This window comes from Onychomys torridus, chromosome 13 (genome assembly GCF_903995425.1).
Source record: "Onychomys torridus chromosome 13, mOncTor1.1, whole genome shotgun sequence".
In the NCBI taxonomy this organism is placed as follows: Eukaryota; Metazoa; Chordata; class Mammalia; order Rodentia; family Cricetidae; genus Onychomys; species Onychomys torridus.
Window position 1 is genome coordinate 31,005,388 of NC_050455.1, and position 116,042 is coordinate 31,121,429.

General features: G+C 42.6%; 1 protein-coding gene across 2 annotated transcripts; it reads right to left on the reverse strand.

Annotated features, from left to right (window-relative positions):
* Positions 1-38,796: 38,796 nt before the first annotated feature.
* On the reverse strand, positions 38,797-111,463 carry Prelid2 (PRELI domain containing 2). Of its 2 annotated transcripts, none has more exons than XM_036205061.1 (7): positions 111,351-111,463; positions 97,935-97,992; positions 95,295-95,368; positions 92,869-93,029; positions 73,817-73,922; positions 45,783-45,852; positions 38,797-39,896 (listed from the first exon to the last, which is right to left on the reverse strand). In XM_036205061.1, exons 1-6 carry the CDS (start codon positions 111,423-111,425, stop codon positions 45,793-45,795), a joined length of 534 nt encoding a protein of 177 aa, XP_036060954.1. In that variant the 5' UTR covers positions 111,426-111,463; the 3' UTR covers positions 38,797-39,896; positions 45,783-45,792. The 2 variants fall into 2 exon arrangements, with proteins under 2 accessions (XP_036060954.1, XP_036060955.1); XM_036205062.1 differs by lacking the exon at positions 38,797-39,896 and adding an exon at positions 39,939-39,950.
* Between the last annotated feature and the right edge of the window lie 4,579 nt (positions 111,464-116,042).

Here is a 116,042-nt window from a genome sequence, read left to right on the forward strand (position 1 = left end):
GTGGCCACTTTGAAATTTAAGACACCATAAGCCAAGTCCAGCAAGAGCCAGAGAGAAATGGAGATAAAAGATAGCTGAGCCAAGGAGAAAAGGAGCCACTGCAGGTTAAGGCCAGTTGGGAAGCTGCCTGAATGACACTCCCAAATGATGGGAATACTTTCTCAGAGGCCTAAACATATCATTCTGTGTTTTACAGATAAAGAAACTGAGAGACAGTGTAGTTGGTTTTGTTGTTGTTGTTGTTGTTGTTGTTGTTGTTGTTGTTGTTACTCTTTTCTCTTTGGGGCTTCCATCCAGCTTCCAAACAATCACACAGAAACTTATTCTTACTTATAAATGCCCAGCCCTAGCTTGGCTTGTTTCTAGCCAGCTTTTCTCAACTTAAATGATCCCATCTGCCTCTGGGCTTTTATCTTTCTATAGTCTATATACTTTACTTCTTACTCCATGACTTTCTGTGTAGCTGGGTGGCTGGCAGCATCTGGAATCCTCTCTCTTTCTCCTTCTTCTTCTCCTTTATCTGTTCTTTCTTCTCTCTCTTCTCTTTTTCTCCTCCTATTTATTCTCTCTGCCTGGCAGCCCTGCTCATCCCTCTCCTACCTAGCTATTGGCCACTCAGCTCTTTATTAGACCAATCAGGTATTTTAGGCAGGCAAAGTAACACAGCTTCACAGAGTTAAACAAATGCAACATAAAAGAATGCAACACATCTTTGCATCATTAAACAAATATTCCACAGCATAAATTAATGTAACACATCTTCAACTAATATTCCACAACAGGACAAGGATGTATTTACAATGTAAGTGGCATACCCAAAAGTACAGGCTTTTGTTACTGCTCTTGGATATATACCAGAATTTAATAGTAAAACCCTATATCTGAAGATATCATACATGTTGGTTACAGGACATAATGGAATCAAATTAGTGCTAACCAGTAAGCTTCCTCTCTGCTGGCTAGATGTCATAATACTAGAAGGTACTATATAGGCCTCTGCAGGAGAACAGTCTTATCTGGCTGTGAACTCTGTGAACACAGTCATAACTGTGACTGGTGTAGTAAGATATGTCCATGGGTGGGATACTGACATGAATGTAATGGGAGAAGTCAACCACTTTCTGATTGAATTTAAGGTTCACTCCACAGGAGGAAACACATTCTTGGTACTATAAATGTGAACAGGAGCCAATGGCTGGGAGCTCATAGGCCCCCAAAGTGGACCTACTATTATTCTGCTAAATGGACTTAGTATGAAATAGGATTCTAAATTTGTATCTCTCTACTCATAGATTGGTGAAGCTCTTGGTCCTTATTCAAAAAGTTTCTGTGTGCAATGGAAAATAGGTAGTTAACACAGAAACCCACAACTGGCCAAAGTGAAGAACTCAGCCACAATTGGGACATCTATGTCACGTCCTTTTTCAAGGCCAGGGATAATCAAGAAAGAGTGGTAGTAACATGGATAGAGCCTGATGTTGGAGAAGACCAAGGTGAAACTTTCTCCCACACATCACAGGATCTCTACACTCATGAAATCATGGCAGCTGTCGTTGCCCACGCAAGACTGAGCCAGTTAGCATTAGTCTGGAGGGGAGAGTTCACAAGCCCTCAGTCCTAATGAGGAGCTATGGACAGGTGATGGCTTTTGGAGTAGGGAGAATGTTTTCTTTAAGGGTGTGGCTCTTGGTAGTTATACCACTCTCCAGTGGATGGCTTCACATCCAGGAATATATGGCCAGCACAAATTAGATTCAATTGATTATTTTTTAAATAATAATAATAATAATAATAATAGGAGACAAAGTTTGGGAAGTTGGAGAGTGGAGGTTGATCCTGAATGAGTTAGAGAAATGAGGTTGAATATGATCAAAGTAAATTGTGTTAAATTACCAAAGAATTAATAAAAAATACTTTTTAAAGAAAAACATGTGAGCGACCGAGTGTGGCTACAAACCCAGGCACCCTCGCAACAGAGGTACATGCTTAACCTTCACACTGCACAACCTCTCATTTGGCCTCAAGTATACTTTCAGCTTAATTAAAAATGACATTCCAGTAAGTGATTTTCATGGCTTACTTGATAAGAGGGAATTTAGCCATATAAAGTTTTAGGCAGCATTTACAAAAGCTAGAAAAGAATTTTAATGCGATTGCTGAGTTCAGCAGAGGCTCCGAGAGGTCTCAGAGCCATGAATAATATTACTGGCTTTAAAAGCAACTCTGTTCCTTAAGATGGCAAAGCTCCTGATGCCTATGCACTGAACAGAACAGAGAAACTGAAGTACAAGCTGAAAGGCTCTATACCCAGTCACAAGGTGTCACTTAACAACCAACAGCTCTGTCATCAACACATCAGAGCCACAATTCCTAAGAGTTAACAACTGATCTGTAAATCATGAGCATTTTAATGAACTATGTGTCTCACAATTTAGACCATTTGGTAGGTATTATAAGTTTAGACAGAGAACACAAGAGAATATATTATTTACTTCTTTTCACTTATTTATTTATTGGCTTTTCAAGACAGGGTTTCTCTGTGAGGCCCTGGCTGTCCTGAACCTTACTCTGTAGACCAGGCTGACCTTGAACTCAGAGATCTGCCTGCCTCTGCCTCCTGAGTGCTGGGATTAAAGGCATCCACCACCACACCTGGATGGTTTCTTTTTATTTCTTGCTTGAGTTATACATGAATTTATATTCTTAAAATGCTTATTAAGTATTTTAATACCATCCCCGCATATACTCATAAAAAGATGTTTTCTTAAGTGTGTATGAGAGTGGGCCCATGAACTTATTATGATAATCTATGAATAATATTCAAGTACCACTACTTTACAAAATAGAGCTCTCCAAATTCAGCAATCACTCATCTCATCCATGTCTGAGGATAGGGCCATGCACAGAAACCAGAATGGCCAGATAAATCTAAAAGAGCCACTGCAGATATATTTAGATGTCTTTTTCCTTTTCTCTTTTTAGGTTCCTTAGGGAAATCAACAGCTCCCTAATTCACATGGTCCTGACAGACTGCATCAGGATGCTTTCTGCAACACAAATTAAGACATTTAAAAAAAAAAAAAAAAAAAAAAAAAAACTCTTGACAACCAGCAGAGAAAGCTCACACAAAAAGAAGCCTAGAGGTACAGCAATGCAAAATTCTCTGTTCTTTAGAGAGCTGAGAAGCCTTTCCCTGAAAGCATCCCCCACCTCAGCAGACCCCCTCCCAAGTTACAATCAGAGGCCAGAATTGACATGTGTGCAGCTCAGAGCAAGTATACACATAGGGAAAGAAATTGTGCTAAATGAAGCAAACTTGTCAAAATGCCCATTACTGTCCACAACATCCTTAATGAGACTTCATCAGTTGAAAGTCAGAGAGAAAACTATTTGGGCTACAGCTCTACATTCCCTTAAAATTTTATGAAGGTAGACCAAAAGAAGGAGAAAGAGTCATTTACCATACTGATTATATAATTATTTCCCCTTCTATCAAAAGACTGCAAATGCTGTCAAATAAAGCAATTATCGTATCTCAACCCTGACAAAAATGTCCATTCATCATCAAACAGAAAGGTGGGTCTATATCAGGATCTATGCTTGCCATTTCTTTATATTTCTGACCCATTGACCATCAAGAGACTAGTGTGCCAAGCATTTGGAAGAAGCCATTCAAATTGTCAAGCAAGCATTATTCAGAATAGTATTTAGAATGTTAAATATGAGATTGGAATCTTTAGCAAATAGTTGAAAACCATTCAAATGGATTAAGTAATTGAGTTACAGTTTGGGAGAGTCTTACAATGAAGCTTGCTGGCTCAACTATTTAAGCAATATTTCCAGGGACTCTGGGTGTCTTGGTTTCTGTTGTTGTTGTTGTTGTTGTTGTTGTTGTTGTTGTTGTTGTTGTTGTTTCAGACTCTGCCTTTTACAAGTCAGCTTCATCATCAAAACCCATTTGATGTATATTCCTTCAAACATACATAGTAACTTAAGCTACACCATGACAACAAAATAGAAAATTAGCTGCCTCTGTTTTGTCTCACCTTTTTATCCTGTATGATCCATGGAAAGGAACATGACAGCTCCACTGGCACATACCCAGGTCTTGGGATCTCTTTCCTCACCTTGAATAGGTCATTTGACTCAACAAAAATTAATACAGGAGACCAGAGGACGAATATGCAAATCGACTTGGGTCAATCATCACCTATTTCTGGAACAGTGTGTGGGATCTGTGCCACTCAAAACCACATGACAAAATAGAGGGTGTGTTGAGTTTATAGTTAGAGGAAAACATGGAAGGGATAAGTGTGGGAGTACTCAGGCGACTCCTAGCACACCTGCTGTCCACGCTTCAGTGCTTCCCTACATAAAGAGATTTTCCAACAAGCATCCAATTCCCAGGACTATTTCAGACAGAGTGACATTTTACAAAACCACATGGCAAGTTTTACTCATTCAACTTGTGAAAAATAAAATCGTGGCATATTTTAATAACAGCATCCCAAGAATGGGATCCACGGTACCAGAGGCCTCCCCCGTGGGCTCTGGCACAGGGTTGTGGCTGGATCTCTCCCCGATGAAGCATCATGTCAAACAGTTTCTGATTCATGCTTACTGGGCTGTAACCATTGCTAATTGAGCTTAGAGATTTAGTTACTGGCATGGAACACAAGATATGAGGCTGGCTAAATAATAAGATGCCATCCCAGATTGGCATGCAGATTATTTTCACTCAATATCCTTCCATTGATGGATCAAAGCACTCTAGACAGCAGTTGACCAGGAGATTCCAATACCTGTGTCTGTTCATTGTCTCCAAGCTGTAGCCTGGTAATGCAATCAAGAAAAGAAAAGAAAAGAAAAGAAAAGAAAAGAAAAGAAAAGAAAAGAAAAGAAAAGAAAAGAAAAGAAAAGAAAAACACTCTCACACACACAGAAAGAATTCTTACCTTCCAGTGATCTACCAAGCAATGAGATGAGAAATGAGCGACACAGAATCTACAAACCAAATATGATGTTACCATCATAACTTCCCTGTAGTCTTATCTATCCAAAGTAAATATGGCCTCTGGAGGGAGTCTATATGTTTATACTTGAAAAATGACTTCTTGAACAACTCACTTGATGGCCATACAATTTAATTGCCTACTCTGAAAACCAGCAGCAACATAGTGGCATATCCACCCAACCCATAGTTACACCCTGTCTTAGTCACTCCTCTGTTGCTGCAAAGAGACACCAAGACCAAGGCAACTTATAAAGGAAGGCAGTTAACTAGGGGCTTGCTTATAGTTTCAGATAGTTAATCCATGGTCATCACGGCAGGGAAGCAGACAGGCATGGTGACAGAGCAGTAGCTGAGAGCTTTACATCCTGATCCATGGGTAGCAGGCAGAGTGAGAAAGAAACTGAGACTGTCTGGGCTTTGGAAACCTCAAACCCCACCCACAGTGACACACCTACTCCAACAAGGACACACATCCTAATCCTACCCAAACAGTGCGTCTGTCAACTGGGGTCTAAGCACGCAAATATGTGAGCCTATAGGGGCCGTCCTCATCCAAGTCACCCCACCCCCTTTTCAGTCCCCTCTAACATACAGAGGAGCTGATGCGCAGGTAGTGGCCATTGTAAGTAAATCCTGACCAAAGCTAACCCACTCATTTTTTCTCCCTGTAAGTATATTTTAAAAGGCTAGGAAGTGAAACAAATTAATCTCTATTAGGAGAGTGAGTGGGCAAAATGTCTTCTGTCCATGAGTACAGAGTCTCAAGATGCTCACAAGCCAGAGTCTCTGATGGACAGAGGAAGACTATGCAAAACACAAATGCCTAGAATGCAGAGACACAAAGGAGATGAGAGAAGACTAATGGGGTCTTAACCACTCTCCCATCCTTCAAAAACCCAAAGGAGTCCTGTCCAGTCTCCACAGCAAACCTATGTTCTCAAAACAAAACTTCTTCCCATTAGCTGTACTTGTGTAAGACACTCGAGTTGTTTGTTATTTGCAAATAATTTTTTTTTCATACCAAAGTGCCAGTATTTATTCACAAATACATTGATTCTCTGTAACTCATATCAAAGTGTCAGTATTTATTCACAAATACATTTATTTCATACATTCTTTTTTCTCCTTTTTTATTTATTATATTTGTGTTTTAATTTTACACATCAGCCATGGGTTCCTCTGTCCTCCCCCCTCTTGCCCCCACCCCCACCTGCTCCCCAGGCTCTCCCCTCCATTCCCATCTCCTCCAGGGCCAAGACTCCCCTGGGGATTCAATTCAACCTAGTGGATTCAGTACAGGCAGGTCCAGTCCCCTCCTTCTAGGCTGAGCAAAGTGTCCTGTGTAAGCCCAAGGTTCCAAACAGCCAGCTCATGCAATAAGGACAGGTCCCGGTCCCACTGCCTGGGCAAAGAATTTTAATGAACAAATGACATCTAACTCACTGGATGACTGAGAATTAACAGTAATCTGTAGATGAAAGGCAATATTGAAAACTAATAAGGACTGGAGAGATGGCTCAGTGCACTGGCTGTTCTTGCAGGGGACCTAGCTATGATTCCCAGAAGCCTTGGGACGCTAACAACTGTCTGAAATTCCAGTTCAGGGGATCAGGTGCCCTCATCTGGCCTCTGTGGATACTGCACTCAATGTGATGCTTAGATATACATGCAGGCAAAACACCTATATATATACACACACACAAAATACATTCTAGGGAAAAAAATGAAAACTAATAAACACACTAGATCTGTATAAATGTGCAATTTTTCATTTACAAATGAAATTATTTTGGAGAAAACTACATCCCTGTATGGAAAAGTGTCTCCCATAAATTAGATAGTTAATCAAAAGATGTTGGTTTTATCACCTGTCTTCAAACTGTTGCAGCAGAGAACCAGACAGTAAACAGTGAAGCCTGTGAGCATCTCAGCTCAAGAAAATAGTTCTACACCCGGTTGTAGCCATAGATAAATTGCAGATGCTAATTTCTTCCAATAAGATTGTGCTCATGGACACTGAGATGTGAATTTCATATAAATTTTAAATGTCACAGAATTATTATTTTTAATTTTTTCAACCATTTACAAATATATAAGGTATAAACTACATTCTTATCTATGGGAAACACACATAAACAACTTTTAAAAAATCTTACTTCAAAATGTTAAAAAGAATTTACCCTCAAGTGTAAGGGTCCAATGCCTGTAATCCCAGCACTTGGGAGGGTAAGGGAGAAAGATGAGTTCAAGGCCAGCCAGTCTAGGGGACATAGTGAGATCTTGTCCGGAAGAAGGAAAGGGTGGAGAGGGAAGGTAAGAAGTTTGTAGTTGTATGTTTCAGAAATACTTATTTTTTTTCATCATCCATGTTTCTTACTTTTCTGTCTAGGCAAGTTTGCCATTACTTATGGAATTATCTTTAGGTAAATTTTATAAAGAGGAAAATGGGTTTTGAAATGTTGTTCAACTATCAGGTCACTTGTGAGTGCACATATGATAGACTTCCAAGTCAATATATCTCAGAGATATGTGCATGCCCACAGCTACAGCTATGCTATTCACGAAAGCCAAAAAGTAGAAGTCTGGATGCTCATCAACAGAAGAATGGATGAAGAAAGAATTTTGTTTGACTGTAAAAAATAAATAAATAAAAAATGAACTGGGGCTGGAGAGATGGCTCAGAGGTTAAGTACATTGGCTGTTCTTCCAGAGGTCCTGAGTTCAATTCCCAGCAACCACATGGTGGCTCGCAACCATCTGTAATGAGATCTGGCTCCCTCTTCTGGCTTACAGGGATACATGCAAACAGAACACTGTATACATGATAAATAAATAAATCTTTTAAAAAAATGAACTGATGAGATTTACAGGAAAATGGATGATATTGAAGGTAATTGTGTTAAGAGAAATAAGCTGCACTCAGAAAGAAAATCTCTATGTGCTTTCTTTCACATACAAATTCTAAATTTAAATGGAAGGTGTGTGTGTGTGTGTGTGTGTGTGTGTGTGTGTGCATGAGTATAAAATGAAAGTACAAAAGACGATCATGAAAAGGGAGTATGAGGCCATAATGGGCAGGGGGAGGGATAAGATAGGGTAATGGGATGTGTGGGACATGATAGCAGAAAGCAGGGCTATTTGGACTATTTAGAGGGAAGAGGAGGACCTGCAAGGACAGAATGGTCACAAGGGAGGGCAGCAGATGAGGAAAATTAAAGAAGTGTAACTACATATGTACATGAACATGGTAAAACAAAACCCACCACTTCCTCACTAATTTAAAAAGTTAGAAAAGGCCAGTGCGGCGGCACATGCCTTTAATCCCAACACTGTCGAGTCAGAAGCAGGCAGACCTCTGAGTTTGAGGCCAACCTGGTCTGCAGAGTGAGTTCCACGACAGCCAGGACTGTTACACAGAGAAACCCTGTCTCAAAAGAACCAAAGCAGAAAAAAAAGAAAATAAAAGGAAAGGGAAAAAAAAGTTAGAAAAAAAGAAAAAATAATTTGCAACAAATGAGGGAGAAAAATGTAGCTCAAAGAAGCAGACACACAGGGAAATGGGAGCTGAGTGCCCAGGCCCTGGGAGGCTCCCTGGACCTTCAACAGTCTTCTGAGAGCCGAGCTAGACCCACGTCCCACTTTGACAAAGCGGAGAAGCCTACTCAACATAGAACACTTGACCAAGTACCCTAGCCTCAGGCATCTGGGGTCCCAGTTCCAAAAGATGAGAGTCGTTACCCCACAGCCTAGAATGTGCTCCATCAGGAAAGAAAGAAAACTCAGTGAGCACAATGACTTTCTCGACCTGCTTGACCAATGTGTTGTGGGGTTTCCCACAGGAGGCTGGGTAGCCTATAACCAAACACTCACAAAGACCCACCATTCCTACACAGCAGGAGGTCCCCAGCAGCATGAACTTTATAGACACCATTGATTCACCTCTGAGCCTCGCACTACTACGGCTAGGCACCATCCAAAAGATGAGTGTCCTCTGCCACATGCTGCAGTCCCTTCTCTGGCATCCTTATTGTCAACTTGTTGTGTGATTTGTCAAAACCTTAATTAAAAATAGCAACAGCAGTGGGGAGGCGATAGCACGCCCCCTTTAATACCAGCACTGGGGAAGCAGAGCCAGGTGGATCTCTGTGAGTTCAAGGCCAGCCTGGCCTACAGAGCAAGATCCAGGACAGGCAACACAACTACACAGAGGAGAAATCCTGTCTCGAAAAATCAATGTGTGTGTGTGTGTGTGTGTGTGTGTGTGTGTGTGTGTGTGCGCGCGCATAATATATAGCAACAACAGCAGCAGCCGCAATAATAATAATAAATAACACTGTGATTGTAACACTGTTCTCTTAAGCCCCACTTTCCCTGAGAAGAACAAAAATGACTCTATTTGAGAAGCAGGCTCAGAGGCTGTAGTGATGGCTCCATGGATACAGGCACTTGCTACCAAACTTGATGACCCGAGTTCAGTCCCCACAGCCCACAGGGTGGAAGGAGAAAGGGGAGTCCCAAAAGTTGTCCTCCAATCTCCATGTTTGCGCTGTGTGTGTGTGTGTGTGTGTGTGTGTGTGTGTGTGTTTCAATGTAAATAATAATAATAATAATAATAATAATAATAATAATTTTTTTTTAAATGAAGGAACAGACTCAAACAGACAAAGTGTTTTGCCCCAGACAAACTGGAAAAGCAAGATTCAATCACATATCAAACTCTAAAGTCAGGAACATTTACGTCTGAAGTCTTTGAATGTAGCTAATACTGGAGAGCCTGTTCAAAACGCAGAGCCTCAGGCTTTCCTCCCAGACCTGCTCACTGTGTGCCTTCATGTCCCCATTAAGCACCTTCGAATCAGACACTTTGCCACTTCCATATCAGTACTTTCCTGTCCTCAATGAGAGTTCTGCTTCCATGCTTGTACAGTAATCTGTATTGGAGGGGCCTAAAACTCGGGGAAGTGAGATAATTTGCCAGGAATTTGCAAGTGGTAAGTGGCAAAGCCAAGATTTGTCCCCCTTGCTCACAGTAACATCTGTCCTTCCTGCTTCCATGCCCAAAGGTATGTGTGCAGAACCATGTAGCCAGCTTCAGAAAGGGCCAGCTGACTCAAGATGTGAGGTTAGCATTAATGCTGGAAAGAAGATAATGTCTATACTATGGTCACCCTGCTTATCCACAGTTTCGCTTGCCAGGGTTTCAGTTACCCACAGTTGACTGTCAAAGAAAGAGAGGGAAGAAAAGGGAAGGATGGGCAGAAGGGGAGGGCAAGGCAGAGAAGAAATACTACATGGAAAGTTCTACAAATAAGCATTCATACATTCTACACAACGTACATTGTGTCATATTGTTTTATATATATAGATCCTAATATGTAATTAGCTATTGTTATTCATTTCTTTTTTTTTTTTTTTTCTGAGACAGGGTTTCTCTGTGTAGCTTTGCGCCTTTCCTGGAACTTGCTTTGTAGACCAGGCTGGTCTCGAACTCACAGAGATCCGCCTGTCTCTGCCTCCGGAGTGCTGGGATTAAAGGCGTGCGCCACCACTGCCCGGCTGTGTTATTAATTTCTTACCCTACTTCATTTCCAAGCTATCTTTGATCCCAGATATGTCTAGGAAAGCCATAGTACTGATGGAGCTTGACATCAGCCGCAATTTTAGGGACCCACTGCAGGTCTGGGAACACACCCTTTGTGGATAAGAAGAACCACTGTGCAAACTTCAGCTTAGAATATACTACATTAGGGACAGCAGAAGCGGACACTGTAATCGTGTCCCACAGGAATGAGACTTCCTTCATAGTCTACGAATGGAGCATGTTCATTTTGCTTACGAGATTTATCTAGCGGGTACTGATGTGATGGTGTCAGTCATAACAAACTCATCTTCTCTAATGAGAGTGGCCCAAAGCAGCTACCTGCTCCACTGCCAGCTACAGAAAAATGCTCTGGTGAGCACTGAAGATATGGATGACTTCTAAAGAAAAAACAAGAAGTACTTGAGTCAGAAAAACACAAATACCAATTTGGAGGTTCTTGGGTTGATTTGTGCTCAGAGTTGTCTATGACTCAAATTACACAGGCTATCCAGACCTGCAAGAGAAAATGTCAGCTGGGACCTGAGCTACAGACCCTTGAGACCCCAGAGAAGCCCCCAGAACCAGACTGCATGCTGGGACCTGAGCTGCAGACCCTTGAGACCCTGTGGGACACCCCCCTGCCCCAGCACCAGACTGCATGCCTTGACTCTCCTGTCAGCTTTGATCAAGGCTGTATTTATCTTACCTGGAAAAATGCCTGGTGCGTAATACAGTTAGTAAGTAGTCACTGAATAACTAGGAATTCCATCACTCAAAAGGAAAACAAATTTTTTGAAAACAAGAAAGGAAATGATTACTCAAAAAAGAAAAAAAAAATGGAGCTGGAAAGATTGCTTAAAGAGTAAGCATTTGCCTTGCAGATGTTAGGACAGGAGTTCAGACTCCCAGAACCCAAAGCAGACAAGTGTGGTGATGCACCTGTAATCCCAGCACACAGGGAAAGAGAGGGGGGATCCCTGGAGTGAGCTAGCTGTCCAAGCTAGCTGAAACAATGAGCTCTGGATTCAGCGAGAGACACTATCTCACTACATAGGTGGAGAGCAAGGAAGACACCTGACATAAACCCCAGGCCTCTACATCCATGCACACAAGTGTGTACATACACATGAGTTCAAGTACATACATGTGCACCTACCTACATGTGCCCACAACGTTGGAACATCTATTCTATTCCTTTCTGTTGCTGTGATAAAGCACTCTGAGTTAGAGCAACTGCCTTAGTTAGGCTTGCTAAAACTGTGATAAACACCGTAACTGAAAGCATCTTGGGGAGGAAGAGGTTTATTTATGCTTCCACATCTCTGTTCAATCATTGAAGGGAGTTAAGACAGGAACTCAATCAAGGCAGGAACCTAGGGCAGGAGCTGATGTAGAGGACGTGGAGGAGGGGTGCTTACTGGCTTTCTCCTTATGACTTCCTGCACCTATTTCCTTATAGAGCCCAGGACCACTAGCCCAGGGATGGTACCACCCACAATGGACTGGGCACTCCCACGTCAATTACTAGTTGAGAAAATGCACTGTGGGCTTGCCTACAGGCCATTCCTATGGAGGCATTTTTCTCAACTGAGGTTCCCTTTTCCCAAATGACCCTATCTTGTCTCAGATTGACATAAAACTATTCAGCACAACAATGTAGGTGGAGAAAAGATTTTTTGGTTTACACTTCCAAGTCTTTGTCCATAATTGAGGAAAGCCAGGGCAGGAACTCAAGGATAAAAACCATGGAGGAACACTTCTTGGTGACTTGTTCTCAGGCTCATATCCAGCTAGTTTCCTTATGCATCCTAGGACCACCTGCCAAGGGAATGGTACTGCCCACAGTGAGCTGGGTGCCCCCCATAACAATTAATAAGCAAGACAACTCTTCACAAACATGCCTATGGACCAACTTAATAAAGACAATTACTCAGATGAGACTCTTTTATTTCCCCCAGGTGATTCCAGGCTGTGTCAAGTTGACAGTTAATGCCAAGTAGGACACATACACAACACTCATACCATGTGCACATACAGATGGATGGGAAATAAGCCAGATCCAATGATGTAAGCCTAACACTCAGAAGGCTGGGGCAGGAGGATAGAGAGTTGGAAGTAATTTTGGACTATGAAGGGAAACTGGCCTCAGATAAATAAATAAATAGATAGATGATTGATAGATTGATAGATAGATAGATAGATAGATAGATGAATAAATAAATGAATGAATGAATGAATGGATGGATAAATAAATAAATAAATAAATAAATAAATGTGAGGGAGGACAGGGAAAAAAAAAGACAGGAAAAAAAAAATGAAAGACTTTAGTCTTATTTTTCAGCTGTGTGGCCTTGAACAAGTTGCTCTGCTTCTCTGGAGCCCACTTATATCAGTGATAAAATAATTTGATGAGTTGGATTAATTACAAGGTCCTTCACAGATTCAAAGTAATACTACTTTAATTAGCAGTTTTATTTATTTCTTTTTTATGTGTTTGTGTTTTCTGATTTGCTCTAAGTTCTTTTCAATGAGCGTATATTTTCTATGTAGGGAGGAAAGATTTACTTTCAAAGACTTACAAATTAAATTAAATTAAACAAGGACAAGTCCCTCCCAAGTGTGCCCAGCATAGGCATCGCTTTTAACAAAAGCTGGATGAGATGTTTTTCACAGTCTCACCTAGGGGGAAAAGAACTTACAATCATGCTGTAGGGAGAGCTGAAGCCTTCAAAAGCAAGCAAGACTTAAGCTGTTCTAGTTCTGAAGCACAAAATAAAATCAAACAAAAAGGGGAAATAAGCTGCCACTTGGCCAGTGCCAAGTCTCCTCATGCATAAACAGAGATCCATGCAGAAAAGCAGCATGCTCAGTCGGGTGAGACAAATCCCAGTGCTTTGTGGGAAATTCCCCCGGCGAGCTGGCATCAAGGACACTGCAGTGTTGCAGCCAGGAAACCAGAAAAGATGGAAGGATGGAGCGCCTGGGTGACAATGCTGCCCTGCTAAGTCCCCTGCAGGCTTGTGGCTGATACAGAGCTGAATGTGCGAGCCCCGCCCACCACCACCTCAAGCCCAGCAAGCCCTGGACATGAGGTCTGGGGTTAACCCTACATCTTCAGTGAAACCCTCTGTGAGTTGTTACTATTGTTTTTAAATGTGGTCTCTTGTAACCAGGGTTGGCCTTGAACTTGCTATATAGCAGAAGCTATTCTTGAACTCGTGATCCTCCTGCCCCCCACCTCCCAAGTGCTGGGATGACAGGTATACCTCACTGTACCTATCTCACTTTGAGTCTTAACATGGCATGCAGGTAGGCCTTTATTCAGTGGAACTATGATCCATTGACTCTCTCTTCTCTCTTATCTATGCCTCCCTTTGAAGGGACTCAACCCTTTCTAGCTGGTGAGGTTATAGGCAGAGTAGAGCTTTGCAGGGCCATCCGAAACCACACACCAGAGCTGCCTTAATGCATGAGGGCGAAACTGCCCTTAGCCAGTTGCAGGGCTCCAGTCAGTAAAATGGAAGAAAGCCTGAAGGGAACAAGGGAGTGGTTCTAAAAACAAGTGCAGGGGCAGGGTGTGACAAGTGCTTATAATCCTAGTACTTGGGAGACAGGAGCGTGATTGAGAGTTCCAAGCCAGTCTCACTACACAAGGAGTTCTAGACCAGCCTGAGCTACACTGTAAGACCATGTCCAAAAAAAAAAAAAAAATGAGAGAGGGAGGGAGGGAGGGGGAGGGGAAGGGGGAAGGGAGGGAGAGGAAAGGAGAAGAGAAGAAAAAAGCCAAAAAGTCAAATGCAGGAGACACACACCAGAACTCTAGGTGCTCAGGGAGCAGGAGGATTGTGTGTAAGCCCAGTTGGTGCAACAAAGCAAGACCCCATGTAGTCCTAGGTCTGGATTTTTGAAGACAATGAATGAAGAATGTCAATAATTATTGCCCAAAAACAAACTTAAAACTTCTTGAAGATGGGAATTTTATATGAAGAAAAAGGAATCAAAAATAAGTCAAAGAATTTCACACCCTTTGTTCCCGTTGACGTGCAATGTTTAGCAGGGAGGTACAGAGCACCCACTGTGCACAGAGCCCTCCTCCAGATACTTGGGTCCCTAGGCTGTGGCCACCACTCCCAGGCTGTGTAGCTGAGGGGCACAGTGAAGGCTCTACTGGAGCAACTCCAGAATCTTTCTGGTAGAGGAACTTTCTGATCCATGGAATTTCTGTCCCTAGAGAAAGCATGACCCAGTGTTAGGGGTTCCTTTGCCTTAATTTTGAAAGGAATTTGATAAGTTTCTCACTGATCTATTCAGGAATTAGTACTTACTTAGTTTTTTAGGTTTTGTTTTTGAGAATTTTTTTTTTTCCTGGAGCTGAGGACCGAACCACTGAGCTAAATCCCCAATTTGTTTTTGGGGAATTTTATACATGAATGTTACATTTATATAATTTCTACCTCTTCCTCTTTCTCCTCCAGCTCCTCCTGAGTCCCTCTCCCACTCGCTCTCAAACTCATGACTTCTATAATACACACCTAGAAATTAACCTAAGCAATAAAGAGCAATACCTCTCTGCAAAACAGTTTTAAAGTCTAGTAAAGACTAGCAAAGGGATGAGACATGCAGTTCAATGGCAGAAGATTTTCCCAGCATGAGCAAGGCCCTTAGCGATACCTCCATCACCACAAAGTTCAAACTAACATTAAAATGACGGTAAGAATGACAAGAACAAGGGAAAGATCATTCATGATTTGTATAAAATTAATTATTTTGGGGTTTCAAGTCTTCCTATCATTAACCTATAAGTTCTCAAGCTTCAATCTGAATGTATTTGAGAAACTTAAATATATCCTAAGACCACTAAGGGAAAACAAAGGTCCAGGCATAACCAAGTCAACCTTAAAACACTGAACTAAAACTAGGCACTCAAATATTATGAAATATTCTTATTATTTAATCATAGATGAATGGATCAATGGTGTATAATAAGCAGCTTAGAAATACAGTTATGTCTTTGAGTACTTCATCTATTATAAAATATAAATGTTGAAGAAAATATCTGAATGTCCAACAACATGTCCTGTTTTTTGTACATAGGGAAATAAAACTAGATCCTAGTGGTACATTCCTGTAATTTCAACACTCAAGAGCTGAGGCAGGAAGGTCACAGTTTGAGACCAGCCTGGTATACACAGAGATCTTAAGTGACTCATCTTGGAGTCACCAGCCTAGCTCCAGATATTTAAAACCCATCTTAACTGTCATGATGATAGACCACCGTTCCAAGCCAGCACTACCCAGCCTGGTTACCTCTAAGGTCCTGAGATGTGTGTTAGCCTGCGCTGTTCTCAGGAGTAAAGTGCATGTACAAAGCCCTGGTCACTCACACAGCTGGCAAGGTTGTTGCTGGCCTGTGGAAGGAAGGTCATAGACTCCCATCATGTAGTCCTCTTGAGAGTTACTTTAGTGTTTTCATAGCATGTAGCTGGATTTTACGGAACGTAATCCAAGAAAACAAAACAGGAGTGGTAACTACCTATTTTATGTATTATCTGATTGCCACAGTGTTCCCAGGACAACTGTCACTTACCAGTTTAAAAAAAAAAAAAAAAAAAACTTTAAGTTTAAATTAAAAAAAAAAAAGATTGACAACTTTAAAAACACTGACTATAAAAGGCAAATCAATTAGAAAGCCAGGTTTGTGGTGTGCCTGTCAGGAGAGGGGAAGCCAGAAAGAAAAGTCCCAGTATGACAAAATAAATGATGCTTTTAATGCCATGTGCTGCAATTCAAAGTGTTCAGCGTCCATCCATCAAGTGGGACAGCAGCCATTTTTATAGAGCAGAAACTACAGAAGAGGCACACTAGCACCAGACTTCAAGGACACCTTCAACCTTCCACAGTTCAAAGTAACACAGGAAGGGCTATGTGAGACCTAATCCATGTGTTCCAGAAACACGTCACACATTTGCAAAATTGGTCAAATACTAGGTAACAAAGGAAGCACTGGTATTTGATGGGGAGAAGAAATGCAATAAGTAACCATCTCTTGATCATTGCCATGAAAGGTTAATAGCAACATTTTAAAATATCAAAACGCTTACCTGGAAATTAAATTTTTCTCTTACATCTTAACTGAAGGGGGAAATGCCACCCACCCACAATTTTATAATTTTGACAATGTCATAATGAAAACTGTACTTGTAAGAATCTGTGGGAAACGTTTAAACTAGTCAGAAAAAAAACCAGTTGATATATTTAAATCAATAAAAATAAAATTATGAAAAAAATAAGTTACAATTTAAATGTTTTTTTCAAACAACAAAGTTAAACAAAGGTCAGCACAAATAAAAAAAATAGACAAAAGTAAAAGTCTTAGAATAGAGAAGTTATAAAAAACCTGGTTGATAAACCAAAAAGCCTGCTTCCTTAAACTTAGGCAAACTACTAGTTTACTTAATGAAGAGAAGAGACACAAATTGTATACAATAAGAAATGATAAAAGGGAAAACCATTGAAACAGAAGAAAGCTTTGTGGTTGGTATGTGGAATGAATAAAAAAAAAATCTTAATTTAAAAAAAAAAGAAAAAGGAAAAAGATACTGAAATTGTACACCACTATGCAAATAACTGTGGAAATCAGTATCAAGAGAGCAATGTTTGAAGGAATACAGGTTGTCCTAGTTAGGGTTTCTATTGCGGGGATGAAACACTATGACCAAAAAGCAAGTTAGGGAGGAGAGGTCTTATTTGACTTACACTTCCAGATCACAGTCAATCAATCACTAGAGGAAGTCAGGACAGGAACTCAAACCGGGCAGGAACCTGAAGGCAGGAGCTGATGCAGAGGCTATGAAGGAGTGCTGCTTACTGGCTTGCCTCCCTGGATTGCTCAGCCTGTTTTCTTATACAGAACCATCAGCCCAGGGGTAGCACCACCCACCATGGGCTGGGGCCTTCCCCATTGATCTAATTGAGAAAATGCCTTACAGCTGGATCTCATGGCAGCATTTCCTCAATTAGGCCTCCTTGCTCTCTGAAGACTCTAGCTTGTGTCAAGTTCACACACAAAGCCAGCCATTACTCAGGTTATCAGACTTATTCAACTTAAAAAGCTAAAATGAGCCAATTTTTAGAAATTAGAAAAAAAATGTTAGTTATCCTTCTCACATGGACAACACACACACACACACACACACACACACACACACACACACACAAAGATTTTACAAAAAAAAAAATTTTACCAAACCAAATAGTAAGGTAGTTTCAGCGCACAAAAATTGTTCCAAAGGAGAGAAAATAAGAAAAACTTTCAAAATCTTTTTTATGAAGCAAATATAACATACATCCAAAAATCTGATTATCTTGATTTTAGATAAATGCCTAAATCCAAACAAATTTAATAAAACTGTAGAGTAATACAGCTTTACATATTAATGCAAAAATATTAAATATTTACTATGAAAAGCACAAATCATAACCACACTGTGAAAATAACACATAATGACCAAGCAAGGAAATAAGATATACTTGCCTTAGAAAAATCTATGGAGCAAGACCTGGTGGTAACACACCTTTAATCCCAGCGCTCAAGAAACAGAGGCCCTTGGGTCTCTGTGAGTTCAAGATCAACCAATGCTACATAGTGAAACCGAGGCTCAGAAAAAAAGGAAGAGAGAAAGGAAGGAGGAAGAAAGGAAGAAGAGGAATGGAGAGATGGGGCAGGGAGAGAGAGAGGCAGAGGAAGAATTGGAAGAAAAACCTATGAACAAGTGCTAGTTAAAAGTGATTCAGTGGTTAAGAGAACTTGCTGCGACTTGGTCCCCAGCACCCATAGTGGGTGGTTCACAACCACCTATAACTCCAGCTCCAAGAGAGCCAATGCCTCTGGCCTCTGTGGGCACCTGCACTCATGTGCACATACCCACACACAGGCCTACTCACATACGTATAATTAAAAATGATTGCATAAAGAAAAAGAAAAACTGATGCATACATATACAAAAACACGTACAAGCATATGCACACATGTGCACAGCAGTGACTCTGTGTGCCATAATCATACTTAATATAAAAATATGTGCTAGATTAGTACCTCCAAGCTGACCCCAAAAATCCCCACTTTCACATGCTCACTCTTTGTTGATCCCTCCACGTTGACTAATCCTTGAGCAGTCTTGACCTGCACACACACAACTATTGCAGAAATGCTGTAATGTGGCATCTGATGTTACATGGTGCTTCCATTCTGTTCTTTCTTGGCTCACTTTGCCCAGTGGAATTCAGTTACCAGGCTGCAAAGACACTGAAGCAGTCCTGGAGAGGACACAGGGTGGGAAACTGTGGCCTCTGGACACAGCCCAGTTTCAACCTACCAGTTATGTTACCATCTTGGAAACATCAACCTATCCTTGGATGTTTGAAGCCCCAGTCTCCATCCTGGCTGCTACCACTTCCAAAGCCAGAACTGCCTAGGTCAGTCTCTCCTGAACCATTTACTTACAGAAACTTTGGGAGATGATAAATGTATATTGGCCGGAGGTATCACTCAATAGGAGAGTGTTGAGGGCTTGCCTGGAATATGTACAGCCCTGGGTTCAATCCCCAAGTCACAGGGAAAAAACAGAGAATGAATGATTATTGCTCTTTTAAGCCACTGGGTTCAGGCATCATTTGCTAAACAGGCGTAGAAAATCTGTGTTAGAACGCCAGACAATGGGATCTTCTGACACAGAAATAGTAAAATGAGACCAAACCACATCTTATGAATAAGACAAGCAAATCTTTAATAGAAGCTGGGTTGGCTTAACCTGCAGGTCTGAAGTGGGCTGTCACTGAACAAGCATTCCTGGGATTTTTGTTTGCTTTAGGGAGATGTGCTAATGTTGATAACTGTCTGTTCATTGTACACATGGTCAAAAAATCATTTCCTCCTTATGTGCAAATATTCTGGCCCTGTACTTGGCTAAAGGGCAATGAATGGACTCAGAAAACGCTAAGCCTCTCAGTCCTGAAGTTTGATCTGGCCCTTATGATATATCCAAAGGATACAAGGTGCTTGAGTTGATGAGAAAGCCAAAGGCAGAGTATAGGAAACATGCGTTCATTCCAATGGATATGTCTGCCTTGGAAAAGTATTTCTCAGTCAACATGTCTACTAGCAGAGTTAAGTAGAGTCTGGTGCAAAGACTGAAGTAGAAATGGACAGACAAACATGAGTATGGAGATCAAATCTATGCCATTAGTGTCCTGCACCAAGTATCTCTAGACACTGGTAAAGAATCACCCATTGGTAAAGAGACTCCAGCAAAGATGTATCTGTAATAAAGTTAGAAGCTAATGATGTCTTATTTCTCTATGTGCCCTCTAAAATGGGTGACCTTTGGGTTGACCAGGGGACAGTGAAGCTAGAGGGTATTTGTTTCTTTGTTAACAGTTCCCTCTTGCCATCGTGTGTCATTGTGCATCTTAAACCCCACTAGTCTGAGCTTGGCTAAGTCATCAGGAGCTTTTAAGCAGTAACTATTACAGCCTTGTGACCCCATCTGTTGTTTATGGCAAATCTAATGTTTAAAGGCCCACTGTTTACTTGCCGTCTGTCCCCTTGTGGAGGTCCTGTTCAAACAATGCCTTAAACACTAATGAAAGACACAAAAACAACTTAGGACCAGTGGAGACAGGATAAAGTTAAGAGATTCTTCTCCCCACACTAATTTACACGTTTAAGAGAGCAATAAAAATGTCAATAAACTTTTCTGTGAAGCTAAATGTGCTGCAATTATAGTTTGAATCAGGAACAAACATGGATCAGTAGCTAGGGAAATACTCAAAAAACATGCTATGTGAAGGGGATTGCCCCACCAGATACTAAAAACACTTCTGTGATCAAAGCAGTGTGGAACCCATTTATGAATAAGCAGACAAACCAAGATGCCTGGACCCAGACACGAAAGAAAGTTAACATCCAATAAAGGATAAAGGAGGCCTTAATAACACGGACAAAGACCTTTTTTCTCCCTTTGTTGATTATTTCTAAATTTATTTTAATTTTTTACCATTTGACAGTTTCATGCCTCTACATCATGGATTTTAGTCATTTTCATTCCCTTTCATCATTTCTCTCCCCTGAGATACTCTCAACAAGCACCCCTCTCACTTAGTGTGGGAAAACACACAACTCAACTAAGTCCACTAATCCCACTCTACACAGAAGTAAGTTCAATCTACATGTAAAAACTAAAAGTATGAAATATAGAATTTATCTATAGCTTGGTATCCTAAAAATGGAAATCTGGTTGCAAAGGGGGAAAAAAGATAAATTTAACCATATGAAAATGCATACAGTTTATGCAAACAAAGTAAAATGGCGAGTAGTCAATGGGGTGAAATATGTGTAAGATATATCATAAATCCAAAGCTATTGTCCTTAATATGTCTGAAATTTTTAAAATAAAAGAGAGGGTGAGTATTTATGGCACACACCTAACATGCCAACACTCAGGTGGCTGATGCAGGAGGATCGTTTGTTTGAGGCTAGCTAGCTTAGCCTACAAAGAAGAACCTTGTCTCTAAAAGTAAATAAAGTAAAATAAATAAAAGTAGGCAAATTCTTAGTAGAGCAATGAGCTAATGACACACGTGATACCTAAAAGAAACAGGCAGTAATCATAAATCATGGGAAACCATTTCACTTTACCTGTAATAAGAGGAATTCACATAAAATTAGTCTGACATACCATTTCTTTTTCATCAAACTGAAAAAAAAATTTTTAAAGCTTGGCAACATATTCTGTTGGCAAGGCTGGGAGGCAGCCTTCCATGTTGCTGGTGGGACTATAAACATTACAACCCTTATGTTGAGGGAATTTGGCAATCTCTAACAAAATTACATATGGATTTTCTTTTTAACTCAGAAATGTCCATTCTAGAAATGTACCCTGCAGGTACATCTCCAACAACAAGAAAATACATTTGTGTTTGGTAACTCATTACCACACTATTTATACATCCAAAGGATTGGAAACAACCTAAATGTCTATATCCAGGCAGTTGGTAGAATAAATTGTGATATATGTAAAAATGAGCACTGGGCATTTGGAATAAAGAAAAAAAGGAAGATTTCTGTGAGTGCAGCCAATATTGATGAGAGACAAAGCAATATCACACAAATATCTTTGTATTTCTAAAATATGCAAATGTAGTTCATTATAAAAGAAGAATTGGTTCTTAGCAAGCTCACCTTACTAATGAGGTTACAATTAACATCTTCAGAAACTGAGTTTGTTTGAATGAGAATGGCCCCTGTAGGCTCATATGTTTGAATGCATTAGCACCAGTTAGTGGAAATGTTTAGGAAGGATTAGGAGGTGTGGCCTTGTTGGAGAAAGTATGTCATTTCCAATGGACTTTTGAGCCTTCAAAAGCCCATGCCAGGCCCAGGCTCTCTCTGCCTGCAATTTGTGGATCAGTTGTGAGTTCTCTGCTATAGCTTCAGTACCATGCCTGCCTGTCACCATCTTCCATGCCAGGATATTCATGGACTAACCCTCTGAAACTGTAAGTAAGCCCCCAATTAAATGTTTTCTTTTATAGGTTGCCTTGTCATGGTGTCTATTCATAGCAATAGAACAGTAACTGAGACAGCAATGGTACAAAGTGATTTGATAAGCTTGTGGCCCTGATTTGATGTCTGAGAATACATGTCCTTTGTGGATATACATATATATGTATATATAGTCCCTCAGCTCACTAGCCCATTGATTTATGCATATATATATACATAACCCATTGATATATACAAATTCATATACATTAAAAAATCATTAAAAATATCAGCTACCCCAAACTTACCAATGATCTGCAAAACATACAAAATAGTACAAAAGATAACCCCAAGGGACACAGAGAAAGAAGGAAACAAAAGAGACATAAATGATAGATAGATTGCCTGTGTACAGCTGTGCCTAGTAGAACACCAACCACACTTTGGACTAGAACCTGGAAGTTGAGGTCCAGTAAGGAGTCTATATGTGGAAGAATTCATGGAATTATGGCTGATAACAACTGTGTAGACTAAGCATCAATTGCCTTCACTAGTCCTGAGAACTTGACCCAGCTTTGAGAACAGCTATAATTTCCCCACAGAAACAGCTTTCTGTTTCAAGCCTGTAGCATGCACCTAAAGAAGGTTCAGGGGTTTTCCCTAAGTTTAGAAGCATACAGCACATAATGAATATGCTGTGTGCTGGCTCTAAAGACTTCTCTCTAGAAGAGTCTCATTTATCTTCTAGTAACATTTCATCAGCCAAAATAATTCCCATAGTCATGTCTAATTTCAAAGAGTGGGAAAGAAGTATAATTCTACCATATATCTAAAAGGTAGGGAGTAGGTAAATTTTAATAATTAGTGTTTATGACGAGTGCAGCCCCAACATGAAAATCTCAGCTACTACGTTTGCAGGAAGATCTGTGACATGAAAGCATTTCTAATGTTGCTGAAGCACAGATTTGAATCAACCATACTGCAAGCAGCCTGTTGGGCAGGAACAGGAATATGCTAAAAAGATACAAGTGTGCCTCTCTTTGACGTCAGACTATTGAAACAAATGAGCCTAAGAAATTAGAATTTCTCCAGGAATTTCATACTGGGGGGAGAAAAAAAAAAAAAACACCTAAACCTGGGTCTGTGAAAGACCTTTTTCTCCAGGAAAGAGATCTGCAACTTCTCAGACCCTCTTACAGAGGAGCAGAGGAAAGAAACCAAGAAAATGGCACGTCAATGATGTCAAAGGAAAGCAGAATTGCCTAATCCTACATAGCTCTTTCCTTCTGTTCACAACCAAATTTCACACCGGAGCCTTGATGGACTTTGTGGAGGGGGTGGGATTGTCACTGGAACTTTGTGTCCCTCACCCCAATGCGACTACATTAAATAGACCTTCTTTTTCTGCTTTCTGCTGTTACTTTGGTTCTTTAAATTGACTAATTGCAGATGGGTACCCAAGCTGGGCTTGTTAGGGATGCAGGGGCACAATCTCTGACCCTCAGCGTCTCTGATAACAATACTAATGAAAGTAAAGCTTTTGTAAGGAGTAGAGACGCAAGTTCCTTAGCTGTGAAGGAACCAAGATCTCAACTTGGCTGTTGTCAGCTGTAGCATGTATGAGACCTAAGCATACTTGTGCATAGTTTGAGGCAGTTTTGTCCAACAGTGCATTCTACATGGATGGGCATATTGTCTCTCTTCATTGTCTAATACAGCAGCAGTCACTAAATATGTATATACGGCCATTAAGCACTTGAAATGAAGCTAATGTTGCTGAGAACATTTCAATGTAATATAATCTTAAGTAATTTAATTTGAATTTAAGTAGCACCCTGAAGCTAATGTTCACTGAGTTGAACAGTACAAATTTAGAGCAAAGTTTCTGAACTTTCAGTGTCTTGGATCATCTTCAGAAGATGCATAAAATCATCTAGAATTACAGATGAGATGTTGAGTATGCAGCAATAACTGTTTGTCTTTAATAATACACAGCTACTCAAGAACCAGTGTTAAATACATTAAGGTGGGTATCTATGAGGAGAGGGTATAGGGTGAAGATAAGAAAAGAAAAGAGAAAAGAAAAAAGAAAAGAGAAAAGAAAAAAGGAAAGCAAAGCAAAGCGTTGTTCAAACTAAAAGTGATAGCAAGCCAAGATTGAAGGAAATAACTTGATTCTTTGCACCCAAGGTACTAAAAAGAAACAAAGATTTCATTAATTTTCAAGATTGTTCTTAGCTTTCAAAGGAGTCTAAGACTCCCATCAAAACTGGAAGAATCACTGACCAAAATATATTCTCTAACATCAGAACAGACAGAGAGGAGTGAGAATCAGGTTAATACCAGGAGACTTGACGTAATAAGGATTGGCAGTTGACTGGTTAACCCACAAAGTGAAAGTCTGATATACTTGTATGTATGTATGTATGTATGTATGTATGTATGTATGTATGTATGTATATGAATATGTGTATGTGGTATGGGGTGTGTGTGTGTGTGTGTGTGTGTGTGTGTGTGTGTGTATGTGTGTAAGGTCTTAATCCATGACCTAGGGCTGGTCCCAAACTCACAATCCCCCTGCCTCAGTCTCCCAAGCAATGAGCACCACCCTATCCACCAATACTATTTTTATACAGTATTTTAGTATTCTATTAATTCTTCGAAAATTTCATACACTACATCTTGATCATATTCACCACATTTCTCCAAGATCCACTCTCCACCTCTCCAACTTCATGTCCTTTTTTTTTCTTTAAAATAACTAATCAAGTCCAATTTTGTGCTGCCCATATGCTCATATGAGAGAGACAGGTGGGTAGGGCAGGGAAGGGCTTGAGGAGAGAGAGAATAAACACTAAAGGATGCTTGAGAAGGCCACATGGAAACCCACAGTTCTATAAATTTATCAAACAGACATATTTTTTCCATAGAAAAAGAGTTTAAGGGATAATGGCACTCTGGAAAGCCATAGGCTGCAAATGAAAAATCCAAGGCCAGGTGTGTAGGAAACCTCCTCTCAGGCTGTTGGTCAGGCTGTGACCTCCTCAGAGCAATGCATTTCAATGTCACTGCTCTTGGTCACCACCAGAACGTCATGGCAAGGCCCTGTCACTGAAGACCCCACACATTTTGTTCACAGGATATGGAGGCATCAAGTTGGTACTGACTAGGAAGCTCCCTTCCAGGTGGCCAGCTTCCGGTGAGGGAGAGGTGACTCCTCAGCAGTCTCACCTACCCTGCTGTGGCCCCTGTAGACTGTAGCAATGACTTGTGTGGCAAAAGAGCTCATGGGTGCAACTGTGGCCTGTCAATTTTCTGTCTTATGCTGGGAAACATTGTTTTGAACGGTCTTTATTTTCCTCTACGTCATCTTTCTTCCATAAATCCAAAGCGTGTTGTATCTCAGTATTTACAGGTTGTTTTTCTAAGTGCACCAAGAGCATACACTTCTGAAGTAATCCGAGTGCAGCTACACCAGGGAGTTTCACAGCTGCCCCAGATGTTTGCCTTCACATAGCCCATGCTTAATTCAAATGCAATTTTTCTTAATTTAATGTAACAAGTCTTTTCAAAGGGGAAAAAAAAAAACCCTATAATTCGTAAAAAAAAAATAGTCATTCATTCTCTGTGGTATGTCCTTCCCTCCCTGCTTCTTCCCTTCTCTTCCTCCCTCCCCTCCTCCTCCTCTCTTCCCCTCCTCAAGTGTAGTTGTGAACCAAATAATGTCGATAAAAGATGTCCTCCGGATCTTTAACAAGTTACTTGTTATGATAAAGGAGTCTGACTTGAGGAGATTATCTTGGATTATCGAGTGGACCCAAGCTTAGACCCAGTGTCCTAACTGAAAGGACAAATGGAAAGTCTGGGGACAATTTTAAAGTGCTACACTGGTGTCTCTGAAGCTGGAGGAAGAGCTGAGCCACAAGCAAAGGTATGTGTGTCGGGGGTGTGGTGGTGGTAAGGAAGACATTTCGGTCCAGTGAAGCCCATTTCTGCTTGAGTGCTCGAGGAAGGTAATACATTGTGTGGTTTTAGGTCACGTAGTTTGTGATGGTCTGTCAGAGCAGCAACAGAAAGCAACACACCAGTTTACTTCCCAGGCATTAAACTAAATAAATACAGGAACAACTGGCATAATCCTTCTGAGAAGGAACTCTCGGGACACACAAAACCCTGCATTTTCGACCCCAAACCCACAGGTTGAAGGAGTGGATAATTAAGAATGCTGTATTAATCGTCATATTTTGTAGGAAACTGGAAAGTGTTCTTGAAGAAGTCATGATTAGTTTTCTTTTGTGAATAAGCAAATGAATTCAGAGGGATTAATTAAGCTGTCTGGTCACATCCGTAGTCCATGGCAGGCACCAGCCAGCACTTGAACTGTGATCCCTTTAATTGGAAAGGGTTTTTTTTTTTTTATTTCTCAGATGTTAAACCTATTTCATTTTTGCAATAAAATCTTACTTAATCTAACCTGCCATAGCTTTGTTATTGTAATAGTTAAAAAAAAAAAAAAAAAAAAAAAAAAAAAAAAAAAAGGCACAGTAAGAAATAACCACAAGGGTAGTTAATGGGAATTTAATGAGGGGATTTTTTTCCCATAGCTATATTTCTATACTCATTCAATAATGCACCATGGAAGTCCAGATGACATATCTTTCTCCTCTGGGAAAGAGGGAAAATGAGACTGCACTATAATGACATGACATCATTAAGGAACACAGTATGTCATGATCTGAAAAGTTCCACGTCGGTGAGCATGCTAACATGGGAGAGGGAAATCCCATGAGGCCCCACACATAGAAAAAGAATTCTGGGCAAATAAGGAATGCTGAGTGGGAAAACGTCTTCCCCAGGGAGGAGTCCCCTAATTTGTTATCTAATACCAGGTTGTCAGCTATGAAATGGTATACATACAAGTAACATTATACAAACAGAGTGGGCTGTGTTTCTATATTTAGGTGTGGGGGGTGCACATTTGTGTGTGTGTGTGTGTGTGTGTGTATGTGTAACAACTAAAGAAAAAGGGTCCATGATCTTGAGAGGGATCAAGGGTGATGGAGTACATGGAAGGGTTTGGAGGGAATAAAAGGGAGGGGAACACAATGTAATTATATTTTAATTTAAAAATTAATAAAGGAAAGGCAGTTATAATGTTTAAAAAAATAAGTTTGTGGCAGGAGGCACAAGTCAAAGGCCATGCAGACATTCATCTTTTCTGTTGCAGGAACTTAGTATACATTTACTTTTGATGTTTGCTAGAAGTATGGCCGTGCAACCTCATTGTTGGATAAGCCACATCGCCACTGTGAGTCTTACACTCCTCATCTTTAAAACCCCTGCTACTATCTTCAAAAAGTTCCTTGCAGGGACTAGAAAAAATTACATAACACACACACACACACACACACACACACACACACACACACACACACACACTTAATCAACTCAAAGGTCCTGCTCAGATAAGAGGAATTACCATCAGGAGTGAAGCAAGCAAAACTGTGATTGGCATGCCCGGTGGCACTGTGAGAAGAACCCATGGCTTGCCCCCCTCCAAAATGAAGCTTGAGCTCATCAGAGACTGCTAGCCTTTTGTTGAAAGCCTTGCTGGCTTCACAGGATTGTCACCCAGGACCTCTCTTCACTGCCTCTGATGTCTGGGAAATGCGAGCCAAGCATCATTTTAAAAGAAAACAAAATGACAAATTCAAGTCCAGGCAGGTTCCTTTGCAACTGCAGCCTAACACTCACTGCATCTGGCTCCCACTGAAATGGTTTCATTCAACCACGAAGGCATTCCTACAGGGGACAGTGTTTGACTCCTGCTGGACAGTGACACTATACATTTATTATCAGGGTAAAAACATAAAAAAAAAAAAAAAAATCACAGGCACTTTTTTTTTTCTGTTGTTTGTTCATTCATTTTTGAGATTGTAATTACAACACTCCTTCCTCTTCTTTTCTCCCTCCATACTCTCCCATTTAGCTTCCCCACGGTCTTTCAAATTTCATGGCCTCTTTTTTCATCAATTATTATTGGATGCATACATATGTGCATATACATATATATTCCCAAATACAACCTGTTGAGTCCATATAATGAAACGAGGAGATAAAAATCTCATACCAACGTTTCTGATCCTTAGACCTTTTCAATCTCTCCATGCCCCCTTCTACAATGCTCCCTGGGGCTCAGGTGGGGGAGTGTTTTGTAGATGTATCCATTGGGACAAGGCTCCACAAATCTGTATAGTCATTGGTTGTGGTTTTCTGTAATAGTTTTTGTCAGTTGCAGAGAAAAGTTTCCTTGATGAGGGATGAAGACTGCACTTATACTTTTGTTTCAAAAATAAAAATAAAAATGTGTCTTTGCTCTTTAAAGTTGTCTGTTGTGGGCTATTACACTGTGTGAAATGTATTGCTGTGACTGGTGTATTAAAAATCTGAATAGCTAATAAGTAGGCAGGAGAGATAGGCGGGACTTCCAGACAGAGAGAGAGCTCTGGGAAGAAAGAAGGAGCCGCCAGCAGGACACAGAGGAAACAGGACATGCAGGAAGAGAGGTAAAAGCCACAAGCCACATGACAGCTCATAGATTAATAGAAATGGGTTGATTTAAGTTATTAGAATTAGTTACGAACAAGCCTAAGCAAGGCCGAGCTTTCATAATTAATAAGTCTCTCTGTGTCATTATTTGGGAGCTGGCTGGCAGGACAGAGAAAGACTCAATACAGTTGTCTACTCACTTTATTTCATGATGATAAATCCAATACTCATAGAGGATAAGTGACTTATCCAACAATACACAGCTCAATTAAATGCAGTGACCATTGGCCTCACATATTTACGTGTGTGTGTGTGTGTGTGTGTGTGTGTGTGTGTGTGTGTGTGTGTTACTTAATATTTATAAAATGAGTGAAGGTGATCCAAACACATCTTATTAGGAAGATATTTCCATTTGAATAGATAAGGTGGTGAGGGAAAATACATACTAGGTTAATTGTGGAAAGGATTGTTTCAATTTTACATCTTCTTAGAAACAACTTGGGTGGGTAGGGAAAAAGAAAAGAAAATGGAAAAAAGGAGAAGAGAAGCAAGGAAGAGGGAGATGAGGAAACAAAAGAGAGCGTGGAAGGAGAGACTAAGTTCACCAACTCTGGTTCTTTCACTTATAGACTGGGGTTGCCACTTGCTCAAGATGGAATCAGGTTCACATTCAAGGGACTTGCTGTCAAGTTCAGAGACTGACAAAGGTGTGACAGGGACCCAGTCCCTTCCACATGCTCGGAGAGTGTCCCAGAAGAAGCAGGTCCATGCTGAGACCTGAAAGGTGGAACTTCCCCAGAGGAAGAGGCTGGAAGACGTTGGATTAGAAAAAGTCACGGACAGAACTGCAGAAATGGCTCAGTGGGGAAAGTGCTTGCTGTATGTGAGAGGGAACCCGAGTTTGGATCCCTAGCATCCACACACAAATCAGACATGGTAGCATGTGTCTGCAAATACGCCACAGCTGAGAGAGGGAAGGGAGTAGAGTAGACTCTCTGAAGTGCTCTAGCTGGCCAGTCTGGTTGAAATGGAGAACTCTGGGTTCAGTGAGAAACTCTTTCAAAAAAAATTAGGAAAAGAATGATGGAGGAAGAATTAGACTTTGACCTCTGGACTCTACATGTCCATGGGTGAATTCTCTCTCTCTCTCTCTCTCTCTCTCTCTCTCTCTCTCTCTCTCTCTCTCTCTCTCTCTCTCTCTCTCTCTCACGCACACAAAGTCAGCGGTAGAAAAACTGTAACCCATGAACAGTAAATATAAAACAAACATATGACATCTAAAAAAAATAGCAGTAGAAAAAAAATGAAGCAGAGCTGGTGCTTTGAGAAATCAATGGAATATGAAATTGACCAACATCTACTAAGACACGCATCAGGAATAAAGGAGACTATGGCTAATGACCAGCAAAGCACCAGACAAGCACCCCAAGAAACATGAGGAAAATGCAGATGACGTGGACCCATCCATCTTGAAAACGGCCACAACCCCCTCAACGTGCAATAAAACCCTGGATTTGCCCTCCAACCATGAAGGAAAAGAAATTGATCATTTAAAATCTTCTCAGACAGAAATACCAAGCTTCCAAGAACTCAAACAACACAGGGAGCATTTCCAGGATTTGAGCTCAGCTTCTGGTCCTGGGTCTTCAGTCTCATCCACCATGACCTGCAGAGTTAACTAAAGAATTTGGTCCATAGCCACTTCTCAAGGGACATTTGGATCCAACCAGATGCAAACATTCCTAATCTATTACAAAATTTCCTTTTCGAATTTGACTTTTAAAAAATGGAAAATTCAAATCTCAACAGGAGATATTGTTTCAACAGAGAAGCTCAGGCACTACTTGACTTTTTATAATTCTCATAAATGTATGCATTGTCCAAATAAACAGGGAGACTGGGTATTCCTGCCAGGAGCTTCCATGTAGTTCACTCAGAAGACAGGTAAAATGTACTTGGGAGAACACACCGGAAGGGAGGTCTGGTTAGCTGGAGAGTTTCATGGAGGTAGAGCCAGCTCCACCACTGTAATTACAAGAGCCAGGAATCAAAATACTGTTTCATTAAATTTCCCTTTTCTTCGGGTTTTTACACCTTCGGGACTAGTTATACCGTGGGGTGGTTTGAATGAGAAGGGCCCCATAGGCTCAGATGTTTGAATGCATGGTCCCCAGCTGCCGGAACTGGTTGGGAAGGACTGGGAGGGGTGGCCTTGTTGGGGGATCTTGCCAGTGGCTGTGGGCTTTAAAATCTGTAAGTCATTGCAACTTTATGTTCTACAAGGTTAGGGGTTTGTTTTAATTTCAAAATTTTGGGAAGACCAGATGCCTCAAAGGGCTTCTTCATACACATCTCAGAGATGGTCCTAGGTCTCCAAGGGAACAGGTGCCCTATTCTGAGAATCACAGGCCGTGGGCCGCAGGAAGATGTATCAGAGAGGGGAAAGTAACGGTCTGCCTGCTTCTGCTCTCCCCTAATTTGTCTCCACAAACCCTGTCCCTTTGCTAAAGCCTAAAAACATTGTGAATACTCCTTTCTCCCAGGAAGTCATTCTTACACCATTTGACAGAACAATTAGCACCAAAGGAAACAGGTTACTGTGCCAGTTTCTGACTTCATACATAAAGACTATTCTCTGTGCTACGCTGGCTCCAGTTGCAATCTTACCTGTAATGTTTAATCTAATTTACAACAGTAATTAAACATTGCAGTAAGCCAGCACCTATCACGTGACCGCAAATTTTCCAAAGGCGGATAGCCAGTCTGCAAGAAACCAGGAAAGAAACTGCCTTGAACTCTTTTCTGCTGGATCTAAGGATATGTTGCCTGGAGTGAGAGGGGGGGACCAAAATGGAAGACATGATTGAACCTTCCTGCCAGAGCCCCAGTGTCTGAAATGCTATTTGCAAAAGAAAACAACAGACAATAGGGTTCCCTCATAGCCAGCCAAATCTAATCAGCCACAGGTATGGCCTCTGTGGGACATCCCTCACAATCTCCCAACATTCCATTTCCATTATAATAAACTGTACTCTGGGGTCATTCATTCATCAAATTCTTTTCTTTTTAGCATTATAGGGGCTTTTAATCTTGAAAAAATACCCATTTACAACCATGTATTGAGAACAACATTTCAGTTTCTCTTATAGCTTCTGTATGACCCACACCTGAGCATGTTTTTTATATCTTGAATTTCTAGCTATCCACTCCCCTCCAAAAGCTCCTACCCTAAAGACCAGAAAGATTTTTTTTCTTTGACTGACAGGGACAACTTTAGTTTCAAAAGATCAGACTGTTAAGCACATACTTAAACACAAATGACAGTGGGCTTCCATCCAGCAAGTAATCTCCCCCAAACCTCTTGAAAAAAGAAAACAAAAACAAAAACAACAACAACAAAAAAAAAACAGCAATGTGTCCATTTCAATGTCTGAACAGTTGATGAACATCTGAATTCAAGGATACACCTGAACTCCAAACAGGAAAACAAAAACATGCAAGCAAATAGTATTTTCTCCTCTGTCATCGGATCTAAAAGTTCATCTTGGCACCAACACAAAGAAGTAATGATTCCATCAGCGGCTACCAGATGGCAGGCACGAAATGGCTGTAACCTTCTCAGAGAATGGCTCCGCGGAGTTTAATTTAACCATGGCTGCCATTTCCTCTCTGCGACTTCTTGCACAGCATGTCAGGCCATAGGTCACAGGTCTGGCTGTGCAGTGACTAAGGTCAACACCATGAGATATGCAAGAGGAGTTGGGAGGCATTTGTGAGACTTTTTTTCTTCTTCTTCTTTCTTTCATTACCTTGGATCTTGTTTTTAGAAAATGCAGGTCGAATTTCTGGTCATAAGAAAATGGGCTGCCCAAGGTGGGATATTTTTTACATCACTTTTCTTCTGTTGGTAATTAGGAGACATTGGAGCACATTTTGTCATTAGCCAGTAAATCGATCTCTTAGTAAGAAACCATAGGCAAACACCAAAGGGCAAGCTTGTTCCTCAGCTAGCTTCTTACAGCGCCCACCCATTTAGACCATTCCTCTAAATTTGGTGAGAATCGCTGCCCAGCTTATGACCACCTGTGGTGGCTCCCCCAACCCTGGCACAAGGGCTACAATGCAGCGATAAACCAGAGTCTTCATGGGTGAGGCCCAGGCATCAATCATTTTTCAAATTCCTCTGGTGGTTCAAGGTTGGCTAAGGTATGCAAGAAGTAACAAGTTTCTGTAAACTGATTTATAAAAAGCTAACTTCTGTTCCTTAACTTCTATCCTAGGTCATCCTAGCATTGGTTTGTTATTCTTGGGATGCCCCTCCTCCATTCTCTCTCTCCACTAGCCTCAGTCTCTCTAAGGTTTTGTTCAAGTTATGGGGTTTGGAGGTCAGCCTGCAATAGTGAACATGGGAGTTCACCCATGTCACCCCAGGGAGACACTGTTCCGGCACCGCAGCTCTGATCTGGAAAGCGTCAGACCAGGCTGCTAGTAAGAGCCCGAAGGTTAAAAAGGCTCATGCCCGAGTGTCCCAACCCCTTTAACAACTGTGCACTGCAAAGCTCCTGGCTATGGTAATTTGGTTGTGGGAGGCTGCTCCACCTTTCTGTCTATGAGGCTGGACCTACAAGAAGATGCCACATGACCCACCCTAACTCAGGCACTATCCGCAACTGTGCACCTGACAGTGAGCTTTGGGACTACCAACCTATCTGTTTTTGTGATGTGATGATCTCTGCACAGTACATCTTCTATGGACCTTTCTTTCCTGTGTCCCTTAAACTAATAATCGCAACTTGCTTTACCTAAGGAGTGGCGACATCGGGTCTTATTGTCAGTGGGTGCCAATCACAGTCATGTCATTGTAACAGTGCTTCAAGCCTTCTAGTGACCTATTAGCTCAAGTCAAAAGAATTTTTTTTTTTTTATCTTACACACAGCAAGTGCTGACTCTAGCAAAGGAAAACATCAATAGCGTCTAGACGGGCACTTCAGTAACAAGGCAAAGAGATCCACTCAAATACATCCAAGTGAAAACAGACAAACAGAAACAATGTGCAGGAGGCAGAGCCAGAGGTTCAGGCCAAGCAGAAGTGGCTCTGCCCTGGCCCCTTCCTCCTTTGTACCGCCCAGCTCTACTATGGACAGTGGGCTTCCTTTCTTCCCCCTAAAGACTCCAGTCCTTTGCACTTGGCCTACTTGGATCAACCAATAATGGTGGCCTCCCTTTACATCTCAGAGAAAGTTTATTGGCTCACCTTGAGGGAGGGGAGGAGTGAATTCACATCCTGTTACCTACCACCTTCTTCTGAAGCAGATGGCAAAACCCAGGATTGCTACTACAATCACTAAACACACATTATGCTGGGAGATGTGAAGTCCTCAAGAAAGTGTTGTGGGCAGTCCTGAGACTGCCAATAAAGTTAAACCGTGAACCAGGAGGCAGAGCCAAAGACTAGCTGACCAGAATTAGCCATAGAGAAGCCAAGAAGTTGGATAGAGAAGACCTAAAGGAGGAAAGGGCGGGACTACAGCTTGGCATGTGTTTTTGGTTTTTTGGGATGAGGAAGAGATGGACTCTGGCCAAAAAGCAAGGTCAGCTGGTTGTTTCTTGGATTCTCTGATCTAGCAAGTTTTCACCCTCACATCTGACTTGGGAGAGTCTTTGCTGCTAACTAGAACACTAGAGACTTAGTTTAAACCTATACATCGCAGCTGAGGCAGAGTCTGGCCTGGAAGGTCCTCCAGGCAGCAGCCTAAGTGGGCAGTGGGTTGCTGACTGGGTGGCTGTGGGGCCTAGGACAGTAATTCAGGTATCAGTAGATTCATTTGCAGCTGCTAAGCTGACAGAAAAACTATAGTAGTTTTTACCCATAAATACTCATTGAAAAAAAAAATGCCTTTATTTCTACAGGACAGTATTTCATAGCTCTAGCTCACAGTAACACTGACTTTAGACCACTTTGTCCAGTATAAAATCCTAGTTGGAGGTATGTCCGTTTGGATTTTAATCCAAGTTGTTTCACATTCCTGAGCAGAATCCATCTGAAAATGCAAACACAGATGGGGAAATGAGCAAGAGAAATGAGTTCGAGCCACGTCTCACCTTCCTGGAGTTCGCAGTCTGACAACTGTGGTTAAAGGCAGGAAATCGGAAGGCCATTAAAGCCACTGAAATAATGTCCCAAGTCATGACAGCCATGCTCATTCACTTTAATGTGAGCAAGGCAGCTTGCACAGCCTAAACAGATGCTGTTCGCTGCTACTTGACACAAGCTGTGTAGTCACATGACTTCCCAAACCCCTGGAAAATGAGAGGAAGGCTAGTAGGGGCTGACACAGAAGTGGTGCAAGAAATGTTGAGGAAAAGGAAAACTCACAAGGCACCCTAGAATCCAAGGAGCAAACCCTGTCTAAACAGGGGCGTTCACAAGCCTGAGTAGGACCCGAAAGAGTTAAAAATAAAATGACAGCCTTGAAGAGCCTTCCTCGATAAATTCCAGTTACAAAAGCAAGAAATATATACAAAATTGGGGGGAGGGGGGATGTAAGTGGGTTTTTTGGGTTTTTTTGTTTGTTTGTTTGGTTGGTTGGTTTTTCCAGACAGGGTTTCTCTGTGTCGCTTTGCGCCCACCTTTCCTGGAACTCACTTGGTAGCCCAGGCTGGCCTCGAACTCACAGAGATCCACCTGGCTCTATCTCCCGAGTGCTGGGGTTACAGGCATGCACCACCACCACCAGGCTGTAAGTGTTTTGTTTTGTTTTGTTTTTTAAGATGTGGAGTTTAAAAGAATGGCCTCAAGTTGTTTATACTATGTGCCCCCATAATGTCTGAGAAATGTGATATTAATTCATACATAGGCACTCTCTATAAAATGCACAAAGTAGTTCATATGAAAAGAACATAGTAGCTTTTCCATCAGCCAATGATTGAAAACCTAAGAAGCCTCCTGGTGAAACCCACTCAAGCTAGCTTCCTTCTTTATAAGAACATTCTGAGTGATCACATGCGCTGATCAGTGGACTCAACTGACGCAAAACCTTCTTAAAGGGCAGGAGACATGGAACCAAAATGCTCTCTACCCATCTCTTTCTCAAAACGTAGTCTGTGTTACAGAACCACACATGTCCTAGAAAACTTGCTTCAAAATGTAAATCCAGAGTTCCAACTGGATAATACAAGAATCGGTGTCTATGGGAGAAGGGCTGAGCCTGCACTACACTGTAGCAGAGTTCTTGGGTGGTCTGGACCATCTCCCCATCACCATACAATGTCACCTTGAAGGGAAGGCTCAGCAACGCAGTCAGGAAGCCAGCTAGGTCTGTGAATGAACCTTCCCCATTCTTGTGCCCAGTGTGTCCAATAAGGCCACACTCCTGACTTTGGCATTTCTCATCCAACTCAGTAAATGACCAAGTACACACTTTGATAATATATACGTAATTTTTTTAAATTATAGTATATTAATTAATTCTAAAAAGATGAAGATTTTTTTAAGGATTTGTTTTTATTATTTTTATTTATATGTATAGGTGTGTTTGTATGAATGGATGGCATACGTATGTGAGTAGCTGACCAGAAAAGGGCATCTGATCCCTTGAAGCTGGAATTACAGGAGGTTGGGAGCCTCCTGATGTAGGTGCTGGGAGCCTAACTTGGGTTCTCTAGAAGGGCAAAAAGTATTCTTAGCTTCTAAGCCATCTCTCCATCCCCAGGTCTGTAATATTTTTACAAATATTTTGTTTTTCTTTAAGACTTTCTTTTTAACTATGTGTATGTCTGGGAAGAGGTATGCATATGGATGCAGTGCCCTCAGAGGCCAGAAGAGGACACTGAATCACCTGGAATTGGAGTTACACACGGTTGTGAGTTGCTAGGGTGGTTCTCAACCTGTGAGTCATGACCTATAAGACCACCAGAAAACACAGATATATGCATTACTATTCATAACAGTAGCAAAATTACAGTTATGAAGTAACAAGGAAAACAATTTTATGGCTAGGGGTAACCACAACATAAGGAACTGTATTAAAGGGTCACAGCATTAGGAAGTTTGAGAACCCCCGCTCTAGAAGCATGGGCTCAAAAGTACTGGCTGGCAAGCATGCATGGCAAACAAAAAAGTTTGAGCAGTTCAGAATTTGTTGTTGACACTTAAAGTTAAAAGGTTTCGGGCTGGAGAGATGGCTCAGAGGCTAAGAGCACTGGCTGTTCTTCCAGAGGTCCTGAGTTCAATTCCCAGCAACCACATGGTGGCTCACAACCATCTGTAATGAGATCTGGCGCCCTCTTGTGGCCTAAAGGGATACGTGCAAGCAGAACACTGTATACTTAATAAATAAATCTTTAAAAAAAAAAAAAAAAAAAAGAAAGAAAGAAAGAAAGAAAGAAAAGAAAAAGAAAGGAAAGAAAAGGTTTCTCCTCCTCCTCCTCTCCATCCTCTTCCTCTTTCTCCTCCTCCCATTCCTTCTCCTCCTCCTCCATCCTTTCCTGGAAAGGTGAACATTGCAAGGACCACGTAAAGCAGCCATGTGGCAAGTCACAGAGGCTGGGGCTTAGCAGCAGCGCTCCCACTTTAAACCACCTTCTGCAGTGACCTCAGCCTGCTTCGCTCACCACAACTGTCAGGACCCGCACACTTTTGCACCAGCCACCCCAGCTTAAAGGAACCTGGCTCAAATTCAGTCTCTCTCTGCCTCACTCTCTTGCTGAAAATTCCTGCCACGGACATCCTTTCTTGCCTCGCAGGTCTTAAGGAAGAAATCAAGAACTGGCTGAGGCAGGACAGCTGCCACAGTTGGAGGTCAGCCCAGAGTACACAGCAAGTATTGGACCAGCCTGAGCCGCAATAGTGAGACCCTATCTAAAATAAACGAGTAAGTAAGAAAATAAGAAGAAAAAAGTCTGATAATGTATGCAAATGGCCCAGACTTTGGGCACAACTGAGTTACTTTAAAAGTAGTGATCCCACGCCAGGCAGTGGTGGCACATGCCTGTAATCCCAGCACTCGGGAGGCAGAGCCAGGTGGATCTCTGTGAGTTCGAGGCTAGCCTGGGCTACCAAGTGAGTCCCAGGAAAGGCGCAAAGCTACACAGAGAAACCCTGTCTCGAAAAAAAAAAAAAACGTCTAAAAGTAGTGATCCCAGGATTCCACATTCAGAGAGTCTGACTTTTCTGTCTGGGGTGCACCCTGCTCTCTCAGATGGATTGGAGTCTCCCAGGTAACCCTAACAGGTAGCTAAAGAAGAGAAGCCTGGCTTTGTGAGCTTTTGTGTGCAGAGAGCTGTATTTACTCCAGCATCAACCCCCAAGTAAAAATTTCTTGTCGCTCTATTCCATAACAATTCACTTACTTTTGGAAAAGGAAAATTATTCTAATGCCATTTACTAACTGGAAAACAAGGTCAAAAATCTACCCTGACTTCTACCATTCAGTTTCCCTCCGACACAAAGGAAGAGTAAAACGCTAAGGAAATGAAGGGAAATTATCCCAAGAGACAAAACTGAAACAGCACAAATAGCTCAAACACAATAAGAGGAAGCTCTCAGTGGCAGTCTCGTATGCAGAAGTACAAGTGCTTTGAAATTCATCAATGCACAAAGAAGAAAAAATTTCAAATACTGAAAGAGAAAAAAAAAAAAAGGAACGATTTCCTTAAGTCTTTTCAATAATGGCCTAATTTTTATCTTAAGATGAATTCCAAATTATTGCTTCCTTTCAAGCTTTCTGTTAGATGGTATGCATTTATATTTTGGCTTCTCATCATGGGAAATGCAAACGAATGTCATCTAAATTTCAACCACTAATACCATCTACATCACAGCTGAAAAGCAGATGCCCAGGTTAGGTATGTAACGCAATTATTAGTACAGTGCTTACCAGCATTCACAAAGTTCTGAGTTCAATCCTCAGCATCTACCTGTCATCCCAGCACTCTGGAGACAGACAGAAGGATCAGGAGTTCAAGATCATTTTGGATACATAGAGAGTCTTTGTCTCAAGAAAAAAAAAAAAAGGTAAACAACAAAAAGAATACAGAAAAGCCAATGCTCAAAAATCATTTCACATAATAATGGATCCTATTTAATATTTTTATAAACTATCTTAAGTCAGTCCAATAACCTCATTTAGAGCCATTACCCCCTTGCACAATTTTTAATTAAATTAGCTTTGGAAAGGTTTAAAAATGATGTGCGCACTCATTAAATTATCAGTGGCAGAAACTGGATTTAATCCACACCCATCTGACTGGCCCAAACCTGTGCTCTTCAAGCTAAACCCGCAGATAGAAAGAATCATGCCTGATGACTCCGACTTTACTAGTCAAAAACAGAGCTGTACAGTTTGTGCCACATCACAAAACAAGTTAGTGGGAACCACACCCAGACTCTCCATACTCTTCACTCCATGTTCTTGCGGAGGAACAAGCCAGAGTTTACACGTCATCTCCTAAAAACCGTACTGACGTTTGAGAATCTCAAATATTCATACATAGGTGGCTTAGCTAATCCTGGTATACATGTGGTTAGTTGATGATGATATAGATATGGCTTAGCTGACCATGGTATACATGTGCTTAGCTGACCATAGTATACATACGGTTAGTTGACCATGGTATAGATGTGGATTGGCTTACCATGGTATACACGTAGTTAGCTGACCATGGTATATGTATGGTTAGCCGACCATGATATCCATGTGGCTTGGCTGACCATAGTATACATGTGGTTAGCTGACCATGGTATATATACATGTAGCTTAGTTTCACCACATCTCTGGCACACTGCCTTTCTATTCCATCTCACTGGAAAAAGGTACCAGGGTGGACCTCTTTATGTGTCCCAGAATCCTCTCCTGGATCCTATGATTGCTGATGCTGACAGCCGATGAGTATAAGGTGCTTTCCCAGGCCTCCATCCTACCCTTGGCCACCCTGACACCATCACAGGAAATGAGCAGGACATCTTGAGGAAGTATAGATATCATCTGATATGTTCTTTCCCTTTATTCATAAGATTGAAAAGAGACCATGTCATAAAATCCAACTGAAAGGTCTCATCTCCATGAGTCCCATGATTTGAAGCAGGCTCCAAAGTAGAGTGTCAATCTGTGCTTGACAGGAAGGTCTCCTTTTCTCTAAGCCACAGATTCTGTGTCCTGAAACTTGCATCCAATAATTGTTTCTATGATGTCGTGGCCGAGAAGGGATTCTATAAAAAAAAAAAAAAAAAAAAAAAAAAAAAGTAAACACAGTGGCAGCTTCCCTGCAAGAGAAAGAAATAGGTTTTATCACCTAATAAACACGTCTCACCAATCAATACTTATTTGGCCTCTTTTCTGAAGCAACTCCCAAGAGTCACTTGAATTCTCTCACTATGGAAAATTCTTGAAGAAATTGCATTCCTACCTCTTAATGATCTTCGAACAAAGCAAGCACCTCATTTTATTAAGTGCAGCTACCTAGAGGAGATAGTTCAGAGCAGAACTCAAGATACAGCTAAAAGTGAGGTCTTAATCATTCCGATGAGATAGAACTCTACTGTGTTATCAAACCTCACCAAGCCAGTCTCCTGAATGCCAGTGGCAAGAACAAACAGATGTCAGGGCTATTTGTTTTGTTCAAAAGTGACAGGAAATCAAAAATCCATCAAATAGACGTGTCAGCAGCAACGCCACAAGCATATTGGCTAGTGAGATTTATATGCCTCCGTTTTGGTCATGAGAAAATTACCTAAGCTTTCTACATTTTCAAATGCCCACTTGGACACACAGGTCAGCAAGTTCATGAATGTTACCTTTCATGCTAGGTACCATGGAAAATGTAAGCATGTGTTTACATGAATTTAAATCCTACATTTTTTATGTTTTTGTGGGGGTAGGATTAGCCCTGACTTGCCTGGAACTCACAGAGATCTGCATCTTAAGTGCTGGGATTAAAGGCATGTGATGTAAAAATATGAAATAATATCTCCTCTGGCACATTTGTGTAGCTCTACAAATTGTCTTTTAAAGACAGAGAACTGGGCTGGGGAAATGGTTAAGAAGGCAAAGGGCTCACTACACAATCATGACGTCCTGAGTCCAAACGTCCAGAAACCATATGAAGTCAAACGCAATAGTATGTGTGCCTATCATCCCAGGACTCAGACGAGATTGCTCCCGGGCCTGGAATACACAGCAAAACAAAGAGCAAAAGACTCTGTCTTGAATAAGGTACAAGGTAAAAATCAATACTTCAGATTATCATCCCCTCTCTCCTTCCCTACACTCACACACACACACACACACACACACACACGCACCTGCATTTATGTGTGTGTGTGTGTGTGTATATATATATATATATACATATGCACATATGCAAAAAAACGAAAGAAAATGGAGAGTCGCAAAATTCCAAAGTTGGTGTATCAACTGAATTATAAACAGTGCCCATATTATTACCATGCTACAATGGCACTGTCTATGTTAACAGAATGCCTGTATTTCCATTGCATGTGCACTGGACCTCTCTGAGTGTGTCAGTGCCCACTGTTGACGGCACTTTTAATTTCATTGTTGTTAGCATTTAAATATCTCTTCCCGCCTTAAGATAGCATGATGTGAGTCTTCATTAAGTGAGGCTGTTAGCACAAATGCAGAGGAGATAAACTGTCAAAAAATAAAGAGCAGAGGTATGATGTGATCCACGTTATAGTTTTAAAAGGCTACACATTCACCACCACAATCCTGGACGTTAATTTATGAAACTAACTCAGGAGACAACAAACTTTGCCCTTCTTGTTTCCAACCAAGAACAAAAGGAGAATAAAGTAAACAATTTAGGCTCTAAAGGCTGCAAGGTCTCTGTCAAAACCATTCCAGTCCGCTCTTGCAGCTTTGACCGTAGCCAAGAGCACAGCTGTGTTCCAATAAATCTTAATTTATAAAAAGCAGCAGCCTGGATACATGTTACGGTTACAGTGTTCTGAACTCTATTCTCTGTGTGGTCCCGCCTACCCATTATTATATATTTATTTACTTTGTATTTTAGTTCCCTCTCTCTCTTTCTCTCCCCCTCTCCCTCCCTCCATGTGTGTGTGTGTGTGTGTGTGTGTGTGTGTGTGTGTGTGTGTGTGCGCGCGCGCGCACGCGCGCGCGCACGTGTGCATATACATGCGCATACACCACACGTGTACAGGTCATGGGACAACTAGTGGGAGTCAGTACCCTCCTTCTACTACCTGCGGCCACAAGACTGAACCCCGACTACCAGGGTTGGGGGCAAACACCTCCCATGAGCCATCTTTTCAGACACTATTCTTAGTTTTGAAGTGGGTCTCACTCCACAGCCCAGGCTGCTCCCAAATTCTCAGCCACCCTGGCCCAGCCCGCTCCTTTCCATTTAATTTTATCACTTCACAGCTCAAGAACAGTACACGCCCCACCTACAACTTATTTTCCATAAAGCTATTTTTGAGAAAGGAAAGAGGTTCCATAAACACGTTGCATTTTGAACTGCAACAGCTTTGTAAGAATTGTCAAGAAGATGGGAAGGGGAGAGAATAAAGCTGTGGCTGGGCTACAACATCAAAGCCTCAAATTTTTCTAACTCTGATTTGTAGTGGTATTTACAGAACTATTTGTTTATACTTCACAAAGTGGAATCATCAATTTAATTGTATGTAAGTAATAACTCAATGAAGTTGATTGAACAGCTTAACTGGTAGTCTTTAATTTACAGTAATTGTAGATGCATATGTGAAGAATATATACCCTTCCTTTACATTTACTCCTTTTGAGAAAATGGCTTATGAATTATGACAACCTGCTCTATGCGTATAACATGGGAATTCTGTGGCACCAAATGCTACGGTCCCACCCCAAAGTCCTGGCACTATGCAGACCTCGACCACTTAGCTACCTGAGATGGAGTAAGCTGATTCTTATACACCAGGATAAGCCCAAGTCATAGGTTAGCCTCACATGGTAAAAAGGAAAAAAAAAAAAAAAAAACAATCCAAGTGTCCTAGCTCTTGATACTACAAAAACATGATCATCTACAAAGTTCATACTGGAGAACTGTGTATCAAGTCATACACACAGGCCAAAATAATAATCATCACCCCCACCACCATCACAACCACCACCACCACCATCATCATCATCTCCAAAGTACTTTTAAATGAGTTTATTATTTTGTGCTAAGCTGCACTGATAGCTACATGGGCCACAAGCTGGACATGACTGAAAGACTACAGGCTACACTGTAAACTTTTTAAATTTACTTATCTTTACTAACAACACTTTAAACCCAAACTGACTTAGAACCACAAGCTGGCATGAGCCTTGACTCCTTGTTTCAGATGAACTTGCTCTTACCTGGAGCTTGTCTACATTACATTCAGATAATAAACAAACAAATGAATGAATAATGCAAGAAGAGGATCTGATGAAAAAAATCAGGGGAAAATACAGGATGCAAACCATTGATAACTGATATAAAGGTAAACGTATACACAAAAATGCTAAAAGCCCAGATATCTGCTTTCTTGGTGTCCTAGCACTGACTGCTTCCATCATTTCTACCCAAGATGAGCTCAGGAGACCACCCCCACCACACCACACCACACCCCCGCCACCACTGCCGCAAGACTTGGTCAACCAGAACTCCAGGAGTAGGTCCACTAGTCTATGCTTTAAAATCCTCCAGCTGTTCCTGATGTTGACTAAACTTTCAAGACCACTAATTCAAAGCTTGGAAACTAGCAAGGATTGCCTTTCCAAAGTCCCTCGTGTAACTTAGAGCTGACTTCAGATCTCACCCCCTGGGTAAGTTGGGATCAGTGCCCAAGTGCACAAGTGCATTAGTACTTAGTGAGAGTGGGGTCTATTATAGATGGAAACCGCCAAATGGAAGGCATTAAAGATGTCTCTACCTAGGACTACAGTAAAGCAAAGCCATTATTGAATCCCTGCAGAGACTGTGAAGATGAGAACCACCATCAAGGCCACAGGGATGACGGCTCCAACCATATCTCCATTTAAGTCCATTTGGCCTGTGCGGATGGTGGACACTGGAGAATGACCGGTAACTATTGTGAGCTGAGTCAAGTGGGTACTCTAATCATGTACATGCTGCACTTGCCTTGATTGAATAGATTAATACATTTCCTGGTATCTAATATGTGGCTGTTTTTTCTTTGTATCTGACCATAAGACCCAGCAGAAGCTACTGTTTGTTTTTTTTTTCAGTTGGTATCTTTTATTACATTATGAGATGTACTTAGAAGATCTCACAATGTATTATGAGATGGCCATGAGCCCTTGAGGACAAAGGGTAGAATGTTACAGTTCAAGGTGTCTGGGTGTCACATTGATAAAGGATGGGCTTGTTTGTCGTCGATGTCAACTGACTGGATTCAGAGGTGGTTGGGACATACAATTCTAGGTGAGGCTGTGAGGCTATTTCCAGAGAAATTTATCCAAGAAGGGAAGACATGCCCAGAGTGTTGGTGGCATCATGGCATGGGTTGGGATTCTGAACTTAACATAAATGGGAAAAAGAGAAGACCGAATGAGCACCAACATTCATGTCTCTCTGTTCCCTGCTGGGAAGGCAATGTGACCAGCCACCTTACAATCATGCCACCACACTGTGCTCCATCTCTTCTTAAAACATAAGCAAAATAAATCTTCCTTCCTTAAAGTTGCTTCTGTGAGGTATTATATCACAGTAGTGAGCAGAGTAACTAATATAGTGAGCCTCACAGACATGCCAGCCTAGAAAAACAGGGAGATAGAGCCAAGTTCTTTATCGTTTGTTTAAGGAACAGGGTGGATATAAGAACAAACCATACCTAGATCCAATTCTAACACTCTATGAGCACCTACCATGGGCCATGCCTATACTAAATAAAATCATCTTGTTTAATCCTCCAATAACATTGAAATCGACTATATGTCAAGTGTATTCAGCTAAGTAGTCATCAGAATGATGGGTATACAACTTGCAAATCAACAGAAATACAACTCTCCAACTAGTGTCCATTCAGAGGCATGGCTGGCATGCTTTGAAACTCAAGGTACTTGTATATGAATGGTCCTATCATTTCTTCTTTGGTTAATTGCTCTCAGAGTTCATTGTATGCCACAATTAAAACACCAGGTTGTTTATAGAAAACTATGTGTAGAGTGTCCTTTTAAGCTGGCCTAAGGTAATTATGAATTGCTAGTCTGTGCCCTTGACAAACACTCCTAATCACCCAAGGCACTCAAGCCAGAGCCCATGAATTATTCCTAAGATTCCTATTCCTTCTGAACAGCATTTCAGGCAGTGAAAAGTATATGCATATTGCATATCCCATATCCAAACTGCCTGGATCCAGAAGTATTTTGGATTAAGGAACTTTCATATTTTTGAAATATTTGCACATATATAATGAGATTCCCTGGAATTAGAATCCAAGTGTAAACACTAAATTCATTTCCTTTTTATATAGACTGTATACACATAGCCTGAAGATCATTTATATATAATACTTTCAGTTTACTTTGTTTGGACTGCCACCCCCCACATAAGGTTAGGTATAAAGTTTGTCACACAGCACACTTTAGGTCAGCATTCAGGAAGTTGTATATTTAGGAGAATTTCGTATTTTGGTCTTGGGGATTAGTTTCCAGACTAGTAAGATGTATTTGTTTTAGTTGGCCAATCAACACGTTCCTTTCCTGTGATCCTTCCTGCCCCAATTACAGCTTTACGTCTCCCTTCTTATTGTTCTGAGAACAATAAGTAAGCTTCAGTTAATCCTGAGAGCGGCCTTTACAAATCTCTGCCACCCCAAGAGCCTCAATCATGGCAGATTATACCGAACAGTTTTAGCGATTTGAAAGCAGTTGTAACTCAGGGCATCGTACAAAACCGCTTTGAAAATCAGAGAGCCAAGCAAATAAAGCTGCTGAGCAGATAACAAAATGCCTGTGAAATAGTATTCTATGGGTATCACTGGGAAACACACAGTGAATAGCTCAGGGAGGCTGATTCATAATGCCAGGTTTATAAGCATGGAAACATGGCTTGAGAAAACAATTCTGATTTTGCTTTTGATACTCACTGATGATTCTTTATTCCACTAAGGGGGCACCACACTGTTCCTTTAGCAGCATCTCCATTATTCTAATTCCCTACAGAGAGAAGAAAGAAAAATCAAAATGCCATCTTTCATAGACAAGCACCATTACATTTATCACCACCTTTTCCCTTCAGGGAATCCAGGTCCCGACCATATATATTCATTGAAGAAAAGTGGGCTCAGTCATCCCTGACATTTTTGTAATATTTCACTCGGCAATCCCCCTTCTGCTTTCTCGGCATGTTCTCAGAGCTGTTTAGGAGGTGGGCAGAGCAGAGTTTGGAATCTGCTTGCAACATCAGAAGGCAGCCCAAGCCAAGGTAAGCAATGTCTCACAAGTGGCACAGCTTGCCAGAGCTGGAATAACGGCACTGTAAATGTTTGCTGAATGGTGACCAATTGTGCTGGTTTCACTGCCAAGGTTCATGATTGCCGGTGTGGGCAGCAGGTGCTACCATACCCTGCTGAGATGCTCTCCAAGATGAAGGCACTCTTTCCCCACCCACAAGAACTTATTAGGGACCGCTGCAGGCACAAGGACATCTCAGCCAAGGCACATCATCACCTGAGGTCATGCCCTCTCTCCAGTGCCAGCCCATAGTCTATGATTGGTGGATATGAAGACATAATGACTCTCTTCTCTCAATCGCCAACAACTGTGAAGGGTATTGCATCCCCATGACTCTCCAGGGCATAGCTGAGACCTCTGCTGCAGCTGTATCTTGGCCAGCCTCCCTGGTTTCCCTCCTCACAGAGATGCTCCCCACAGCCCTCTCCAACACACTCTCTATACACATCCCCATTCTGACACCTTGTTTGATACAGACAAAACTGCTTTCCTAGTTAGAACACAGATGTTCAAAGAGGTTTAAGTGTGCGCCCAAAGCTCTCACATTGTGATGCCAGGGAAGCGCACAGGCACCCCACCCTGGTTTCAGCCCCACACACCAGTCTTCTGCACTGTACATTCCATGACTTCCCACGCCACCCTGCCTACCCTTGTTCTTGAAGGAAGGAAAATGGCAGACACTCCTGTCCTACTTTGGAGAACACTTCTTTTTTTTTTTTCTTTATTAAGAAAATTTCTACTCACTCCAATGCTATCCAAAGACTCCCCTCCTCCCCCCCCCCAGCCCTCTTTCCCAAGCCACCCCGCATCCCCACACCCCCCAAATCAAGGTGGAGACCACTTCTGCAGGCTAGAGAATAGCTTGCAGGGAAAGATGGGGCTGAGGCATATCTATGAGGTAAGGTCTTAAAGACTGCACAGCTGGATCCAGAAAGGAAGGGGCCTGCTGTTCACAGAGACTAGAAATGTCGAGAATAATAGCAATGAAAAGAACTTTAAAAAGGTTCCCCAGGCCTCTCCCAGAAAGGCAGGTTTAATGGGACTCTGGTGGGGCCCCAGTGTTCTGTAGCTTTGACAACCTCTCACGTGATTCCCTTAAGCTCAAGCAGGGCTGGGCAATATTGAGTTGGCCTACAAAAGAAGGGTTGGGACCCACCGCTGGTGCTTGTGTGAGACAGGAGACAAGGACTGGAAGGAAGGAAAGGCATCACTAATGAACACAATAAAACAGGGGCTTGGAAAGTGACCGCATGGTTGAAGTGCTTGGCCTGCAAAGATGGGGGCCTGAGTTCAAACTCCCAACACCTTCTTTTCAAAGACCAAACAAACAAACAAAAAAAGTTGACCACACATCTGGATGTCCAGCACTGGGAGGCAAGAGAGCAGAGGCAGAATTGTCAATTCTAGACAAATCCATGGGTTCCAGGTTAAACAAGAGACACATCTTGAAAAGATATGGTGGAAAATGGTTGAGGAAAACGCCTAACAGCAATTTCTGGCCTACACATGCATGCATATACATGTGAACCTTGTATGCACATTAGCATACCCACATGAATATGAACATACATCACACATACCACACACACTATATGTATGTATGTATGTATGTATGTATGTATGTATGTATGTATGAATATGTATACATACACACACACACACACACACACACACACACACACACACACCTTTCACACCAAAGCAGAACAAATGAGATACAATTCTGAAAGACCTTCCAGCTCTGCCAGGACCATGACAGAGGCTGAGAAGCATGGCTTGTGAGATGAACCAGGACAGCAAACCAAAGGACCAGTAACAGTCATCTGAGCCAGGAGACTTGGACCCTATTTACAACTCACAGCCTTTCTAAAGCTGGGTTCCTTAGGATGGTCACTTTTACCAAGAAGTGCCTTTGACTGCCAAGGTCAGCACCCACATCAGGCAGCTCACAACTTCCTGCAGCTCCAGCTCCAGGGGATCCTACACCCTTTTCTGGTCTCCTCTTGTTTCCAGAAAAACTGCCACATAAATTCTTTTCTCAAACTTATATTTTTTGGAGTAGCTCTACACATCTGGACAGTATGTTTTTAAAACAAGGCAAGCACGTTCTTTCTTGGGAAGAGAGAACTAACCTGTAACCTGTCTCATCCATCTAAATTAAGAACTCCACCACTTACCAGGCCACTAATTGACGTAAATAAAGATGCCAAGGTTTGCCCTGAGAATTCAAAGATGTTGTTTATTGAATCAATTACATTCACAATGTGACAGCTGATTTTTCTTTCCCTCTTTCCCCCTCTCATAGCTCTTAAGAAGAGTGGTTAGATATAGAAAGGGCAGGGGGAAAGGCTTATAAAGTGAATTAAGAAAAAGAAAACCCCTGAACAGTAGGCTAGCCATTATTTGGCACCTTTCTTGGTAAGGAGGGGCCAAATCAAAGCCCAGTCGATAGTACTTTCAAATAAAGTTCATTCTAACACGCAAATCTCACCCCAGAAATGAGACTTAAAGAGGCTAAATTTATACCCTTTATCACACAATGAAGCCTGCATGCAGAGTAAACATTAAGTGCATCCACCTTTCGGATATGATTTAAAAGCTTTTTGGACTGACAAACCATCAACCAGCTTGATTTTATTATCTCTCTGCCCTCAGAGTGGTTTTTCCTCTATTACTAGGCCATCTTTCCCCATTTGTCAATGCACAGGCAAGTAAGCCATCTCAGGGCCTCATGTCCCTAATATCAGGACAGCAACGCCTAAAGGTACTTCCATTTAGTCTCAGAGCCTTTCAGGTTGGAAATCCTTCACAAAAACCCTTCTCTGTTTCTGAGAAATCACTGATTATTACTGCAAGACCAAACTGTCTTCAGGAGAGGTAGAATCAAAGATGGCCAGATCTAGATAGTGTGTTTATTTTATAATCAAGTTGATGCTCCCTTAATGAACATCTGATTTACCTGGGAGGCTCCAAAGGGAGTCATATTAGACCTTACAAAAATTACAGACACCAGAGCAGTTCCCCAAAGGCATACCCATGCCGAGCTCCTAATAAGAGAGCTGCTCACTTAATTATCACAGTAATAAAAATGGTGTCAAAGACCCCACTGGAAAGAACTTCCTTCTTGTGATTCATGGCTTTAGAGCAAATACTGCCTGAGCTAGCTAAATTTTTGTCAGCTTGACATAAGCCAGAGTCATCTGAGAGGAGGGAAGCTCAATTGAGAAAACGCTTCCCTAAGACTGGCCTGCAGGCAAACCTATGGGGCATTTTCTTGACTGGTGATTGATTGATGGAGAAGGGTCCAGCCCATTGTAGGTGGTGCTGTTCCTGAGCAGGTGTTATTAAGATATACAAAAACAAAATGAATAAGCCATGAGGAGCAAGCTAGTAAGTAGCATTCCTCCATGGCCTCTGTTTCAGTTCCTGCCTCTGGTTTCCTGCCTTAAGTTCCTGTGCTGACTTCCTTCCATGATGGACTGTGATGTGGAGGTGGAAGCTAAATAAACTCTTTCCTCCCCAAGATGCTTTTGGTCAATGGTGTTTTATCACAGCAATAGCTAACCTAATTAAGACACTGCCCATAGTACCAGCTGCCACTGTGTGTATGAGGCTTCATCCAGCAGCATAGAGACCCAACAGGACATGAGGTCCCCCTGACAAAAACACACACTCAGAAGTCATGGTCTCATGGAAGAATGAAAAACAACTGAGAGGCAAGCCAATCTCTGAAAAGTGTTGTAACTTATCGAAGAAAAACCATATGAAAGGGGAAAAAAAGGGAAGGAGAGACCAGGTACACAAGAAGAGACAAGTCGGAAGAACAACCAGAGGAGGAGAGATATGAGTAAACACCAAAGTGGCTTCTGAGCCACAGACACCAGAGAAGGTAAAGAGGGACCCCAAGGTTAGGAAAAGGCCTTGGAGCAGGGAGCTGCATAGTGCACTTTCGCTGTTAAGCAAAAGGAAAGTGGACAGAATAGGGAAGGAAACAGGATGATTATACAACCATATTCCAACCTCCTGGTTCCCCACCCACACCCACACACTTTCTCCTCCTTGGCTCCATTTCTTCCTGGAAGAGACAATAGCACATAAAACCTCCTATGTAGCCACAAATGACACTGTAATCAGATAATGACTCTATTGGAGACATTTGGGTCATATCCAAGTTTGCTGTGAAACTTTGTGCAACATTTAAAATTCCTTATACCTTAACTGTCTCTTTGAATAGAGATAGCAACGGGCTTGTTTTCAAATTTGGGTGAAATCATGCCTAATCTGATTACCATAATTCCTAGCATTAAAATGCTAGTTTATGGTAAACAGCCTGCAATTAAATAGCTGTGCTTCCCCTAAATCTTCCTGTAATCCTGTGAGGCTGGAGGCACAGCTTCACTGGTTCCCAGTGTGCACAAAGCTCTATCCCCAGCACTGCTTACACCATATGTCTGCAATCCCAGCATTCAGGAAGCTGTGGAAGGGGGATCGGAAATTCAAGGTCATCTTTGGCTACCTAGCAAGTTCAAGATCAGCCTGAGATGCATGATATCCTGTTTAGAGGGGGACGTGGCTGATGAAGTGGCTTGGCAGGTAAAAGCACTGGCCATGAAGTCTTGACCCCCCAAGTTTGATCCCTAGAACACAGGTAAAAGGTGAAGAGAGTACTTCACAAAGTTGTCCCGACCTCCACGTATACAGCATGGCACATGATACCTCCAGCCTCCAACTTCCACTCCAACACACACAAAAGAATAACAAACAGGCAAACAAATAAGGATGCATCTTGTGGAAGAGGACAGCCTTGGGACACAGGAGACACAGCATCACTGTCCACTGAATGAATGAATAAATCCACTAGTTAACCAATCAATTTGTGTTCCTACCACTTTAGATGAGATGGAAAGGTGCACAGTTAGGATGCAAGTTTAGCTTATGTTTGAATCCCAGTATCTTGAGCAGAACTCAACACACAGTAGGTGCTCAATGCTAATGGGCTGTAAAACTTACCAACATATGACTTATGAATACTAGAATAATGAGTTTAGGAAGAACTGCTCTGATTGAATCTGCCTCATGTTCAGCATCCGAGAAATGGAAGGGGGAGGTTCAGCATCACAAGAGCTGCCGCAGAGATGAAGGGACAAAACAGGGAAAGGATGAAGGCGTGAGAAGAAGAAGGGCCAGGTGGTGGTGGCGCACACCTGTAATCCCAACACTCGGGAGGCAGAGGCAGGTGGATCTCTGTGAGTTCGAGGCCAGCCTGGTCTACAGAGCTAGTCCAGGACAGGCACCAAAACTACAGAGAAACCATGTCTCGAAAAAACGAAAAAGGAGAGAGAGAGAGAGAGAGAGAGAGAGAGAGAGAGAGAGAGAGAAGAAGAAGAAGGAGGAGGAGGAGGAGGAGGAGGAGGAGGAGGAGGAGGAGGAGGAGGAGGAATGATGGAGAAAGAGCCAGGAGCACACACCAGGTCTGGAGAAATCTGGATTAGTCAACAAATATCGAGAGAGATACTTTCCAATGTGGAAGTTCGCGTTATAAAACCACTGGCCACTTAACAGAAAGCTTTGCATCAAATTTAGTTTTAAAGCTTCATTACCCTTCAACTTCTATTTTCCATGAAGATGGCTTCTATAGGACTTGCTCAGAGTCATCTTGTTAGCAATGCAGAATTCTGAAGACATGAATAAGGTAAAGTAATAACACTTGGTTGCCTCAACTCCCAGCATGACCTGTGGCCCTACCTAATCATACTCATCAGGCTCTGTCTGGTCTGTTTCCTTCCCAGTCTTCCAGCCAGAGCCCTCTGCATTTCTCCTCTGACCATGGACATGACCCACATGCCTGCTTCCTACTCAGAAACGTATCTGTGCCTTCTTTCTCACCCACTCTTCTCTCTGAGGAACCCCAGGTCTTCAAGTGGAAGTCCTCCTGCAGTATTCACAGCTCAACATGACCTAGTCCCTCCTCAGAGAATGCCTACTCCTGTGGCCGGCCATCCCTGCATATACAGCCAAGCGAGTCTAGATCCAATGCCCACATGTCACCGTCTCTATAGCAGCCATACAGCAATTCTCAAGCTTCTAAAGTACTGTCTTATCTGTCACCCCCAGAAGAAGGAATATTTCATGAGATCAAAGAAAGAGCCCATGTGTGTCCACTGCTGAATCCCACCTACACTAGAACCCACAGGATGGGATTTGCAAAGGAAAGGAGGGAGAGAAAGAGAAATGGAGGAAGGGGGGATGAAAGGAGGAAGCTATCTGTATCCAGTGTTCTCGTCAAAATATGAGAAACACTGAGCAAAGCTCTCTAGAAAGAGGTATTTTATCACAATAAAGCATCTTTCAATCTGATACCCAGTTCTTTTCAACTTAGAGCTACCTTCATCTACAAAACTGGAACAGCACCAAATAACAATAATAAAAATGTATTAGCCCATGCAGTATGCCAAACACTGTGGGAGAACCTTCCCAGAGCAAAGCTCCTCTACCTTCCCCCTGCACTAAAGGATTGTTATTTGTGCTTGGGGATGACACAAAAGCTCAGAGACATTAAACATCCCATCCAAAACCACACAGTAACTAAAAACCAGGGCCTCCATTTGACTCAAGGCAATCAAGCAGAAGAGCCTAGAATTTGGCTAGGCTGGAAGTTCTAACGAAGGTGTGAGACCCCCTATTACAACGCTGAGTGTGTACCAGGAGCTTTTCTCCCTTCCCTGTTTGACTATGGCTCAAAAATTCTGATAAACAAATCAGACATTTTAGTCCTGTTCCCAAACAAAATGTCATGAATTTTAATATCTGAGTCAATATCTAATCATATCTACAAATTATCTCAAATACAATACTTTTCAAGTAGGAATAGTCAGGTATAATATACAGCTTTGATAGAATTTTCCCAATAGTAATTGATACATTCTTCAGTAAGATTCATTTTTATTTTCACTAATCACCCCCAAATCTTTAAGTATAACTGCATAATATTAACTGCTACAATGATTCGCATACCTCCGCTTCACATTATTAATCTTTCTCTCTCCTGAAGGAGAATATTCAATTCTTACAACTTGCCACAGGAAATAATATGTCCCCAAATAAGAAAATCTAAAACTTGGGAAAGATCTTATATTTTCCAAAACAGAAAGAAAGCCCTCAACAAGGGGTTGAAAGTGGCCCATTTGATTTAGAGAGATTGATAGCCAAATATCAGGAGGAAAGAGGACACCGTCATTTTCACGGCCCCTGTCCCCCCTCAGCCCCACCTGACAAGCATCAAGTCTCTAGTGTGCTTCTGTAGTTACTACGTTCTTTCTCCACCGTCCAACATGACTCGATCTGTCTCAATTTTGACTGTCTAGAAATGTGAACTGTACACGGTTTTATTTCTCCTGACTTGAACTTCATGGTGAAACACAGCTTTCTTTCACCATACATCAAGGCCAGCCTCTCACACAGAGCCACACCCCACCTGAGACCATCCCGCTACTGAACACTCACCTCTGCTTACAAGTCGCCATCCGTGGGACACATTCACTCCTCCCCATGCCATCTGTGTCTGTCCTAATGACAAGGCATTCTCTCCTATCCTCTAGCAGAGTGGCTTCAGCGCCTGGCACCAGTGGGCCCCATTACCTACTCTTGTTGTGACAAACTAAAAAGCAACAAGCCTTCTATCAATTCCCTTTTAGTAGAGATTTTTTTTTCCCTGTTCATCAAACTTAAGCCAAAACATAGCTTCTCCATTTTCCTTCCTTACTCTGAGATAAAACAGAGAGCCAAAGTATGATGTCTGTACATATCATCAATGAATTGTCTCTAACAGAATGCATAAAATCTAACTGTTGCCCGGGAAATAAATAAATCCAACAGATTCCTAGATAATTCTCCTTTTGTTTCATTTCCACCCCTGCCCATCATCATGCTTCTGTGTAAGTCAATAATATTTGCATGCATGTCTTCAAATTAGGTGTTTCCTTTGGACGAACTATCATTTCCTAAACCCATATGTTAGTAAAAAGCCCACTGCACGAAGTGGCAGCAGCATCAACGTTATTGCAGATGTGTGTGTCATGGGCTGACTACAAGCCTCCGTCTCGCCCACATTTTTAATGTTCTCGACAGTCTTAGGAGCTGAGCTACTTTCACTGTCATCATCTCCAGGGAAGGAAAGAGTCTCAGATAATGAGAACATAAGGCCACACGGTTATCCAGTGGCAGGCCGAGAATTTCACCCTGGATTTCTCCAGCTCTTTGTAACAATGCGCACTTACCTTGATGAATTTGTTTGCTTGCCTGTGCAGAGAGAGCAGAAGAAGCATTTTGCTTTGCAATGTTATCTTTAACAATTAAGTGAGACATCTAAAGCCACTTGAATACAGCATGCCTATGTTAACGATGTTTAACCTTCCAGTCTCCCTGTGGCCTAAAGTGCTGACCTCTGCAGAGGGAGCTGGGGGAGAGGGGGAATGATGGGGGAGGGGAAACTAGGGTGGGGGGTGCAGTGTCTCTCTCACTATAAAGCTCTCTTCAGTCAGTGTCCAATGACTCACAGAAAATGCCTCCAGTGACCCACCTCGAGCATCTTTACATTCACAAAGTGTATTTCCCTTGCATCCCCACAAAGAGACACTGGTGGGTGCTTCTGTGGTGGCTGACACACCAGACGGTGAACCAGCCTTCCTGAGGTCACAGCACTGGTCAGCAGCAGGAACACAACTGGAATCTGGGTCCACTGAAGAACTGGTTCTCAGCAGGCAGGCAAAGCCCTCTGCTGTGCCACGCTGAGCACACAATACTCCTGGACTCAACAAATCCTCAAGCCCAGTCAATGAGCTAGTCACATGGGTAAGTGAAACTCAGAAAGGAAGTTAGTCGGTGGTGTGCTTGGCTAGAAAGTAGCAGAATCTAGTGACTCTCTCAGTTTCCTAATGCCTTTAAAATGTGTGTGTTCATGGCCTACCATGGTGGTACGCTGCTATAATCCCAGCACTTGGGAAGTAGAGGCTGAGGGATTAGTAGTTCAAGGCCAGCCTCCACTTCACAGAAAGTTCAAGACCAGCCTGGGTTCCATAAGATGCTATAGAAGGGAAAATGGGATGGGATGAGGAGGAAAGATGTGTTTATAGCTTTCACATTATGTCATGTCACTTACTTCCATCTACGTGTATGTGGTCTTCACCTTCTAAATTTAGGAGAAGCATAATGAGAACAAACCACAAGCAGTGTTTGCAATATCCTCAGAGCAAAACATCTCACCAGACCTGGGCTCTGGAGAAGCCAAGCACACCCACAGGAAGCATTTCTGCTGTAATAAGTTACCTATGTATAGAGCGTCTTGGTCAGCTGTCCAACCAACATTTAATTTCCCACTTGCACCAGTGACTTTCAGGAAGAACAAACTTGTTCAGATCCAGAGGGAGAATCTGTGTTGGGGGTGGGGGGGGATGGATGATAGAGCCAGAAGCTAAGAGATCACACCTTCAACTCCACGCAAAAAGCAAGAGAATTGGAAGTAGGGCTATCGAGTCTCAAAGCCTGGCCTTGGAGACATATTTCCTGCAGCAAGGCTCACCTAAAGGTTCCATAAGATCCCCAAACAGTGCCACCCACTGGGGACTGAGTACTCAAATACCTGAGGCTATTGGCTATCGGGGGCATTTCTCACTGAGAACACCATATCACTAAAGGTCTTATGGTGCTAACCATGCCCATCATTTCTTAGGGGACAAAAACCACAGATGAGCAAAGTGCTAAGCCCCCTTTTGGAGCTACAGTGCCATAATTAATGGCAACATATTCATGATGATGGTCTTCATTATACACTCTCTAGAGGGGCACATGAGTAAGCCATGGAAAGTTCCAGAAGCAATCATTTTAAAATTCTAAGTATTTCATATTTAAAAATTAACCAACTTAGAACAAAGGCAACATTTAGGAAAGCTCTTGGGGAGAAACTCATGTGAAATCCTCAAGGTGGGGGACAACTCTTTGATCTATTTATCTCATTTGGAATTTAACTGGCCAATTTAACTGGCTTCTTTGGGAAATATCTGTTAGAATGGTAGATGTTTGTTAAAGATAAAAACAAAATCTTTCCACAAAGATTTAAAGGTGAATGACTACTAACTTTGCTTGTTTGGCTACTTAGTTGTCTGTCTGTTTGTTTGTTTGTTTGTTTGTTTGTTTTTGTCTTATTTTGTTTTGTTCTGTTTTTGATACAGGGTCTTGCTATGCAGCCCAGTCTGGCTTTAAACTTGAAATCCTCCTGCCTCAGCCTCCTGAGAGTTGGAATTTTACCTGTATATCACCACACACCTCTTGCTCACCTCTTACTTTCAAAAGACAAAAGTCAGGCAGTGTTTATGCAAACAGATATTTTAAAATTCCCAAGTCCTGTTAGAAATTAGTAATCGGTAAAGCAAAGTTGAAGAACCTGACGCAGTGGTGACAGGCTGACAATCTGGAAAAGTCTCTCCACCAAGTCAACTAATTAAGCAAACGGTGTTTTAATTGACTAATTCCTAGGGTCATAGCCTCTGCTTAGTCTCAGATATATCTCTACGGATTAATAACTCCCACGTGGATGAAGCTCTAAACCTGTCTTTGATGTGAAAAAATATTATGAAATGCTTTCCTTTGATTAAAAAAAGTATTTGAAATTCTTTCCTTTGATAAAAAGGTATTTAAAGGAATTACCTTTAAAACCAAGCATGGAAAGTAATCCCAGCTCTTGTGGAGAAACTCATGTGAAATCCTCAAGGTGGGGGACAACTCTTCAGTCTATTTACCTCATTTGGAATTCAACTGGTCAATTCAGCTTCCCTGGGAAATATCTGTTACAATGGCAGACATATAAAGACTTGGGCTGCTAGGAAAGTAAAACGGGAAATGGGGTAGTTGTGTCTCTCTTATTGCCACTTAGCCTAGGGCTGGGGGTGTAGCTCAGGGTCAGAGCACTTGTCAAGCAGGAGGCCCTCGGGTCAATCTCTAGCACTGTTAAGATCAAGACCATAATTTTTTTTATAATAAAAACACAGCAATAATAATTTTTCCTATTTAAATCAGACATGTATGTAGCCTGCTCTTAGTGTAGAGACAGATCTAACCACTGATTTGAATATGGCACTAAGTCTTGCCCCCGGGTGGTCTTAGGCCTGTCCCTTCTCATCTATTACATACTCATGAGGGTACCCACCACAGATAAGTGTTGAGCCACCTGAATGACACAATGCATGCAAAGTACTCAGGCTCCCAAGTCATCACCTAGAGATATTTGCACATCCATGTCTAATGTTGATTATTCATGGTAGTAAAGGACCAGCCTAGAGGCCCATTCAACAGATGAGTGGAAAAAGGAAATGTGGTACATACACACACAACGGGGTTTTACTCAGCCATAAAGAAGAACAAAAGTAAGCATTTTCAGGAACATTGATGAAAATGGAGATCATTGTAAGCAAAAATCAGGCTCAGAAAGACAAATATTGTATACTTTATCTCATATGCAGAATGTAGGTTTAAATTATATGTATGTGTATAGGTATATGTTACACAGACCATAAAGCAAAAGGGAGGCCATCAGAAGAGAGAAGAAAGTCTAAAGGGGAGATTAACAGAGCGTCATGAAATATGTGTGACATAAAGGCAAAAGGAGGAATTATTTACAGGGTGAAAGGGACCCAATACGAGGATAGAAGAGAGGATGAGGAAGATGGTGGTGGCCCAAATAATAACAAAATATATACATATCCAGGTATGAAAATGCCACATTGAAAACCATTCCTTTCTATACTAACTAAAAAATCAACAGATGATAATAATGGCAATAGGTAAAATATTGGATAAAAGGTATTACCTGTGACTAGTGTTTTTATTACCATCCCATTGGTTCTGTATTTGAAAAGAAATTACTTTGCTTTAATATTAACTCAAAATAGAATAGAATCATAAAATTATTACCAGTTCTGGAAAATAATATAATAATGTGTTCATTAAGTCAATACATATCCACTGAACCCTGAGAAACTTTTGAATACTGAGAACAGAGTAGTGTGAAAGTCTAGACTTGACTTTACAGGCTCCACCTTAGGGAAAGGGCTACCTAGACTTGACTTTACAGGCTCCATCTTAGGGAAAGGGCCACTATCTCAGACTACCTGCTGTACTCAGTTTCAGGAAGAATCTCAGGAATGTGCCATGACAACGTGAACAGATACAGGGTAGTAAAGTTTAACAAGATCCAGATATTCCTGCAGACATCCTGATTTATAGCCCTTGAAAATACCTAGATATTCCTGCTGAGCAGTCCAATTAATCCTGTTCAGCGGGTCATGGTTCCCCACCAAAAACCCCACCAATGGTTTCAAATGTGGTTTCGCGCCCAAAGTCTAGACCAATAGTTTCATAAAATCCCCTTGCCCCATATCCCTTCTACCCAACCCCAAACATGTAATTCCTGGCTTGTGGTTTTTCCCTATAAAAACTTTCTACACCTGAGCTCATGGCTGCTGCCACATTTCCTTCCATCTCCCGTGCAATGACCCAGGTTGAACCTGAATAAAAGGACCCTTATGTGCTTGCATCGGAAACTGGCTCCTTGGTGAGCTCTGGGGGTTTCTCAAAATGGGTACAACAGTAGTACATTCCATCTGGAAGTCACTCAGCAAGAAACATGCAACTTTACAAAGCCCAGGGAAACAATTGCACATGTAGGAGTTCTTCAGTTAATCTTTTCTAAGACAGTATTGCAAACATGAAAGGTTCTAGACTCCAGATGTTTCATTATAACATTGACTAACATTAGGAGTTAGAAATAACCTCAATGCTCAGTACTAAATAGCAAAGTTAGTTATAACTACCTAATGGAACATTATACAGCAATAAAAATGATGGTTTTGAAGTTTATGTAGTTAGTATAAAAGGCACTTGTGATAAAATGTTATTTGAAAAAGATGTGTAATTGTACTAATAATGTGGACATCAATGTTTGAAATATACAAATAAAGACTCGGTGGAAATGTACCAATTTGTGTTGTTGGTTTGTTTCACTGTTTTGTTTTGGTTGTTTTGGGGGTTTTTGTTTGTTTTTTTGGTGGTGGTGGTGGTGGTGGTGGTGTTTTTTGTTTGTTTGTTGTTTTTTAGGGTTTTGTTTTGTTTTTGTTTTTTGCCAGTCTTGCTATATAGTGCAGGCATGATTCTCCTACCTCAGCACCTTGAGTTCTAGGATTGCATGCATACACCACTAAGCCTGATTCCAAATTATGCTTTAATGCAGTGATCCCTTATGGTGTGTTTCCTATATGCCAAAGGTATTTTACATGTTTCATTACACTTGCCTGTGATTCTCATGCTCACATTATTCAAATGTCACCCAGAGAAAGGTTGGGCTAGAAGACAAGGAAGGGCTAAGATTGAAACCCAGGTCAGGCTGACTTCAAAGGCAGGCTCATTATAACCACTAAACAATGTCTGCAATGCTATAATGGGGAAAATAAGTTTTTGCTTTTAACTTCCTTGCACTTTGCTTTTTAAATAATGACAATACAGCAACCGATCATTTGCTTTGTGCCAAGTCCTGACCTGTGGTATTTTATATAACTTATTTACTCCTTCCAAGGACTCCAGGAATTAGGGACCAATACAGTCCTCATTCTGCAGAGGAAGAAAATGAATGAGACGCACATTCTGACGGCTTGTCCAAAGTCACACAGCTCTTCTGGTCAGGGTATTGCCACAAACGGCTCTCCAAACAATCCAATTTAAAACATGTACTAGTTATTCAGTTCATATAGTAGTTATTCAGAACCATTTTTAAACTAGCCTCATAAAAATCGTAAAAGATTTTCAAAGTCTTTGGGAGGAGATGGTCACAATTTCTTTACATTTTAACCATTTCAGATATATCTAGAAGATTAGAAACTAATTTTTTAAAAAGTTGATTTTGTTGTTGTTGTTTTTGTTTTTTGTTTTTTGGAGACAGGATTTCTCTGTGTAGTCCTGGCTGTTCTGGAACTCACTCTGTAGATCAGGCTGGCCTCATATCCAGAGATCCACCTGCCTTTGCCTCCTAAATGCTGGGATTAAACTCATGTATCACTACTGTCTGGCAACAGTCAAATTTTTGTTTGTTTTGTTTTGTTTTGTTTTTGTCTTTTCGAGACAGGGTTTTTCTGTGTAGCTTTGCGCCTTTCCTGGAACTCACTTGATAGCCCAGGCTGGCCTCAAACTCCAAGAGATCCGCCTGGCTCTGCCCCCAGAGTACTGGGATTAAAGGCGTGTGCCACCACCGCCCGGCCAACACATTTTTAACAAATGTAAATGTATTTTAAAATAACAAAAGCTGCCGGGCAGTGATAGCCCACACCTTTAATCCCAGCACTCAGGAGGCAGAGGCAGACCGGATCTCTGTGAGTTCAAGGCCAGCCTGCTCTACAGAGTGAGTTACAGGACAGCCAAAGCTACACAGCAAAACCATGTCTCGAAAAACAAAACAAAACAAAAAGGCTATACCCTACTAAAGGTGACTCAATGATCAATAAAAATTTTAATTATAGCCTTTAAATTCTATTTACCCTGGGAATCAATACAAAAGAAGTTAATTAACTGCAAAATGAATTAACTCCATTTTCTTTTGCTCAGGAAATTTGGGGGAAAATAGAAAAAACAGTTGAGTACCAAGTATGATGGCTCATGCCAGTAATCCTAGCACTTGGGAGGCCGAGGCAGGAGGATCAACCTGAGTTCAAGGCCATCCTAAATTCCCACCTAGGGCACATGGACACTGTCTCAAAACAAAACACGAATGACAACAAAATTCCAGGAAGAGCAGGGAAGAGAAGTGGAGGCTGAGAGGGAGAGAGGATTCCAGGCAGAAGCGGGGAAAGAAAAGCACTTTAAGACGTCTCTAAAGAAGGACAGCAAAGGACCAAGATGCACCAAACGACAAACCCCAGACAGCAAGAAGAATTAAAAACAAACAACCTGAAAGTGGTGAAAAGACATCACTCCACAGCTGGACAGTGGTGGCGCACGCCTTTAATCCCAGCACTCGGGAGGCAGAGCCAGGCGGATCTCTGTGAGTTCGAGGCCAGCCTGGGCTACAGAGTGAGAAGATCCAGAACAGGCACCAAAACTACACAGAGAAACCCTGTCTCGAAAAACACTCCAACAAACTCAGGGTCCCTAAACCCGATACTCCTTTTCCATGTCACAGGCAGACACACACGGAAGTTCTTCCACAGCACCACTGCCGAGGTCCCTCAAAGGGTAGGCACAACCAAAGGGGTCCAGCAGCAGCTGATTAACTCCTACCACAGAACAGAGGTCTAACTAAGAAATCACCTCCCAAAAGAAGCAAAGCACCTAAAAGGAACCAAAAGTCCCCACATCAGGGAACCCAGGGGGCTTTGCATTAGCATGTGACAGGGTGCAAGCACACCATTGCCTGTGGACATCTTACTGGACCTACCGGAAAGAAGTGAAGTTACCTTTCCAATCCAAGTAGCCATTCCTACACCTCTGAATTTAACTCCCAAGCTGAGACTGACTGATGGGATTGTCTGGTCCTTTTGGTCAAATTGAGCCTTAATTTAGTGCAAAGAGCCTAGCTGAGGACAAGCTGGAACTTACAAGTGGTCTTTTTGGTCCACAGCAAGTCTGTACCTCAAAAGCACTCACTCAGTCCTCACAATGTGCATGCACAAACCCTGTTCTCTTTCTTTCTTTCTTCTTTGTCTTTTCTTTTTTTAATTTGCTGTTGTTGTTGCTTCTTGATGCAGTCCATTTCATGCCTGTAAGTTCTATGCCTGCCTCAGGTTTATATCGGGTAGGTAAAGATTTATGGTGACCACAAATCCTGTTTCCATTGTCTTTCTATATATTTGACTCTTGTACAACAGACACACACTGGCGGGAGATTTGATCCAGGACAGCACCAAGACCTCAGCTCCCGAATGTCACAGTGCCTGACAGAGTGGCACAAGGGAGCCCTAGAAAAAAGAATGTCACTATAAGACAGCTAAGACAGCAAGGACACTTTCTCTACTGTCTAACACACGTCAGCTTCAAGGTCACAGGTAACTCCCGACACTGTTGGAGTTGGGTCATTCTCTGGTCCTATCTCCTCGCCTAGACTTCTGTCTTCACACTGGCAGCTAACAGAGTGGGCTCCGAAATCACACAGCCTGGACTCAAGTTCCAGGATTATATCTCCACGCCCACATCTGTGAGAGGAGAAGGTAGGAATAGCTGTGGCCTCTTTTCCAGGATATTGGGAGGATGAATGTTTGAGAAACTAGGAAGTGTTTGGATCTCGGTGAACAATCAGCTACTCTCATGATCCTATCTCCCCTAGAGTCTCTAAACTGTATTTATGGGAGGTATAGATCAAAAGTAAGTCATCCTGCACTATTACTGGGACCAGCATTTCAAAAACCTACAAATATTTATAATATCTAGTTTGGCTCATATGAACAGGACTGTGATACAAAATTATAAAGACCCTACCGCGTGCTCATGGCCACTTCTGCTAAGCAGTGTTTTATTAGCATGTTTTTTTTTTAATTTTTAGTATTTTATTATCTCTGCTACACTTAACCATCTTACTTTTTAAATGAATTATCTCTGATGCTCTTTAATCCCTACATAGCTAAAACTATTTAATTCTTATGTATGCTTAAAGACTAACAGATAGGAAAATGTTGTTTAGAGATAAGGGGAACTAGGAAAGAATGAAAAATGCATGGAATTTTAGAATTTAAAATGACTTAATTCCATCAGATTTTACAGAAAATGATAGTTTAATCAGAGATGAACCAGAATGAACAACATGGCTATTAGTGTTTGGCCAAAATAGGTCATGGGTTCCCTAACTCATGGCCAGATCAGCACACCCATTGTCACATCATGTAGACATGGTTTGTCCTACCAGCATACACACAAGGACCCCACACACAACCCAAACCTCAGGAAACCACTTCCTAGCCTTTCAAACAAGCCTTACATTCCCAGCTTTTGCCTCATTTCAGAGAAAACACATCCCAAATTTCAGCTGAGAATCCCAAAAGCTACCGCACTGAGGAAAGTCTATTACAAACAGAAGAATTGAGTCATCCAGGGATTCGGGATTCCTAGTCCTCACAGTCAAGGCAAAACAAACAAACAAACAAACAAAACTATTATGACTCACAGATCTCTGACACTGAGATGTTTTCCCCAGGAAGGCAGTGTTTGAGGGGACTCTAATGACAAAAGACTGAGCAGAGCAGATAGGGAGGGGCCATTCAAGAAGACAGACAGATCTAGAAGTCTGTCTTCTCAAATGAATTACTGTGACCTGAAGTGGTCCAGTTGAGGACTCAAGAGTGGGATTCAAAAGCATTATCACTAGACATAAATACGAGCTGGTAAGAGACTTCCGGAACTGAAGAGAGAGCATATTTCATCTAGTCTTTCAAGTGGCTCATGTAACATAAAGAATATTAAAAGGACACACATGAGCAAGCAGGAAATGGAAGTCCTCAGTCCTCAGTCTATGTGCTACCTCACAGATGTCCCCATGGTACGCTTGTAACTTTAACTTCTGCAGCTGAATGACACTAATTCTTGTTCTGTTCCTCTCTCTTGGGATTACTGACTTTAAAATATCCACTTTTTAAGAGTTGTGACTACCTATGCAAATGTGTACATGGGACGCACAGTTCTCAGTTAAGGAACTCAGCATTCACACAAAACCCACATCAACATCACACAACATAAAAGCCCAGAGGGGGACTGAGGCCAAACGATGTGGCAATGGCAGAAGCAATAACTGTTATCATTTCCAGAATAGATAATCAGAGGGTTAGAGCTGGCAATTTTACTTCTGCGTGACAATTCTATGAGCTAAAAATAATCAAGCCGACAGTTCTAAGACCCCAAGCCATTCATTCAATTCAGACAAGCCTAGTACTGAACTGGTAGAAGAAGCTATCAGCTGGCAGAATTATTTTGAAAAGGAACTTGATAATACGCACAGAAGGTCTTAACCAATGAAGCAATCAGAAACATACAGGAGTATTTATACTCAGGGATTTGACTCAACACTATTTCCAATGTGGAAAACGAAGAAACCGATAATAAAAGCTATTAAACAAAAAAGGATATGATGCAGACAATACAAGGAATATGTACTGTCTAGATGTAGCCATGCACACCTGTAATCCAGTGCTTGGGAGGCAAGGGCAGGGGGCCTAAAGCTCAACTACAGCGTGAGCTATGGAAAGCTTGAGGCAGCTTGGGCTATTTGTGAAAACTTATCTTAAAAATTAAAGAACAAAAAAAAATACAGAAATATGCGATGACAAAGAAAAATGTTGACAATATGTCCATAAATGAAAACATTGGGCTGAATAATTACAACTATTTTAAATCTAAAAATGATTCAACTATACCTATGCAAACACACAGAGACACATGGAAAGAGCTACATCAACATGCTAAAGGGGAATGAATGCATTTAGAGTTACAGTTTATATTTCACTGTATTTTGATAAAATATTTGTGATTTAAGAAGATAATTAAAATATTTTGAAAGAAACAACACAGACTTTTCCTTTACCATTGTATATCTACAATCATATTTGAGGCTGGGAACACAGCTTACTGAAAGTGTGTTTATTGAGCATGTGCAAGGCCATAAGCTTGATCTCCAACAGCACACACACACAGAGACAGAGAGAGAGAGAGAGACAGAGAGACAGAGACAGAGAGAGAAGAAAGGATGAAGGGATGCTGAGTGAACAAGACTCCAATGCTTCAGACCCAAAGCAGTGTTTGACATGGGCACAGCCATAACAAAGACTCCAAGGCTTCAGGCCCAGGGGCACAGCAAAGCCTTCCCTGGCTGAGGCTCAGAGAGATGGCCAAGCCTTCCTTGGGTCTGAGTGCAAATGTTGACAATGTGTTCGGTAAAACATACCCACCATGGCATTTTCCTCCTGAGCGTCTAAGGCCTGAAGACTGTTCCCATAGAGATGAACTGGATCTGCCTCCTTGTTGTTTATCCATATGTAATAGCCCTGTCTTCCCAATCAACTGTACGTAATAGATACAGTGAGCTCCCAAGGTACTGTGACTTCTTCATTAGAGAGCCCAGACCACCTGATCCCAACTTTTCTATATCTGTTTATAAGTCATTTCTTCATTCCCTCCTTGCTCCTAATCAGGGTTCTGGGACCCAAGCCAATAATTAAGCAAAAGAGAGAAGCAATAACATCTAGAGCCAAGCTCAGTTAACTGTCAAAAAATTTCCAAAGACAACTAAAATCTCATCTAGGTTGGTGATTTGGACCCACACCTGTAACCTGCACTAGCAAGCTCAGGCAAGATTATGAATTTCAGGCCAACTAAGCTACATAGCCAGTTCTGAGCCAGCCAAGGATGCCACAATAGAGAGATTCTTGTCACAACAAAACAAAACAAGATAACAACAAAATCTTACTCAAGTAAGTACTGAAAGGGCTATTTACAGGGCTGGAGTGTTAAATCAGCTGGTAAAGTACTTACTTGTCTTACCAGCATGAGGACCCGAGTTCAATCTCAAAATAGACGTACAAAACCAGGCATGGTGGTGTACACTGGTAATCTCAGTGCTGGGAGCACAGACGGATGGATAGTCCTGTCATTCACTGGCTTTACAGCCTCGCCTGCCCAGGGATCCCCAGGTCCCAGTGACAGATGCTGTGTCAGCAAACAAGGTGAATGGCATCTGAGGTGTAACACCAGAGGTTGGCCTCTGCCCTCCACACTCGTGCATAGACATGTTGTGAGATATTTATACACTGTATGAAGGTGTAGTGCTGTGGTTGGTGTAATGAAAAGCTGAACGGCCAATAGCTAGGCAGGAAGTGTAGGTGGGATTACTGGGAAAAGAGAGGAAGTAGGAAGAATCTAGGCACTTGAAGGAGACACAGAAAGGAAACAGGAGGTGCAAAATGAGAGGTAAAGCCATGTGGTAGAATGAAGATTAATAAAAATATGGGTTAATTTAAGTTATAAGAGCTAATGGGACAAGCCTAAGCTAAGGCCGAGCTTTCATAATTAATAATAAGTCTCCATGTCATTATTTGGGAGCTGGCTGGCAGGACAGAAAACGAGTCACTACATACACATGTGCATGTGTGTCTCCAAGCACAGGCATACACACAGTTATTTACCTATAATTACACTTCTTGTCAGAAACATCTTTTTTTTTTTTTTGAGCTGAGGATCGAACCCAGGGCCTTGTGCTTGCCAGGCAAGTGCTCTACCACTGAGCTAAATCCCCAACCCCCAGAAAACATCTTTTAATACCAGTGACTAGTGAAGTTTAATATATGCCAAGCATGCTCGCAGACTTACTCCTTTCCAATCTCCATGGAGTAAACAGACGAAAAGCTGGGGGTCTGGGTTGTAAAGTGTAACATCTGGAATATCAGCCTTTCTGTAAAGCTTCACACTCACTCACTACATTGAGCATACGCCCAGAATCCCATTTCATACTAAAAAAGTCTTTGAAAAGCACAGCGTACTCTTTTAGCTCAGGAGTTGATACTTACTTGTACATGGTTATTGGGGTGTCTACAATTTGCTTCAGAGCATTTCAGCATGCACAAAGTAGTACCGTGGTACGGAAGTGTTACACCCTGTCATATGCTAAGGACAGCCGTGCCCTCATGTGGACCTCACACTCCAGTGGATGGCGTGACTATTCTAATCAGCGATCTCACTCTAGAAATTCCAGTTATCTTTACCCTTGAAAGGAAATTAGCACAAGGCAGGCTAAAACTGGATTTTCACTGGTGAAATTGGTGGCTGATTAACGACCATCATGCACATTAGAAGGAGACTCTCGTTAATGGAACAAATGGGACTTAAGATACAGGAATCAGCTCAGAATGCGGGAGATTTTCCCATCCTTGCCTGGCCGTGGTAGCTGCACATCTCAATTAAGACCATGCAGGACCAGCTAGTGCTCCAGCAGACCGCTGGTCCAGAAGACACTGGCTGCTTCACCCCACCTCCTTCTAACTGCTCTCCTTATTATGAAACTGTGATGCTCAAATAAACTGAGGATCTGTGTGCATGTTCTGACTCTAATTTATATACAGAGAATGCATTTTGGCTTCCCAAACCCACTTCCTCCTCTCCTTGACACCACTCCCTTAAGAAAGGGCATCTTATACTAACAAAGAACACGATCTTGAGGGGCTTTGGACAAAGTTACCACCAGCTCCTCCACCCTACCCCCGCTCCCAAAACAGCACAAGGCAAAAGACACAAACCGAAATCACAGCTTGGGGGCAAGCTGCTCCCACTTGGTTTCTTTTGAGGCCGGAATTCACTTTTCACTTCTCCACAGAGGCTTGGAAGATAATATGGGTGATAACAATTTTGCCATGCAGTGTTCTTTTTTTAGCCAGTTCGTCTCTGTGGTTAGGGACGACTATAAATGCTGAGGAATGCAGAGTTCTCATTACCCGATCGCACAGATGTGCTCTTTCTCTAAGTTTGTGAAATACATTTTCCAATGTGTGATAAAATAATTTGTTAGCTCAACCACTCTTGTAGAAGGCCCCGTTATTAGTACCATCCTTATTCTCATCACGCCGATCAGAAAGCTGAAGCAGACGTGGAATTCAAGAACGTGTGAAATATTTGTTACAGAGACAACTGTAGGCAAGTCAGACCATTTGAACATGACTTTCAAAGTCTGGCTTGGGCATGCTCTATCTAAAATATCTAAACATGACAGTTTAGAGTGTGAGCTTGATACTCAGGATTTTTTTAAAAAATATAGTTTTATAATGGATGGTAATTCCCTACTCTCAAAGAAATTTTGGTCTAATACATGTCATCCAAAATGACATTTGAAAAACCCTGGCTAGGCTGAGTACGGTGCTGCACACCTTTAACCCCAGCACTCAGGAAGCAGAGGCCAGTGGATCTCTGTAAGTTCAAGACCAACCTGGTCTGCACAGTGAATTCCAAGACAGCCAGGGTTATGTGAGCAAGAAAGTAAAGGCCTGGCTGTATCTGGCTGCATAATTTTTTTCAAACTCACTCTAATGGTTATTTATTGCTGTATAACAAATTCCCCCAACTTTGCAGATTAAAACTACATGTACCTACTATCTCTCTGATTCTGTGCTCACATCCCATTACACAGCTATGTGATGCCTCTCAAATTGAGGAACATGCCATATGTTCTCTATTGCTCAATGGCTGAGAACTTAGTGTATATGGACTCTCTCTTCAGCACAGGCTGGAAAAAGATACCCAGTAATGTAAAAATTATAGCTGCTATGCATAAAGTTGTATGAGGGGCTTGGGGATTTAGCTCAGTGGTAGAGCGCTTGCCTAGCAAGCACAAGGTCCTGGGTTCAATCCTCAGCTCCACATACAAAATAAATAAACAAATAAAGTTGTATGAGGAAAAAAATGGACCATCCTCACCACTTATATTTAACATATTATTAAAGTCTAGCAATTAGACAAACAGGAAGCAATAATGGTCACTCAAACAGGAAAGGAAGGAAAGAAATGTGTGTGTTTGTCAATGACATGATCTTACCGTATAAAGATCCTTAAAAGATTCACCCCCAAAAAAGATGTTAGAATTAATAAATTCAATGAAGTTTTAAGATACAAAGTTAACACACAAAATGATAGTATTTCTTTATCTGGGCAACTAACTAAAAACCTTAGAAGAGATCATCTACAGTAAACGCAAAGAAAAGTCATTCACAAATAACTTTAACCAAAAAGTTCAAAGAGTGTGTGTGTGTGTGTGTGTGTGTGTGTGTGTGTCTGTGTGTCTGTGTCTGTGCATCTCTGTGTGTGTCTATGTCTGTGCGTGTGTGTCTGCCTGTGCTGTGATTTTTGCACAAGTGTGTGTGCAGATATATGTTCATGTGGAGTAAGAAATGAACCCCCACTGTTGTTCCTCAGGAGCCGTCCACCTTGTTTTTTGAGACAAAGTCTCCCACTGGCCTGGAGCTTACTGGGAAACTAGGCTGGCAGGTCAGCAAGGATCTACCTTTTTCTGCCTCCTCAGCACCAGAGACTAAAACCTAGCTTTTTTTTTTTTTTTTTTATGAGTTCTGGAGGTTGAAGTCAGGTCCTCATGCCTTTGTGACAAGCACTTTATTGACTGAGCAAAGGATATCTTCCCCTAAAACTATAAAAATGACCAGCCCCTATTCTTCTGCTGTTCCACATTCTTTCATCATAACCCTGCTCCCTCTTCTTACATTCTTTTATCCTCGCTGTGCTCACACCCCCTTGTTTTGATTATCCTAGACATGTAACACCTGCCCCCAACACACACATGGTTTAAGTGCGGAGATTGTAGATGGCACTGTAAGAGTTAGAGACCAAGAGCACACTCTGGGGTCAGACAAGCTTTGGATCACCTTGCAGTTCTCCCACTTTCTAATTTAGTAACCTTGAGAAAACTGTCCCATCGATTGGTACCTCGGTTTCCCTTTCCCTGTGCAAATAAAGAGAACAGCAAATCCCATCTCACTGAGTTACTCAGAGAAGCGGACAAGCAATGCACTTGAGGCACAGAGCTTGTCATCTGCGGCTCTCATCCTCACGAGCTGCCTTGTCAATACCCTCCTTGGACTCAGAGTGCTGAGCGTGAGCACGAAGGCAGGCTTGATCCACTCCCAGCATCAGCAGATGTTTAATCACTGTCTGCCATGCTTCCCACCCTCAGCAACATGCCCCCAAACTAAAGCCACACACGGCACAGTCTCCACCCTGTGAATGATGCCTCATATCGTCTCCAGCACTCTACCCAGTATGCCCAGCACACAGCTCATCAAAAGATGCTTGTGGGGTTGAATAAAGTTTAAAATGTAGTTATGAGCACAATTCATGTTCACGTGGCTGGCAGGGGGTGATGATAATAAGAAAGTATGACAGAGAAGCTTGTGATTGTGATGTTTTTAACTCTTAAAAGCAAAGAGAACGTGATTTATATGTGACCTGATTGTTTCAACTTAAAGACTCTCATAGTTTTCACTCATATCTCTAGGAATGCGTAAAAATCCCTCTTTGGTGGATGAACAACCTTGGGCAGAGGAACACAACCAGGTCACAAATGTGATGGGCTGGTACACAGCAATCTGCTTAGGTACAACCTGTCCCACTGCCTGGGCATGCCTGAGGCTGGGCACCCAAGGGAAATCAGCAACGCTGATAACCACTACATCTAATCCAAGGAGAGGGCGGCTTCTGACCGGTGTGGGAAAGCCAGCATGTGTCCAAAAGGGCCCCAATTGCAAACTGCACTGGAATAGTGAGGAAAAGGGAAAATGCAATTGAACAAGCCCCTGGAGACCCAGAAACACAAGTGACCTCACCTCCAGCCTGACACCAACAGCCTGGCTTTAATTTACAAACATAGATAGAAAGTTTGAATGTCTAGTTTTGCTTCTACTAGGGGGAAAAAAAATAACTATCAGATCCTCCCTTTGACACCACTAAACAGCCTCAAGGATAAAGTCCAAAAGTGAAAATACAGTCACCTAAAACCCCCGCCAGAACACTGGGACAGAAGCCAGTTATGCAGACTCAGCTGAGAAGTTTACCAGGAAGGCAGGCTGGCTCTGGAAAACAGCCTCGCGTGGGTAAGAGGTGAAAGACACTTAAGCATGGTTGCCTTCTAAAATCAAAAAGCTAATTAAACTTAGCCTCTTCAGAAAGCCAAGTTAGAAAAGCCAGCGGGAAAAATATATTCTCTTACTTCCGAACATAATCAAGAAGAATAAAGGGCTCATCAGGTTAAAACATTAGCGTCACCTGGTTTGGTTGGCTCTGTTCCCGTGAATATTCATAAGAGGCCAACAATGCACCACTCTGCATTCTCCTTCCTGCCTATTCACTGCAGCATGCAGCATACACATACGAGGCGCTATCCAGAATATCACAGGTTAGGGAGCAATTGGGATGGAGACTATGAAAGTTGAGGCTGAAGAGATGGCTCAGTGAATAACAACACTTGCTGTGCAAGCATGAGGACCTGAGTTCAGATACCAGGTCCACATAAAAAGCTGGCCATACGTGTACACACACACACACACACACACACACACACACACGCACGCACGCGCACACACACACACACACACACACACACACACACACGCACGCGCGCGCGTGCCTATGACCTAAACTAGGAAGGGAGGTGGAAGACACGAGGATGGCTGCGTCTTGCTGACCAGCAATCTAGCTAGCTTCAGTGAGAGACAGAGTAAGACACCTAACATCCTCTTCTGGCCTGCACAGCACATGGCAGGGGGAGGGGAGGCGAAGTGGGGGATAAGAAGGAGGGAGAGAGAAAGGGAGATGAGGACAGTTCTCTTCTCTCTCTCTTCTCTCTCTCTGAGTGTGTGTGTGTGTGTGTGTGTGTGTGTGTGTGTCTGTCTGTCTGTCTGTCTGTCTGTCTCCCTCTTCTCTTTCCCATTAGGGTACAGAGCACAGAGTGTACTGTGAGAACACTGTAGAAACAAAAATGCTTGGGGAATATTTTCCCCCAAAGCCCTTTCTCTGAGAAGTGACCTCATTCCCCGACCCCCATGGTCACGGCATTGAAGAAGGTCCTGTTTGTACAGCTGTCATTCAACCCCCTGGTCCTGTTTGACCTGTTTGCAAACAAGGGCCTCTTCTTCCAGAGACATAAGAAAAAGAAAGAGATAGCCATTCTGCTGGCAGAAAGAAGAGAGATGCTGTCAGTCTCTTCATTGGCTGGAACTCTATTCAATACGTACACCGAGACAGTGGAGACCCACATTCCACTAAACAGAGAGAACCAGACTGACTGAAGAAGAGAACCGTGAAGTACACACACATCTCTATAGACCAGGAGGGCTGCCGGACTGGAGAAGGAATCCTACAAGGGTCCTCAGAAGCTCCACCTCAGTGCAGCTCTTCCGGAAGCCAGCAGCCAGGCTCAGCACCCTTGCCCCATTCCAATGAGCAACCTCAAGTGTGTTCTGTCACTTGCAACCAATAGATACAAGATGCGCAGGACACAACACAAGTCTGTCCTAGCACAGCTGTTCATGTGAAGGTCACTGGGCTGAGAAGGTAAGGACTTTACCGCCTCTACCTGGGGCCTCGAAGAAGACTGAACACTTGCCAATGAACAATGGGATGTGAGCCTCGAGCCTACATTTCACTATTTCTATGACTGAATAAATACATTTAGCCCCTGGTCTTAGTCAGGGTTCCTGGTGCTGGGAAGAACACCATGACCACAGCAACTCTTATAAAGGAAAACATTTAAATGGGGCTGGCTTACAGTTTCAGAGATTTAGTCCATTATTGTCATGGCAGGAAGCAAGGCTACATGCAGGTAGACATGGTGCTGGAGAAGGACCTGAGAGTTCCACACCCACAGGCAACAGGAAATGAACTGAGTCCCACACTGGGCATAGCTTGAACACATGAGACCTCAAAGTGTGCCCCTATAGTGACACACTTCTTCCAACAAGGCCACACTTCTAATTATGTCACTCCCTATAAACCAAGCATTCAAACACATGAGTCTATGGGGGCCATACCTATTCAAACCACCACACCCACATTTCACACAGCACCTAGCACAAAGCAGGTACTCTCCTGTAAGAAGAAAGAAGATAGGGGAGACTGATAGGTGTATACTGGGTGTACTTATTGAAACATCTTTCACAAATAAAATGGGAATACAGACCACTTCATGTATCTTACAGGATCAAGATATGATTAACAACTATTAAAAGGTTCAGACTGATGACAGATAAAATACAAAACGACTTGGGTGAATGAACAACATGTATTTATCTAAAGTGAAGCAAACCATAATCTCCACAATGAATACAGCCTACTATCTGTTTTCATAGGGATCACCAGATAGAATTTTATTTTATTTTACAAATGACTATGTATAGCCAATTTAATAATAAGAAACCTCAACTCAACTTTTAAATATTATCTCTCCCAAAAGGGATTCCATCCTTTTGATGAATAGACTTGTGTGCAAAACAATTATACTTAATTATTATTATTACAGCTTTCCTAATACAGGATGTAATAGATGAACAAGGAGGCAACTCAGTCAGAGACATAGTGATAAAATTAATTTTCTCACCAGGGGCATTACTTTGAGATTGCAGTTTAGCAGATAAGAGGGTGGTGGTGGTATTTTTCTTTTCTTTTCTTTTCTTTTCTTTTCTTTTCTTTTTTTTTTTAAACAAATGCACATATTGTGGTCTAGCAGAAAACAAGGACAATAATTTCTCCATGAGTAAAAGTGACATCACCTCTTCTAGGAGTTCCACTTCTCCCTTCCAGCCTAGGCTAAACCAGTCTGGATCCATGACAGAAACCCCTCAACTAGGCCAAGAACACATCACTAATCTCAACAGCCCAGTGCCGCACTCCTTAGAACATATTCAGACTGGTTTAGCCTATGTTAAACTTTGGATTTAAATAATAAGTATTAAGAGAAATTTTGTGGCTATATTTATTCATTAACTCCCTTTTTAAAAAAAAAAATCACCTCATCACACTCTTTTACTCTGGCCTATTCAATATCCAACTGATTCCTCCATGTTTTCTTAAAATTAATATTAGTTCAAAGTACAATCAAGCTTACCTTTTGGGCTCCATGTCTTAAGAAGGTACTAGCAAAAGTTTCCAAAATACAATTGAGAAATCCAGCCCCTGTGATCGAAATTCTGCCTCTTTGAATAAACTCTGTCCTGAAAAAAAGAAAAAAGAAAAAAAAAATCTATATACACACACAAAACTCACCTCCACAGCTATCTGCATAAAATAAAATAAAGCAAGCCATGAGGGACACTCAATGGGAAGAAGATCCTGCTAGGCTGGGAGAGAGGAAAGGTAATGGGCATGATCACAATCCATCTTTGACTTGCAATTGTCAAAAACACTCATCTTTCATGAGACTTTGCATTCCGATATATAAATTATAGACACTTTCAGCAGCATAATTACCATCTAAAGTTAACATGAAATAATATCCATAATAATTGAATAATTACTGTCAAAAGATTCTATTTAAAGATTCTATTTAAGGTCATGTAGAGTTTATAGAGTACAAACAACAATCGTTTGAATTAAAGACTATTCATTTCATGATGCAAAAATGCCTCTTCAAGAAGCTACTGCAACCATTTTGCTAGAGTGATATAGTTTCTAATTGCCTTCCAAATACTTACTTCTCATGCCCAGAGATTAATGCGGCTCTCATCCCTTACCAAAGAAGCTTTTGCAGCAGATGGAGGCTATCCCAAAGAACCACAGCTGGCGGGGGTGTAGGGAACCAGTGACTGTGGAGTTTCCATCCATACACGGAACGTTTATAATACAAGCCCTGTCCCAAAGCTTGGGAAACATCTGAGAAGAGAGGCAGAAAGACTGCCAGAGCCAGAGGACAGGGGGGACTGCTGTCCTCTGGACATGGTGAAGATGTTGCACCCATGAACCCTCAACAGCTCTGGCTGCCTACACAAAACCTGCACCAGATCACAACAGTCCACATTCCTGCACGGACAGGGAAAGGGCTCATGAGTTGACGAGCTAGTGATGACCCACAATGTCTGAGTCAGTTTTCATCACCGACAATCCCTGATAGGTTGTCCATGCCTATGGACAACACTAACTGGACCCAATAGGGTGTGTGTATATGTGTATATATACATATTATAATTACAGATGAGAATATGAAGTTGAAAGGGAAGGAGGGACATAAGAGGAGCTGAGAGGGATGCAGATAAGATTAAAATGTATTGTATCCCTGCATAAAATTCAAAAATTAAAACAATTAAAAAAGAAATTATCACTTTGGAGGAGGGGTGCTGCTTTCCTCCTGACAGAGTCTCACTAGATAGCCCTGGCTATCCTGGAACTCCATAGACCAAGTGGCCTTGAACTCAAAGAGATCCACCTGCCTCTACCTCCCAAAGGCTGGGACTAAAGCTATGCACCACCATGCCCAGCCTTAATTTGCAATTGAGGGAACTACAGTTCAGTTAACTTCTAAATACATTTATTTCATGGCAAGCAGGAACATGAACTTTCTCCATGACAATAAATGCAGTTCATTCCTCTGCTTAAAAGCAAAATGCCTCTTAAAAATTGAATCTGAAACCAGTTTCAGCTTCCTGACCTTAAATAAATTGTTTACTTTCTATAACCAATTTCCTCACATGTAAATGGGACCATAATATCACTCATTTATAACATTATAATAAAGGAGTTTACATGTATAACAGGGATATACAGAATGACTGACACGTGCTAAGCATCTGCTAAAAATTCTAGCAACGGTTGCTAAAGAGAGGCAGGTAAACATGGAGACTGCAAAGTCAGAAGTCTGAACTAGGATTGAATCCCTGACAGGGGCCAGGGGTGACAGGGAGCAGATATGTTATCATTTCTATCAGTTTAATTATCCAAGCTCCACCAATGTTAATTATCCCCACCTCATAAAACAGAGATTTGGGTTACACTTGAGAATGATGTAAGACGGCTGAACAGGCAGCCTCCAGCTCTCACCCCACACCCCCCATAAAGACAATGACTTAACAAAAATTTACAAAAATTGCCTTTGTGAGACCTCCTGAAACCAATTAAGAGGTGGAAGGGTACACCCACATGAGGACAGAGCCAAGAATAGTCACATCAAAGCCGGTGAAGTGTGCCGCTTTTACTCACTGTAGGAAGCACTGTCTGTTGCAGTGGCAGAATTACTAACATGAACCAGTGAAGGAAGGAGAGGTTATTGCTGGTGTTTGTTGTGAGACTGGGTGTCATATAACGCAGGCCGGCCTCAAGCACTGTGTGGAGCCGGGCGTTAGTGGCGCATGCCTTTAATCCCAGCACTCGGGAAGCGGAGGCAGGTGGATCTTTGTGAGTTCGAGGCCAGCCTGGTCTACAAAGGGAGTTCCAGGAAAGGCACAAAGCTATACAGAGAAACCCTGTCTCAAAAAAAAGAAACACTGTGTGGTAGGGACTGGCCTTGAAATTCTGGTCTTCCGTCTCCAGCTCCCAAGGGCTGAAGTATAGGCATACACCACTGTTTCCCACTGGAAGAGAGGTGTGTTTCAGGGTCCTGGTTCATGGAATAATCTGTCATGCTGGGAAAAGTCTGGCTGCCTGGCCACCCCGCGTCTGTGCCATTGGGAGGCAAACCAAGAAAGGAAAATCCAAGCACTCAGCTAGCTTTCTCCTTTTTCCCTTTTTCCTCCAGTCCAGGACCTCAGCCCAGGGGATAGTGCCACCCACATTCAGTACAGATTTTCCCCAGATTAGCTTAATCCAGTCTGGAAAAGCTCTTACAGATACATTTTAAACTTGTCCCTCACTATTGCCCTAAGTGTTCCTTAATCCTTCTGAATTAACCATCACACTCCAGATAGCTCCCTCCCAAATAGCACAGTGAAGCAGAATGGAACGAAAACTCCAAAGGCATGTTTCTCCCACAGAAGAGAAAAAGGAGATAAATGTGCATCGACACTGTGGCTCTAGCAGGCCTTGCCTGAGGACATACTCTGGGGAACGGAAACAGTATACGTGTATGTTTTCTGATCACTGAGAACTAAAACCAGCACAGCATGCTGGTACAGCCCTTAAGAGTATGTGGAAGCACCAGCAAAAACAAGAGGTCACACGCCCAGCTCTATGACAGGGCAGACTTCTGCATCTGGGAAATCGTAGATACAGTCCCAGAGACGCTCAGAAGGAGTTTGAGAGGCCGGCACACTCTGGGCTGGAGTAGTTGGGAAGCTGCTTCTGTGTAAAGCCAGCTCACATGGGAGAGGTAGTCACTGTTTCATAGAGCCAAATCTCTCTGAAAGATCACAGGACATACACACACACACACACACACACACACACACACACACACACACACACACACACACACACACACACACACGGCGGGGCAGAGGGAGAATGGCCCAGTCATAGAACTAAACAAATGTCTAGAAACTCACCCTAAAGAAACAGGTATATGAATTACCTGACAATTAATTTGAAATGATTATTTTTTAAAATGTCCAACTAGCCATTCAAGCAACTACATAAACTCAGGGAACTGAAACATGAACAAGATGAGAATATCAACCAAGACAAACGGCTTTAAAAGCAGAAAGCAACAGCAAGGAACTTGAGGATAGGCTGTTCCAAAAAGGAAAATGAATGAAGAGATATGGTGAGAGCTTTGGAGGCCTATGGAGGCTGGCAGGTGGGCCCACTCACACCTGTGAAGTCTTAAAGGAGAAATCAATGCCAATGAAGAAGAGAGATTATATAAAGCAATAATGGCCCAAACTTCCCAAATTTAAAAGAAAAGGAAATGTGCATACAAATTCAAAGTCTCAACAAACTTCAAGCAGGAGACATCTAAGGAGATCTACACTAGACACATTATACATGTCAAAAGTCACAGGGAATATCGAAATATCGAAAGCATTAAGAATAAAGTATCATGGTCTGTTATTCCTCATTCTCCCTTTCTGTTGTTGATCCAGCTGGGGTCTCCTGATCCCCTAAGCTTTCTTTCCCTCGCTGGAGAGGTCCCCAGAAATCCACAATGATACATCCTCTGTAGACTGCTGGCAATGGTCGAGAGAAAGCCTGATCTGACCTAGTCTGGTGATCAGATGGCCAAACTCCCTAACAGTCGTCTTGGAACTCTCATCCAATAACTGATGGAAGTGGACGCAGAGATCCTCAGCCAGGCCCCAGGTGGAGCTCCAGGTGTCCAACTGTCGAGAAAGAGGAGGGTCTGCAAGAGCGTGAATTGTTGAATCCAAGATTGCAAAAAGCACAGGGACAAATAGCCAAATGAATGGAAGCACATGAATTATGAACCAAAGGCTGTGAAGCCCCCAGCTGGATCAGGCCCTCTGGATAAGTGACACCATTGAATAGCTTGATCTGTTTGGGAGGCATCCAGTCTGTGGGACCAGGATCTGTCCTTAGTGCATGAGCTGGCTGTTTGAAACCTTGGGCTTACACAGGGACACTTTGCTCAGCCTGGAAGGAGGTGACAGGACCTGCCTGTACTGAATCCACCAGGTTTAAATGAATCCCCAGGGGTGCCTTGATCCTGGAGGACATGGGAATGGAGGGGAGGGGCTGGGAGGAAGGCGGGGGGTGGGGGCGGGAGGGGGGAGGACAGGGGAACCCATGGCTGATGTATAAAATTTAAAACACATAATAATAAAGAAAAAAATTATTTATTAAAAAAAAAAAGAATTAAGTAACCTGCCGCATACAAGGAGCTTCTGGGAGGTCTGCAGTGGATTTTATTTTTTATCAGAAACTTTGCAGACCAGAGGAAATTGGGTTGATATATTCAGCATGCCAAAAAGAAAAACTATAAACCAAGAACTCAGCAAAACTACCTTCCAGATATGAAAAGGAAATTAAGATTTCCAGCTATACAAAAGCTGAACAAATGTATCTCCACTACAGACTTGTGCTATAGTTAACCTGGCCTAGTTCGTTTGTTGAAACCACTGACAACATGGTTACGATATGCTATATATTACATATCATATATAATCACAAATATATATAACATATATTTACATGTATATTTGTGATTACTTGACTCTATATTACATATCACATATAAAATCACAAAAATATATAGTATAATATATATATTTGTGATTTTATAATGATATGTAACATATAGCGTATGTGATATCTATATATAGATACATACCTGTGGCAGAGCCAGTGAAATGACCCAGTGGATAAAAGTGTTTCCTGGCAAGCATGAGGCTCAGAGTTCAAATTCCCAGCACCCACATTAAAAAAACTAGGTGTAACCATGCACACCTACCTGTCTGTAACCCCCGGGCTATGGCAAGTGGAGGCGGGAGAACCAAGGGGACCTGATGGTGGCCAGCCTAGTTCCTGGTTCAGTGAGAGACCCTGCCTCAAGGAAACAGGGCAGAGAGTGATTGAGTAGGACATGCAGCGTCTTTCTCTGACTTCCATACACACAGATGCCCATACCCTCACACACACAAATATACACATTCACATCACACACGTACACCATACGTGTACATACTACACAAACAAACAAACAAAAAATGGCAGCCTTGAATTTCGGTTTTATAAAAATAAAGCACGCCTTTTTAAAATGTCGGTGCTACTAAGGAACATTTCAATTAAGGCGCCTGCGAACTTTGGGCTCACCCTTCGCCTCAAACCTCTTAAGTTACCACTTAGTTTTGCTTTCCCCACACCATACTGGAAATGAGAGGCTCTTCCGGGACCTCACTGTGTAACAGGAAATGCAAAGGAACAAGTAGATGAGGGACCGCAAAGCATCCCAACAGAGAAAACGCATAAGGGCCGGGGCACAAAGTAGCAGACAGTCTCCGAGGAGCCACACCATCCTGGTTTGCTCTCTATTGCTGTGATAAGCACCATTACCAAAAAGCAGCTTGTGGAGGAAAGGGTGTATTTGGCTTAGTCTTCCACACCACAGTCCATCACTGAGAAAGGTCAAGGCAGGAACTCAGTGCAGGAATCTGGAGGCAAGAACTGAAGCAGAGACTACCACCAAGGAATGCTGGGCCCTGGCTTGCTCACCTTCCTTTTTTATACCACCCAGGACCACCACTTCAAGGATAACAGCAGGCTGGGCACCCCCACATCAATCATGAACCAAGAAGATGCCGCACACACTTGCTTATAGTCCAATCTGATGGGGCCTTTTCTCAATTGTGGTTCCTTCTTCTCAGATGACTCTACTTTGTATTAAGGTGACAAAGAACTAACCCACTTACACATACATGTGCATTCTCTTACACACACACACACACACACACACACACACACACACTATCTGAAAATGCCCATACATGGCACAAGATTTATCCATCCCATGATAGTCTCAGGAATTGCACGATATAGGAGATAAAAATGGCAAGGAATGTGAACCCCAGATTGAAAAGCGCCTCGGGCTTTGGAGTCAGATTTTATCCGGAAGGCAAGAGGCTTCTCCCAGCACAGAGGAGCTGACACAGATTGAGAGCTGTTGGTGCGCCAGTGACTGACTGCTAGCCTTGCCGCAACCACTGATGCCTGTAAACAATCCCTTACACCCCATTCGCAGCACAGTCTAACTTACACTTAGTGAATGCAACCACATTTGTTAGAGGAACTAGTTATCTTTGCAATCAAACTGCTCAGTACAGAAAATATTTCCTCAATTCTCCCTACCTTCTTACATCTTATGGAGAAGAGAAAAAGCCCAAAACTCCTGTGCGTATGTTCCTGTGTGTACATACATATGTGTGTATACATGCACTTATACACAAAAAAAATATTCTGAGAAACACTGGACTCAACAAGATGTGATTTTAGTCAATCTAGCAAGTGTGGCCTTTTTTCTGTTTCTTTCCCCAGTACTGAGTATTAATGCAAGCCAGGCAAGATCTCTGTCACTTAGAATTATCTCAAGCACATACGCTCACCCTTGTATCTAACAGCAGTACCTACATTTAGATCAAGTCACAGCAAAAATCTAAACCTTCAGCCTTCTCTCTCCCTCCCTCCAACCTCCCATCTTCCTCTTCTTGTTCCTGCACACGCGCGCGCGCGCGCGCACACACACACACACACACACACACACACACACACACACGAGTTACCCCACCCAACCTAACACATACACCTCTACCTAACCTGCTTCTTAGATTTAGGCTCATTTAAAATGCTTTCTTTATTCATGTAAAACTACATTCTAGTGACACTAATCTCTCCTGTCTTTATTCTGGATTAGTCGGAGCAGACTTTTACAATGACTTTAATATTTAAAGATGGGAAGTTGAAGAGTCTCCCACTCTTTGGGAGAGATTAGCATTGAGTCCTCTAGCAAGGATAGGAGAGGGATTAATCAAAGTCTCTCTCATATCATATTCTAACCAACAGCTCTTTCTGCCAATCTGAGAAGTAAGTCCTCAGAAAAGCATGCTCGGGGTCTGTCCACCCGTCAGAGACTAGCAGGGCAGTAAAGAGGGTCGCGTCCTTGCCATCCACAAGATGGGAGTCCACTCTACTATATTTTAAGACTGTCAGAGAAGAAAACAGTGCACTCTTAATAACTCAGAGCACCATAGCATTTTCTCCCTGTGACACACGACTATCCCGAATGTCTCTTGTCAGGACGAGAGAAAACATCTTGTCAGTTTAAATGCCTCTGAAAAGCACAGCTGGTTGTGCAGCATACTTTAACATCAGCTGTTTTCTTCAGTTTTGTGTTAATTTAAAAAAAAAAAAAAAAAAAAAAACAGTGCCGGACAGTGGTGGCGCACGCCTTTAATCCCAGCACTCAGGAGGCAGAGCCAGGCAAATCTCCGTGAGTTCGAGGCCAGCCTGGGCTACCAAGTGAGTTCCAGGAAAGGCGCAAAGCTACACAGAGAAACCTTGTCTCAGAAAAAAAAAAGAAAGGAAAAAAAAAAAAAAAAACAGAAACGAAATCAGCCTGAACAGATAGCTCAGTTCGTAAACTGCTTTTTGCACAAGTGTGAGGACCTGAGTTTAGATCCCCATGTAAAGCTGGATGTGGTGGATCATATCTGTAACCCCAATGTATCTATGGTGAGTCAGGAAGTGGAAACAGGAGACTCCCTGGAAACTCCCAGAAGCTCGTGAGCCAGTGTATGAACTGACAAACAAGAGATCCTTTCCCAAACAAGATGGAAAGCGAGGAGGCCCAACAACCAAGGACATCTTCTAACATCAGTGAGTCAGCCCCTAACACACATGAACACGCACACGCACACACACACAAAGGCATGCACACACACGTATCCACACATGCACAAACACACGCAAGCACACACAAGTTTTAAAGGAAACAAAAAAGGGTGGTGGAGAGCGATGGCTCAGTACTGAAGAGCACTGTCTGCTCTTCCAGAGGACCTGGGTTCGATTCCCAGCACTCACATGGCAGCTCACAACATTCTATAACTCTAGTCCCAGGGGTTGCAAAATGCTGTCTCCTGGCCTCCACAGGCATTGCATGTATGTGGTGCACAGACATACATGCAAGCAAAAGACCCATACACAATAAATACATTTTAAAAGAAGAAACAAGCCGGGTAGTAGTGGTTGTGGTGGTGGCGGCGGCGGCGGCGGCGGCGGCGGCGGCGGCACCGGCACATGCCTTTAATCCCAGCACTCAGGAGAAAGAGACAGGTGGATATTTGTGAGTTTGAGGCCAGCCTGGTCTACAGAGCGAGATCCAGGACAGGCACAAAGCTACACAGAGAAACCTTGTCTCAGGAAAGAAGGAGGAGGAGGAGGAGGAGGAGGAGGAGGAGGAGGAGGAGGAGAAACAAAAAGATGGACAAACTGACTGAGATGTAATGTTAACTAACAGAATCTGGGAGCATTAGGATTAGAGACGCTGCTTATTTATCATACTCTCCTGTGGTTAGCAAATCTTACATGCATTACTTTGACAATCACATAAAATTAATAGTAAAGCCATGACTATCCTTTCCATAGAATAAAACATTCTGAATACGTTCTGTGCAACCGAGAACCATTTTCAGCAAAGGTGCAGCTAGCATGGGCTAGCCCTTCGTTTAGTTACCCTGTGGCTCTCCATATCCTACACTCTGAAAGGTTGGTTCTTCTTCCCTACCCCGCACGTGAAGTGGGTGGTGTTTATGTCAAGAAGCATGCAGGGAGATTCAGGTTTTCCTCCTGTCTCCCTCTCTATTAAGCCTACAGATGACTGTATCACACTCATCTTTACACACATTTTTCACACTCTCAGTCACACTCAAAACTCTCTACGGTGACAGTGTACATCACACCCCAGACAACACGTCCTCAGAGGCCGATATGCTTTGTAAATTAGTTTCTCCATGTAAATAAGAAGAAACTGTAGTAAAGAGATGTTGAATAACTTACCCAAGGGCAGAAGGGTTGATCTCATGCAGATCTGTCACCCACAACCTCAAAGCCTTCCCCTTTCTCTGCCCCACTTACTGACACTAGTCCAGAAGATCATCAGCCGCAAGTGTTACAGCTCCAATATCTCGTCAGTCAGTCTCTGGTTATGTTCAGTTTATGTCAACTGACTCTCAGTCAGCCATGCCTTTCTCTCTCCCTTATTACCGCTGCTGGCAGATTTTCTCACATCTCTCTCTCTCTCTTTCTCTCTCTCTCTCTCTCTCTCTCTCTCTCTCTCTCTCTGGGGGGGGGGGGGGTTCGAGACAGGGTTTCTCTGTGTAGCTTTGCGCCTTTTCCTGGAACTCACTTGGTAGCCCAGGCTGGCCTCGAACTCACAGAGATCCACCTGGCTCTGGCTCTGCCTCCTGAGTGCTGGGATTAAAGGCGTGCGCCACTACCACCACCACCTGGCCCCTTTCTCTTTTTACATCCTCGTCTCTAGAATCGAAATTCCCTACTCCACCCTACCCAAAATCAGTGATCACCTCACTGCCTGTTTATGGAGGTGGGGCACATAAAGCCAGAATGCTCATATACTGACTTATCACTTGCTGTCAAATATCTGACTAGAGACTACCAAACATTTTTCTAAGTAGGAGTATCTCTTTTTTCTCCATTATAGTCACAATTCCAATCACAATAGCTAATATGGGGTAAGAAATCACTAAAATGCATTAGGAAGGGAAGGAAAGAGGGGAGGGCCAGAAGAAAGGTAGGAAAGGAGACGTATTTGGAGGTTATTGTGTCAAGGAAATTGTCCATCTGCTAAGGTCAGTAGAGGGCAGCCTTCACCAGCTGAGAGACAAGCCAACGGCCAAGTGTGTGAATGAGGCTGGCTAGCGTAGGCAGTACCAGGATCTGAGTTGCTTTTTGTTCGTACACAGACATCATTCAACATACCACATACCAGAATCATGAAAAAGAACACACAGCCCAAATATAGGCACTCTGAAAATTAACAGCAGTCTAAACAACCAAGACTCCTATTTTGCTTGAGCTTCCAAGACTCCTATTTTGCCTGAGCTTTTGTCTTCTAAATTTGGGGAAATAAAAATCCAGGGAAAATGTGGATGAAACTAATCCCCAGAGCACGGGGGCCACCAACTTGGAAAGCTCAAAAGGGCAGTTTCCAGAAAAGCCAAGTTTCCTAATGAGATCCTGGCCTGGAATACTGGCTGGCTAGGTGTGGCAAATCTTGTCTAATTATCTTCATGATGGAAATTTAATTAAAGTGCCTTTGAAGTGAGGGGAAAATGTTCCACTGGTGTCATGATGTGGTGACATTTCAGATCCAATCAGAGTTTAGGGCCCTCTATAAGCACACAAAAAGAGGAGTGACCAAAGGAGATGAGGGTCTTCCAGTCAGCATGCTCAGTCCCCGGGTCACCATGAATCTAACCCTGCTGCAGAGACACCCCCGGCTGTCTTGTACCCATCACACCAGATCATGTGGCCTCCCATGCTATTTGGCAAAACCGATTTCTGTAACCATGATCCCTGGAGAACCCACGCAATCCACAGAGCCCTCAAATGCAAAGTTTTCAGCACTTTGAGTACCTACTAAAGTTGTATTTACAAATGTGATATAAATTAAAATGTAACATAAGCAAGCAATACAGGCTATGTCTACTGGACAGACAGACAGGCACAGCTTCAGGACAGGGGTTAATGAGGCCTCTCCTGAAATCAGACCTGTTGGATCCTCATCTAACCTTACACTCGCATCACATAAATAAATCCCTGAAGCTTTCTGAAACTTTGTCTCCTCTGTAAAATGAGATTGATATCTGCTACTTGAATTGTCCCAAGGTTGAATTAAGGACATCTGTATAAGGTGTTCTATAGGACATGCACTCTCTCAGATCCAGGAACCACCTGCTCAGGGGATGGCACCACCCACAGTGGGCTGGGCCCTCTTACATCAATCATTAATCAAGAAAATGTCCCTACAAACTAACTATGGGCCAAACTGAAGGGGGCATTTTCTCAATTGAAGTTTGCTCTTCAAGTTGTCAAAAAAAACTAACCAGCATACCCTTGCATTGGGCTGGTTACAGAACATCCCCACAAGGCTCATTTGTAAAAGGCTTGATCCCCAATACAATATATAGAGGTGGAGCGTTTTGGGAATGATTGCACCATGGCAAGTTTGAGCTAATGAATGGATTGATCCCTTGATCCATAACTGAATGGGTGATTGGGAGGCAGATAGAAAGGAGGAAACAGGACATGGGGACCTCGAAGACTATAGCTAAGACTCATTCTCTCTCTCTCTCTCTCTCTCTCTCTCTCTCTCTCTCTCTCTCTTTCTCTCTCTCTCTCTTTCCTCTTCCTCCACCCCCACCCCCTACCCCCTCCTTTCTACTCCTCCTTCCTGGCTACTGTGAAGCAAGAGGCTTTTCTCTTCCATGCCCTTCCTCCATAATGTCCACACCCTGCCACAAGCGTGACTGAAGGCCATAGGACCAGATGGCCATGCCCTGGACTCTCTGAAATGGTAAGACGAAAGAAATGGTGGTTCGGTTACGTCGGGTTTTTCCTCCGGTATGCCATCACAGTGACAAAATACAGCCCAGCTCTGATGATAATCAGGCTTCCAGGCTGATGAACCTCCTGACAGCAGAGGCACATCTGAATCACCGTGCTCCTCTTGATGGTCTTGGGGTCTGTGAGTTCTGCACTACATCGCTACCTGGCTGATAAGACATTATCATTTTAATATTCTGAGTATTTAACTTATTGTAGAGAGATGCATAACGACCACAAAGAAAGAGATGCCCCCATGGTGTGTGCTCCCTAAGAGCAGACAATACCACACATTTTTTCATGCATCAGACTCACTGGAGTCTCACCTCTTTACCCCTTCCCTTCATCAACCATTCCTCTCACATACGTTTAAGAGGCTACTGAGAGTTTCCTATGCTTTTTAGTGGGATGTTTTCGCTGGGAAATGTTTGCTGTTTGCTGGAGAAGATTATCAACTTGTCACACTTTACAAGATTAACTTGAACTTTGCAAAATGGGGATGGAGTTCTAAAGAGGTGCTGGCTCTGTATCTGCTTATCAGTGGTGCCATAGGACACTGGCTGGTTATCAAAGTTTCCAAAGCTACTGGGCAGATTCACCTGGAGCCTTTACAAATCTAGACCCACTGCAACACATTTATACTTCTTAATTCCCCTCTGAACCTTGGAGTACTATGGAGGACTAAAAGTACCAATGATGTCCACTAAGATATTTCAAAAGCTTTCACTTGTGAGTGCCACAGAATGTTCTCTTGGCTAAAAATCATTCTTTCCATCTCAGTTATTCAATCAAATAGCTTTCTCCACTTTTCAAACATAGTGCCTTTTAAGAGTCCCCCAACATCAGAAACATTTACTCACCATTAGTGACAACAAATTTCACTTACTCCATGTTTATACCCCCCAAGTGTAGAGCAGTCCCCCTTAGGATCTTACTAAATCTGCGCATCACTGTGTGAAGGAGCTCAAGCCAATATGTCCCAGAGCAAAGAGCACACAGGTGACCGAGCACATCAATGAGAGCTTCCCATATCAGTGCACAAGACTCCTTCCTCGATCCCATCAGAGCTTCCCAAGTTCTACCTACCCTCTGCCCAGTAACATCTCTTTCCCCTCCCTTCCACCACTCCTAATTTGGACCAGATGTACTACCTGAATCCCATTAACATTAATCATTCATTTGTCAAAGGGCCAGGAGCACCTTCTGTGTGGCATACACTGTGCTTGACTCTGGGTTACAGAAAACCATGACGTCAGGGCAAACCCCCCCCCCCCCCAATACAGGTGAGGAAATCAGAACAGACCCTGACAATGTGAACACAAACCTCAGAAGGCAAATGGGGTCCTTTATGAGGGCAGTCATTCTGAGCCCAAATAGGGCTCTACCCAGATGTTGAGTTTGAACAGAAGGGGCCCTGTGGCTCAGCTGTCGTAAGTGGTGATGAACTCTGCTAATTGTTAGATCACCCTCTGGTGTCCTGGAAGTCAAGGTCAATACGAGCAGAGGAAGTAGTGTCTGCAGTTGAGTGCAGGAACACTCACTCAGGCTGTAAGGTAACAGCACCCTCAAGTCCTGCAGCAACAGACTGAATCTTAGAAATAATTGCCAACTAAGTGAATAGAGCCAGAGGATGCTAATACTTGGGGAACCATGAGCCTGGAAATCGATCAAAAGAGGGCAGTGCCAGCCTTAAAATCTCACAGAAGTCACCCAACTGCTACATCTGCTGCTGAAACAAACATTAAAAAAAATTCCAGAAGGAGACAGATATACAAACAAACTGCCCAACAAATATCTCTTGAAAGATATAAATCATACTATTTGTGATTTGTTCGATAATTACTTGAAACTTGGCTCTTTCAGCCAAGAATCTAAAACTGAAAACTTCAAAGGTAACATACCTATTTATTAGAATGAGTAATATTCACCTGGGGATCCTCCATAAAACCATGAAACCAGACTGTTCAACCCATTAATTTAATCTGTTTGTAAAATTTCATGTGTGCTTTCAATGTCTTTTGTACTCTGTTCTAGAAGTGGTTTCATTGAAAGTTTTATTTAAAAAAAACAAAAACAAAAAAACCTTCAACACTCTTGGCATATATTCAGCTGGGCATTTTAAAGTCAGATGTGAGGTCTTATGCCATCAGAGCACAGGATGGAGTGTAGGACGTGGGAAAGTTCAGATATCAGGCGCTGAGATGCTATACCAAATGTAGAAGGATCATCGCCTCACTCAAAAGCTAAAACTCCACCAAGGGGAAACTGAAGGTACAGATTAATTTGCCACAAGAATACAGTTGTGGGGTGAGAGGCAGAAGGCAAACTCCTCAGGACGACAACTGTCATCTAGAACAGCATTACTTAGGTAAAATGTCAACTACTAAAACCAAAGCCACTCTACATCTACCATGGTCTACAACAGTATAATAAAAGTCTATTATAGCCAGGCGGTGGTGGCACACGCCTTTAATCCCAGCACTCGGGAGGCAGAGCCAGGTGGATCTCTGTGAGTTCGAGGCCAGCCTGGTCTACAGAGTGAGTTCCAGGACAGGCTCCAAAGCTACAGAGAAACCCCTGTCTCAAAAGACCAAAAAAGAAAAAAAGTCTATTATAAAGGAAAAAAGAACAAATTAAGTTACTCAAAACTAAGTGGATGTACTCAAGGACTCACAGCAGCTATGGGTCTTAACATTCAACCATGGATAAGGGGAGGGGTCCGTGAGGTCCCACCCCTCCCAAAGGAACCACTGACAGAAAATGGACACCAGACAAGGAAGACACATTCCTCAGTGCTGTTGTCACTGATTGCCATCCTATGGTCATGAAAATAATCCTAATTAAATTCAGTGCGCGCGCGCACACACACACACACACACACACACACACACACACACACACACCATGAAAGTAGAAGGGGACTTATCAGGAAGAATAGTTTCAGCAGGAAAGAAAGCAGAATGAGAGTTGGCAACGGTAGGTGAAAATTACCAAAATTCATTATTATACACATATGAAACTGTCAATGAATTAAATTTTTTAAAATTATTTTTTAAAGGGCCAGAGAGTTGCCTCAGCAGGTAAAATTACTCTGCCAGGCCTGACACTCTAAGTTCAACCTCCAGAACCCACACAGTAGAAGGTGAGAACTAGTTCCTACAAGGTGTCCTCTGACCTCCACATACAAGTCATAGCACACATGCGCTCGAGAACACATATACACAGAATAGACATCAAAAAATTTTAGTTACAAAGGAAGAACTCAGACCTAATAAATGTAATTAAAACTGGTGCAAAAGACCAGCATTGGTAACATGAGACCCTGTCTCCAAAAAAGTAATTAAATACGTGATGAAACATGCAGTTGCAGAGATTTCCACCATAACATTGCAATAACTACAAGTTCAGGAACCTAAGAGTCAAGTTAGAATGGACTAAGAACAGTAGAATGTAAACAATATGTAAGAAGTATGCAAACAAGCATGATCTCGAGTTCATGCGATTTGTTTCCCAGAATTAATATTAGTTACCAGAGTCATAGTCATGCACCTTTTCCTCATAATAAGAATTATTCTTTTCACCTAATATTTTTTAAAAAAAACATAAAGTGAAAAGTTTCCTGGATTATCTTGGCAACTTGTAATTTAACTAACACAGACAACTTTTAAGACTATCCAATAGCCCAAATATAATACCAAATAACACGAACAAAAAAAAAGTACTAAAATAAAGAGGATGAAATGAAAGCCTTACTTTGCATGCACCAGACAATGCCATCCTTTTACGCCATCTGCATGCCAACAACAGAGCTCTGTTCCCTGGCCCCAGCTTTTAATCCCAGCCATCTATGTCCCATGTCAGCTCTGGGCATCAGCCAAGCAAAAACTATGGATTCGGGAGGCTGTTGAAACTTCTTAGCATCATGGATGTGTGGGCAGAGCTGTGCAGGACGGAATGATATGAAAAAGGCCTGGGCCCTAAGAATGGCTTTTACATTGGGACAATCAGTTATTTGAAGGTTTTATTATTTTCATTAAAACTGTAGCTATATAATAAAATTTTTCAGGCCACACAGAACAGTCATAATAAAACACAGTAAATTATCTTCTGAAATCACATTATTCACCATAATGGTTGTCATTAATATTTAGTGCTTGTGATGTTTTATTTTGTTTCAAAATCTATCTTTGGGTGCTAAAAAAGATGACAGACACCAAAGAAGCTGAGGCAGGAGGATGGCGGGAGCCCAGGAGTGAATAGTGAGATACTTGTCTCAAAAACAAGAGACTGGAGAGAGGGCTCAGCAGTTAAGAAGCACTTGCTGCTCCCGCAGAGGACTGGGTTTGGTTCCCAGCACCCACAGCAGCAAACACACATCTATAACTCCACTTCCAGGGAATCCAGTGTCTTCTTCTGGCCTTTGCAGGCATGAGGCACATATGTAGTGCATATATATACATGCAGGCAAAGCGCCATATACATAGAAATATAAAAATCCTTCTTTTAAATCTGTTTTCAAGGAATTGCTTGTGGTGGTATTGTGTTACCCAATATATTGTGCACCTTAATAAACTTATCTGGGGTCAGAGAACAGAACAGCCACTAGATAGGCATAGAGGCCAGAAAATGGTGGTACCCACACCTTTAATCATAGTGGAAGCAAAAATCCATCCAGATCTCTGTGAGTTCAAAGCCAAACTGGAAACAGGTGGGCAGGGTGACACACACCTTTAAGCTAGGAAGTGATGGCAGGAAGCAGAAAGGTATATAAGGCATGAAAACCAGGAACTAAAGTATGTTAAGCCTTTAGGCTTTTGAGCAGCAGTTCAGCTGAGATCCATCTGGATGAGGACTCAGAGGTTTCCAGTCTGAGGAATCGAGATCAGCTGAGGAATTGGCGAGGTGAGGTTAGCTGTGGCTGGTTCTGTTTCTCTGATCTTTCAGCGTTCACCCCAATACCTGGCTCCGGATTTATTTTTATTAATAAGACCTTCTAACAATTCATGCTACAATTGATTGTTTCTCACCCATTATACTTACAAAAATTAAACTGTGTTAATTAACTACAGGCCATGTTGTAGGGAAATAAACTCTGCTGAGTGCTGTTATGGAGTGTAAACTTGTATGTTCACAGTGGAAGACAACACTCCAGAATCTGTGTTATGAACCATGTGTCTATTGTATCCCCAAATTTATATGTTGCCATTTTTTATTTTATTGAATTGAATTGCACTGTATTTTTGGTGCTAGGGATGGAAGGTCTCATGCACAGGAGACAAGCTGTGTACTACCCAGATGCCTGCAGCCTGTGTGTTGAAACCTTAACCCACAGTGGGAAGGAATTAGGACACTGGCCTTTGGGAAATAAGCCAAGTTTACATGATTCCGTGAATGTAGAACTCAGCCATGGAATCCTTCCATGGAGAAGGAGAGCAGATCACATGTTCTCCACCATCGGGTTTAACAGGAGACAGGCTAGAAGAAGGCTCACAGACACCAGATCTGCCAGTGCCCACAGAATGGTCTTCCCAGCCTCCAGAGCCATGAGAAATTCACAGGTATTGCTTGAGCAGACAAGACTGTGGTATCTAATTACAGCATCTCAAACTAAGATTTCCTGGAACTCAAATTGTGCATGTCCTGAAAACCAGCCCACAGTGCTAGTGCTATAAAACTAGCACATAAGGCATACACTGTGGGGATCCCTGTAAGCTTCACAGACACAGGGAAACATCAGCATGAGGTGAAAAAGGAAATTTGGTTCAGCTCAACATCGTCAGCCAACACCGATTCAAACTTCTGAAGCCTGACACTTGGCCAGTTTATTTAGACACATGTAAGTCTAGTACAATTTTGGAAAAAAGTTTCCTGGTAACAATTATCCCAATCCCATGTGGTCAATAAATCTTAAGATGTGACTACACAGAAACTCTTTTGCAAAATATGCATGACCTCCACCATGAATGATTGCTTAAGGGCCTAGGATCTGGTGTGGTCTCTGACCAAGCTAGCACAGAGGTCGGCAGACTATAAACTACATGTGACATTCCCCCCTTGAGGATGGGTTCTATTGACTGAGAAACAAAGATAAAGATAAAGGTCAAGGGAGGGAGAGTCTGCAATAAACATCCTGGGGCATTTGGGTGAGGTATGTCCCTACAGGTAGGTCACCAAATGTCACCAGGTTATTAACAAGATCCACTCTCAACCTTCTGGATGGAAAGCAGATAATCATTCACTCCATTGAGGAGACAACCCAGCTCGATTAACACTCCAGGTTTCTCCAGTGCTTATCTGTGAGCCCTCTTCATACCACAGAATCCACTTACAGTCACACATTTCAGGAGGATTTAGTATACCTGCAGGGTTAGGCAGTAACTGTGTACATATGTATCATATGTACAGTTGTGCCGCTGCTGTGTGCTAGGAAAGGTAAATTTGATTGTTTATAGATAATCTTGCAACAAATTCAACACTGAAAATTTTCACTGAGTGAAACACATACCATGTAAGAGTCATATTCAGAGGATATGCTATTCTCCTTTACAACAAAGAGAAACTAGTGACCATCGGAATATCTATGGTTGTGGAAGTAGCTAAATAAAATGTAGTAAAGTTGAATCGCATGCAGAGAAATAATCTAGCTCTATGTGTATCAGATAGGCAAAGCTCAGAAGCAGTCTAGTAAACATAAAAGATATGTACAAAACTTGGATGACATAAAAATCATGCGTGTAAAAAAGACTTACAAACTAAGCAGGTTGGATGAGCCTGTGGAGAAGCACCTCCTTAAGTCTACTGGAATTGACAGGTGCTAGGCAGGCCCACTGGCAGGGTCACATGCATGAAAACATCAAACAAAATATTTTCCTTATTTAAACTGTTGAATACCTGGATTGACTTTAAAAGTCCAAAAAGAATATTCAACAAATTGGTGACATTCACTGCCTTTGGCGAGAGTAAGAAAATACCAGGATTTGGAGGGCACTTGGAGTTCTGTCATATTTTCTCCAAAAGAAAACATATTCATCTATTACTTACATGATTAAAAATAATGTGAAATATGTGTCATAGACCATAAGTATGAAATCATGTGCTGTGTATGGATCCCCACACCCAACACACACACACACACACACACTCACACAGAGGTGATCTTACCAATTTGGATTTTCCACACTTTCCCGGAAGACAGACTCTTCCCTCAGGGATGCGTACTGTGTCCACGTGAGGCAGTGACTCCGTATAGCCATGTTCCTTTCCTGAAGACTGAGCCACGATTCCTCTTCTAGGTGGACATGAGGTACCTTTAAAATACTCACCTGTCCAACAGAGAGAGGACAGCGTTCTCAGTGTAGGAAGAGCAAGCTACATGAAGACTGCCTGGTAGATCTCAGTCTTAGATAACAAAAGGGACAAGTGGTCCTGCTGTAGAGATGGCACTTCAGCAACACCCCTCAAGTCTCTGATAATCAGACACACTGTGGCCTCGCTACATGCCGCCCAGGACTTGCAAATGGCTCAGAATTGATGTAGGCCACTAAACAAATTATCAGCTGCCTCATGTCTCCTCTGGGGCAGGCCTTCTTGCGTTGATGGATTCTCATCAGGCCCACCTACACGCTCCCATGCAGGGCAGTATCAAGAGAAATATTTTCCTACTTGTAATCTCTGTTCAGTCCCTAGAAATCGATGCTTTCCCAGGTGGAGAGGACAAGGGAAGCTACAAAGGCAGAATTGTACAAGTCAGAGCCTTAAATTATTTAAGAATTGAGATCCAAGACGAACTTGAATGCCTTTTTAAATAATAGATTCAAAGTGCGTATATAGGGCAAAGGCAGCTATGAACTCTGGAAAAGCCAGTGATAATTTGTCACTATCTGCAAGTCAAAAGAGGTTCATCTTCTTCGTGGTTCTAGCTTTCTTTCCACTAAGGGAATAACTGTTTTAACCCACAATGAGGAACGGATGGGAGCTGCCATTTTTCCTAGCATAAGCACAGCAATTTAATCTGCAAGCTAATGCTTAGTGCCCGGATTCATTCGGTATCACACAGGGAATCTCTTCTGAGGCATTTTTCAAGTGCCTGTCAAGACGCTCTCCTCTTATGTGTTAAAAGTCCCCCATCAAAAATCCTACATTGTGAATGAAGGGCTTCTTAACTGTTTCAAGGACTGAGAATAAAAGACAGCAGGTGCTCAGCCATCGATGGGACATCTCTACCAAACACCTCCAGGTTCAGGGAACCTGGTGGAAGAGAGGAAAGAGGGAATGTAGGAGAGGGGTGCTGTAGAAGGCTATCTTATGGACATGGCACGGTGGTTGCACCCATGAACTCACAAGAGCTGTGCTTACCTGCATAAGACCTGCCTAAGAGCAAGCCAGTTAAAAATCCAGCCAGACAGCACAGACAGGGAGGGCTTAGCTGAGGAGTTGCTGCAGTTGAAGTCTGCTAAAGGAGGGAGAGCTGCTTTTCTTTGGAGGGGCACCCATGCCCCAGTAGAAGACTACAAACCCAAGCAGATGTGGGCAACACTAACTATACTCAACGATTTAAAAACAGTAATATGGGGGCTGGAGAGATGGCTCAAGAGGTTAAGAGCACTGATTGCTCTTCCAGAGGTCCTGAGTTCAATTCCGGATAACCACATGGTGGCTCACAACCATCTGTATTGAGATCTGGCGCCCTCTTCTGTTTGCATCATAAATAAATATATTTTAAAAATAGTAATACTAGAATAAAAATAGGAGAACATGAAGTTGGGAGGGAGATTCCAAAGGGAATTGGAGGGGGAGGGAATAGATAAGATCAAGACATATATATATATATATATGAAATTTTCAGAATAAATAGAAACCATTTTTTAATACTTCTACAGCTAGGCATGGTGGTACACACATGTTATTTCAGAACTTAGATGGCAATGTAGGAGGATTAGGCCAGCCTGGGCTATACCCTAAGTCCCAAGGCTATGGAGTGGGGCCCTCTCTGAAGAAGAAAATCCGTGTATGGTTCAAGCCATGCAAATGATGTTTTCAACTTACCTCCATCCAACACAGAATCATCAGAGTGCTTAAGGGTTTCAAAGAGAGAAAACAATTTTCTATCATGAAGATTCCAGCGCCAGTGACCTTATTTTACAGAAATACACACCAAAAGGCTTGCATAGCTTTCAGAGACAGCTGTTACTTCTGACAGCGCATTGCAAACAGAAGTGTGGACTTCCTAACCAAATATGACATTAATATCATCTTCTCACTTCTAATTGTTCTTATCTATTGCTAACCATGGACAGACGAGGAAAGACAACACTTTGTTCAAAATGCCAAAAGTGCCCACAAAATAAACATCAACTCTCCCCACATCCACGAAGAGCCCTTCTCAGAAAGGACAGAGATGAGACACTCCAGCAGTACCTGCCAAAACTGGGATGAGCATGGAAGAAATATTTCCCCTACAAAACGATGGGACTGGGGAAGTGGGAAATTCTGACACTCCTTTAGATCAGAAAATGCTGTCTTTTTCTATGACTATTAAAACTCCTCAATTTCGTACCCACTGTGATTAAACTCTGAAATGAATTTACCTTTCTTAAAATTTCTGGAACCACATTCTGACAGATAGCAATCCTCTTTCTATAGATGAGTCCTGTTGATTCATCTAGAAAAAGAAAATTTCATAGCCAAAAAATAATTAGGGAAAAGCGTATTCTTATCTAAGAGTCCATAGAGCTTTTTAACTCAACTTCAATTTTCAATATGTAGAATTCTTATAGATAAGGTTTAACACAAAATTAAGTTTTCCGGGGGCTGGAGATGACTCGGTGGTTAAGAGTGCTTACCTCTCTTGTAAAAAGTAAATAAGTTTGGTTCCTAGCACCTACCTCAAGCAACTCATACCTGCCTAGAACTCCACCTCCAAGGAATCCAACACATCTGGTTTCCTCAGACACCTACACCTAGGCACACATACCCCACAGACATACACATAAACAAAATATGAAATAAAATAAATTTTTTTAGAAAACAATTCTCCTTTTCTGATCAGTTTTCTAAGCCAAATCACAAATGCTCGAGAGATAACTGAAAAACAGCCTCAAACACAGTGCTAACACTGAGAAAATGAATCACAAACAGGCCACCACTCCGGGCGATCAGTGTCAAGCATCTAGTAGCAGTGGCCCTTGGCCACCTGCTCCATAACAAGAAGATGGTAACGGATTCCACCACCTCCTGGACCACACTGTCACACAAAGGTTTGACTGTATCACTTAAGCCTGTAACTAAATAACTACACGAGTCACATTCATAGAGGAATGAAACCCCTCTGACCAGAGCCTTCCTGGAGGAAAGTTAAAACTAACAATAACAATAGCAACAAGTGTAAATTAGATGAGAGGAAACAGAAAAAAAGACAAAGGGTGAGGTGCTGTCATTTCTCAATGGCTTACTCAGGCTCAGACACAAGGCAAGTTTTCTCATTGCTCTGACTACAGCTATCCTAACCCCTGTTGCAAACACTATGGCCACCAGGAACCTGTAGTCAGGAAACAAATGCTCTACCCCTAGCAGCCCTTTGGCAATCTCAGACAACGTGAGCAACACATATATTAAAAATGGAGTCCCGCTGGGCGGTGGTGGTGCACGTCTTTAATCCCAGCACTTGGGAGACAGAGGCAGGCGGATCTCTGTGAGTTCAAGGCCAGACTGGTCTACAGAGCGAGATCCAGGAAAGGCGCAAAGCTACACAGAGAAACCCTGTCTTGAAAAAAAAAAAAAAAAAAAAAAAAATGGAGTCCCTTCTGGGCATGGTGGCACATGCATTTAATCCCAGTTCCTGGCAGGCAGAGACAGGTGGCTCTCTGTGAGTTCTAGGCTAGCCTGGTGAGCACAGCATGTTTCAGGTCAGCCAGGATTAAATAGCAGAAAAAAAAATGGAGGCAAAGATGACATCCTGAAATTAACACGATTGTTTACCATTTGACGGATAACGACTTCCAGCCTTTTAAAAGTTAGGTCATGAGGGAAGTAACAGAACCAGGACTCAAAATCAGGTTTGTCTCAGGCTAGAAAGCAAGCTTGTCCCATACTACATACAGGTCCATGAGAAAAAGCTTTTACAATCTGTTTCTACAGCCACAGGTATGCAGAAAGCAGCCCCATAATTGACAGTTTCATGTTTACGCAGGGGAAGCTGCAGCCACATCACCAACAGCAACACCCATGGTTTCTAAGGCCGAAGAGCATGCTGGGCCAGGCTCTGGATGTCTCCACAGGCTTGTGCATCAAGTGTGCACATCATCAGAGCTCCCAGCACTGCCCACACCTCAAGTCCCAACACTAACAGTGACAATGCTTCCCCTGAAGAAGGGAATGCAGAGAACAGCAAAGACCCCCGAGGTGGAGCAGTCATCATTTTCTGAAAGGGGTCATGGTGTATAAAATTTAGATTTGTGGGACATATGGTCTCTTTTGCAAATACTCAGCTCTTGCTATAACTCAGATAAAGCAGCCATCGATAACATCCAAACAGAGGGAGTGGCTAATGTGCAGCAAAACCTTGCTTACAAAAACACCCAGCATGAGCCATCATTTGCCAAACTACAGTATGGTTTACAATGTTTCATTGCTGTAAATTGCTTAGCTTAGATTTACATCAATGTCACATCTATCTGCTATTTCTTAATAGTTCGGGCTAGCCTTGAATTCCTTCCTGATTCTCCAACCTCCACCATTCAATGGCTGGGATTACAGACATGAGCCGCACAATGCCTGGCTTCATCTGTGTGCTATCTGCAAATGTTTTGCCATCTAAAAATTGACATGTGACAGAGATACAGCCAAATGAGCTTGGGCAGGTCAGTCTCTCTGTGCTTTACTACCCTGCATTAAATGGGAATAATCTTAATTCCTACCCCAAACATTATTCTAAAAGTTGAACGAGCTAATCAAAGTAAGATGTTGGCACACATTAAGTACTTCAACATGTCACCTGCACAATTATGCCTAGCCTCAGTCTTACCATCAACTATAATTTAGAAAGTGACAAGAGCCCTGTAATAGATAGATGTGATAGATATGCACACAGACACACACACACACAGACACACACACACACACACACACACACACACACACACACACACACACACACAAATACATCCTTTACAAAGTCAGTATATACTTAAGGAGCCTAACTAAAGTGTGGGCATATTCAGAGAACTTACCTTTCTTTTCTTCCACAGTTTTTACAGAGATGACATTTTTATCCATGGGGTTGGGATACTAAATGAAAACACATAAAGAAAAGTTAGCATTCTTTTTTGCCAACATGAATTAGCTGATAGAAATGACAGGTACCTGTAGGACCAATAAACATCTTCCAAGAAACGTCTATGTAAAATCCAGTTTTAAATCAAGGATCTTAGTTTTACCATTTGGACTCAAACAAGTGAGGCAGGCTTTCATGAAATCCAGGGGCAATTTATTTAATTTGGGGGTAGGGGTTGCCCACATATGTATGTGTACCATGTGAGTGCTTGGTGCCAAAGAGAGGATCAGAGGGCAACAGAACCCCCAAGAACTAGAGTTACAGATGATTATGAACCACCACATCAGTGCTGGGAATTGAATCCAGGTCCAACAAGAGCAACAAGTGCTCTTAGTCAATGAGCCATCCCCCTGTCCCCGGGAAAACCTTTAGATCCTATCTAAGCCCTAAGCAGAGATGAGAATGAGGTTGAAATAAATAATAATAATAACAACAACAACAATAATAATAATAGTGATGGACAGGGCTAACATCAACCCAGAATGTTCTTGGAGCCAGACCTGTGCTAACCGCCTTAATTATACCATCATGTCGAACTCTAATAGCTATTCCATTGTGAAGGAGTTAGATAATATTACCCCAGTTTTCAAAAGTAGGAACTGGATGAAGATTGGATTGATTCAGGAATTGAATAGGCCAGTCCAAAACAGAGGGAATTCCTTTGCTACTACCCTGGACCATGGTCTAGTGACTGTGTTAGTACCTCAGGCAAATAATAATAAAAGGATAGGATGTCAGGCACACAGAAGGTATTCAATAAATAATTTATTTCCTTTATTAAATTGCCCTGGAAGACAATTTAGATACACCAATGTTGCTAACAACTACCACTTTTAACCTACTCAATTTACATATATAGTCTGTTAAAAAGCATATATAGTCTTCTCAAAAGCATACCATGGAGTTATTTTTTTTTCTGTTTCCTATATGGAAGATGAGGCTTGAAAAAACTAAATACCCTGTTCAAATCGTTAATAATTACTGCACCTGGGATAATGTAACTTACCCCGGATATTGCCTGGCTACCTCCACATCCATTGTGAAGTCACCTCTGAGGTACTCTAACCCAACCTTTCCATTACTCAGATGTTGGGGGAGAGAAAGGATATGAATCTCTCAAAGCCACAGGATAATGTGGCTTCTAACTAGAGAGTGATGCTCTTGGCTATCTCCTGCCCCCTCCTTAGGTCCCCAGCTTCATCATGTGATCAAATGACATCTTAACACACTAAGCAGAAACCAAGTACACTGCCCAGGCTGAGGTGGGGAGAGGAGTCCTTTGCCTGGAGATCTTGAGCTTCAGGACTCCTGAATCCTTAGAAATGAAATATAAAATTCTATCAGTACAGGTCTCAAAGAACTAAAATTCAGAATGAAGAGGCATTTGTGCATGCATTCACTTCTTTCAGCCCTTGATGGAAAGGCTCAAAATTACAATGACTACTTCCATGAAGCTTAGCCCTCTGGAGAGCAATGCTGGTATGAGGATGGACAGCGGATTCTGTTCCTCTACAAAGGAGAGTTCCTGCACACAGCTCCTTAAACCATGAGGACAGGTGTGTGAATTAGCGTTTTTACACTAATGTAAAATGAAATTGTTTCCTTTACTGCACTCCAGCTTGTTCATTACATATCCATAAATGCATTCCGAGTAAATGTTAAAGTCACGTTGTAATTGTAGGAAGATAACTAAACTAAATTATGAAGGAAAACGGAATGCATCACCAGACAGGCACAGTAATAAAACTTTTTCAGTGCTGATTACATCACTAAATTACCAGTGAAATTCTTACAGGTTAAACTACCCTACTTCACACTTCCATTTAATTTTCATTTTACCTAATGAAAAAGTATATTCATTTAAATAATAAGAACCCTCTTCATCTTTTTTATGATTAAACAGGTAGGAAGATGAGAGATAGGTAGGTAAGTAGATAGATAGATAGATAGATAGATAGATAGATAGATAGATAGATTGATCCTTATCTTTGTTTGAGTTTTAGTGCCATGAAGAGACATCATGACCACAGCAACTCTTATGAAGGAAAATATTTCATTGGAGCTGGCTTATAGCTCAGAGGTTTAGTCCATTATTGTCATGGTGGGAAGCATGATGGCATGCAGGCAGAAATGGTGCTGGAAAAGGAGCTGAGAGTTCTATATCTTGATCCACAGGCAGCAGGAAAAGACTGTGCCTGGCTTGAGCTTCTGAGACCTCAAAGCCCACCCCTAGTGACATACATACTCCAACAAAGCCATACCTCCTAATAGTGCCACTCCCTATGAGGCTATGGGGGCCATTTTCTTTCAAACTACCATAGATAGATAGATAGATAGATAGATAGATAGATAGATAGATAGATAGACAGACAGACAGACAAACAGATAGCCAAATACCGTTCCAGACAATGAGGATATGGTCGTGAAATGAAAACCATGTAACCTCTTATAAAATGCATACATTACTTGAAGAAATGAACAAAAGCTGCAAATAAATATGTCAGATCTGCTTAAGAGAAAACAGAACAGGGCGATAGGTAGAAGAGCATGGGAGACAGTGGAAAACACTTACGGGTCACTCATTTTACAATCCTCGCAAACAGCTGTAGGAAAATGGAACTTTTAATAGCTGAACATGAGGCCATGAACTGTTCACTCTAATGAATATCATTCGCAAAATCTAAGTTGTTTTCCTTCATGAGTTAATAGACATAAACCTCAAGTTTCCAAAAAGAATGGCAAAGGAAATCAGAGGTTTGTGTGAAACAGCTGAATACCATGACATGGATGGTGTGAATTTTAATGCTTTTCAGCAATTAAAAGTGTATTGAGCCAAGGCTCTCTCTACCTGGCATTACTTGAAATAATAGAATGCCATCTTGTGGTAACCTACATATCCATGTTTTAATTCTTACACATGAAATATATGAAAAGCCTGATCTAAGGGATTAAGAGAGGAGAGGCTGCTCAGAGCTCATACTAGGAGCCCATCCCTCCAGCCTCATAATTTCTGAACACCTATTCAAACACCACATGACTATGGAACTGATCCAGCCAGATCCAAACATACACTGTGCCCACTCTGAGCATGTTATATAGTGGCTGCTCCACACAATCTCATTTAGTTCTCTTCCAAACAAGGAAATATACTAATGAGTATTACGATATGAACTCTTCTTATTAAAAGTCCCATGGGTAAATCCTGCACACGAACAGAGATGGGCCTGCCCATCCCCACTCCATACCAGACACTCCTGGAAGCAACATGGTCTGTTGACCCAGTTTCTGCCAAAGAGTCCTCGTCTTTTTTGAGCCTGGTTCAGTGGATGTGTATACACATTAGGTACACTGTATTTTATCAGTGAGTCTGGAGATTTCTGAAGGTACATTTGGCTTTATTTTTTATCTTCTTTATGATTTTACTTCCTTCATAGAATAAGCGGGGAAACTCCTTTCCTTTCCTAAGATATAAGTCTACTGCAACACTAACAAAGGTAAAATACATACTTCTAAGATTGTCAACATCCCTTTTCATTTTCCTTTTTACATATTAAAAGAGACCAGATGGGGCACCAAAGTTACCCAGAAAAACCCTGTCTCAAAGAAAAAAAAAAAAAAGAGGCTAGAAACCATTTGAATGGAGGTATATTGAATGGGTAGATATAGCTACTCCTAGAATCCATAGGTTATTAAATGAAAATCCCATTTCCAGAGATGGGCTACTTCCCTACAATAGCCCTCGGGAGCCTCCAAAGTAACACAAATGGTTGCCACTGCTGTTGGCTGCCCACTAGAACTAGATGGGAAGACCCTGCTGATGAAGACAACACATGCTCTGGTCTAAGGACATTGGGAAATTAAGCTAGAGGTGAGCTGAATGCTCCCTCCCTGATGACTGGCCCTCACAGTGTCGGCAGTGCTATGACACAGCTGTGGGGAAACTGTCCTCAGCTGTCTTACTCAGCTTTGGACCCTGCAAAGCTGTCTTGCTGAATTGCCTGGCAAGATGATCTTACTACTGTAACAGCAGCAAGTCCATTATGGGGTAACCAACATCTTCCCCCCATCTCTCTCTCTCTCTCTTTTTTTTTTTTTTTTTTTTTTTTCAAGACAGGTTTTGGTGCCTGTCCTGGATCTCACCCTGTAAACCAGGCTGACCTCAAACTCACAGAAATCCTCCTGGCTCTGCCTCCCAACTGCTGGGATTAAAGGCATGCGCCGCCACCGCCACCGCCACCACCCCAGCAACCAACTGCTTTTTAACTGGATTGGAGGCCTGCTTCACAGGAGAGAACTAGTGCCTAGTACTAGAAGCCTCGTCGAAGACCTGTGGCTGGAGCGGTCCTGCATCCAGTAGGAAAGCTACTGCTGTTGTTTGCTAAATGGATATGCTGTATCCTTCGAATTGGCTTCTAAGTAATTATGCTTATTATTCCCATAGATGAATATTGCTGTCACCTCCGGGTGCAGACCCCTCTTTTTGCAGTCAGTAGTGGTTATAACTGCTGGTCAAAGTGCTAAGATTAGGTGACTGCTGAATGCTCAGGCCTAAACAGGACATCCATATCACCTCCTTCAAGGCTCAGGGAACACTGTGAAAGAGGAGATGAAAAGGGAGCAGGAGCAGGAGACGGGGGGGGGGGGGGGGGGGGGATATGATGTTGTTGTAGAACAAGGTCTCCAAAAAGTCACAGCAGCTGCACAGGATTTGTCTATCACCATCGTTCCAAGAAGAGGGGACACTTACAATGGCTCACCCTTCCAGTTAATGGTTGTTGTGGGGGGAGGGGCATTCTCTTCAGTGGTGTAGCTACGGGTGAGATATCCATACTCCTGTAGATAGGCCCTATCCATGCTCCTGTAAGCACTCAAATGAAACTTAGTAGCCACCCACCCATTTCTGTCTCTCTGTCTCTCTGTCTCTCTGTCTCTCTGTCTCTCTCTCTGTCTCTCTCTCTCTCTCTCTCTCTCTCTCTCTCTCACTCACACACACACACACACACACACACACACAAGCACACACCATGAAAGGAGGGGAACTAGTTGGGAAGAAGAAGGGTATCAGCTGGTGTGGAAGGGAAACAACAGAGGGTAATGAGTTTCAATACGATAAAAATACATTATATATGCACAAAGATGTCATAACGCAACCCATCATTACATATAACTCGTACATGCTAATAAAAAGTTGTTTAAAAGAGAGGCCCAAAAGCCACATGATGCCAACTTTGAAGAAAGTACATTAAAGCAAATACATAATTATTAAAGTGAGAGGCCAAGAAATTGAGTCCATCTATTATAGGAATAATATTTAGTGCACTTGTGGGTGGAGCTTTATGAGGCTATAGCCTCTACTTTTGTTTGCTAAGGGAAGGTTGATCATTCAGAAAGTATTCTCTTAAGAGCAGGAAGTTATGGGCTGGAGAGATGGCTCAGCCGTTAAAGGCTAGGCTCACAACCAAAACATAAAAGCAGGAAGTTATTAAAGTGTCAGGTCTCTGAAAAGTGCAGAAGTCAATACCTGCCTTTTGAAACCCAGTCCTCCTCCCCATAGTCAGTATCTTCATAGGAATCACTGTGGACCTGCTTTTGAATAGGGTTATCACAGAAAGCACGAAGAATGAGGACCTGTAGAACGCCTGGCCCATGGCACACACCATGGTCTGCTTGATCCACTATAAGGGGATCTGGTACCCACTGCTTCCAAACATGTACAAAGGGCCTTGCTGTGTGTTCAACTACACCGAGACATCACCGTACACTGCCCAACCTTTTCATGGTCTCCATAAAGTAGCTCACTCTGGAAGAAAAGCAAAGTTGACTTGTTACCAAGATCAAACGAGTCATCAGTTAATCAACACTGCCTTGATCTGCCTGGTATGGGAACTCATGCCTGTGAACTGCAGTACTAGGGAGGCTGGGGGAGGAGTACCAAGTACCCAAGACCAGCCTGCACTACAGAGGAAGACGTAATTTTAACAAACGCACTTTGCCCCACATTATATGTCTGTATATACCCCTGAGAAAGCTTGGTACAATAATCAATATGTTCCTCTCTGCTCCCCCTGACAGGAAGCACTTTCAGGACAAGGTCATGTTTTATTTATTGTCAAAGGGTGCACAGACTTACCATGAATAACAATTAATAGGCACATAATGAATATGTAACTATTAGCACTTTGATAGATTTAAAAAAAAAAACTTCTTTCACACACTAAACCACAGCCTCCCCTGGATGAGTTACTAAGCACGCTTTAAAATTTAAATTGCACTTAAAAAATAATTTATCATGCAGATGTGCACCATTATTCATGCTCACCTTCTCCCTTATTGTTCTAAGTTGGTAAAGATTTCTGCAGACTGCTTCCCCCCAGCTTTTCAGGTTCACATCCCTGAACAAGCAAAGATCCCCAAAATTCAGCAAGTGCTTTGGAAGCACTTACCAAGCCTCAGCACTAAGCTAGATGCTTACATGGAAGTGCATGCATTAATTAATAGCCCCCAGCAACCTTAGAAGATGGCTATTAACCTTATTCTGTAGATGGGGAAACTGAGGCACAGAAACACGAATTGACCTGTCGACACCTCCACCACTGTCGGCACTACAACCTGACTTGAGTACCATGCTTCTCACCCCCACCTTCACCTTCATGCTGCACCTCAGCTCAGGAGAACCTAGGACTGGAAGATGAAAAGTGTCACCCAGCACAGGGCATAAAGGTCATCTCTAGGCTCTGCTTGACACTGAGGCCTAACATCTGACCAAACCACTGTTTGGGGGGAATGCAGACCCTCCTAAATACTTCTAGAGCTCTGTGGGGAAAGATGTGCCACACACGTAAGTGTCAGCCTTGCAAGGGAGTGAAGATGGGATCAGAAGGAAACATTATTAATTACCCAATCAGTTTTCTACTCTAAATGGAAATAGCCATTCATAAATTCCCTTTATGAGCTTAAGGGTAAACACTGATCCATTCCAGGCAACATGCCACTAGAATAAATAAAGCCTTAGGTCACAGATGGAAATAAAATTTATTTGACTCTATTTTCTTACAGTATTCCAGGAATGTTTCTGGACCCTGTGTTGACTTTTATCTGTCGGGGTTTGGGGTTGTTTCCTTTTGTGAAAGGGACAGTGGGTGTTTCACTGTGTTGCCCAGGCTGAACTCAGCCTTCTGAGCTCAAACAACCCTCCTGCCTCAACTTCCCAAGTGCTGACTTCAGTGGAAAACTGTATACTGTGAACCACAGGAGGGTGAGCTTTCTTCATGGCTCAGAGTATGTTGAATGTTTCCTGTGTTCTAGAACCTCTCTGGGGGCTTGGGATGCAACAGAAACAGCTGGTATAAATCTCTGTGGAATTTCCCCACATTCTCAAGGAGCAAAGTCAACCTGAACAAGCCTGCAGTGAGAAACCTCAGGCTCTCTGGGCTCGTTTGCACAGACATGAAAATCCACTCATCACCACAGCTCATTTACATCTTTAGGAATAACTTTAAGCCAGGTGGTGGTGGCACACACCTTTGATCCCAGCACTCGGGAAGCACAGCCAGGCAGATCTCTGTGAGTTTGAGGCCAGCCTGGGCTACAGAGTGAGAGAGATCCAGGACAAGAATCAAAGCTACACAGAGAAACGCTGTCTCAAAAAAAAATTAAAGAAAAAAAAAAAAAAGGAATGACTTTAAATTCCAGGTGAATGGCATGTAAGAAAATGTCTTAGCACCCAGCACATGAGAGACAGGTCAATCAAAGAAGCCTCCATGAGCCTCCTCGAAGAAGTATCTTCTATGCCACCACATCTGTCTACACAACTTTCTAATCAAACAGAAGGAAAACAGTAAATGATGAGTGCTGCAAAGTAAGAATTGTACAGCTAGGAGGTGGTGATGCACGCCTTTAAGGCGGATCTCTTAGTTCGAGGCCAACCTGGTCTATAGAGTAAGTTCCAGGACAACCAGGGATACACAGAGAAACCCTGTCTCGGAAGAAAAAAAAAAAAAAGTTGTGTACAGAAGGGAACCAGGGAACCCAATGACACCGTGAATGAAGTCGTCACAGAAAGCACAGCATAGCATCTGAAGGAGCCATGCTGGGTCTCCTAGCACTCTTCCCAGAAGAGGATGAGAACACTGCTCCACAAGCATTGTATCCTTTGTTTTCTAGGTACCACTCATCTTTGAAAGCATGCGGCTAATGTTTTGCCCACAACAGCCAACAGACAGGTGTAAGGAGATCAGATAATCTTTGGGTTTTAAAAATAGTAGTGAATTAGAACTTGGAAGGCGAGTCTGGACATACCAAAAGCCACAGATCAGTAGATTCTATTTAAAACACAATGTCCTCAGTTCTAAAGCAGCTTCGCCCACCATTGTGCAAAATCAGATTAAATGTCCCAAGAGCTTCCCATGTGACTGTACCTTCTGCCTATGGCTTTGCTTAAAAACTAAAAATCAATTTAAAAAAAAAAAAATCAGCAGCATAAACACTAAAAAAAGTAAAAGCCTATTTTGCCCAAAATATAACTCTTTTCACCCAAGGCTTTATAAAAAGCACATGCCTGTCAAATTACTACATTTTTGATCCTCACAACCAGCCTACAAGGTGGTGGCATCACCATGAGAAAAGGAGGCTGTGTATACAGCTAAGCATGCTGCTCATTGCACAGGGGCTCCCAATCAGGTGAGTCAGTGGACCATATCCACCCTGAGGAAGTAATTCCTTTTTCATAAAATATATTTTTTTATTATTCTTTGAGACCTTCACACAATGTACTTTGATCATATTCACTCCTCCCCTTAACTTCTCCTCCCAGACCTACCCCCAATCTTCCTACCCACCCCTAGTTCATGTCCTTTTATTATTACTATTATATAATATCCCATCAACTCTAAGTTATACTGTCCGTATAGTTCTACCTGTGGGGCCATTTACTGAAGTATAGACTTACCAGGAGCTACACCCTTGAGGAAACTAACTCTTCCTCCCTGAGAAACCATAAACTGTCCATAGGCAATCAGTTTGGGAGGCTCATGAAGCCCTTTCCACTCCATACTAGAATGCTGAGTGTCTAACAGCAATCTTTGGCCTCATTTAGGGAAGTGTTTTTCTGAAGTAGGTGGTGGCTAACACAGAAACTCACAACTAGTCAAATTGCAGAGCATAAGGGACTGTGGAGTACACATCAACACACACACACACACACACACACACACACACACACACACACACAATCAAGGCTCAGAGAGACCATTCAAAGCGGGGATGGAGAGACTGTAAGACCCAGAGGTTGGGAGGACCAGAAATGTCTTCTGGACATAACAGGAAGTTTCACCCATAGTTCACAGTAGTTAGGGCTACCTACACGAATCCCTTTTTGTTGATATTTTGGTTTAATTTATTTGGTTTGGGGTTTTCTGGGACAGGGTCCAGCTAGGTAGCCCAGTGGCCACAAGTGTATGATGACCATGCTGCCTCAGACTCACCATGGCTTGGGTTACAGGCATAAATCACCACACCTGGGTCCTTCCATAGTTCTTAAACATGCCAAACACTTAGCTGACTTATAAGAACTGCATCAGATGCTGACTGGATGTACTTATATAAGTGACCTCAGCCACACCACATGACACACTAAATCCAACCACATGAGCTCAGTCAACCCACAGAATCACCAGAATTAAAAGCCTGTCGCTAGGCAAGGCCACTAAGTTCTGGAGTGATTTGTCGCAGAGAAACAGCTAACAGTTGCTGTGTCCCACCATTACACATCTAAGCTGGGCTTCATGTTAGATATTAGAGCAGACCCTGAGAGGTAAATGAACCAAAGGGCACCACACCCAGTAGAGCGGAGCCTTCATCCAATGCCCTCCCCACATCGTCTCGAGTGGCCACTGTGTCAGGGCTGGAAGGACAGGCTGCTGATGAGACATGGGCTTCAGATTCTGATGGGCTGAGATCCTAGCTCTCCTACCTGCTAGCTGGGGGAGCTTGAACAGTTACTTAGACTTTTCTGAGCCTCAGTTTCCCTACGACGTGAATGAGTCGGTCATGATGACTTCTTAGGCTGCTTGGAGGAGTAGAGATGACACTATCATTCAGAGCAAATACCCACGGGTATACAGCCATACACATACACACACACACACACACACACACACACACACACATACATACACACATGTGTGTGCATAGACATACACATAGAGTGAAAGAGAGAAAGAGACAGGGAGGGAGGGGGAGAGGGAGGCAGGAGGGAAGGAGAGAGAGAGGGAGAGAGGGAGGAATCACTTGCCAAGAAAACTCCTATCCATGTTTCAGCAAACCTTTTATAGATGCCACTTTTTTTGTGAAAGCCTACCTAAAGGGCTCCATGTGGGACTGCTGCAGGCCTCCCCACCACCCTGTATGCTCCTGGTGTGAAATATGCATCACCCACTGAAATCACACTAACCTCGTTGTCGTCGTCATTAAATGTTGGTCTCACTCTCTAAAACCCATCACCTTTACCTAAAACCAACATGTGGGTGCACACTACAAAGAAGAGTGTGTGTAGTGTGGTGTGTATGGTTATGCGGAGGGAGATCTGCTCCAGGAGAGTTGAAAGGGGAGGAGGTCCTGCCCAGAAGTCATCCCTGACCTTCTAGGAGGTCAGTGAAGCCGAGACCAAGAATCCCTCCATTCTGAGAAGGCAGAGGTCTCCCTTTCATGACAATCCCTCCCCAAGGGGCAGTTACAGTCTGCATCTCGCCTGCTCCCCACAGGCTGTGTGTTAATGGTTAGGTCCCAGGGCAGCCCTATTGGGTGGTGGTGGACTCTGGAAGAAGTGCAGAATTGTGGGAAGAGGCCCTAAGGCAGTGGGTACCTGCCCTTGAGTTGGATTATGGGACTCCAGCCCATCCACCCTTTTGCACTTCACTCCCTGGCTCAGACCCAAGCAGATTTGCTCCACCATGGGCTCCCACCAAAAGATGTTGCCCAGAATGGCACAAACACAAAGTAGCATCCCCTGGAAAGATGGAGCTTCGATTCAGGAATTTCATCTTTCAGACTGGCCTGTGGGGATATCTGAGGGACAATTCCTTGATTAATGATTGATGTGGGAGGGCCCAGCCCACTCTGGATGGTGCCATCCCTGGGCAGGCTGAGCAAGGCATGGAGAATAAGCCAGTGATGTCCCTCCATGCCCTGTGCTTTGAAGTTCCTGCCTCCGGGTCCCTGAATTGAGATTCTGCTTCGGCTTTCTACAGTGATGGACGGTGACCGGGGAGTGGTAAGATGAAATGAATCCTTCCGTCCCCCAAGCTGCTTTTTGGTCAGTGTTTCATCAAGCAGCAGAGGAGCAAACTAAGTCAGAAATGGGTACACAACAGTGGGATTGTGGTGTGATGCACCTGGCCATGTTGTTTTGGGGGGAGAATTGTGGGAGGATTTTGGAGCTTGGGGCTGGAAAAGGTGGAGTGTTCAGAACTCCATGAGCTGTTACAGGAGACAGGAAGAAAGGTAGCTGAGCAAGCCAGGGAAAGTAAGCCGGTAAGCAGCATTCTTCCATGGTCTCTGCTTCAGTTTCTGCCTTGTGCTCCTGCCTGGACTTCATGCAACCATGAAATGCAGCCTGTAAGCTGAAATAAACCCTTTCCTCTCCAAGGCTGCCTTTAGCCAATGTTTTATTACTATCAAACTAGAGCAGGTAATTATGGACCGGAGCCTTCATAACAGTGAACCAGGACAGACATTTTCTCCTTGCAAGTTCATTATCCCCAGATTTCATCACAGTGGAAAAGCAGCCAACACAAAAAGCACTAGGTAGCCTCACTCCAAAGTGCCAGTCTGAACAAAGCATGGGGAGTCAACTGTTTCTCTTACGTGCCTAGAAGCCTGGCCTTAGACAAAGTCTATACCAGATTCACTCACTCATTCATTTCAGATTTTTGTGGAGGATCTGGCAGGTACAAGGCACTTTCTAGCTTCCAAAGTTCAATGAGCTATTCCTCAAAAAAAGAAAGGGGGGGGGGGGATAGGTCTCCATAGCAACACTGTACTGAGTACCCTCCTCCACCCTCACTAACTTGGGTCCCCAGCTGTGTCTCCCTCAGTAATGGAGGGCCCTCCTGTCATGGAAGTTCTAACCATTTCCCAGCACTCCTTGAGTGCAACTAACTTCAGGCTGTACAGATCCCATGCTACATGCCCGAGGGCAGCTGCAATCATACCAAGTCTTGGTCAACACCGAGAAAGCTGAAGGGACTTTGAAGACATATGGTTACAACTCCTCATCTTATAGACTCCACATCTTGGAGAGATCTCTGACCAGGGTCACCTAGAGACCTAACTGAACCGGAAACAGATTAGTTCAGGGTCTCATCACACAGGCCAGTTCTCAAGGATGTTTTTCACTTTACTGTTAGCCTGAGGCACAGTCCTAAGAGGAGCCCTCATCTTTAGAGCCATAGAATCCAAAACTGCAATATTATAAGCAGCAGTATTTCAAAGGCTTCTACCCATCGATCTTTTGATAAACACTCAGGTTGGGGATTTAGCTCAGGGGTAGAGCACTTGCCTAGCAAGCACAAGGCCCTGAGTTCGATCCTCAGATCAAAAAAAAAAAAAAGAATTAATTATCTGGGCCGGGTGGTGGTGGTGCACGCCTTTAATCCTAGCACTCGGGAGGCAGAGCCAGGAGGATCTCTGAGAGTTCAAGGACAGCCTGGTCTACAGAGTGACTTCCAGGACAGCCAAAGCTACACAGAGAAACCCTGTCTAGAAAAAACAAAAACAACAAAAAAAGAATGAATTATCTCACTCGAATCCACACGACAACACTAGGAGTGTGCACTGTTTATTTTCTCACATTACAGATTAGCAAACTAAAGTCCGGAGAGAGTGAGCTTGCGGGGAGTTCCACAGCTATTTAGTAAAAGAGAAAGTCTTGAAACAGAAGAGAAACGCTGAGTTACCAAGATCACAGCTTAAAGGACATGCCTAAGGAGTGGGTGATGACTGGAAGGCCAGACTAGACCGTCCACCCAGGGAGGCCACCCAGAGCTCACCCTCTCTGCCTGAGGAGGGCAGGATGTGGACGTGATGCCCAGCACGGCACCCTCCGCTCCTGAGAGCAGCCTTCGAGGAACTCCGCCTCCACCCTCCCCTGTGCATCCCGAAAGAAGCACGCGCCCTGGAGAGGGACCTGGAGAGTGGGTTTGGATCCCTGTGCTTTGGGGTCCTGTCACCACATGGCAAGGCGTGGGGGGGGGGGGGGCGCAGTTCAGGCTCTCGGCAGCGGACGCACGGCCCAGGTTGGAGGAGGGACTGGTACCTTTCGGAGGAAACAGGCGACCACCTGCTCGAAGGGGTACTGGAACACCTGGTGAACGTCCACGGTGACCCCCATGTCGCGCACCCTCCTCCAGGCGCCTCGCCGAGCTCTGGCCACACCCCGTAGCCAAAGGGGGCGTGCACTTTCTCTCCCCTTTTCAAACTTCTCAAACTTTATTGTCCCCTTCGGAGACAAGGCTACAGGTCACTCCCACGTTCCCTTTCACTTGTGCCTTATAAAGATATCATCTCGGAGACGCCCCAGACCCCAGCGACCGGGAAGTCAGGCTCAGTCCACGTCCCCTCCCTGGCCACACCTGCAGATTGTGCCCTGCCTCTGAGCCACCCGGTTATACCCTGCAACCCTGCTCTTTGCAGCCAGAATTTTAAGTCATCATTGCCGGAGGTCACAGAATTATACTTTGTTGACAGAACCAAATAGAAACAAGGTGTAATAAATAGGAGAGCCTCCGCCCTGAAACCGTGGGTGTGTGTGGTGTGACAGCCCTGCTCAGATAAGTCCAGCGACACAAAGGCCAGCGACTGCACGTTTCACTAATCTGGACAGCTGCCTGCAGGGTGGGGCTGGGCCTCTGGCGAGGAGGAAACTCCCCTTCTCCCAGAACCATCTAGGAAATAGAGTTGACCTATGTATCCAGCTCTAGGAAGTTCCTTGGCTAAGGTTAAGCATGCACCAGCCAGCAAGAAAAGGGCCTAGCGGTGGTGACACACGCCTTTATTCCCAGCACGCAGACGCAGGCGGACCTCTGGGAGTTGGAGGCCAGAGTGAGTTCCAGGAGAGGCGCAAAGCTAAACCCTGTCTCGAAACACCCCCACCCACCCACCCAAAAAAAAAAAGAATAAAAGAAAAGGGATACAGAAGAAATGTTTTCTTTCCTCCAAAGAGCAGTTGTTACTAGAAGCAAATGTTACATTTATTCACTAAGTTATTCACCTGTTTCTGCACACAAGGGTTGTGTAGAACTGTAGCCTGTAGACTCGGCAGCAAATTCAACCCGTCCCTGCTGTTGGGTAAAATGAATGAGGCATGGCCTGACACCCACTCAATAATGTAGGCAAAAAAAGACATGTTGGTGCCAGGTTGAACAGGAACATTCCCTGAGGTGTTGACATCCACATTTGCCTGGTCTATTCAGGATCACTCTTGGAAACAAACCCTGTTATCTGAACCCAAAACCATGCACCTCAAGGGGCCTTGGTTTTTCTTCCATTCCCCCCATTTCTTGCTTTTTATTTTTATTTCGTGTGTGTGTGTGTGTGTGTGTGTGTGTGTGTGTGTGTGTGTGTTGGGTTTTTCTTCCCACCCCAGTTTCGTTTTGTTTTGTTTTTAAGAGAAAGAGGTCTCATATAACCTTGCTATGTTAGTAGATTACCATGAATTCCTGGTTCTCCTAGGCTATGCTTACAGATATACACCAGCATTCTCAACTTTTTATGTGGTGCTGAGGATCGGGCTGAAGGCAAGTACTCTTCCAACCATGTTATATGCCATCAGCCCCTCAAAGGGGCCTTTGAATGGTGTCAGGCCAATGCTCTATCAACATACAAAATATCTCCAATCTATGTGCTTTCTCACCCTCTCCTCATCTCAGGCCACCATCACCCCTTTCCCTGCTCAGTTCCCAGGCCATAACCTGGATGTCCTTCTCATAAAAAATAGGAAACATTTCACCTCTGTCCTTGTGAATGAATTCTCCTCACTTATATTAGAATTCTCCACACTTATTTTAGGGACAATCTACCCTCCTGGCTTCCAAATCCAGGCTGGGCAGACAAATACTTAACAAGTCACCCTCCCTTATAAGGCAAATAAATCCTTTCCTCTCTAAGTTGCCAATTCTTATGATGTGAATATTACTGTATTTAAAGGTAATCTCACTATGTATGGAGTTGGGAATAGAGCACAGGACCGGCAGAATATCTTCACCATCCACACAGGGGTAGTAGATAATCTCAATATAGATAATGAGCAAAGTGACATCATTAAGAAGTGATGCCTCCCTCTAAGCAAGACAACTGTGTAGCTTGATCTTCTTAAGGGGCACCCTGGCAGTAGGATCAGGATCCATCCCTGATGCATGAGCTGGCTTTCTAGAGCCCACTACCTATGGTGATACACCTTGCACAGCCTTAATGCAGGGGGAGGGGCTTGGACTTTCCTCAACTGAATGTCCCAGGCTCTCTGGGAGGCCTTACCTTGTGGGAAGAGGGAATGGGGGGGGGGGGGGTTGGCAGGAGAGAAGGCTGGGGGACAGGAGGAGGGAAGAGAGGGAGATGTGTGGTTGGTGTGTAAAATGAAAAAAAAAAAGTAATGCCTCTTGAATATTTACTACCTTTTAGAATATAATTTCTTTTTTTTTAATTTATTTATTATTATGTATACAGCATGCATGACTGCAGGCCAGAAGAGGGCACCAGATCTCATTACATATGGTTGTGAGCCACCATGTGGTTGCTGAGAATTGAACTCAGGACCTCTGGAAGAGCAGTCAGTGCTCTTAACCTCTGAGCCATCTCTCCAGCCCTAGAATATAATTTCTTAGCCAGGCATTGGTGGTATATACATTTAATCCTCCTAGCACACAAGAGGCAGAGGCAGGTAGATCTCTGAGTTCAAGACCAGCCTGGTATACTGAGTGAGTTTCAGGAAAGTCAGAATTACAAAGAGAAACTCTGTCTCAAAAACAAACAAACAAATATATATACATATATATATACACACATAATTTCTTAATTATAACTTCATAATAATTGATATTTAGTAATAGCTATATTAGCAGCCAGGCCAACACATCACTAAAGTCTCCTACCTGCTTTCCTACTTGAGGGCTTCCTTCTAGCAAGGGTCCTCCTCTTTCCTGTATCAGCAGCATCTACAACAACAAGATCATTACAAGCAGCACACAAGAACACTGTGATTTCTTCCACCCTAAAATAAGACAAGAAAGCACCACTAACTCCCTGTATCCCTCCAGACAGCTCCACTCCGGTTTTACTCCTTGGGAGAGAGGCCTGTGATGTCCTGAGTCATTCTCATAGCTTTGTCCCCCACCGTTCCTCTCAAACTACACTTGTCAAAGGCCCAGTGACAAAATTGCTAAGTTCCGTAATTAATTCTCTGTGGTCTCTGTTTTAATTCTAAACAATCCCTTTGTACTCCAGTTGAATATCTTGCATAACAAGATAACAAGAATGTGATAATTATTTTTCTTTTATTTTTTGTTGTATATGTTCATTATGAATAGTATTCTATTACACAAGGCCACAAAGCCATTTTCTTTCTTTTTTTTTTTTTTTTTTTTAAGCTGAGGATTGAACCCAGGGCCTTGCACTTGCAAGGCAAGCACTCTGCCACTGAGCTAAATCCCCAACCTGGCCATTTTCATACAAGTATGTATCATACATTGAGCAGACTCTCCATATGCCCTGCCCTCCCCCTCTTTCATTCTCCTAGCCTGTTTCATCTCTACTTTCTTTTTTGTTTGTTTCTTTGTTTGCTTGCTTCCTTGCTTGTTTTTCAAGACAGGGCTTCTCTGTACAGTCCTGACTGTCCTGGAACTCATTTTATAGACCAGGCAGGCCTCAAACTCAGAGATCCTCCTGCCTCTGCCTCTGCCTCTGCCTCTGCCTCTGCCTTTGCCTCTGCCTCTGGAGTGCTGGGATTAAAGACGTGTGCCACCACCACCCAGCTATTTATGCTTTTTTTTTGTTGCTGATTTTTTTTATTTGACATCTATTTTGGTTGTTTCACCACCCATGACTCTGTCTTTTCCCTCCCACTCTCACAGAATTCCTCTCTTTTCTCACTTTCAACTGTTCTGTTTTGTAGAGTGTGTGTGTGTGTGTGAGTGTGAGAGAGAGAGAGAGAGAGAGAGAGAGAGAGAGAGAGAGAGAATCTAATTAGGGTTGCTGGCATGGCCTTGGGTAGGTATTATTAACTGGAGTATGGACAACCCACCAGCAGCCATACCATTGAAGAAAATGACTACCCTGACCCCCAGAAACCATTAGTTGCCAATATCTATCTCCTCATGGAGGAGAAGGGACTCACCTCTGTCCTTCCTCTATCCATGATTGAACGTCAACAGGCCCAGTCTTGAGTAAGTCTTGTGAGATAGCTAAAGCTTATTTTAATTTGTGAGTGCATTAGCCATGCTATGTCCAGAAAACCATTTCACCAAACTCTTCACTAATTTTTTGGTTCCTATATTCTTTCTTCCATCTCTTCCTGAACTTTGGAGGGGGTGATAATCTAGACACATGTATAAATGTCTAGGGTAAGTCTGAACACTCAAGATTTACTTATTTCCAACACTCTGACCAGTTATGAGTCTCTGCGCTGTCACCCACTGCAAACAAAAGCTTCTCTGACCAAAGCTGAAAGCAGCATTAATCTATGGTTATAAACAAATATTTAGGAGGCAGTGTGACACCAGGTTCATTTAGCAAAACAACAGCAGTAACTTCCTCACTGGGGCCTATGACTTCCCCAGCCATAGCTTTGGGCCAGGTTTACAGTAGCAGGAATGAATTCCCTCCCATGAAGCAGGCCTCTATTATAATCAGAAAGCAGTTGGTTATCCCCATAATAGTCATGCCGTTATTGCACCAGTGGGCACATCTTGCTTGACAGGTGTGTCTTGTCACCCTATGGGGTGCACAGCTGGGTAAC

Bases quoted from the DNA above. Each gene is read 5' to 3' on its own strand.
- Prelid2 (XM_036205061.1), bottom strand. From the start codon at position 111,425: ATGGGGGTCACCGTGGACGTTCACCAGGTGTTCCAGTACCCCTTCGAG. The intron at 73,923-92,868 runs GTAAGATCACCT...TCTTTTTTTCAG, and splicing joins AGTGTGGAAAATCCAAATTG to GACAGAGTTTATTCAAAGAG. The intron at 45,853-73,816 runs GTAAGCTTGATT...TTCTCTCTGTAG, and splicing joins TAAGACATGGAGCCCAAAAG to GGAATTAGAATAATGGAGAT.